This window comes from Mustela lutreola, chromosome 16 (genome assembly GCF_030435805.1).
Source record: "Mustela lutreola isolate mMusLut2 chromosome 16, mMusLut2.pri, whole genome shotgun sequence".
NCBI lineage: Eukaryota > Metazoa > Chordata > Mammalia > Carnivora > Mustelidae > Mustela > Mustela lutreola.
The window spans coordinates 59,446,098-59,590,276 of NC_081305.1; the positions used below are offsets into that span (position 1 = coordinate 59,446,098).

At 39.5% G+C, this 144,179-nt stretch overlaps 4 protein-coding genes, 1 long non-coding RNA gene and 1 pseudogene across 27 annotated transcripts; 1 reads left to right on the forward strand and 5 right to left on the reverse strand.

Moving 5' to 3' along the window:
• Window positions 1-4,013: 4,013 nt before the first annotated feature.
• On the reverse strand, window positions 4,014-11,819 carry LOC131818791 (uncharacterized). The gene is made up of 2 exons (XR_009348940.1): window positions 6,588-11,819; window positions 4,014-4,350 (listed from the first exon to the last, which is right to left on the reverse strand). It is a non-coding gene; the product is annotated as an uncharacterized LOC131818791 (long non-coding RNA).
• Window positions 11,820-13,819: 2,000 nt separating this feature from the next.
• Window positions 13,820-37,462, reverse strand: ZNF45 (zinc finger protein 45). 20 transcript variants are annotated; one of them, XM_059153447.1, is made up of 14 exons: window positions 37,191-37,462; window positions 36,482-36,727; window positions 36,067-36,113; window positions 35,384-35,472; window positions 34,612-34,694; window positions 33,781-33,838; window positions 25,924-26,354; window positions 25,510-25,678; window positions 24,783-24,836; window positions 24,380-24,420; window positions 21,917-22,045; window positions 21,037-21,163; window positions 20,221-20,316; window positions 13,820-18,251 (listed from the first exon to the last, which is right to left on the reverse strand). In XM_059153447.1, exons 10-14 carry the CDS (start codon window positions 24,392-24,394, stop codon window positions 16,423-16,425), a joined length of 2,196 nt encoding a protein of 731 aa, XP_059009430.1. In that variant the 5' UTR covers window positions 24,395-24,420; window positions 24,783-24,836; window positions 25,510-25,678; window positions 25,924-26,354; window positions 33,781-33,838; window positions 34,612-34,694; window positions 35,384-35,472; window positions 36,067-36,113; window positions 36,482-36,727; window positions 37,191-37,462; the 3' UTR covers window positions 13,820-16,422. The 20 variants fall into 20 exon arrangements, with proteins under 20 accessions (XP_059009430.1, XP_059009444.1, XP_059009431.1 ...); XM_059153461.1 differs by having other exon boundaries at window positions 13,820-18,018; window positions 18,121-18,251; window positions 36,067-36,727; XM_059153448.1 differs by having other exon boundaries at window positions 36,067-36,615.
• Window positions 37,463-51,481: 14,019 nt separating this feature from the next.
• Window positions 51,482-77,125, forward strand: ZNF404 (zinc finger protein 404). Of its 4 annotated transcripts, XM_059153465.1 has the most exons (6): window positions 51,482-51,668; window positions 52,024-52,264; window positions 52,512-52,601; window positions 63,147-63,222; window positions 66,663-66,789; window positions 74,429-77,125. In XM_059153465.1, exons 4-6 carry the CDS (start codon window positions 63,214-63,216, stop codon window positions 75,949-75,951), a joined length of 1,659 nt encoding a protein of 552 aa, XP_059009448.1. In that variant the 5' UTR covers window positions 51,482-51,668; window positions 52,024-52,264; window positions 52,512-52,601; window positions 63,147-63,213; the 3' UTR covers window positions 75,952-77,125. The 4 variants fall into 4 exon arrangements, with proteins under 4 accessions (XP_059009448.1, XP_059009449.1, XP_059009450.1 ...); XM_059153466.1 differs by having other exon boundaries at window positions 51,482-51,752; window positions 52,024-52,601; XM_059153467.1 differs by lacking the exon at window positions 52,024-52,264.
• A 4,926-nt stretch (window positions 77,126-82,051) lies between these two features.
• On the reverse strand, window positions 82,052-112,740 carry ZNF283 (zinc finger protein 283). Its single transcript, XM_059151250.1, has 6 exons — window positions 112,736-112,740; window positions 112,016-112,243; window positions 111,273-111,323; window positions 98,669-98,756; window positions 96,318-96,444; window positions 82,052-87,465 (listed from the first exon to the last, which is right to left on the reverse strand). The coding sequence occupies exons 1-6, from the start codon at window positions 112,738-112,740 to the stop codon at window positions 86,135-86,137; spliced, it is 1,830 nt and encodes a 609-aa protein (XP_059007233.1). The 3' UTR covers window positions 82,052-86,134.
• Window positions 112,741-130,870: 18,130 nt separating this feature from the next.
• LOC131818757 (centrosomal protein of 19 kDa-like) lies at window positions 130,871-131,769 on the reverse strand (annotated as a pseudogene).
• Window positions 131,770-134,376: 2,607 nt separating this feature from the next.
• Window positions 134,377-135,470, reverse strand: LOC131818350 (vomeronasal type-1 receptor 4-like). The gene is made up of 2 exons (XM_059152739.1): window positions 135,101-135,470; window positions 134,377-134,927 (listed from the first exon to the last, which is right to left on the reverse strand). The coding sequence occupies exons 1-2, from the start codon at window positions 135,468-135,470 to the stop codon at window positions 134,377-134,379; spliced, it is 921 nt and encodes a 306-aa protein (XP_059008722.1).
• Window positions 135,471-144,179: the final 8,709 nt, after the last annotated feature.

Below are 144,179 nucleotides of genomic sequence, written 5' to 3' on the forward strand. Positions count from 1 at the left end.
CTGCAACTAAAAAATGAAGTACTGAGGGGTGCTTGGGTGGCTCGGTCAATTGAACGTCTGCCTTCTGCTCGGGTCATGATCCCAGGGTCCTGGGATCAAGCCCCACATTGGGTTCTCTGCTCAGCAGGGAGTCTACTCCCTCTGCCCCTCTCCTTGCTTGTGCGCTCTCTCTCTCTCTCAAATAAATAAATAAAACCTTTAAAAAATGAAGTACTGATTCACTGGAGGGTTAACCTTGAAAACGTGCTTAGTGAAAGAAGTTACACACAATAAAGAATGTGTTTAATGATCCCCTTTATATGAAATGTGCATAATACATCAAGCTGTAAAGGAAGATTAGTTGTTATCAGGGACTTGTCCATTGGGAGTGGAAAAATGATTGTTAAGGGACGGGGTGAACTGGTGAACTGTTGAAAAAGTTCTGGAATGAGATAGTGGTGATAGTTTACATCTTTGTGAATGTACCAACGATACAATCATACAATCATACAATCATACACCTCACTAGTGTAAATATTAAAGTGTGTGAATTATATCCCAATTTAAAAAACTATTTGAAACAATTTCCCTCTCACAAGTTATTATGGACTTAACTGTGCCCCTCTGTCATGCATATGTTGAAGCTCTAAAGTCCAATATGACTGGAGATATGACTCCAATATAATTGGAGATAGGGTCTTTAAGAAGGCAATTAAGATTAAATAAGTCATTAGAGTGGGGCCCCAGTCTGATAGGATACAAACAAATGGGAAAGTATTCATGTTCATAGATAGGAATAATTTATACTGTTAAAAATATCAATACTACCAAAAGCCATCTATAAATTCAATGAAATCCCTATCGAGATTCCAATGGCATTTTTTTTTAAAGATTTTATTTATTTATTTGACAGAGAGAGATCACAAGTAGGCAGAGAGGCAGGCAGAGAGAGAGGAGGAAGCAGGCTCCCTGCTGAGCAGAGAGCCCGATGCGGGACTCGATCCCAGGACCCCGAGATCATGACCTGAGCCGAAGGCAGCGGCTTAACCCACTGAGCCACCCAGGCGCCCACCAATGGCATTTTTTTAAAGAAGTAGAAAAAAACACTCCTAAAATTTATACAGTACCACAAAAGACCCCCAATAGCCTGAGAAAGAGAACAAAGCAGGCAACATACTTCCTGATTTCAAGCTATACTATAAAGTTACAGTCATCAAAACAGTATGGTGTTGATATAAAAACAAATAGATCAATAGGAAAGAACTGAAAGCCCTGAAATAAACCCAGACATATATGTTCAATTAATATTTGACAAGGGAGTCAAGAACACTCAATGGAGAAAAGACCATCTTTTCAAAAAATGCTGCCAGGATAACTGGATTTTACATGTAAAAGAATGAAACTGGGGGCGTCTGGGTGGCTCAGTGGGTTGGGCCTCCGTCTTCAGCTCAGGTCGTGAACTCAGGGTCCTGGGATCGAGCCCCACATCAGGCTCTTTGCTCAGCGGGGAGCCTGCTTCCCCCTCTCTCTCTGCCTGCCTCTCTGCTTACTTGTGATTTCTCTGTGTCAAATAAATAAAATCTTTTTTTTTAAAAAAAAGAATGAAACTGGATGCATATCTTATACCACTCACAAAAATTAACTTAAAGTGAATTAAGAACTTAAGTGTAAGAAACTGCTAAAAAAAATAGGAATAAATCTCCTTAACATGGGTCTTGGTTACAATTTTTTAGATATGACAAAGCACAAATAACAAAATAAAAAACAAGTGAGACTGTATCAAGCTAAGAAGCTTCTGCACAGCAAAAGAAACCACAAACAAAGTGAAATGACAACCTATGCAATGGGAAAAAAATCTGCAAGCCATATATCTGATAAGAGGATAATGTCCAAAATAGATAAGAACTCATACAACTCAGTATCAAAACAAACAAACAAGCAACCCCCTCCCAAATAACCTAACTAAAAATGGGCATAGAACCTAAACAGACATTTCCCCAAAGAAGACATACAAAATACCAAGAGGTACATGAAAAAAAGTGCTGTTTCACTAGTCATTAGTAACACCATAATTAAAATCATAATGAGATATCATTTCATGTGTGTTAGAATGGCCATCATCTAAAAGACAAGAGGTAACAAATGCTGGCATGAATGCGGAGAAAAGGGAACACCTGTGCACTGCTGGTTAGATTGTAAATTGATACCGCCACTGAGGAAAACAGTATGGAGAATCCTTTAAAATTAAAAATAGAATTACTGTATGATTCAGCAATTCCACTTCTGAGAATATATCCAAAGGAAATGAAAACACTAATTTGCAAAGATACCTGCATCCCCATGTTTGTAGCAGCATTACTCACTATAGTCAACACAAAGAAACAACGTTAAGTTTTCATCAGTGAGTGAATGAATGGATAAAGACGTCTCGGTGTATATTTACAATGGAATATTACTCAGACATAAAAAGAAATGATGAATGTTCATTTCAGCAATGCAAATACTAAAAAGAAGAAACGATGGAACCCCACCATTTGCAATAACAGAGATAGACCTTGAAGACATGCTAAGTGAAATAAGTCAGACAGAAAAAGACAATTATTGCGTGATCTTGCTGACATATGGAAACTAAAACAAAAACAAAAATCTAAAACAAAAAACAAACCCATAGAAAAAGGGAATAGATTTGTGGTTACCAAAGGCAGAGGGTGGGGGAATTGGAGGAAAGTAGTTAAAAGGTATAAACTTCCAGTTATAAGATAAATAAGTACTAGGGATGTAATGTATAACACAACGACTACAGCTAGCAATGTCATTTAACATACAGGAAATTTTTTTATGAGAGTAAATTGTTACGAGTACTCATTACAAGGAGAAAATATTTTCCTTTCTTCTTTTTATTTATACAAGAAAGTGGATGTTAGCCAAAGCTATTTTGGTAATCATTTCACCATATATGTAAATCAAACCATCTCACTGTACACCTTAAACTTATGCAATGACGTAGGTCAATGATTTCTCAATAATATTAGGGCTAAAAAGCAAACAAATAATTGACTAATATGTATCTGAAAATATAAAAAATGAATATTTTTAACTATTAGAGTCATCATTGTTGGAACTGATGTGTTATGTAAAACTATCACCTTTTCCTACTCATTCCACGTTCCTCTTACTCTCAGCAAACACCTCAGTTCATTGTGATTCTTTTCCTAGTGGATGAACCAAATTCTCATTCTTCGAGATGAGACATTAGCAGTCCTGCCTGAATTGTGTTGTATTTTTCCATGGGTTTTAAATCACAAGACCTGGTGCTTTTAAGAGACACCCTAAGTGATCTCTTGCATTCTGGACATACTCTTGCTTACTTCCATTGTGTTGCAGCAACTCAATTCTCTTATCGTTATCAGGATCAATTACCCAGCCAGTAAGATAACTTCCTTCTTTGATTAGTCTTTCAGAAGTAAGAGACATCAAGTGCCCAGTTGGAAGTATCAAGTTCAAGTTCAATGGAATCATTATTGTATCTTCTGATTCCCTTGGAAATAAGATCTCTATAGAGCCTGCTCATGAAAACAGGAAGCAAAATATTTGCTATTGGATCACTTCAAGTAATACTGAATGGAGCCACAAAAATTTTTACCCCTGGATTCCTGATTTTGTGAAACTTATTTACAGTTATAAGAGCAGCATATTCTGGGCACTAATTTAAATCATATACAGCATCTATGAAGACATTGTTCCAGCCCAACAAGATACTGCCACTTACCTGGTAATGTAACTAAATTTTCAAAAGGCCAGTTCATTTTCTATCAATTCAACTACTTCAAAGGTAATGGGGAACATTATAGAAACAATGTATTCCATGAGGATGGGCTCACTGCCACCACTTCATTTGCTATGAAGTGAATTCCTTATCAGAAGCAATGTTGTGTGCAGGTTTCAAAAAAATTAAAAATAGAACTACCATATGATCTAGTAATTGCACTACTGGGTATTTATCCAAAGAATATGAAAACACTAATTCAAAGATATATATGCATCCCTATGTTTATTGCATTATTTTCAATAGCCAAATTATGGAAGCACTCAAGTGTCCATCAATAGATGAATGAATAAAGATGTAGAGTGTGTATGCATGTGTGTACACACACACACACACACACACACACACAGTGGAACATTATTCAGCTATTTAAAAAATGAACTCTTGGGATGCCTGGGTGGCTCAGTCCGTTAAGCATCTGCTCAGGTCATGATCCCAGAGTCCTGGGATTGATCCTGCTTGGGGCTCCTTGCTCAGCAGGAAGACGTCTTCTCCCTCTGCCTGCTCTGCTTGCAGCTCTCTCTGCTTGTGGGCTCTCTCTCTCTCTGACAAGCAAATAAATAAAATCTTTAAAAAAAAATTTAAAAATGAAATCTTGCCATTTGCCACAACGTGGATCTAGAGAGTATAATGTTAAGCAAAATAAGCCAAAGAAAAAGACAAATACCATACGATTTCACTCATATGTGGAATTTAAGAAACAACTGAGCAAAGAAGAAAAAAAAAAAGAGACAAAACAAAATACACTCTTAACTATAGAAAACAAGTGATGGTTGAAATAGGTAGGATTAAGACTACATTTACCTTGATAAGCACTGAGTAATATATAGAATTGCTGAATCGCTATATTGTACATCTGAAACTAATAGAACTCTGTATATTAACTACACTGGAATTGAAATAAAAATAAATTTTAAGAAAGAGAGTCAATGTCATGTGGAATACTACAATGGTAGAAAAGAACTGTTAGGGTGCCTGGGTGGCTCAGTGGGTTAAGCCTCTGCCTTCGGCTCAGGTCATGATCTCAGGGTCCTGGGATCGAGTCCCGCATCGGGCTCTCTGCTTGGCAGGGAGCCTGCTTCTTCCTCTCGCTCTTCCTGCCTCTCTACCTACTTGTGATCTCGCTCTGTCAAGTAAATAAATAAAAATTAAAAAAAAAAAAAAGAAAAAGAAAAGAACTGTTAAAGCACACAGTTGGTGGTTTTGGCAAAAGCACTATGGGCATGGAAGGTGTATCCATATCCAACGTGTCTATTCAATTCAAAACAAGGCACTGCCCTTTCCATGATGGAAATGGTTAAATAGAACCAAACTCCTGCAGGTAGCTGCAAAATCATCCTGGGGAAAGGGGCTATGTAAAGGAAATAGTGTTGGTCTCTAAGGCTGGCAACTGTGCACTCAGCAATGGCTACAGCCAGGATGGCCTTGGTACATGGAAGTTTAAGTTGCTGAAACGGTGGATAACCTCCATTCCTGCCATTACGGCCACTTGACTCATGAGTTCACTGGGCAGCAACAGAAGTGGCTGTTGACAAAAGCTAAAATGTAGCAAAACACTGGGTCAAACTACATACTTATTAAAACCCTCTTCTACTGAAAGTACCCTATAGTGGTCATTTACATGGAGCACACTTTTCTTCACATTCTTTCCCCACTCAGTGGTCTATCCAAAATACATCTCTCAGGATCCTGTGCAACCTATTTTCCAATCCTGTTTGAAGAACCTGAAAATCCAGCCAAGCCCTTGGCCATAACCCATGAAACTGTAGAGACTCTTAATTCTAGCCATTTGCTCCTCATGCCAAATGAGCAACCAAGGTGCACTGCTCAAAGTTCTGCCCACTGAGAGGATTTCCCTTCACAACTGTCCTTCAGGGATGTCCCAGAAAGTGTTGTGTGTCAGCTGGACAATTTCAGGTCAGTGCCTGCCTATCACACAGAACCATCTGCAAATCAGTCAGGAGTTGTTTTCCCCTCCTCACTCAACTAGGCACAAGGAACTTTCTGTAAATCCATAGAGGAGCACTGGGACAAAGTAATGTAGCATAAGTATGGACCATGGACATTTGGGCCATTTACTGATGCTTTTAATACTTCATATATACTTCCATTTACTTATTATATATCTCTCTCTTTCATTTGATAATGGAGTGCTTCTGTACATGCCCACATCTAACCCTACATTGGTAAGATGACACCTAGTCCATGAAGGCAAGGTCAGGGTATATGGTAACTTGGTAGCCCATGGTTAACTCTTCAGCCACTGCTAAAGTGCAATAGTAAAACAAAAGCTGTTTCTTAAAAAGAAGGTAGGTGTGTCTCGAGGATGCAGGGGTTCGTGCCAGAATTCTAAGTGTCTGTATTATGGATCTTCTATAGGGGCTGGCCAAACGTTAAAAACACCATTCCTGTCTGCCACTGACATTTTAAGAACCCTTGAATCTCCTGGATCATATGACCTAAGTGGCAGAACAGCTTATACATGGCAGCCTGGACTAGTTGAGAACCTTTTTCTCCTCCGGGCCCCAGTCAGTTTTGAGGTCACACAAAAAAGAACAGTGTAGCACCCCCCAATGAGGAATACACTTGTTCAGAGATCTGAAGGAGCACAGTAGGCATGGTGACTCTCTTTTGGTTGTAGGAGGGGCCAGATGCAACATGTCCTTTACTTTAGTGGCATTTCAACATGCCAACATTAATGATCCCCTAGAAATTTTACTGAAGTGGAAGGCACCTAGATTTTTAGGGAATTTATTTCCCACCCTCTGGCATGTAGTCTTACCAATGTGCCTAGGGTAACAGTGACTTCCTGCTCACCAGGGCCAATCAGCATCAATCAATGTCAGAGCCAGGATCCGGCAATCCCAGGTAAATGGTCCCTTTGGGGGAAGCTGGGAAAAAGAATAAAACTGCAATGCTTGGCAGGGTAATGGGATACTTACTCAGGAAGATGCAGCCTTTCCTGAATTCAATAAATTCTGGGTGTTAAAACTGGCTTGTGTCTGGGTGCTGCTTAAGAGGTAGTCAGTATCTATTTTTGATGGATGCAGTTGGACTTCTGTTCACATGACTTGGAACTATTCTATTTATACATATCAAATAAGAATTTAGTACTCTTCACATCTATTTCTTTTAGGAACATTAAAGTCAATAGCCAATGTCACATATCAGGCTATTCTGAATACTATGTTGGTTCTGTTGTCCATTAGAGTATTCCTAACCAGCTGGTCTTGGGACTAAATGCCACTAATCACTTGGCTGCCACCACACTGGGATCCTATCATTAAATTCATTTAGGGATCCCAGTTCAGTGGAGTTCCCACTGTAATACCTCATCTACAGAGAAGAACCAACCTTGAGCTCTTCAAAGATACTGAGATTCCTCTTACAAATTATTTCTCATGGTGAACTATGATTTCTCTATCCTTCCAGGGTTGGTGACCATGTCTAACATGATAAATCTGCTCTAACATTTAAATCTCCATAAGACTTCGATCACTTTCCTCTACATTGTACCAAAGAAATTCTGGAATTTCAACCTAACTTACTGTAGCTACATTTCCTTCCATTTTTCAACCTACCAACCAAAAAAACAAAGCAAAACAAAACAGACTCTCCAACTTAAGGAGCTAAAATTTTAGATCCAGAATCTATGCTTAGTGAGCCTATTTCAGTATATTCATGTCATCAAATTTTATACTCCTTGTACCATCACCCCATATCCCCAAGACCCATTCCCAAACATGTTCCCAGATTTGTCCATATAAATTGAAAAATCATGAAATTCTTTTGAGGTGTGGACTATCACCTCAGTGTTATATTTATAACTAATCTTTGGTATGAGGTATGAATTGAATCTAAGTGTAAGTGTGAAGCCAAAGAAGTGTAGCAGGATTTGGTCCTGAGGAGAATCAGCAGTGTCATTCAATGTATCTATCTCAGAGGAAACCACTGCATGTTCTTCAGGCATAAAAGGGTCAATTTCCTCAGGCAGTAGTGGAATGGCTGCTTCTGGTGGCAAGGATGACTTTGCAAAATTCAGGGGTTTGAGAGCAATCTCTCAGGGACAAGGGTACATTTGTAGGTATTCTGTATTCAATAGAAAAGTTCCAGCACTGTTGGAGCAACAAATCTGAGAACAGATGTATTGAAGAAGATAAGAACAGTTCACTTTATCTGTGTCACCTCTCTTCCAAGACAGCAGAATTCACTGCCAAGAGACATTCCATTGGTCTGCAATTTCCCCCATGTGGGAAAGTATGATCATATGAAAGAATACTCGGCCTCCCCAGTGGTGTGTGATGCTTCTCAAGAGGCTCACTTCTTTCCTGCTCTACCCAGAATACTGAGGTGATCCGCAAGGCTGAATGGCTGGGAGAGGCTGGAAGCACAGCAACCAGGGCTGGGAACTCATCCAAGATATGCAGATTCTATTAAATGCTTCACAGACTGTCAGGAAGCCTGCCCAAAAGCTGCTGCTGGGGATGCCTCTCCTGCAGTCTCTGCAAACTGCCCATTGGCAGCCCCAACCCTCCACATGCCTCATTTCCTCTACCTTGTGACTATCTCCCTGCACCCATCTCAGCAGATGCTAAGCATGAGCCTTTACAGACCTCTAGCAAACACACATAGAAAGCCAACTTAATTCTGTAGGATTTGGAAAAGGAACACAGACATAAGCACTTCAGGGAAAAACCGTAAGGGAAAATAAGGGAGGCTCTCAACACCAAGCCTGGCTTTGTGGGGTAGAGAAAAAGCATACATTCTTATAAATGTCTTCCATCAGAGGGAAGACAAAGTGTGGACTGGATGCATCCACACAAAGTTCTGAGAAAGACTCAGAATCCCTAGCCAGCTGACTAGTGACAGTATTTCTCTACTGAAGCCACTCAGTAGAGACTGGAGGAGGTTACTCCTTCTTCAAACGAAAAGACAGCAACACAAGACTTCAAGGAATATGAGAAATCAAGGAAACATGACACCACCAAAGAACACAATTTTTCAGTAAGTAACCTCAAAGAAACGGAGAGTGAAAAGTTGCCTGACAAAGAATTCAAAATTAACTTCTAAGCAAGCTTAGTGAGAACACTGACAGACAACCCAACAAAATTAGGAAAGGAATATGTCAACAAAACAGGAAGTTCAGTGGAGAGATAGAAGTTAGAAAAAAAGAACCAAACTGAAATTCTGGAGCCCCCAAATACAATGAATGAAATGAAAAGTGCAATAGAGAGTATAAACATCAGACGTGGTCAAGCAGAATAAAAAATCTGTTGGTTCAAAGATGAGTCATTAGAAATTTTCAGTCTGGGGCATCTGGGTGGCTCAGTTGTTGTGCGTCTGCCTTCGGCTCAGGTCATGATCCCAGGGTTCTGGGATCGAGCCTCGAATCGGGCTCCCTGCTTGGTGGGAAGCCTGCTTCTCCCTCTTCCACTTTCCCTGGTTGTGTTCCCTCTCCACTCTCTCTGTCAAATGATTAAATAAAATCTTTTTTAAATTTTAAAGAAATTTTTAAAAAGAAGAAATTTTTAGAGAAGAAAAAGAGTGAAGAAAGCCCATGTGAATTATGGGTTATACTATAGGAAAATATACATATTATGGGAGTCCCCGAAGAAAGAAAGGGGAAGAAAGCTGACTTGTATCCTTTATAATATCCTGTAATATTATGTAAACTGATTTCCTGAATTATTCTTCCTGGTGTGCCTCGCCAACATCACCATAATAGACTTCATTAAAACTTGATTACAGGGGCGCCTGGGTGGCTCAGTGGGTTAAGCCTCTGCCTTCAGCTCAGGTCATGATCCCAGGGTCCTGGGATCAAGCCCCGCATCGGGCTCTCTGCTCAGCAGGGAGCCTGCTTCCTCCTCTTTCTCTCTGCCTGCCTCTCTGCCTACATGTAATTTCTCTCTGTCAAATAAATAAATAAAATCTTTAAAAAAAAATTAAAAAAAAAATAAAACTTGATTACATCTCCTCTGGGCCCCCAGATATCACTGACTCTGATCAGGATACACATTAGTGCTCATTCAGTTCAGGCACACACCTTACCAAAAAAAAAACATCATTTGGAACATGCGTTTATCCTATCATATACAGATAGAGAAAAAATGGTCCTCTGAAGGATGCCCTATTAAAATCACAAAATGGGTGCTCGATTTGGCAGCACATATACTAAAATCACAAAATGGATAATGGCTTCCAAATGGCTCTCTCTTCTGCACATTTCTTTAGTCACCTTAAACTTTCAATTTTTAGGTCCCAAGACTGCCAAAATGCCACCAGGGGACCATTCTTTTTCTTTCCAGGCTCTATAATACCCAGATAGAACTCCCTTTTTCACCCAAAGGCACCCTCCCCCCAAATCCTGCCTCTTCAGTTCTGGCACAATGTATGCTGGACTGGCAACCAGTTCTAGGGCAGATAATAGAATGGGATCCACTGGGAACTGAGGGCCCATGACTGCTGAAAAGATTATTCTATAGGCCACAAGAAAGGTCTCTGCCAAACTTGCTACCCTTCCCCAACAGTATAAAGGTTGGCTAATGGGAGGTCTCCCTTTATAGGAAGTATGTCTTGTACCCAGTCCCATACCTGTAATTGTGTAGATCTTTAAACAAGGGGAAGATCTTAAATTAGTTCCCAGCACCATTTTTTTTTTTTTTTTTTTGAGAGAGGGAATGCATGTGAGCACACATGTGCATGTGAGAGAGTGGAGGCAGAGGGAGAGGGAGAGGGAGAGAATCCTGGGCAAGTTCCACACTTAGCAGGGAGCCCAACATGGGGCTTGATCTCATGACCCTGAGATCATGACCTGAGCCAAAATCAAGAATCAGACACTTAACCTACTGAGCCACCCAAGTGCCCTACCCAGCACCAACATTCTTAAATAGGACACCAGCTCTGGCTTCAGCCCATTATGTAAATACTTAATGGGAATGGGGGAGCCATTACAGGATCTGGGATGACAATGCCCATGATTCCCATCGTAATAAGCAGGCACCCCCAGCATGCTGAGGACCACACATCAAAGGCAAAAATATGTCATTGTGGGACATTATAGCTCTACTTGGCCTGACCTTATCTCATTTGGCTCATGATCTGGGCCTGGGATTCTCCCACTCCAGCTCAATGCTGTTTGGGCATTCAGTTACTTCACAGCTTTACTTGATAACAAATGGAGGTAAAAGTGACAGAAGACACAATGTGTATCTGTATAGGTAGAGCTCCTAAGACTACTTATATTCTACATCTGATGCATATGAGGTCACCTGGTAGAGCCAACGTGCCCCAGAGCATCCCTTGGTCTTCAGTCAGTCTTGCAATAATTTCTCAAATGTAGAACTTTGCCTTGAGGTCTTGGGTGTTCGCCCAGGATTCATACCATGAGTTTCCATCATCTACTACATGGTTCCTTAAAGGTACTACCTACCACTCAATCACAGATGACAGCACAAACAACAACCATCAGCTCAGGGATGAGGGTCTCAGCCCAAAGAGATCAAAGCATCCCGAATGATAACTTCAGCACAACCATAGTTCCAACCTTGATGCCAACTCAAGATATTCTATCACAGTTTCATGCCACAGCCCATCAAAGAACAATTCTAAAACCCCCGTCTGCTCCAAGTCCAACATACAGTTTTCCCAGCAAACCTGTACCCCCTTTAGTGGCCACTGTAACCTCCCAAATGCCCCCTTTAAAAAATCACTCACCTTCTGCCTTATCCCCAAAGTTTCAATCTATGTAGCCTTGCTTATTACACTTTGTTCCTGACTTAGCCAATGCCAACAGTATCTATCGTAGGCAACTTAACTGAAATTCCCAATTTCTCTGCTTATGTATATCTTGGCAACCTCCCTATTCTCCTCCCTTATACAACGTAGGCACACTGTAAGAAACTAAAGCTTACTGCCAGGCCCTTACTTACCGAAACATACCCAGGTCCTAATGAAGAACACGGGGACCTACTATTGCCTATTACCTACTCCAATGCATCAAGGAACACAAAGTAAATTATCTAAATTTGTGCTTGAACCACTCTTTTCCTTCTTCCTGTGTTGCCCTTTTGTTGTGAGCTAGCACCCTGCAAATTAGCCAATTTATATACACTGGTGCCTCACCACTTAATTTCACCTTTCGGTGAAATTAGCACTACACAAGTTTAAAACTCCACCTCCTTCCATGCTTAAGAGCTGGGATCTGGACACGGTAACTGCCCCCACACCACTCTCCACTATGCCTGCCACAACCACATCAGCTCCAATCCTTTTGTTCAACAATCCATGCTACACTCTCCACTACCCCCACATCACTACACCACTTCCTACTTTCCTCCACTTGCTGGATAATATCTATAAAACAGTTAACATGCTACCCAAAAAATAAAACTCCAACAATGCTGGACCAGGCACCTCAGCTTGGGTAAACCACTTACACAACTAATTCCCACGCCCTTGGAGGTCTTTGCTATCCATATTAACCACTATCCTCTTTGGTCACCTTCCAGTTCCTTTACTTCCCCCAGCACTTCCTCAGCCTCACAGGCTCTTCCTCATTATCTTTTGCTTCACAAACCTCATGCCCTTCCTAGCCTCTACCAACAACTGTTGTTATACACATAGCTATTAAAAGTATATGCCCCCTTATGTATACGCTAATGTACCCACAACAGGGTACACACAGGCTAGCTTTTAAGTCTATTATAAATTAGGCCTCATTTTTTATACACCACATTTTATATAAACACCACAATTTTTGGTATAATAGGCACAAGTCTAGGTCCTTTCAGTTCTGTGCCACAGTCTTAGCACCTAGAGGCCAACCAAACAATGTCACAACTCCTGGCAGACCACATATATCAAAAAGCCCAAGATTTAGAAGGCTTTAATAAGACAAAGTTCTGTAGCTGCTGTAGGAGCCAATAACATTGCCTTGGCATCTCAAGGTAAATCCTTGTAGGGAACCTCTGGCTGTATGTAGGTCAGTAATATAGGAAAAGTCTCTAAAATAGTTCAATAGATGAAGCAACAAATCAAAATAGTCAATGATATTGCCAAGTTACAATCATACTCCAAGAGATTTCTTGAATCCCCACTCAGATCTTCTCTCAGATCCTTCCTCTACCAGGTCTTTTATCTGGCGCCACATTTTCTTTCATAAAACTATCAACCAGGCGCCTGGGTGGCTCAGTGAGTTAAAGCCTCTCTGCCTTCTGCTCAGGTCATGATCTCAGGTCCTGGGATCGAGCCCCGCATTGGACTCTCTGCTCAGCGGGGAGCCTGCTTCCTCCTCTCTCTCTCTCTGCCTGCTTGTGATCTCTCTCTCTCTCTGCCAAATAAATAAATAAAAAAATAAATCTTAAAAAAAAAAAAACACACAACTATTAACCAGATTATTTTGGTCAACTTTGCAAATGTGCCCTCTCGAATACCAGTTTATTTACGGAGATACCTGGGAGGTTGCCATGCTAGCCCAAACATCAGAAGCGAATTATGAAGAAACTTCGAAATAGGAAAGAAACTTGGACATATGATTTAGTGTCTGCCAATTATAAGCTTCATCTCCTGCCCATGTTCACTGCCTCCTTCATAATTCTGATAAGGTTCACCTACCACTCCCAAAGTGCAATCTTCCACCATTTTTAAAACTTGTTCAGGGAGGACTTCCACTGTATAAAGTACCTGAACACTGACCATTCTTTCTGTTCCGGACCTTCTCTTAGACAGCTATCCCCTCTACCTTAGATCATCCCAAAGCACTACCATCATGAGTTGTGTTACCCCAATTTAACGATGGTGAGGGTACTTCCTTACATCACAATGAAATTGCTGTAACATATATATCAATTGCATAGAAAAATAAAGCTTCTTGCAGAGGACATGATTATCTACATAGAAAGCTCCAAGGAATCTATACAGCATGGCAACTTTAACTAATACCCAAGTTTGGCAAGATCATAAAATACATAAAACAATCAACTGCATTTTTATATACCAGCAATAAACAATTGGAAATTGAAATTTGAAAAATTGTACCATTTAATTTAGCACCAAAAAACACAGAGTATTAGGTATAAATCTAATCTAATAAAATATGTGCAGAATCTATGTGCTGAGAACTACAAATTATTGACAAAAGGAAATGGAAGTGTCCTAAACAAATAGGCAGATACTCCATGTCTGTGGCTTAGAATATTCAATATTGCTAAGATGCTAAGTCTCCCTAAAGTTATCTATATATACTCAGTGCAATCCCAACAAAATTTCCATCAATTAGTTTATTTTTAAAAATCACAAAACTTATTTTAAAAATTATACAAAAGTTAACAAATTAAAAAGGCCAAAACATTTTGAAAAAGAAGAATGGAGTTGGAAAACTCACACCATCTCATTTCAAGACTTAAATAAGGCTACATATTAGCAAAATGATAGACGCATAGATTGATGGAACCAAGCAGAGGCCAAAAGAAGACCCACACGTATGATCAATAGATTTTCCACAAGGGCTAACAGAAATTTGATGTTAAAAGGATACTTAGTAAGTGGATGTTCACGGACCAAAAACCACGGTCCTTGACCTCACACTTTATAAGATGAACTCACATGGATCAGAGACCTAAATGCAAAAACATGAAACCATAAAATTTTTAGATAAAAAAAGGAGAAAAGTCTTAGTGACCTTGGATTGGGCAGAGTTCTTAGATCTAAAACCAAAAGCACAATCCATGGAAGATGAAAACAGAACTTCATCAAAAACAAAATTTCTACTCTGTGAAAAACACTGATAATGGAATAAAAACACAAAACGCACAGAGATAAAATATTTGCACATGTAACTGACAAAGGACATATGCCTGGAACACATAAACTCTCAAAAATCAAGAACAAGAAAACAGTTCCCAGAGAAAATAGATACACATACAGGACACATTCAGATATAAAAGATGCCCAACACAGTCATTAGGAAAATGCAAATTAAAACCAAAGATGTCACAATAAACCTTTTCAAATGGTAAAAGCAAAACCCTAATATGCATTGATGGTAGGAATGCAAACTGGTATACCCATTTTAGAGTTGTTAGCTTTCCATACAGTTAGACATACTACACAATTCCACTATTTAAATTTTTACTAAGACAAAGAAAACCTGTGTTGACACACATATCTCTTTGAAAATATTTATCACTGTTTTCTTCATAATCGCTAACAACTGGAAACTCAAATATCCTTGAATTCATAAATGGATAAACCAAACACGATCCATCCATACACTAGACTACCATTCAGCAGAGCCACACATCAAGATTCATGACTCTCAGAAGCATAAAGTGAAAGAAGCCAGACTTGAAAGATTACATACTGTATGATTCCATTTTAGGACATTCCAAAAAAAGTAAACTATGCAGACAGGAAACAGGCAGATGGCTGCCAAAGGCAGGGAGAGGAGACAGGGAGAGGGGTTGACTACAAGAGTACAAAGGAATTTCAGGGTAGGGGGTCGGTCTTGGAAGTGTTAAAACATCTTGATTGAGTTGGTAGTAATACAATAGTAAGCATTTGCCATGACACAGAATGATATACCTAAGAGTCGATTTTACTATACCAACTATTCCCTAATAATAATTTTACAAAAAATGTTAGCTTGTAGAATTTTCATAGATGTCTTTTATCTCACTGAGGAATTTTTATAATGGACACTGATTTTGTCAATCTTACTTTCCTCAATCTACTAAAATGATCATATATTTGATCAAGAGAATCCAGACATAAGAGGACACACATTGAACCAAAGAACAGACAACTAATGTGAGGTATAGCAATCAAACTTGATGCCACTGGAGGTGGGAATGACTAGAAATGTACACAAGGAAACATTCTGGTTTAATAGAAATATTGTATACATTGATTTTGGTGATTACATAAGTGTATACATTTGTCAAAATTCATGAAGTTGTAAAATTGAGATTTATGCATGTTACTGCATGCAAATTATACCTCAATAAAATGTTAGCATATAAAAGTGCTGGTCACAACCCACTGAAGTGATTGGGGACCTACTGGCAGGTTGATAAACACTAGTTCACAGGACCTGTAGGGTTGGGAAAATAAGCCCATGGGTACAACTTAAATGTCCCCCAAGCCTTGCAGAATTCCTCTTCTAAGCACATTTCACAGAAATTTTTAAAGAAGAACTGAATAAAAATTTCACATATGACCATTCTCCCTTTCACTCATTTAACATTACTAAATACCTACCATGTATTAGGCACTGAAAACACGGAATAGATTTGGCAGTCAACAAATCCCTATGCTCTTGCGAGCTGATACTCTCATGGAATATAAAATTCTGGCACTTCCCTCTCAGCCCTTCAGTCAACTTCAGATCAGATGCGTCCTTCCTAAGCCTCACTTCCATCTATTATCTGCTAAATGTCAGCGTTCTGAATGAAGTCCTTATGTCACTGCTCTCATGAGGCTTTTCTGCTGTGTGGTCACCCAACCACTGTGACATGTCAAGCCCTGGCTAAATACTGACTCTTTTATAAAATGCTTTGTCTTCTAGGACAGTTCTGATAATTAGACTATTTCAGCACCCATTTGAGGTATTAAAACATATTTTATGGAGCTTCTTTCCTGTGCAAATTGTCTGGAGAAGGCAAGTCATTATCACCCTCATCATCAGCATGTACTCGCTGATGAATTATAAGACTTGAGCTCCAACTGAAGCCCTTCCCACATTCCTCACATTTATATGGTTTTTCTCCAGTGTGAACTCTCTGATGGGCTTGAAGGTATGAGCTCCAACTGAAGACCTTACCACACTCCTCACATTTGTACGGTTTCTCTCCGGTGTGGACCCTCTGGTGGGCTTGAAGATAGGATCTCTGTCTGAAGCGCTTACCACACACATCACACCGGTATGGCTTCTCTCCTGTGTGGACTCCACGATGAGCCAGAAAATTTGAGGCCCGACAGAATCCTTTCCCACACTCCTCACACTGATACGGTTTCTCCCCCGTATGGCACCTCTGGTGGGCTTGAAGCTGCGAACCCACACTGAAGCCCTTCCCACACTCTGCACACTGATAGGGTTTCTCTCCCGTGTGGACTCTCTGATGCACTTGAAGACTTGAGAACTGACTGAAGGCCTTACCACACTTCTCGCATTTGTAGGGTTTCTCTCCGGTGTGGATTCTACAATGAACGTTAAGATCTGAACTCCGGCTGAAGCCCTTGCCACACGTCCCACATTTGTATGGTTTTTCTCCAGTGTGGCCTCTTTGATGTGCTAGAAGATTTGAGGCCTGACTGAAGCCTTTCCCACATTCCTCACATTTATAGGGTTTCTCTCCTGTATGGACTCTGAAATGAATGTTAAAATCTGAGCTACGACTGAAGCCCTTTCCACATGCATCACATTGATATGGTTTCTCACCAGTGTGGCCTCTCTGATGGTCCAGAAGATTTGAGGCCCGGCAGAAGCCCTTCCCACACTCCTCACATTTGTAAGGTTTCTCTCCAGTGTGACTCACCTGATGGGCCTGAAGGTGTGAACCTACACTGAAGCCTTTCCCACACTCTTCACATTTATAGGGTTTCTCGCCTGTGTGGATTCGACAATGAATATTAAGGTGTGAGCTGTAACTGAAGCCCTTGCCACATGCCTCACATTTGTACGGCTTCTCTCCAGTGTGGATTCGCTGATGAGCCTGTAGTCGCGAACGCCAGCTGAAGCCCTTTCCACACTCTTCACATCTATAAGGTTTCTTTCCCATGTGGGCTCTCTGGTGGACTTGAAGATATGAGCTCTGACTGAAGCTCAGCCCACAGTCCTCACATTTATAAGGTTTTTCTAATGTGTGGACTATCAGAGGAGCTTGACAATGTGAGCTTTTCCCGACGTTCCTCCCACATTCCTCATATTTGTGTGAATTCTCTCCAGTGGAGACTCTCTGGTGATGGTGAAGAGATGACCTCTGTCGTAAACCCTTAAACGATGTGTCATAATTCAACGATTTCTCTCCACTATGGACCCTCTGATGGGCTTGAAGGCTTGAAAGCCGACGGAAGGTGTTTTCACATTTTTCACATTTATAGGGCTTCTCTCCTACATGGGCTGTCGGGTTAGTTTGAAGATGACAGCGCTGAATGAAACCTTTCTCATGCTCCTCTGCCTGGTAGGTTTTTCCTCCCGGATCGTCTCTGTGGGGAACCTGAAGATGTGAATTCTGATTAAAGCCTTTACCAAACCCCTCATCTTTATAGAGTACATCAGCTCGTTTTTCCAACTGAGAGCCAGTTCCTTGAATACTGACCATGGAATCTTGGCACTGGGCTAATTCCTTTGTAACCTGTTGCCAGATCTGCGAGCAGAACAGCTCTTCATGTGGCAGGAACTTTGATCCAATTTCTTGAAGAGTCTCCAGGTCATTTAGATTCTTGTCTCCTAAAAGAATAATAAGAATTTAGAGATGAGGCATATAGACACTTGGTTCAGAGATGTCAGGGCTATAAACTTAGGTCCATTGAGAATCATACTAAGTTTAACATGGAAGAAACAGGTTAGAAATTTAGTGGCTGCAGATCAAGATTCCTAGGGAGTCTCTATAAAGATGAAGCTGCACTTTACTAAAAGCCTTGTCTTTGCTTCGGCATATGTCTGATAAATAGCTTCCACATAATTCTTCCTGTTGTACGCACATATGACCAAACGTTCAAAATGTTTAGTAAAACTGACAGATTATCAGAAAATGTCCCCAGGCAATGCTGAAAATCTTTGCTTGAAAATTATTTCACTGCAAGTCTATTCTATGTTAGAAGCCTTAAAGCACTGGGTTGGTTGTAAAGACACGTGTTTGGGAGAAGCTATCTTATCACATTAAGTGCCTAAAATTCAGAGTATAAGCAGAGAATGGCCTTTCACCTCCTACTGGGAAATATTCTTCAGGACAGTAATGGGGGAAGAGGTTTACAGTACCATATGTCATTCCAAAACCTCACAGCAATAAAGTTCCTATCACCTCCAGGGGGGAAAAAAGTGACAAATCAGAAGTTTAATCTTTTACACCAGAGCAAGAACTTGTGAGGAGGAAATGAACAGGGTATGGTACAGATTCTCAAAGTCAATACTGGTCAGGAAGAGTTATGTTCTCCTTGGAACTCTGTTCTACCAATAGACACACACCTAGCTACCTGCTTCTTTTCAGATCACTCATCAAATCATACCTTATCCACAAGGCCTCTTTTCCCATCCAATTTCCAGCAGTAAATTCTCCCTATCCCTCAATACTCCTGGCCATCTGCCTGGCATCTGCTTTACCCCGTTTTGTTTTTATTTTTTTGTTTTTTGTTTTTTTTTTAATATTTTATTTATTAATTTGACAGAGAGATCACAAGTAGGCAGAGAGGCAGGCAGAGAGAGAGAAAGAGAAGCAGGCCCCCTGCTGAGCAGAGAGCCCGATGTGGGGCTTGATCCCAGGATCCTGGGATCATGACCTGAGCTGAAGGCAGAGTCTTTAACCCACTGAGCCACCCAGGTGCCCCAACCCCGTTTTGTTTTTAAACAGCACATATTACATCTGACGTACTATATATGTATGTCCGTTATCTTTTTGTTTTAGGTCTTCTCCCACCTGAACACAGCAGCCACAAGGACAAGCATTGTCACTGCTCCCAGAACCCTGTCAGTATCCAACAAAGACATGCTGAAAGAATATGTAAGTCCCAGTTTGCCTTCTTTATGGAGTTTGAACTAAGTTTCTTTTTTTTAAGATTTTATTTATTTATTTGGCAGACAGAGATCACAAGTAGGCAGAGAGGCAGGCAGAGAGAGAGGAGAAAACTGGCTCCCTGCTGAGCAGAGAGCCTGATGCGCGGCTCTATCCCAGGACCTTGAGATCATGACCTGAGCTGAAGGCAGAGGCCTTAACCCACTGAGCCACCCAGGCGCCCTCTTATGATGTTCTGATTTGAGAAGAGACCTACATGAAGGAAGGGAGAGGCTGAGAGGATGACAGAGAGAAAGGGCACTTCTTACAGAAGGAAGAACAAGTAGAGAGAGAGGCTGATGAAGCAGGGCCGTGATGGGAAGAGTGGAGCGCCAAAACTGGATGGAACAGACTGACATGGGGGCAGGTGACAGGTCACGTGTGCGGAGTGATGGGGGCAAAGCAAGGAGCAGGAAGTGGGACATCATAAGCCACTTGAAGTACTCAGCTTTTACTCTGAATGAGTTAAGAAGCTACCAGAGATTCAAGCAGAGGACAGGATCTGACAAACATACAGAAGAATCACTTCGAGTGGAGAATGATTATAAAAGAGCCAAGGAGGGGAGGAAAAGCACGAGAGACTGCTGCAGAGTTCACAGGCCCGGCCCTGCTGTGGAGGCGCAGGAAGCACGGCCACGCGGCTCTCACCTGCGATGCCGCGGCCCTGGGTTGCTGTCTTTCTCATCTGAAGCTTTTCTCCCCTCTCGCACTGGAGTATTACATGTGGGATGAAGGGCTGATGCCCTGTCAAAAGGTAAGGACAAACATTTAAAGTTTAAAAATTACTAAACTACTAAAAATGTGGTTCTAACCATATCATTTTTAGGACATTAAAATCAGTGATTTCCAAACTGTTAATTACAACCCATCAGAAGACGATGTTTGATGCAAAAATCCAGGATATGCGGGCCTTACCTGTAAATTACTGGGAAAAAAAGTCTGTTTTCTTCAGACTCTTTCCACCATTTCTCACATGATTTTCAGCAACGTGCAGTTATTGCCAAGGACTCGACTATTTTCTACCCTATTTCATTAAAAATGCTGGTCCAAGGAGAGCCTGGGTGGCTCAATCAGTTAAGCATCAGACTCTTGATTTTGGCTCAGGTCACAAAGTCAGGGTCCTGTGACTGAGCCCTGCATTGGGCTCCATACTAGGTGTGGAGCGTGCATGGGATTCTCTCACTCCCTCTCCCTCTGCCCTTTTGCCCATTTGCACATGCATACATACACTCTCACTCTCTGAAAAAAAAAAAAAAAAAAAAAGCTAGTACAATACGCTACATATGTGTCATGAGAGATGACCACAGCAGTCATTGAATCAATTTACAGCTCATTTATAAAACACACTTTGATGATAGAAGACCAGAGAAATGTCATCCAGTTCAAGAGCTCCAAAGGATATATGCATCCAAGGATACAATAAACACTGCAAGGGACTGAAGTCCACAGGGCACCTGTCCTCACCCACAGAGAGCAGGTTCCTGAAGTTCTCCAGCATCACGTCTCCGTACAGCTTCCTCTGGGCGGAGTCCAGCAGCCCCAACTCCTCCTCCGTGAAGACCACCGCCACATCCTTGAATGTCACCGCCTCCTACAACACCAAGCACACGCAAATTCAATCTTGCACCCAACGGCTGCTGGGAGGAGCACTGAGAAAACTGGAAGGGATGTGTAGGAAGTAGTTTCAGATTCTAAGAGACGAAAGTCAATTTTACTACAATATAGGTAAACATTTCAGGTAATACATACTGTATCACATTAGATTTTTTTCTTTCCAAAATAAATACTAAAAAGAACTTTCAAATAAATATTAGCCTCCTGTCTTAATTATTTTCTTAGAATAAGTTTTAAGAAGAAAAAAACTGCAAAATCCAAGAATATGCCACTTCAAAATTATTATGTACGATGACAGGTTTCCTCCTTTTCAACTTTTTCTGTATTTTATTCTTCCCCTCAGAAAATTTAAGTAGCCCTAATTCTCCACACCATACATAACACTGAATATAACCAACGTTTTTAAGTCCTATGTAATCTGATTAGTAAAAAAACAACTTATTTTTCATTTTGCGCTTATTTGCCACTTAATAAATGATCACATTTTCATATATTTACTGGTCATTTTTATTTCTTCTTCTTTACTACCTTGCCAGTCAAAGTCCTTTGCTCATATTCCAATCAGGGTTTTATTTTATGACTGTAAAATTTCTACTAGAGACTTTAAGCTTTTTTTAAAAAAACATATATAAAACATATTTTTAAAAACATACATAAAAAACTCATGTTTTGCTATTTTTCCTGGATAGCTCTGTGTACAGCATGGTTTCTCAACCTTGACAGTACTCACATTTGGGGCCAGATAACTGCTTATTGTGGGGGCTGTCCCCTGCCTTTTTGGCAGCAGCCCTGGCTTCTGTGCAGTAGAGGCCGAAGCCTCCCTCAAGTTGGCGACACCAGAAATGCTGCCAGACACTGCCTGGGGGCAAAAATCACCCATGAGTAAGACCAGCTGGTGTGCAGTAGAGTCTTAACTATTTTACATGGAAACTTTGTGTTCATCATAGGAGCCCTGCATGTCCAGGAGCCGTGAATGAGCAACAGAGATCCTAAAGGAGCCACTGAAGAGTGACCATTAAGAGGCAGTCTCATTAGCTGTGGTGTCTTCTGTACACAACAGCAACTAAGCACACACAGAAAGGCCTAAGTCCTCAAGAAGAATTATTTTCCCTTGCCTCCCTCTTTATCCAGAGTCTTTTGGGATCCGTTGGATCTTTGGTTTCCTGTGTGAGCCTAAGGAGTTTTCTAAAATTCTACAATCCTGTTTCTTTGGAATTAACATGCAGGGGCGACCACGGACTGCCTCTTGAGGCTGGTCGGAAACTAAAGGCAGTAAGAAAAGCATCAGTATGTCTTCCTATACTAGTACTTTTTAAAATTAAGAACACTATTACTTTGATAAAAAATAAATCAATAGGTAAATAAAAAATATAAATCAGGGGCACCTGGGTGGCTTCGTTGGTTAAGTGTCTGCCTTCAGGTTAAGGCATGATCCCAGGGTCCTGGGATCGAGCCCCACATTGGGCTCCCCACTGGGCGTAGAGTCTGCTTAAGATACTTGCTCTCTCAAAAAAAAAAAAAAAAAAAAAGATTCTTGCTCTTTCTCTCCCTCTGCCCCTCCTGCTCATTTCCTCTCTAAAACAAATAAATAAGTTCTTTTTTTTTTTTTTTAAAGGACTCTAGTTTTCTTATGGGAAAATACAGAAGAATATCTTCTCCATGTGACACACCAGTTATGCCTGGCTACACTAAGCCAAATCAGAGTGTTCTATGTGCAAAATCCCCAAGGTACCCCTAGCAAGTGTCCTTTCTCAATTTAGATTCCTAAAGCATTAAGAACAAAGAATAGCAAATGCCTCAACCTCAAAATTCCTTTTTGAGGAAAATGGTTATGTTAGGAACATATTAGTACAATATTCTTTCCAGTATGTCAAAATCAGAATTTATTATAATGTCACTTTCCTGGTTTTGCTTTTTTAAGCTTTTATTTAAATTCCAGTTAGTGGGGCACCTGAGTGGCTCAGTGGGTTAAGCCTCTGCCTTCAGCTCAGGTCATGATCTCAGGATCCTGGGATTGAGCCCCACATCGGGCTCTTTGCACAGCAGGGAGCCTGCTTCCCCCCTTCTCTCTCTGCCTGTCTCTCTGCCTACTTGTGATCTCTGTCAAATAAATAAATTTTTTAAAAAATATCTTTAAAAAAAAAATAAAATAAAGTAAATAAATAAATAAATTCCAGTCAGTTAGCATACAGTGTACTATTAATTTCAGGTGTACTATAGAGTGATTCAACATTTCCCTACAACACCCGGTGCTCATCATAACAGTGTTCTTTAACACAGTAAAAATTCTAAATGACCAGGGCGCCTGGGTGGCTCAGTTGGTTAGGCATCTGCCTTCAGCTCAGGTCATGATTCCAGGGTCCTGGGATCAAGCCCCATATCAGGCTCCCTGCTCAGTGGGGAAACTGCTTCTCCCTCTGCCTGCCCCTCTCCCTGCTTGTTCTCTTTCTCTCAAATAAATAAATAAAATCTTAAAAAAAAATTCTAAACGACCTAAATGTCCAAAAATGGGGCAGAAATTATGAGACACACACACACGCACAGACACACACACACAGAGTCCATCAATTCAAGGGAATATGATATAGCCATTAAAAATGTAGGGAATAGGGGCACATGGGTGGCTCAGTGGGTTAAAACCTCTGCCTTTGGCTCAGGTCATGATCCCAGGGATCATGATCTGGGATCAAGCCCCGCGTCGGGCTCTCTGCTCAGCAGGGAGCCTGCTTCCTCCCCTCTCTGCCTGTCTCTGCCTACTTGTGATCTCTGTCTGTCAAATAAATAAATAAAAAATCTTAAAAAAAATGTGAGGAATAAAAAAAACTAGGAACTATAATATTAATTAATTAGAAAAGCATAATTTGAAAATTTTAACTATATAACTATTATAACTATATGGTTACGAATGCATGTAAGGAAAAGAACATGGGAAAATGAAAACAGTTTTTATAAGGAAAATATAGTAAAGTGGGAGGATTTTTTCCACTGCTAGTGACCTTTCTCCTCTATTTTACTTGTGAAATTATGAAATAAAATAACAAAAATTAATCTACACTAAAATAAAAAGCAGCAATCCTCTGGCACAGAAGAGATTCTGAAATGCCTGCTATTCTGTTTAACCATTTTCAAGAATGCATCTAATCGCAGAGAAATGAGACAATGGTTTAAAATTTAGAAAGGAAGCCCAACTCACCTTGAACTTGGTCATTTTGCCCTCGTCCTTCTAAGGAAGGGCTGAGTCCAGAGAAGGTACAAAAGGGGAAGGAGAAAAAAAAAAAGCCATCAGCGTCTGGCCAAGACTGTCCTTAACCCATTCGACTAACATATTATCACTACCCATATTTCATGCTTCACATCAAAGAGCCATGGTGCCCTTTCCTCAGGGGGCTTGATGGGCAGAGGATGGTCTGGATTCCTGAGACCACTGATCCCTTTGGCTGAGAGCCCCTGCACAATGAACAACCTGCCCAAGCACACACAAATTCTCCTTGTCACTTTTAGGGTATGAATCTGATTCTAGGGAGCGTGGATGTGGAGAATTAAATACCCAGGTTGAGAAAGTAATCACCGGGGTCAAATGTTTTAGGTTCACTTACTAGCTGTGAAATCTTCGACAAGTTATTAATGTCTCCGTGCCTCAATTCTTTCATCTGTAAAAATGGAGGGATTAACAATGCTTATTTCATAGGATTGTTTTAAGAATTAAATCAGCAGGTACAGGACACACAGAACACTCTTAGGGTATCTTATTTCTTAGTAGCTGTAGAAAAGCAGATAATATTCACTAACATAAAAGCTGTCCTCATAAATGGTTTCTATCAATGGAGCCTTTGGAGGCTGTCGCTCTGTCCTGCAAAAATCACCTTTAACCTCCGAAATATACTATACTTTCTTGGTCAGCTTACTTAACGGGATGCCTTTGCAATAAGATTTAAGATTACGTGGATGACTTGTTTTCCTGCATAAAATAAACAGAACCTAAAATTTACCCTTTTAACCATTATTAAATTTGTTATTATTATTATTATTATTCACTATTAAGTTCATTAACCGCATTCCACCACCCATCTCCAGAACTTTTTTGCTATCCTCAACTACAACTCTGTACCCATAAAACAACAGCTCCCCATCAGTCCGCCCCTCAGACCCTAGTAACCACTACTCTACTCTCTCTCTGAATTTTACTATATGGACACCCGTGGGCTTTTCTGTTTTTGTTAACAAAGGACTGTTTTTTGAAAGATATGAGACCTTGTCAAATTTACTGTTAAAAGCAGGACCTTGAAAAAGACTCTCAAAAGCTTAAGAAGAAGTAATAAAAACCTGTGACTCAGGGGTGCCTGGGTGGCTCAGTAGGTTAAATCCTCTGCCTTCGGCTCAGGTCATGATCCCAGGATCCTGGGATTGAGCTTCGTATCGGGCTCTCTGCTCAGCGGGGAGCTTGTTTCCTCCTCTCTCTCTGCCTGCCTCTCTGCCTACTTGTGATCTCTGTCTGTCAAATAAATAAAAATAAAATCTTTAAAAAAAACAAAAACCTGTGACTCTGCAAGACTTATCTACCCATAAGTGAGGTGATCATTGTCATTATGTCATTCAAACTAACAAGGTATAATAATCCTAGTAAATAATTAAAAACAACAAAAACAGCAGTGGGTGGCTTTAACTGAGCACCAAGTACGTGCCAGGGACCTTATGAAGCACCTGGCACACCGTTTGGTGAAGGTACTGCCCACATACCTATGATGAAGTTACTGTTGCACAAGTCGTGTGACTTCGGTCCAACTGCCTACACCTCTGTGTCCATCCTCAGATACAACAAAGAGATCAAAACAGAATTTCAGCCAGAGGGTTACTGTGCTGGAATAAATGAGCTAATCTGTGCGATGCCTCTGGCATGGTACCGGCATTTTGGAAGTTCCCACTTGATGAGGAGGACTGTGGCTTCCGTTTAACAGATGAAGAAACTGAAGCTTGATGAGGTCAAGACACACAGGCGGAAGTGGAATCCAGCTCTCACACCAGAACCGGTATTCTAGATGCTTCTCTGCTGCTTCTGAGGACAAAAATACACTGATGGGACTCCAAGAGGTCTCACAGGAAGAGAAACGAGAGCTGAGAGTAGGGTTGACAGACACGGAAACGGGGAGACAACTCTGAAGCCAAAGGATCTGCTTGAGGGAGAAGAGAACAGTGCTGTGAAGGGTGTAGGCTCTGGAATCAGACCACCAGTGTGTGAATACTGCATCCCCAACTTGCTAATACTTTGTGTCTCAAAGCGCAAGCTAAAACTGGAGATAATAATAATGGCAACAATAACATTACCAACCTCAGGGGAAGGGAAGTAGGTCTAAGTAACTATATGTCAGACACTTGGAACAGCATCTGGTGGCTTAAACATGCAACACAAGTGACTCGTATGGCTGCTCGACATGGAACACCCAAGGAACCCCTTCCTCGGGGTAGAGACAGGCAGAGAGTGGGTTAGATTCCCGAGATCAAGCCTTTTCTAGCTGAGCACCTCTGGGTAGTGAACCACCACCCAACCACACAGGTGGCCTGGATATAAGTTCTCCTTTTCACTCTCAGGGTAGGACTGATTCTGAGGAGGGTGGAAACTGAACATACAATAATCAGGTTAAGAGATTATTATTGGCCAATTGTTGGTTAATTTGTTACTTATTAGTTAATTACTATTACTTACTCCTCCATCTTTAGATACAGGAACCCTAGTATGGAAAAGGGCAATGGAAAACTTCCCAATCTTGGCAGAAACAGGCTTCTGGGATCTGTGCTTCACTTTGTTCTGACTCTATTTGCCCAAAAACTTTTGCTCAGTAAGAAGTGTTCTGCAGGGAGCGCTTTCCATCACCTCTGGGAAAAGGGGGATAACTGGTAAATCAATCTTGTAATTAATACTGACTCAGCTTTGTAGCTCAAGCACTTGAAACAGTGCTTGGAACAGGAACTGCTCAGGAGACACTCAGCAGTCCGTGTCAGGTTCTTAATGAATGAAGATTTCTTTGAGTTATTAAAAAAAAATTTTTCTTTTTAGAGAGGGAGGAAGAGAGCGGGGTGGAGAGGCAGAGGGAGGGGAAGGGAATCTTAAGCAGACTCCACACCCACCATGGAGCCTGACATGGGGCTCTGCCTCACAACCCTGAGATCACAACCTGAGCCAAAACCAAGAGTTGGACACTTAACCAACTGAGCCAGCAGGCACCCCTGAGTTGTAAAATTTTGAGGCTGATCCCAGGTGGGAGGATTTGGAGAGCAGGTGTTTTATTTCCAAGATTTTCCTCCAAGTCTTTCACAATATTTGCAAGACCAAGGTCAACTTTGGAAGGAAAAGAGCCTCTGGATTTTTTTCCTAAGATTTTGTTTCTTTATTTTAGAGAAAGATGGCGAGCACAGGTAGGAGGTGGCACAGAGGGAGAAAGAGAGAGGGAATCCCAAGCAGACTCTACATCAAGCCCAAAGTGGGGCTCAATCCCAGGACCCCGAGATTATAACTTGAGCCCAAATCAAGAGCTGGACATTTAAGCAACTGAGGCACCCAGGTGACCCCTTTTCTTTTCTTTTTTTTTTTTTTTTTTTAAGATTTTATTTATTTGAGAGAAAGAGAGAGAGAGTCTGTGCGCATGCATGCACGCTGGCACGTACACATGCATGAATTGGGGGGTACAGGGAAAGGGGGAGAGAGAGAAGAGCATCTGGATTTTTAAAACTCCCATCTCAGGGCCCCTGGGTGGGTCAGTTGGTTAAGCGACTGCCTTTGGCTCAGGTCATGATCCTATAGTCCCAGGAGTGAGTCCCATATCAGGCTCCCTGCTTGGCAGGGTGTCTGCTTCTCCCTCTGACCCTTCCTCTTCTCATTCTCTCTCTCTTTCTCTCATTCTCTCTCTCAAATAAATACATAGAATCTTTTAAAAATTAAATGAACTAAAACTACCATCTCAGAAAGGTGATTTCTGCTTTTCGAAGTCAGTACCTACATGGACCTGGTACGAAATCCACACAGTGTGTCCATCAAAATATTCAGAGCAACTAGCTCACTGCCTACATAATTAGCAATAGACAGGTTAATTTATAAATTCTTCATTAAATGAGTTTATCAATTCACTGAACACTTATGGAAACCTCACTAAAAGAAATATAACTGGGGCGCCTAGGTGGCTCAGTAGGTTAAGCACCTGTCTTTGGCTCAGGTCATGATCTCAGGAGTCCTGGGACTGAGCCCCACATCAGGCTCCTTGCTCAGTGAGAAGTCCCTCTGCCCTTCATCCTGTTCATGCTAGAGTCTCTAGTGCTCTCTCTCTCTCAAATAAATAAAATTTAAAAAAGAAGAGAGAGAGATACAACTTGCTAGTTTGGTGATTATACGTTGCTACCTGGCAGAGTAGGGTATGGGGTCCTCTGGGTCCCCTGAGGCCCATGGAGCAGGTTCTACATAAACATAGCTTTTGCTGAGCTGTGGGGGATGACCGAGTTCTACTAGACCAAGAGAAGTAGAATCACTGGAAAACCTCAGGAGAACAAATTGCTATGTTGGGAATGAATACAAATCAGAGGCAGCAACAGATAAGCAGGTGGGTGGGATTCAACCTCCCTTGATGTGAGTCCCAGTTTTATCTGCAAGGCAGCAGGAAAGCCTTGAGGAAGGGAGGGTAAAAGATCCCTTTGTCTTGTAATCAGATTATTCTCTCAACAGAGAGATTGGAAGGGGAAGTGGCTGGGATCAGAGAGGACTGTTTGGAGGATGAAGTCAAGAATCATTTACTTCTTGGAGAGAAGGGAAGATGGTGGCAAAAGCAGGAGGACCCTAAGCTCACATCCTCCCATGAATACAACTGGATAACCTGGAAATTCCTACATACCCCAGTCATCAACCTAAACACTGACATAATAAACTCACAAGTAAAGGTAGAAGCCAAGAAGTGTGGAGCCTTGGTTTGGGAGAGAAACAGATCGTGGCTTCAGTGGGGAAGAGGGAGCTATGGTTGTGGAGAAGTGTGAGAGACCCGAAAATGAATCTCCTATAGCCATGGTCTCAGAAAGCAAGAGGGGCCGCATTTCAGGAGTTCTTGCAACCAGCAGGGCTGAAAGCCTGTATGTAGTCTGAAAGGTCAGTGGGCCTGGCTCAGGCAGAGCTGGAGACATCCTTCTTGGAAAGAAGGCAGGACACAACACCTGCGGACATACAGCATGGAGGCAGCGATGGGAAGTGCAGAAGTGCGCCTGGGGCACATAGTGGGTAGGTTGTCTGCTCATCCTGAGAGTGTGTTCCAGAGAGGCTGCATTCCTGGAGAGACCCTCCTGGAACAAAGAACTGGCAGGAGCCACTGGCCCTCCCTCACCCATCAGCATAAACACAGAGCCACTTGCAGGAACAAGCACAGCACTGACACTCCCTCTGTAACTTCCTTACACCAAGCAGAGCACACGCCACACTCATAGGAGACACTCCCCGAAGCACCAGGCACTGGGGAACAGAGAACACTACATGGCAGGACACTACAGGACTTCTTCTTCACAAAGCCATTACCCTCCAGTAAGGGAGATGTCACTGACTTTCTGAACACAGAGAAGCAGGCACAGACTTAGACAAAATGAGAAGACAGTGGAATCTGTCCCAAATAAAAGAACAGGGCAAGGCCACAGCCAGACATCTTAGTGAAAGAGATCTAACGAACATGCCTGATAGAGAATTTAAAGTAATGGCCACAGAGATACTCAGTGGACCTGAGAAAAGAGTGGAGGGCACTGGTAGGCCATTAACACAGAGCTACAAGAATAACAGAGATAAGGGGCTGAATAAATGAAATGAGAAACACACTCAACGGAATGAACAGCAGGCTGGACGAGGCAGGGAACCAATTAATGACTTGGAAGACAGAGTAATGGAAAGTAACCAAGCTGAACAAAAGACAGAATAAAGAATTCTGCAAAACAAGAATAGACTTAGGGAACTCAGTGACTCCATCAAACATAGTAACATTCAGATTATAGAGATCCCAGAAGAGAGAGAAAAGGGGGCAGAAAAGTTATTTGAAGAAATAATGCTGAAAACTTCCCTAATCTGGGAAGGAAACAGATAACCAGATCTAGGAAACACAGAGAACCCCCAACAAAATAAAAAAAAGCAGATCCACACCAAGACATATTGTAATTAAAATGGCAAAAAATGTAGAGAAACAAATTTTGAAAGCATCAAGACAAAAGTAGTTTCTGCGAGCACTCAGTAGGAAAGGAACTCAACAAAGACTTGCAGAATGACTGCTGCAATGAACAGCTGACAGATATGTCGTGTTGATCAGGGCCTTATTATTTATCTCCTACTCTATGCTATAGTCAGTTAAGCATCCGACTCTTGATTTCAGCTCATGATCTCAGGGTCATAAGATCAAGCCCCATGTTGGGCTTAGTACTGGGCGGAGAGCTTGCCTGGTATTTTCTCTTTCCCTTTCCCTCCACTCCTGCACAAGTGCTCTCTCAAAAAAAAAAAAAAAAAAAAAAAAGGCATGGTAAAAAGAGGTGAAGAGATAGCAGGAAGGGCTGTTGCAGAATAACTTTTTGTCATGGATGCTTCTCGTACATTTGACCATGAAACCTGAACCAAGCAAGGGAGAGCCCATCATGCAGAAATCTGGTACTGGAAGGATGTGGAATTCAGCCAGAGAGAAAACAGAAAATATTTTTTGTTAAGAAGCATGAGTCTGGGGTGCCTGGGTGGTTCAATGGGTTAAAGCGTCTGCCTTTGGCTCAGGTCATGATCCCAGGGTTCTGGACCAAGCCCCGTGTTGAGCTCTCTGCTCTGCAGGGAGCCTGCTTCCTCCCTTCTCTCTCTCTGCCTGCCTCTCTGCCTACTTGTGATCTCTCTCTCTCTGTCAAATAAATAAAATCTTTAAAAAAAAAAAAAAAAAAAAAAAAAGCATGAGTCTGTTCTCTCTACCAGTGCTTCTCAAATTTTAATGTTCCATGAATCAAATGGAGACCCTGGAAGGTACAGAAACCTCTGTCTCACACCTAGAAATTCTAAATCAGAAGATCAAGGATGGAGCCTAAAAATCTACATTTTTAACAATATTCCAGAGGATGTTGATGCTGTTGGTTTCTGGGTCACTACGAGAGTAGCAACAGTCAAAACAACCCTCCAGATATCCTCGGACAGACTAAAGACTTGAGGTTTTCCCCTTCAACTCTTCTTCTAACCACAACAGAGCAAAAAAGTTAAGAGAAAGTAAATACACTGCAATCTTCTCTTTCTCTCTGGTTCTAAAAATGGGATTAGAATCAAGGTTTGTTAGGATCGGAAAGAATACCAAGGGCACTCTAAGCACCTAATTTTACCCACAAGGAAACTCAAGCCATTCATAAAATACTCTCAATTTTTGCTGACATTTAATAGCAACTGACTTAGTACCTACCATGGCACCATTTCCACGAATGTTGTACATGTGCTATCTTATTTGATCTTCACAAGTCTAGAGATTGAGACAAATCATCCCCATTTTACAAGTAAAGAAGATAGAGCACAGAGAAATAGCTCTGTTCATGATCAACCAGTGACCAATAGAAAAGTCAAGATTTTCACCCAGAGCCTTAACTACTTGGACAGCACATTAGACTCAAAAGGAACTTAAAAAAAAAAAAAAAGGGTTCAGGCCTTACTACAACTAATCAAATCAAGTCTGTGGAGGGGGGCGACTGAGGTGTGCACTCCTACACCCCTCCTACTGCCCCAGGCCACATTCTCATTGTCTGGTTAGGACACTGCACCAGGCACTAAGGAACCTAGGCAATATGGCGCCCAAGCCCTTGTCTTACAAGCAGCGGTTGTCAACTCTTGTGTACATCGCATCGTAAGGCCCGAGATTCCATGTGCTGCCCCTCACAGGGCCCAAAGGCCTAGCCATGAGTTACTCTGTTCTCTCCAGATATGGTCCTGGCCCCTGATGCTGGGGGAAAGGCTCCCACCCAGCTACTTCCTCTATATATGAACCAGGGTCTAGATTCAATACTATCTGACATCTTTTATTCCAACCTCACCAAGAGCCTGCTAAATCACAAAGCCAGTCTGTCAAAAACCCAGAGAGCACACAAGAGCCCTCATTCTCCTGACCACTGACCCCAACCTGCCTCTTTTCACTAGTACCCAATACAGATGTCTCCACCTGGTTATTTGCTGCCTCTCTAGTCATAAAAGCAAAACCCCCTTCCTCTCTCTGCTTCCCAACCCTGCATGTAACAGGCTTCATATGGTCCTATGTAGCAGGCTATGCCTCTTGGTTCTGGGGGAACCATAGTGTTAAAAACCTTCTTTCTCAATGGAGTGAACCTCTCCATGTTGCCACACAATAGCCTGTATAACTTTAAGACCCGAAAAAATTCACTCTACCAACTGGACCAGATGCACCCCACTCAGTCCTCAACCTAACAGCCTTTACCTCCCTGCCAGCTGTCAAATTATTCAGACAAGCTAATCAAATCTTCCTTCAGGAGCGAAGGGTCACTTTACATTCCTGTCACTACAAAAACCCCCTACTACAGTCCCTGCTGGTTTACTCTATTTTGGGCGCAAGCCCCACACGGCCCTACACGGCATGTAGTGTCCTCCGCCCAAGGGCTGTGGGTAAGCTGCTGCCAATGACACCTGCCCAGTGTCGGGTGTTACACCTTCAGCCATCTCATACTACTTAGAACAAGGATTCGCCTTCCTACACAGGCTGAATAGGAGGTGATCAGAACAGCCTCAAAATCACCCAGAAAGCTAATAAACACAAAAACCAAGGCTCACTGATACAGTAAAACTCCTAGATCTTTGTAGTCTCTCTATTTTTGACCCAGTTCCCTAAAGTGATTTTGATATGACCATAGTTTGAGAACCACCATGTCAGTCTATCCTGCCTCTCCAGGAGTTGTCTGAACTGCTGAAGGACATCCAGAAAATCAAGGGCAGGGTTAGACCTGGCACTGAGGCCTCCTAAGTCCAAACTCTCTGCTTCTCTCCATTGTATGATGCTCTCGGAGGCCTAAGGAGCAAGAGTAGCTCATGAATGCCCCTGAAGGCAAATCCCCGGAGTGAAAAGAGAGCTTCCATGAAGACCAGTGCGATCTGACAAATACAATGCAAGTTCCATAGTATAATTTAAACGTTTCTAGTAGCCACATTAAAAAAAGTTAGAAGAAGCAACTGAGCTCAATCTTAACAATATATTTTATTTAACTCAATATATCCAAAATATATTCAGCCTACGATCAACATAAAAATTCAACCTGCAATCAACATAAAAATTACTGAGACATTACACTCCTTTTTTTCATACTAGTCTTTGAAATACATTGTGTGTCTTACACTTACAGAACATCCCAACTAGCACTAGCCATATTTCAGGTGCTCAATTATCACATAACTTGAAACTTTTTAAAGCAACTGAGACCAAATAACCATCCCCCAGGGACTTTCTGGGTTCAAGACAGCAAATTAGTGTTAGTTATAAGTTTAACCAATGGCTATTACAGAAACTATTCATTTTTGTTCAACTGAATGACGGAACTAAAGTAGGGAAAATGGTAGGCAGGTGAAAAAAAGAATACCTTAAAATCCCCTTTGCCCTTTCGATAACTTGTTGCATTTTTCATGTCACATAGCCACCTATAATAGAAAAAAAAAAATGTTAGTCTGTAATATGTCGAGGATTTACAACATCCTAAGCTATGTCAAGCACTTTACATAGCATTTCTCTTTTAATATTCACAAAAACTTTAGGAGGTGGGTACTGAGAGTCCTATTTGGACAGGTAAGAAAACAGAGGCACAGAGAAGCTAAATACTTTGCCCAAGGTTATCCAGTCAGAGTGCCAGAGCTAGGTCTTAAACCAAGCTGCTCAAGTTTGATCCTGTTTTGCCCGCTACTGACTGCCCCCTCTCCTGCCCCACTGCTTGTTTTCTCGCTCTTTCTGTCAAATAAATTAAATTTTTAAAAAGATTTTATTTATGTATTTGACAGAGAGAGACACAACAAGGAACGGAACACAAGCATGGGGAGTGGGAGAGGAAGAAGCAGGCTTCCCGCTGAGCAAGGAGCCCAATGCAGGGGTTCGATCCCAGGATCCTGGGAACGTGACCTGAGAAGACAGACGATTAACGACTGACCCACTCAGGTGCCCCAATAAAATCTTAAAAAAAAAAAAAAAAAAAAGAAAGAAAGAAAGAAACATTAGCATCAACTTGTTTCTAAGAAAATTTGTTTTAGACCATGACATATTGGGCATAATGGTACATCAGCTTCTGAATACTCTTGAAAAAGTGGGTGGTATTCCGCAGCCCACCACAAGTGAGATCAAAGATAAGGAATGTGAATATAGATTATCTTCCTATTTTCTTTCCTAATCCCAGGCTGGGACTCCCCCTTCGATGGCTACTCACTGAATAACTCTTCTCTGCTAACTTCTAGGTTGCTGCTAGGCACTCTGGAAAGAATATGACAAGGTCCTGGAAAACAGCCGTCCCTGAAGCCAACAAGAGAGAAAAGAAATCAAAGTTATATGCCAGTGGCAAAAGCAACCTCAAAGGAGCAAAGACAATCCCTCATCTTCCCTAACTGCAATTCTTTCTAACCTTCTCCTATGAGTAATATTCTCATTGCCAAGACTGAAAACCTTAGAGTTGCTGTCGATATCTGTGATGGACTGAATATGACCCCCTAAAACTCTTATGTTGAAGTTCTAAACCCCAGTTCCTCAGAATGTGATGATATTCTGGGTTCAAAAGTCAGCAAATTAGCAGAATATATTATATTTGGAGATAGGCCATTTAAAGAGGTGATTAGCTTAAAATGAGTTTTTTAGGGCAGTTCCTAAACCAATCTGGTTTATGTCCTAGTAAGAGGAAATCTAGACACACAAAGGGACAAAAGAAGCAGGCACGTAGAGGAAAGGCCATGTGAGAGGACACAGCGTGAAGGCAGCCAAAGGGAGAGGCCTTGGAAGAAACCAAACCTGCCAACACCCTGATCTTTGACCTCTAGCTCCAGATGTAACAAAATAAATTTCTGTTGCTTAAGTTCGTTATACCAATCCTGATGTATTAATAAAATCTCCCTTCCACTGGTTTTCATATATAAACAATTTGTGATAGCTTTTCAGTCCCACCAACTCAACATCTGGGTTTGCTTTAAAATACTCAAGGAGAAAGGCACCTGGGTGACTCAGTCAGTGAAGTGTAGCCAGTGTCTTCTGAAGATTTTCTCTCCCTCTGCCCCTCCTCCTGTGCACGCTCTCTCTCTCTCTAAAATAAATGAATAGAATCTTTTAAAATACTCAAGGAGAGCTATGAAATGTATAAGCCTGATGATTCACAGACCTGTACCCCAGGGGGCAAATAATACATTATATGTTAATTAAAAAATGATTAAAATAATCAAAGAGAAAAAAATATGTGTGTGGAGAGCAGAGAAGCAAAAAAAAAAAAAAAACTAGCAAGGATTGACTCAGGGTGATTGTTACATAGGAGTTCATTATATCATACTTTGGGTATGCTTGGAAACTTCCACAGTAGAGTTAAGGAACTAACTATAAATACTGGGGTAATAATATCATAAAATAAATAAACACACATTTAAAAACTGCTAAACAGAATGCACTAAAATGTTTTTAAAAACTGTCTATATTCTAGATTAGGAGTTATTCTTATTGCTTTTCTGTATACATTTTTATATTTTGTAACTTCTCTATGATGAGTGTGCATATCTTCCATAATGAGAACATGAACTATAAATATTGTCTGAAATAAAAGGAAATGAGAATGCTTCTAAAATTTTATAAAAAGACCAGACTCATGAATCCTGCTTTCAAAATACTTTACATTAAAATTCCAACCTACCTCTGTAACTTGATCCCAAATGACTTGACTCCTCTGCAGCCAGTTTCCTATGGTTAAATATTTATATAGCTTATTTTTCTGTTTTGTTTCCTAATTCCAATTTGAGGACTTCAAACTTTGGGGCCAAGGATATCCACACATAAGGCACACACACCCTGGATTCAAATCCACTTCACCCACTAGCGGTGTGACACAGGATAAGTAACTTGGGCTCCTCTGCCTCCATTCTCTCGTCTGTACAATAGAGGCAGTAACTATTCACTTGAGAGGGCTTTGTGAAGACTGCGTTAATTTTTATAAAACCCTCCGGACGATGCTTAGCACTCCAGGTGTAACCATGAAGACCATCACTCACGTCCTGTGCATGTTCTCCATATTTTCTCAATTATTTAACAGTTGCTCATGAATGAAATACCTTCTATCACCGTAGAAGAGGAAGACGAAAGCGCAGTACGGTCGCAGCGGGGCTCTGCTGCCAAGGGGTCCTCTTTCAGAAGTCAGGAGGCGGAAAAGAAAGGAGCCTGAGATGCTGCAGTCTGGTCTGTGGCCCTGCAAAAACCGCAGAAGGTATTTGTGGGGGACGCTCTCTTTCTAAAACACGAGTCAGAAGTAGTCCGGGCAAAGCCTCCTGTCCCGCATGGATGAGAAGAGCCAGTGCCACCTGGAAGAGTTTGCAGAGAGGTAACTTTTCTGACTACTACTGTAGTGTTTATATTCACAACTGACACCCTGCCACACGTCCGAACTGCTCCAAACAGTTCACTTACACTCTATGCCATGGATTTACAAGACAAATGTGTAAGGCAGGTAATATCCCCGCTTCCAGGAAAGGAAACTGAGGCACGGAAAGGTCAAGTTCTAGGAAGTGACAGAGCCGTGTGGAAGGGGAGGGGAAAGCGAGCTGGGCGGCGGGGAGACGGGTCCGCCTCCAAGCCTGAGACCCGCGAAGCGCCCCAAACGTAGAGGCTCCGGCGAGGGGAAGGCAGGCAGCCGCCCCCGCCCCTCAACCTCGATCTCTGCCACGGGCCGAGGCTTTTCCTCCTTGTGACCTAGGGCCCGGAGCCGCTGATCTCATGCCAGGTCAAAAACTTAGAAAAGGTCGCGGAGTCCCGGGGATCACTCACCTCCCAGAGAGAAACGAAGGCCGCGATGTTAACCTCCCGCAGCGGAAATACCTCCGACTCTGCGGAGCTCCTGGACTACATTCCCCAGCATTCCCGAGAGGCACCCGGGCCGCTGTTCCGCCCCCGCGTGAGGCGGACAAGCCGGTTCCCACACCTACGGCCGGAATCCAATCCGGAGTCCACGAAAGGAGAGGGCTTCGCATTCTTGCCCTCTGGTAGCCGAATGCTTCCGAACACACAGAGCACTGTATTACGCTCTCCCATTTCTCCAGCGGAGCAAATAGTTTTGCGCTTTCCCGGAGCGGAAGTGCTCCAATCCCAGAAAGCGTCTGGACTACAAATCCCAGAATCCTCTGGAGGACTGAGCTTCCCGCCTACCTTAAATTTCTCTTTTGAATGATCAGGTGGAGTCTAAATAAACCCTCCGGTGTTGTGGAACTGGGCTTGCCTTTCTTTCTCACTGCTCCCTTTCACACCTGAAGTAGTTGGAAATGGGAAAAACAAAAGGAAAATTATTAGAAAGGCTGCTATGTGCTGGGTAAAAGTAGAGATCATAAAAGGGGCGAGCTGAGCTGCGCTGAACAAGCCTTCTTTATTACCCGAGCCTGGATTCACCTGTGACCAAGAATCCATTTAAAAGGAGATGCAACCAGAGACTCCTGGGTGGCTCAGTCGGTTGAGCACCTGATTCTTGCTTAGGACTCAGGTTATGGTCTCAGGGTCTTGGGATCAAGACCTGCTTGAGATTCTCTTCCTCTCCCTCTCCCCCTACACCCACTCACGCACTCTAATAATATTTTTAAAATATTTTTTTAAAAAAGAGATGCAACTATCCAGCAGGATATAAAACAGAAAGAGAAAAGTTCTCTGCTTTTCCTTCACTTCAGGAATTTTTTTTGTTGTTGCACTGGCAGGAAATTGGTTTTGGATTGGATTTCCCTGATAATTAGCGATATTGTGCATCTTTTTATGTACCTGTTGGCCATTTGGATATCTTTTTCAGAAAAATGTCTGTTTGTTCCTCTGCCCATTTTTAAAAATTGAATTCATTGGGGTTTTGTTGCTGTTGCTGTTACTGAGGTGTAGGCATTCTTTATATGAGTCCTGACTCTTTATCTGATACATGGTTTCCAAATATTTTCTCCCATTCCATAAGTTGTGTATTCATTAAAAAAACATATTTATTTTGCTGTGCAGAGGTTTTTAAAAAATTATTTTCCACATTTTTATTTAAATTCCAGGTAACTCACTCTATTAGTTTCAAGTATAGAATTTAGTGATTCATCACTTACATACAACACCTGGTGCTCATCACAATTGCCCTCCTTAATAACCACCACCTATTTAACCCATCCCTCCCGCCCCCCCCCCCCCACTCCCCGGCCCCCCCTCCCCCAACCCAGTAACCATCAGTTTGCTCTACAGTTAAGAGTTTGTTTCTTGGGGCGCTTGGGTAGCTCAGTGGGTTAAAGCCTCTGCCTTCCCCTCAGGTCATGATCCCCCCCCCTTTATTTTTTTAAAAATTTTATTTATTTATTTGACAGACAGAGATCACAAGTAGGCAGAGAGGCAGGTGGGGGGGAGGGGAGAACAGGCTCCCCGCTGAGCAGAAAGCCTGATGCCGGGCTCAATCCGAGGACCTTGGGATCATGACCTGAGCTAAAGGCAGAGGCTTAACCCACTGAGCCACCCAGGCTCCCAAAAGAGAGCACTTTTAAGGAAATGGGGGTGTGGTGGCGAACATTTCCTGAACTGCAGTGCTACTGACCATTTCTTAAGTACACAGAAGAGTAACTGTACACAAAAACGAGCCACAATATTACTTCTACTTCTCATATACAAGATATCTTTCCATCTATCTCTGTCTACAATTTCTCTCATCAAAGTCATAACTTTCAGTATACAAGTCTTTTACCTCGTTTAAATTTATTCCAAAGGATTTTTATTTTTGATGCTATTGTGAATGAAACTATTTTCTTTCTCAGATATCCCATTTTTAGTGTATAGAAACCCAGCTGATTTCTGTATGATGGTTCTTTACGATACAACCTTATTGAATTCACTGATTAGCTCTAACCATATTTTTGGTGAGGTCTTCAGGATTTCCTGTATGTAAGATCATATCATTTGCAAACAAAGGCAAATTAACTTCTTCCTCTCCTATTCGGTGTCTTTTATTTCATCTTGATTGAATGTCCCAGCATTATGCTGAATAGGAATAGTGAGTGAGTGAGAGTGGGTACATTGTTTTATTTCTAATTTTAGAGGATAAGCTTTCAATCTTTCATTGAGTATGGTAGCTGTGGGTTTGGTGTATATGGCCTCTATTAGGTTGAGTTATATTCCATCTATATGTGATTTGTTGAGAGCTTTTATCATGAAAGGATGTCATATTTTTTCTAATGTTTTTTTATCCTTTTTTCAGATGACCATGTAATTTTTACCTTTCATTCAATTAAAGTGGTGTATCACATTTATTTTTTTAAAAGATTTTATTTATTTGACAGAAATAAATCACAAGTAGATGGAGAGGCAGGCAGAGAGAGGGAAGCAGGCTCCCTGCTGAGCAGAGAGCCCGATTCGAGACTTGATCCCAGGACCGAGATCATGACCTGAGCCGAAGGCAGCGGCTTAACCCACTGAGCCACCCAGGCACCCCGTGTATCACATTTATTAATTGGCATGTGTTGAACCATCCATGCATCCCAGGGATAAATCCCACTTTGTCATGGTGTATGATCTTTATGAAGTGCTATTGAATTTGGTTTGTTGATATTTTATTGATAATTTTTGCATCCATATTCATCAATAACATTTGTGTGTAGATATCTGTGATTGTATTGTCCCTATCTGGCTTTGGTACCAGGGTAGTGCTGGTCTTCCCTATAAAATGAGTTTGGAAGTGATCCTCTCTCTTCAGTTTTTGGAAGCTTGATAAGGATTAGTGTTACTTCTTTATTAAATGTTTGTTAGACTTCACTAGCAAAACCATCTGGTCCTGAGCGGTGTTGGATTGGGGGGGGGGGGGGAGTTTCCTTTCTTCCCTCCCTTACTTGTTATTGGTTTGTTCAGATTTTCTATTTCTTTCTGATTCAGTCTTGGTAGCCTGTATATTTCTAGAAATTTATCCTTTTCTTCTTGGGTTACCTAATTTGTTTGCATATGATAGGTCATACTAGTTACTTAAGATTCTATGAATTTCTGTGCTTTCAGTTGTAACATCTCCTCTTTCCTTTTAGACTTTATGTGAGTATTTTTTCTAAATCTTAAGATTTGTCAATTTTATCTTTCAAAAAAAAGTCTCTTAGTTTCACTGATATTTTCTATTGTCTTTCTGGCCTCTATTTCACTTATTTATGCTCTTTGTTTTTTCCTCCTTTTTTTAACTTCGCACTGTTTGTTCTTTTTCTAGTTCCTTCAGGTGTGAAGTTAGGTTGTGTGAGATCTTTTTACTTTCTTAATCTAGAGGTTCGTTGGTATAAGCTTCCCTCTTTAAACTGCTTTTGTAGCATCCCATAGGTTTTGGTAAGTGTGTTTCTATTTTCACTTGTTTCAAGATATATTTTGATTTCCCTTTAGATTTCTTCTTTGACCCATTGATTGCTCAAGAATATGTAGTTTAATTTATACGTATTTGTAGATCTTCCAGCTTTCCACCTCTTACTGATTTCTAGTTTCATATTATTGTGGTCAGAAGAGATACTTGATATGATTTCACTTTATTAAACTTACTAAGATTTATTTTGTGGTGTATCATATGAACTACTTTGGAGAATGTTCTGTGAGTGCCTGAGAAGAATATGTATTCTGCTACAATTGGATGGAATGTTCTATTTATATCTGCTAAGTCCATATGGTCTAAAATATGATTCAAATCCAGCATTTTCTTGTTGATACTCTGTCATGATCATCTATCCATTGTTGAAAGTGGAGTATTGACATCCCCTATGATTATTGCATTGTTACCTATTTCTCTCTCCAGATCTATATTTGCCTAATATAATTAGGTGCTCCAATGTTTGTATATTTATGATTGTGATATCTTTTTTTTTAAGATTTTATTGCAGGGAGCATTGAATGCGGTGCATAAGCAATGAATTCTGTTACACTGAAAAGAAATTAAATTTTTTAAAAAGATTTTATTTATTGGGGCGCCTGGGTGGCTCAGTGGGTTAAAGCCTCTGCCTTCGGCTCAGGTCATGATCCCAGGGTCCTGGGATCGAGCCCCACATCGGGCTCTCTGCTCGGCGGAGAGCCTGCTTCCTCCTCTCTCTCTGCCTGCCTCTCTGCCTACTTGTAATCTCTGTCTGTCAAATAAATAAATAAAAAATCTTTAAAAAAAAAAAAAAAAAAAAAAAAAAGATTTTATTTATTTATTTGACAGACAGAGATGACACGTAGGCAGAGAGGCAGGCAGAGGGGAAGGGGGAAGAAGGTCCCCCACTGAGCAGAGAGCCCGATGCGGGGCTCCATCCAAGGACTCAGGGATCATGACCCAAGCCGAAGGCAGAGGCTTTAACCCACTGAGCCACCCAGGTGCCCCTATAATTGTGATATTTTCTTGAAGAATTGACCCTTTTTTCATTATGTAATGACCTTATTTATCTTTTGTTCCCATTTTGGCTTAAAGTCTATTTTGTCTGATATAAGTATAGCTACCCCTGATCTTTTGATTTCCACTTGCATGGAATATCTTTCTCCAGCCATTCATTTTAATCCTATGTATGTCCTTAAAGCTGAAGTGAGTCTCCTACACAGCATGTTGTTTGGTCATTTAAAAAAAAAAAATCCATCTGGACTCTCTGGCCTTCTGATTAGATAATTAAATCCATTTGCATTTAGAGTAATTACTGATAGGATAAGGACTTACTAATGCCATTTTATTTCTCTGGCTATTTTGTAGTGGGCTATTCCTTTCTTCCTCTCTTGCTACCTTCTGTCAAGAATTGGTGATTTTCTGTAGTGGTATGTTCAGATTCCTTTCTCTTTTTCTTTTACAAATCAACTATAGACTTTTATTTGTGGTTACTATTAGGCTTCCATAAAACATCTTCAAACAGTCTATCTTCTGCTAATAACAACTTAACTTTGATCACATCCAAATACTCATCCCTTCCTGCCCCTACTTTTATGTTTTAATGTCACAATTTACCTCTTATATTTTGTATTCATTAACAAATTATACAGTTATTTTTATGCTCTTGTTCTTTAACCTTTATGCCATAGTTAAGGGGTTAACACACCACCATGCAAAGATATTAAAATATTCTGAATTTGACTATACATTTACCATTGCCAATGTGTTGTATATTTTCATATGTTACTAGGTAGCATCACTTTGAGCTTGAAGAACTTTTTTTTAGCATTTTGTAAGGCAGGTCAGTCTTTGTCTTGGAAAGTCTTTTTTTTTTTTTTTTTTAAGATTTATTTATTTGACAGAGAGAAATCACAAGTAGACAGAGAGGCAGCCAGAGAGAGAGAGAGAGGGAAGCAGGCTCCCTGCCGAGCAGAGAGCCCGATGCGGGACTCGATCCCAAGACCCTGAGATCATGACCTGAGCCGAAGGCAGCGGCTTAATCCACTGAGCCACCCAGGCGCCCCATTGGAAAGTCTTTATTTCTCTTTCATTTCTGAAGGATATTCTTGTCAGATAAAGTATTCTTGGTTGGCAGGTTTTTTTTTTCTTTCAGCCTATTACAGAAGTAAAATGCCTCTTTTTCACATCATAGCAAGGATGCACCATCAACAGGATTAATGACTATTAATGTTGACCTTGAGTATCCATGCAAGGTAGGATTTTTCAGTTTCTCTATTATAAAGTTCTCTTCTTTTGCCCTTCCCATATTGTCCTCTTTGGAAGAGAGCTCACTGTGTACCCCAAACTGAGAAAGTACAGAGTTATGCTCACCCCCTTGCAGGTAGAGTAGCTACATAATGTTTTGTGAATATTTCATTTTTTAAAAAATTGTTTATTTAAATTCAACTTAGGTAACATATAGTGTATTAGTTTCAAGGGCAGAATTTAGTGATTCATCAGTTGCATATAACACCCAGTGCTCTTTACGTCAAGTGCCCTCCTTGATGTCCATCATCCACTTACCCCATCCCCCCATCAACCTCCCCTCCAGCAACCCTCAGTTTGTTTCCTATAGTTAAGAGTCTCTTATAGTTTTCCTCTCTGTTTTTATCTTATTCTTTTCCTTTCCTTCCTTTATGTTCACCTGTTTCGTTTCTTAAATTCCACATAGGATCAAAATCATATGGTATTTTTCTTTCTGACTCATTTTACTTAGCATAATACCCTCTAATTCCATTCACATAATGGCAAATAGCAAGATTTCGTTCTTTTTGATCGCTGAGGAATATTCCATTGTATATGTAAATCATATCTTCTTTATACATTTATCTGTTGGTGGACATCTGAACTCTTTCTATATTTAGAGTAGGTCTGCTGGTGATGAATTCTCTTAGTTTTCCTTCATCTGAAAATGTCTATTATGTCTTCACTTTTGAGTTTTTTTCTGAGATTAACAATTCATTTCTTTCAATGCATTTAAGATGTTGCTCCACTGTCTTCTCAAATACCTGTTTTCTAATCTGAAATATGCAGTGATGTGAAACATTGTTCTCCTACCTGCAAAGTATAATTTTTTCTACATGCTTTTAAGCATTTTAAAAATTCACCTTTGGCCTTTTATGCTTTAACTATGACAAGTAGGGTAATTTTGATTTTAACATGTTTGGGTTTTATTGAGATTTCTGAATCTAAAAAATGTCTTTTAACAAATTGGAGTTTTCAACTATTATTTCTCCAAAATTTCTCTTATTCCTCTTTCTTCTCTCCTTCTGGAATTCCAATGATATGACACAAATATTAGGCCTTTTGATATTGGCCCAAAAGTCATTGAGGCTCAGTGGAGTTTTTTTCTAATTTTTCTTTCCCTGCTTCAGACTGGATACTTTGTACTGATCACTTTAAAGTTTACTGAGCTAAATTTGTCATATCTACTCTGCTTTTGTGCCATTTGGTTGAATTCTTAAATTTTAGTTATTTTATTTTAAAGCTCTAAAATTTCAATTTGGTTGTTTTTATAGTTTCTATTTCTCTCCCAAGAACTTTTATATTTCCATTCATTTTAAGAGTGTTTACTTATACTTTGCAGAGAATGGTTATAATACCTGCTTTATTAACAAAATAACCTTTGCATTATTATTTCAAACATCTGAAATATTTAGGGGTTGACATCTCTTGGTTGTCTGTTCCCTTGAAGTTGGTCAGACATTTTCTGGGTTCTGTGTATCAAGTAATTCTGGACTGTATCCTGGATACTTTTAATATAACATTATGACTGTGGTTCCTATTAAAATCTCTGGAGTATATTGATTTTTTGTTTGTTTTAGCAGGCAATCAACTGGGTTAGGTTCACAAATTATGCCTCACTTTCTGCATGTGTTGGTTCCAAAACCTTGGATATATTGTTTGGGTCTGTCATTCATTGAGCCATCCAGAAATTAATGAGTTCTCTTAAAAAATATTTTTTATTTATATGAGAGAGCATGAGCAGGGAGAGGGGCCAAGTGACTGGCAGAGGATAAATAGATGCCCTGCTGAATGTGGAGCCTGAAGCTGTGCTCCATCCCAGGACCCTGAGATTATGACCTGACCCAAAATCAGACACTTAACTAAGCCACCCAGGCACCCCAGAAATCATTTGAGTTCTGAGCAATGTCTTTTCTACACTTCTTTGGGTATGCTGTGAATGTGCAGCATAGGTGTGAGTCTGAAAATTATATCAGTTCATCCATAGAATCAGAGTATTTCCTTCTTTTTTTAAAATTTATTTTATTTTATTTTAGTATCTCCTTCTTTAGCAATGTCCTCTTCTGAGTTGCCTCTTACATTTATATATCCTAAGGTCCTTCTTTCCAAGTTTCTTTGACCCTAAAGATGAGATTTTCTAAGAGTTTCAACCTCCCACCCTATCACATATTTCTGTACTACTGGGCCACTCTTGGGTTACAATGGCAAAATAAAGTTAGATATATAATGACCATTCCTCCCCACACTCTACATAACAAAAGCTCTTTTCTCAGTTCCTGTATCTAGAGAAATGTGTTTTAACTAAGGATTTCATATGCACTGACATCAGTACAATTCCATCACTGGTGCTGGCCTTGGGCAGGCACCAGGAATGGGGGCAGAGGGGACAGGAGGAAAGGCGGGTCCCCCCAATATTCTCAGGGTCACAGGGGCTGGTCAGAAGATAAGTTTCTCTCAGGATTTTTGCCTCTCTGTTCCCAGGCTGTTTTCCAGGTTTCGTCAACCGTCAGTTCAAAGCCAGGAGATAAAAGGGGTAAAATAAATAAGTAAATAAAAGGAAATTCACCATGCCATACAAATTGATCTTCATGTTTTTATTTCTCACCTTAATCTGCCTGCTATTATTTGCTTTTCAAAGTCCTCATGTAGTTGCTCTTTGTATTTTATCCAGAGTTTTTGGTTGTAATCCAAGGGGGAGATTGGCTGTAGTGTGTTTAGTCCATCTCAGCTGTGCCTGTAATGTTCCATTTATTTTAATTCTTTATCTTGAACTTATTACATGTTACATTTATATACATTTTTAATTTTTTTAAACTTTTTAAAAAAGATTTTATTATTTATTTATTTATTTGACAGAGAGAGATAGATCACAAGTAGGCAGAAAGGCAGGCAGAGAGGAGGGGGGAAGCAGGCTCCTGCTGAGCACAGAGCCTGATGCGGGGCTCATTCCCAGGACCCCGATATCACTACCTGAGCCGAAGGCAGAGGCTTAACCCATTGAGCCACCCAGACGCCCCTATATACACTTTTTTAAAAATAATTTATTCATTTATTTGACAGTGAAAGACACAGCAAGAGAGGGAACACAAGCAGGGGGAGTGGGAAAGGGAGAAGCAGGGTTCCCAATGAGCAGGGAGCCCAATGTGGGGCTTGATCCCAGGGTCCTGGCCTGAGCCAAATGCAGACACTTAATGACTGAGCCACCCAGGTGCCCCTACATATGCTTTAAATCACACAGCAAAACATTACAGTTTTGTTTGAACAGTCAAGTGTTTTAAAGACACTGAAAAAGGAAAAGGTAGCTCACATATTTACTATTTTGTGCACACTTTTATTCCTAACAATCTGTTTCTTTTATGTTCAGTTAGTTTCCGACATAGTGCTCAGTGATTCATTAGTTGCATATAACACCCAGTGCTCATCACGACATCATGTTTTCACTTGATATCTTCCTTCCAGACTGCAGAAATTCCTTTAGCATTCCCTATAGTTAAGGTCTTCTGATGATAAATTCTCTTAACTTTTTTTTTAATCTAGAAGTATCTTCATTTTGCTTTCATTGTTGAAGGATATTTTTACTGGATGAATAATTTGGGGGTATTCTTTCTTATTTTACTTTTGGCCCTTTAATTATGTTACCATTGTCTTCAGTCTTTCAATTTTTAAAAAATTTTTTATTTATTTATGTTGGGTCCCCTCAAAATTGGGTACCCCAATAATGGGTCCGTGATTAAAGGAGCGAGAATGATACAAAGCAAAGGTCAAGCAAAGTTTTATTTCGCGCCAAGCATCAGGAATCAGACCGACCGTCAAACAGACCGGTCCGGGCCGCCCCTACAGAGAGGACGACCCCTCCCTGCTTTCCAAACTAACTTTTATAGAGCAAAGGCCATGTGGTTGGGCTTGGCCACACACAGGTAGCCAATGAGATTGTAACACACAGAGGAAATTCCACAATGATATGAGGTGACCAACTGAATTACAATTTACCCTAGTAGGCATTTGAACCAGCCTATCACACCTTGGTTAGGACTAGCACCAAAAGGTTCCCAAAGGGCAGGGGCCCATGCCCCTTGGTAGCTAGGAGACAGTATGCGCCCCCACTGATTGAATACCTCCACCTGGCCTGACCCACCCTTGTACTTGGACTTTGTTACCTGGGACTGGTTTCCCGGACTTGCTTTTAAATAAATTCCCCTCGGTGGGGGGGCAAGGTCAATTTAAGCTTTACTACAAAATGGCAGTTCAACCAGGGTGGGGCTGCTCTGGCTGAATAGGCCCTTACAATTTATTTGTCAGGCAGAAATCACAAGTAGGCAGAGAGAGAGGAGGAAGCAGGCTCCCTGCTGAACAAAGAGCCTGATGTGGGTCTCGATCCCAGGACCCTGGGATCATGACCTGGGCCAAAAGCAGAGGCTTTAACCCACTGAGCCACCCAGGCACCCCATTTTTTCAATTTTTTAATGACAAGTCAGCAATCATTTGTATCATTTCCCCCTTATTTACATAAATGTGTCCTATTTATATAGCTTCTTTCACAATTCTCTTTATATTTGCTTTAAGGCAGTTTTATTATGTTGCGTCTCCCTGTAGTTTGCTCTGTTATTTATCCTTCTTAGAATTCACTGAACTTCTTGAATCTATAAATTTGTATTTTTCACTGAATTTTTATTCCAAGGATGTACTGTATCCTGGAAGATGGCACTCCAGTCTTGTAAAGTGTATCTTCCAACCTGGCATTTTAGCTGTGTCCTCAAAAGGCCTTCTGGTGCTTTATCAAGTTGGCAGCTTTTTGTTAGTACAATATATAATACAATGGAACCATGGTCCTGGGCTAACTCCTGCCATCTCCTTTGCAGCAAAGTAGATTCCTGGTTGGATGGAATGTTACTGGGATCCCTGACAATGGTCAAAAGCTCTGTAAGCCGTTGTATGCTAGTACTAGCTGAAGCCCTCTGGGCAGGAAAGGTAAATCCATAATCAAAATATTGTTAATTCCTGTCCAGGGTGGAAGTAGTTTGGCCCTGCCATCAAATGGTTGGTTTGTCTCCTTGACAAGAGACTGTGCCATAACTGGGACTCTGAATTTGTCTCTTTTGCTAACAAGCTGAATATTTTGTGTCACTAATAGCTACATCATCTTTGGTAAATGAAAGCCCATGCTGTTTGGCCCACAGGTAACTTTTATCACTGCCACCACTGTGCCACAATTAGGAAAATAATGACAAAGACTGAATGATATTAACTGAACACCTTATTTTGTCTATCTGATGTACTTTTTTATTCACAGTACATGTTCTCTGTGGGTATTAATGTAAAATACAAAGCTGCTTAGATACACTTCATGCCTACTACCATGTCTCTCCACATTCCTCCGCCCCAGACCTCCTTTTCCTTTTCCCTGATCTTCCAGTCTTGTTCTTCTCAGATATCTTATATATCAACCCATATCTTGTGTATCAATCCATACACCACTGCACATGAGGCCATATCAGTTCTAACTTTAGGTCATTTTTCCTTTCACACAAAGTAGAGTACCAGATATGCTGATAAAATTCTTACTCCACTGGGAGAATTTTCAGGGCCACTCCTGAATGGGGCTATTTCTGGCTTGTAGACTGAATGGATGCATATGTAAATCAAACTCAGGACTTTTCGTCCTCTATCAGCTGGTCATAAATGATCCTCCGTGAGACCATATATCCATGTATGAGCTAAGGGAGAGGTACTGATGCAACCCTGGTAAATGAAATGGAGCCTGGGTTACATATTCATGTGAACTTCTTATGCACTCTGGTCCTGATAATGCTTGATTCCAGATGTACCACTTTCATCTCCAATGGGTGGTTACGACTTACTGGGTCTGAGAGAAGCAAATCACAATGGACAGTTACAGGCGTTACGGGAACTACAGTCTACAGGAAATGCATACGGAAGTATTTAGTATTTTATTAAAAATGGAAGAAAATATAACTTTAAAAATCAATGTAAAAATGAGAACACCAAAATAAAATTATTATCACTGACAATGACTACTTTGCCATTCAAAGTTACCATACTTTCATTCTGATAAGGCCTTACACAGGAACTAAAACTCTAATTTTGCATTTCACCGGATTACTGGTAACAATGTATTAATTACCTATAATTTGAAGTATGGCAAGTAGTTCTCTGTTAACAAATTGAATAGTCTTACACAGGTCGTCTTCTCTGAATCAGTTTTCTCTTCAAAAAATAGAAATAACAATGATGCTTGACACAGAATTCAGGGCATGACTTCCTAGTCTTACTCCTAGTTATCTGCTCTAAGCCAAACTGCCTCTTTATGTGTAAATTATGTCTTTAGTCCAGGGCTTTTCAAACTTATCTATAAAAATTCCTTCACAGTCAGGAGAATGGAAGCTTACCTCTGGGACAGAAGAGAGACAAAAAAACTGCAACCCTCTGCATACAGAGCATGAGACTATGAATTCCTACATTTGTGAAAGATAGGCTGATTTGTATTCTTTCCCTTGAAAATATATATCTGAACATAAAATATCCAAATGATTGGACAGGCAAGTTACAAATCCTCTTTTACCCAAATTTTGAAGTTATTGCTCTAAAAAAGTGTAACATTCCTCTCTTTATTTCGTTGTTGAAAAGAGTAAGAAGGTTTACGGTCACTCACAAATACACAGAGTCTTAATAACTCAGGGTTTTATACTCATATAATCAAAATCACACATGTGCAGCTCAGTCATGCAGCTTCTCACACAAGTCTGTTCACACAGGGATTCACATTCACAGTATCTACAGAAAGCACACATAAGAAAAGCATATCTTGGGGCACCTGGATGGCTCAGTGGGTTAAGCCTCTGCCTTCGGCTCAGGTCACAATCTCAGGGTCCTGGGATGGAGCCCCGCATCAGGCTTTCTGCTCAGCAGGGAGCCTGCTTTCCCCATCTCTCTCTCTCTCTCTGCCTGCCTCTCTGCCTACTTGCGATCTCTTTCTCTGTCAAATAAATTAATAAAATCTTTAAAAAAGAAAAGCATATCTTTCAAAACTATCACATAAATTTTAAGTCATACAGATAAAAACATACAATCCCATAAGCCTCCAAAAATGCATCCTATTATATAATTCGATACACAGTCACAGAAACACCCAAACTTTTTATTGCCTATTCTCAAAGAGTCTGGGAAAGAAAAAAATTTAGAGGAGACTGAAACACATGTTCAAACTTCACTTTCAAGATACACAACTGTGGAAGGAAAAGTTGCACTCCATACTGGGGCCATGGAGGGGCCCTCATAAGAGAAGCTCAGAGTTCATAGGCAGTTGCACCTAAAGCCGGAGAGTCTGGTGCTATATTCCCAGGTCCCAGTGGGAAGCCGGAAGAGGTATTGGGACGGACAGAAATCTGGTTTGGTTTGGCTAAGATGCTAGGCTGCATTATACTTTCATGAGCCCTCTCTTCCATTAAAAAAAAAAAAAAAGAAAAGAAAAAGAATAAAAATTGTATTTTATGATTGTTTAGATATAGTAATAATAATAAATTAATGTTATGTTTCTTTGACAAACATTTGCTTTGACCTACAAGTTCATTTTTTAATTTTGACTTTAAAGACTTAAATAAATAAGTATGTGCCTTTTTGTGTGCCTCCAAAAAGTGGGCATTTTGCCACTGTGTCTCATAATCGAGCCAGCCCTCCTAGGATCTGTCTTGGACAAAAGTCACCCAGACTCAACCTTAATGGAAAGAACTTACTGGGCATGAATAATTTCGGGGTGGGGATATAGGTGTTAGGAGGAACAGGGCTTAATAAATTTCCTATAACCTCAAAATCTGAAATACAAGCCACTATCACACCCACAGAACAAACTCTGAAACAAATTACAACCAGAAACACAACCACTCACACACACACACACAAACACAGACACAGACACACGAGGGGTTCCTCAGTGTCACAGAGAATGAAAACCCAAACACACCTGCCCCTGCCGAGTCATTCACTGTTTCTTTAAAACAAATGCACAGGGGCGCCCGGGTGGCTTAGTGGGTTAAGCGCCTGCCTTCAGCTCAGGTCTCGTGGGATTCAGCCCCGCTTGGGGCTCCTGCTTAGCCTGGAGTCGGCTTCTCTCTCGCCCTCCGCCTCTCCTCTCGCTCGTGCTCGCGCTCTTACTCTCAAATAAATAAAATATTAAAAAAAAAAAAAAAAAGCAAAGCAAATGCATACCTGACATGGGCTGTGCTCCCGGCTCCACTTCAGGCGCTGGTGCTACCCCGGGAGCGAAGACAGAAAGTTCTGGTCCCCTCACAGAGCTCTCTCCCACTGAAGCTCCGTACTCAGGAGCCAGCTACCTCCACGTCCCGTATGCAGGGTCGAAGCTCTGGAGTCCTCTGCCCTTGCTCCGTTTTCTACAGCCTGGACTCACATTCCACTCGCCGCCCTCACCCGTGCTGTAACACCGAAAACTACGGTCCTCCACAGCTCTGCTCCTCGCCGCGGCGCGCCGCCACACGCACCAGCCCCTGCGCACTCGGAGCACCGGCGCCCGAAGCTCGGGCTCCCAGGCAGAAGGACTGCATTTCCCAGAAGCCACCGGGATCTCATTCCCCCTCCAGCCCTGGGTCCTTTTCCGGTGTCCGAGCAGCTGTGGTCCCTACGTGGTGAGTAGGACCTATCCATAGTTAAAAAACCAGCGGAGGCATCCACAGTTTCTGACCAGAGCCGGACGGGGATCCTTGGAGGGGGTGAGAGGCTCTCCAGGCGAGGACAGTCTGGGAACTGACAGGGCGTGTGGAGCCCCAAGTCTCAGGCTTGTGTCTGCGTGAGCAGTAGAGATTTGTGTGCCTATGAGAAACGTGTATGAGTCTGTGTATGTGTGTGACACTGGGACAGTGTGTCTCCATGGCGGCGTCTGCGCTTGTAGGTCAGATACTTGATTGTGCTTATTTAACTTCGTGGCTTATGGGTGAGCGGCTGTGTCGCCGTGTGGGTTGTCATTGTAACTCCTGGCTCTAGGCTCCGCGGATCCTCCACCCCGTCCCCTCACAGCCCCTTGGGGCCTGTCGCGGATAAAAGAGGGAAGTCAGATGCTGAGCCTTAGAATGGAAGAACGGAGAAGCAGAGCAAGATGACACAGACTTGATCTTGAGATATGTTGAAGCTGCATTCGGCCCCAAGGCAGGCTTCTGGGAAGACCTGATGAGGTCCCAGGAGTAGGATTTCCTCCTGGAAGGTTCCTCCTTGGAAGCTTCTAAAGGTCAGCTGCATGTTTCATAACCACAGAATTTCCAGAACTTTAGCCCCAAGAACCTACTGTGAATTAGGGACCGATTTCTCCCTGGACATCAGTGACCCTGGCCTCCACATACTGGGAAGGACAACACTATTCCAGTATCCTCTCTACTCCTCTTCTGGTTGAGAGGGTGGTCATGGAGGATGTTTTCTAAGTTACTGTGCTATCCAAGAAAATCCTGATGTTTCATGATTGCCTTCTCTTTTCCCAGTGCTGCCTGTGTCTTAAAAAAAAATAATAATAATAATGAATACAGAGAGAAAAAAGAATTTTTGTTACACATCTAAAAGATAAAGTTCAGGTGAGTTTGTGTTTCCTCGTTATTCATTAAATACACTTGAAGATATGGGACCCTTTCTTTTCCTTCTGCTAAAATGTCCTGCCTAATAGTGACGTATTTGTGAATTGTGTGAGAGACCATGCGGATGGATCATCCTTCTCAGGGCCCCCAAGCTCTTTTCTCCTTAATTTATTTAACCTGTTGCCTACTGTTAGCTATTATGTTTCTTAATTTTTAACTACCAACTAAATTATTCTATAACGAACATCATTATGCATAGATCTTTATGTCCTTTTGCAGTCATTCCCTAAGGATAAATTTCTAGTTTTGAAATTTAAAACAGATACCAGATATTTACAATATATCAATATGCTTGACCTCACTGGCATACAGTGACAAAAAGACATAGTTGCTCTCCTCAGATGACTTGTTATCCCTGAAGGAAGTGAAATCAGAATAGGAATAAGTAAGATAGAAGATGTGAGATGTCACTAGAGAAATCCAGGTGACCTGCTTTGGGAGTTCATAGGAAGAGACATCACTCTGTGTCTAGCAACCCTGCCAGAATATGATGACATTGTGAAAACTTCCTTGGATGACCATATCACACTTTGTTTATTCATTCTCATGATGATGGGTTGTTCCCTGTGTTTGTCTATTATGAATAAACCTTCTATGAACACTCGTGTACACGTTTTTTGGTGGGCATGTATGTTCATGTTTTCCCTGGACATATACTTAGGGGTGGAAGTGGTTGACTTAATTTGTGCTCCACCCCAAGATATAGTTACTTCTCAACCTGGCCATCCCTTGCTATTGTTAATCATTTTAATTTTAGTCATTCTGATGTGTGTGTAGTAGTATTTCATTGTGATTCTAATTTATATTTTTCTGATAAGTAGTGATATAAGCATCGTTTCATATGAGACTGCCCATTTGATATACCCTTATGAAGTGTCTATTCAAATCTTTTATCCATTTTTAGTCTTTTTTTGTCATTTTCATATTGATTTGTAGGAATTTTATGTATATTTTGAATACAAGTCCTTTGTGAGTGTTTATAAATATATTTGTATGCCTCTGTGTATGTGTGTGTCTGAGTCTGTGTGTGTAAAGAGAGAAGGAGACAAAGAATATCTTTCATTAGCCAATTGCTTCTTACTTTCTTAATGATATAACGAAGAGAAGTTCTTAATTTTAATGAAGCTATTTACCAACCTTTTTCTTTTGTAGTATTGCATATTCTGTTTAAAACATCTTTTCCTGGGGAAGGAGGGATAGCTCTTCCTTCTGGTAGAATTCCAGTTATTAAAGGTAGAAGGACAAAGGAACGCAGAAAGTGACCATTTAGCCAAACACCACAGTAATAGTTCTTTCAGATGCAATTGACTGATAGATGCTAAAATTAGTGGGTGAAAATCTGATGAGAAAAAGGATTTGCATAGTGTTATAATATTTCCCACTATCCAAGACACTTATTAACTACAAAGGGAAAGGTAGTAAGTTTACAGTAGAGAAACCCTGCAGAAAGAAGTTGAATCAACCCATCAAGGTTAACATCACCAGTAGTAAGACATTGCTGTCATTGATGCAAAGGCAAGGACACACCACCACTGTGGTACTGCCAAAAATGTGCAACCAAATCCCAGTTACAAAAATATTAGAAAATCCAAGTGGGAGGATAGTTGACAAAATAAATGATGGTACTCCTCCAAAATAAAAAGGCATGAAGATGGGTCTGGAGGACAGACTTTATAGTGACCATCTGATTGCTGCCTGCTGGTGTCTGTGCCACTGTATAACCCCCAACTCTGGAGTGTAAGGAGAACCTGTTACTTGCTTTTAAGCAATAGAAAATGGCGAAGATGAGGGGGATGTCACTTCTGTGATAAGGCTATTTTGTATAGTAAAAGAAATGGTATGTCACTGTTGTGGTTCTGCTTTGTCATGTAAGACCCCATTATAGCAGACTAGAGCTAGAGACTATCTTTGTGGGCTTGATGAAGTAAGTGGCAATGCTGGAGAAGCCCATGTTGCCAGAAACTGCAGGTGGCATCCAGGACCTGAGGGTGTCCACCAGTGGACAGCCACCAAAAAGGGGCCCTGGTACCATTCCTGCAAAGAAATGAATTCTGAATGAACTCTGAAGTGGATTCTTCCTCAGCTGAACCTCTGAATGAAAACACAGCCCAGCCTACACCTTGTTTACAGTTTATGAGATCAGACTAAGGAGAGCAGCCAGCTAAACTGTGTGCAGACTCTGGGTCCACAGAAATTGTGAGATGATAAATATGTGTTGTTTTAAGCTAAATTTGTGGTAGTTCGTTAGGGCAGCAGTTGAAAATAATACCGTAAGAAGACTGTGGAGTTTGGAAGAGACTAAGGAGAAATAACAGCTAAATGAAGTGTGGGATCATGTATAGAATCCTGGAAAAGAATAGGATATTAGTGTGAAAAACTGGTGATATTTGAATAAGATCTGCCATCCATAGTATTGTACGAATGTTAATTTCCTGGTTTTGATCTTTGTCCTATGTAAGAGCTAACATTACGGCGAGGGGTAAAAAGAACTCTCTGCACTCTTCTTGCAACTTTTCTCTAAGTCTAAAATAAGTGAAAATAAAATTAAACCCAATGGGGCGCCTGGGTGGCTCAGTGGGTTAAAGCCTCTGCCTTTGGTTCAGGTCATGATCTCAGGGTCCTGGGATCGAGCCCCGCATAGGGCTCTCTGCTCGGCAGGGAGCCTGCTTCTTCCCTCTCTCTCTGCCTGCCTCTCTGCCTACTTGTGATCTCTCTCTATCAAATAAATAAATAAAATATTTTTAAAAATTAAACCCCAAAAAGGAAAATTGTGCACATCCATGATCATGAAGATATTTTTCTGTTTCTTCTTCCAAGTTTATTGTTTCAGTTTTCAAATTTAGGTATGTGATCCATCTTGGATTTTTATCTGTGTATGTAGTGGGATCAGAGTCAAAATCGGTTTTTGCACACAGAAACCCAATTGCTCAGATACCTTTTGTTGAAAATGACTGACTATACTTTCTGCTATAAATTGCAGTCAGATTTTGTGTGTGTGTGTGAAAACTGTGGCTATATATGTGCAAGTCTCTTTCTTTTTTTTTTTTTTTAAGATTTTATTTATTTGTCAGAGAGAGAGAGGGAGAGCGAGCGAGCACAGGCAGGCAGAGTGGCAGGCAGAGGCAGAGGGAGAAGCAGGCTCCCTGCCGAGTGAGGAGCCGGATGTGGGACTCCATCCCAGGACGCTGGGATCATGACCTGAGCTGAAGGCAGCTGCTTAACCAACTGAGACACCCAGGCATCTCTGCAAGTCTCTTTCTATGCTCTCTATTCTATTGGTCTATTTGTCAGTCATGTGTCAGTATCACTGTTTTAAGTACAGTAGCTTTATATCATGTCTTGATATCTAATGTGATTTTTGACAACTTTGTTCTTCAGAATTGCCCTGACTCTTCTAGGTTCTTTGCATTTCCATATAATTATAGAACAAGTTAATTCTAATTTTCTAAAAAAAAAATACCCCCAAAACTCCCCACTGATAATGTTAGAGATGCATCAAATCAATAGATCAGTTTAGAGAGAAATTGATAGTTAAAACAGTCTTCCAATTCATGAACATAGACTATGTTTCCATTTATTTAATTCTTCTTTAGTCACTTAATGTTTTGATGTTTTTAGTCTAAAAGTCTTGTGCCTCTTTTGTTAGATTTATTCCAAAGTGTTATACTTTTTTAGATTTTTTAAAAAACTGTTAGGATTTTAAAATTTCATTTTCCAGTAACTTTGCTTTGATACAGATATTTGTTTGATACTTTGACCTTTTATTCAACAATCTTGCTAATAAATTCATTTATTCTAATAGTTTGTAGAACTGAAATTTTTTTCAATGTACAAAATCATGTAATCTGCAAATAAAGTTGGTTTTACTTCCTTTTTTACAACCTTCATACCTTTCATTTCATTTTTTTCTTTATGGTAGTGGATAGGTCTTACAGTATAAAATTTAGTAGAAGAGGTAAGAATGGACAACCTTGCCTTGTTCCTGAACTCAGAAGGAAATGATCCACATTTCACCTCTCATATAATTATAGATGTAGTTTTATTCTGTAGATCCCCTTTATCAAATTAAGGAAGCTTCTCTCTTTTCCTAGTTTGCTGAGAATTTTTGTCATGAACTGTGGTTGAATATTATCAGAGTTTCTGCATCTAATGAAATCTATGAATGGCTTTCTCTTTTTTAATTTAAGGTTGGACAGTTATGGTTGGACATTTATGTTGATTGATTTTTTGAAAATTAAATGACCTTTATATTTCTAGACTAAATTTCTCTTACTTTCTATAACATCTGCAATATTTGGTTTAATATCCTTGCTAATATTTGGTTTAATATGCTTACATCTGTGTTCATGAGAGATGCACTGTATTTTTCTTTTCCTGTAATTAATGTCCCTGTCAGGTTTTGATACCATGGTATGCTTCATGACATGGTCCACTTTTTTTCTGTTTTCTAGAAGATACTGAGTTTAACTTGTATTTTTAATTCTTTAAATGTTTGGAAGAATTTGCCACTGAAGCCTTTAGGCGTGATACTTTATGGGGAGTTTCTTAATAAAGATTTCATTTCTTTTGTAAATATAACAATATTCAGATTTTCCATTTCTCATATCAGTTTAGTAGAATTGTGTTTTCAAGGAATTTAAAACTATCATGTATGTTTTTCAAGCTTATTTTCATAAAGTTGTGAGATTCTGTTACAATTTAATGTCTATAATATATGTAGTGATATCTCCTTTCATATTCTTGATATTGGCATTTATTTTCTTGACTAGTATAGCTAGAGATATATCAATTTTATCTCTTCAATGAAATAGTTTTTGGCTTTATTGATTTTTCTTTTTGTATATCTGGGGGTTTTATGTCACTGGTTTCTTTTAGTATGCTCTACTTTCCATAGACTAAATTTGCTTTTCTTTTTCTAGCATCCAAAGGTAGATCACTGATTTTTAACCTTACTACTTTAATAATACATACATTTATGTTTGGATGAAGTAGGTCAAAGAATATTTAAAAGAAAGAAGAAAATAAGAAGACGATTACTACACTCATGCTATCTACTGGGAGAAAATAAATTCCAAATTTATTTAGCATTGACATAATTTTTAACTAATTTACTTATTTTTATTTATTTTTTTTTCATTATGTTAAGTTAGCCAAAAGATAATACATCATAAGTTTTTCTTGTATTGTTCAGTGACTGGGTGATGGGTATTGACATAATTTGACAAAGGATTCCTATCATAATTTCACTACTAGTTTATTTGCTATGTCAGTATAACACCTAACAACTATGATGGAGATTGAACAATGAATGGCATTTATCTGCAGCACTTACAAAAAGAAAAAAAATATTTAAAGCTAAAAATGTCTTTGTAAGCATCAGTTTGATTGCATCGCAGAAGATTTATTGTGTCATACTTTCATGATCATTCAACTCACAATATTTTCTGGTTTCCATCTTATGATTTGGTTTTTGACCTATACTTGTGTAGAAGTGAACTTTTTATATTTGGAAACATTTCAGAAACACCTGTTTTTAAGTTCTAAGTTAATTCTGAGGGCTTCAGAATATATGCATTTTTTATATTAATCATCTAAAATTTATAGATGCTTGTTTTACAGCCCAGAACATTCTGATAAATATATTGTGAGCATTTGAAAACAGTGTATAATCTGTAGTTTGGGAGTATAATGTTCAATTAGGTCAGTTTGATTAATCCTATTAAACTTCTGGTGATTTTCAGTTAGGTCAATTGAGGAGTATAATGGTCAATTTAGGAGTATAATGTTCAATTAGGTCAGTTTGATTAATCCTATTAAACTTCTGGTGATTTTTTTTTCTCTTCCTGTTATTGGTTACCAAATGGAGGGTATTAAACTCTCAAAATCCAGTTATAACTTTGTCTGTCCTTTAATTCTGTTGACTTTTGCTTTCTATATTTTAAAGCTATGTTATTAGATACATAAGAAGTGTAGGATGACCGTTATATTCTTCTTGAATTGTATGACATGTCTCTATTACTTTTAATACATCTTGCATTAAAGCCTATTGTATCTGTTATTAATATACTCATACTAGTATTTTTCTTGTTACTGTCTAATATATTTGTCTTTGTGTTTAAAGTATGTTTCTTATAAGCAGCATAATTGATTCTGGTTTTCTTTTGAATTTAATCTGACAATCTTAGATTTTAACTGCAATGTTTAGTATATCTACATTTTACTACAATTACTGATATAGTTGGTTTAAATCTGTCATCTTGCAATATATTCTGTTTGTCCTTTCTTTATTTTATTTCTCTTTTCCTGTATCCTTTAGTATTAATCCGGTGTTTTATTATTTCATTTTATCTCTTCTATTAGGTTTTTCTGTTGTACATTTTTTGTGTAATTCTTTTAGTAGTTAACTGAGCTATTATAGAATGCATTTTAAGACAGTCTCCCTTAAATTAAGTCTTTTACTACATATCAAATAATGTAAAACTTCTTGGGACGCCTGGGTGGCTCAGTTGGTTAAGCGGCTGCCTTCAGCTCAGGTCATGATCCCAGCGTCCTGGGATCGAGTCCCACATCGGGCTCCTTGCTTGGTGGGGAGCCTGCTTCTCCCTCTGCCTCTGCCTGCCACTCTGTCTGCCTGTGCTTTCTCTCGCTTCTCTCTCTATGACAAATAAATAAATAAAATCTTTAAAAAAAAATAATGTAAAACTTCTTAATAGTTTAACTCCATTTATGCTGGTATTGTCATTTCTTCTTCCTGTATTACAAGCCACACAAGCATTGTTGTTTTTGTTGCTTTAAACAGCATTTGTTTAGTCATGTTAGTCATATATTTTCTATATCATAGCTTTCTGCATGTCCATGCTTTCACCTGCAATTATTTGCCTTTAGCCTGACTGCTGTCCTTTAATATTTCTTGTATTGTAGATCTGTTAGTAAGAAATTCTCTAAGCTTTTGTTAGAAAATATCTTTCATTCACTTTCATTTATGAAAGATATTTTCTCCAGGTATAAAATTCACAGTTGTCATTTTTTTCTCTCAGTACTTTGAAGATATAATTCCATTCTTCAAGCCACTAATTTCTATTGAGAAATGAACTCTTTTTCTTTTTTTAAAAAAATATTATTTATTTGAGAGATGGTGAGAGAGAGCATGAGAGGGGAGAGGGTCAGAGGGAGAAGCAGACTCCCTGTGAAGCAGGGAGCTCCATGCGGGACTAGACTCCGGGACTCTGGGATCACAACCCAAGCCAAAGGTAGTTGCTGAACCAACTGAGCCACCCAGGAGCCCAAACTCTTTTTCTTATTGTTGTTTTCTTATAACTGATATCCTTTTTTTAAAACTACATACTATTATGATGTATTTGTAAACTTTGTTTTTCAACAGTTTGGTGATGCTGTGCCTAGGTATGGATTTCCTTCTTTTATCTGGTTAGGTTTGATAAGTTTTTAATTTTATGTATCAAAACATTTCATGAGATTTGTGATGTTTTTGTCCATTATTTCTTCAAATAAATTTTCTGTCCTATTTTTTAGGTGTTCAATTTCATCGTTTGACTGTCTCCTATATTTCTTTTGTTCTTTCCTTTTTTTCTCTCTTTGTAAGATTATCGTTAATTTGACTTTACATTGACCACCCAGTGCATTCTTTTTTTTTAAGATTTTATTTATTTATTTGATAGAGAGAGATCACTAGTAGGCAGAGAGGCAGGCAGAGAGAGAGGGGGAGGTAGGCTTCCTGCTGAGAAGAAAGCCCAATGCAGGGCTTCAATCCTAGGACCCTGGGATCATGACCTGAGCCAAAGTCAGAGACTTTAACCCACTAAGCCACCCAGGCACCCCTACGCAATGCATTCTTAACTTTTGGTATTATATTTTTATAATTATAAAGTGTTCATATGAATCTTTAAGATCCTAAATATCTATTGATATGCTTCATTTTGCATTCTGACTGAGCCAGCCAGGTGCCCCCCACCTTTTCTAAGTAATCTCTGTACCCAACATGAGGCTTAACTAACAACCCTGAGCTCAGTAGTTGCATGCTCTATCAACTCAACCTATTTTGGGGTGCCTGGGTGGCTTAGTGGGTTAAAGCCTGTGCCTTCAGCTCAGGTCATGGTCCCAGCATCCTGGGATTGAGCCCCACATCGGGCTCTTTGCTCAGTGAAGAGCCTGCTTCCCCTTCTCTCTGTACCTGCCTGTCTGCCTACTTGTAATCTGTCAAATAAATAAATAAAATCTTTTAAAAAAAAAACTGAACCCATTTTGCCCATGTTTTCCTCTATTTTTTTTTAAGCATCATAATCATAATGTTTTCAAGTCCTTGTCTACTAGTTCCACTATGTAGGTCATCCCTGGGTCTGTTTCTACTGAGATGTTTTCTCTTGATTATCAGTAAACTCTTTCCTGTTTCTTTGCATGTTTAGTAATTGTTATTGTATGGTGGCATTGTGGATAATATACAGATTCTGGATAATGTTATCTTTCTTTAATGAGTTTACTTCAGGGTTTTTCAAACTTCGTGTCGTTGATATTTTGGGCCAGATGATTCTTTGTTGTAGGGGGCTTTCCTGTGTATTATGAGATGTTTAGCAGCATCGCTGGTTCTCTATCTAATAGAAACAATGTCACCTCTATGCACATTATGACAACCAAATATGTCTTCAGACACTGCTGAATGTTCCCCTATTGAGAACCAATGGTCTGTACAATCATCTTCAGAGTCTACTTCATTTTCCATTGTATGAGTACACTATAGTTTATTTAATCAGCCACTCATCTCAGTGCTTTAAGTCTTAGTACCTTTAGATTTCTCTCTGTTTTTTTTTTTAAATTAACTAGTAGCTATCATATTTCTTTCTATATCTCTAGGTGCATTTTCTGGGTATTTCCTTTGGATGTAGATTCAGATATGACCTTTCATGGTTAAATTCTTAAGCAGAATTATGCTTACAGGGGTGCCTGGGTGGCTCAGTGGGTTAAAGCCTCTGCCTTCAGCTCAGATCATGATCCCAGGGTCCTGGGATCGAGCCCCGCATCGGGCTCTCTGCTTGGCAGGGAGCCTGGTTCCCCACCCCCCCACCGTCTGCCTCTCTGCCTCCTTGTGATCTCTCTCTGTCAAATAAATAAATAAAATCTTTAAAAAAAAGAATTATGCTTACATGTCACAACTGCTCTAAGTTTTCACAAGTCTACAGGACACCGTAACAATGCTCCTTTCCCTATAACCTTACTCTGTGTGGTGCATGATCAGCCTTTAAAGTCTGAAAATTGAATACCTATAAGTGATAGTACCTTGTTGCTTAAAAACATCTCTTCAGTAAATCTTTTGTTAGGTAATATCTTAATTATCTGTTCTAAGGTTTCACACAAGAGAACAAAAAATCTAGGTTTAAAAGGCAATAGTTGGAAAAATAAGTTGGCCTTATAACTAGAGGAATGTGATTCAAAACACATCACTTCTACTTATTGTTTGTGATACAAGGAAATTTCTTTAATTCTTTGAACTTTCATTTTTTCATCTGTTGAATTGAGATAATAACTACATTATGGAATTAAATGTCAATATGTATAGACTACCCATCACATAGAAGGTTGCAAAAATCTATGTGTTAAGCATGAGTTCACTTCTCTCTAGTGGGTACTGGTGGGTTGGTTGCTGGGGACACAGGCAATGACTCATGCCAGCAAAGTAGATCCTGATAGGGAAATCCAGGTTGGTTATCACAGAGGATCTCGAGAGTCATAGTTCTGGCTTAAGGGAAAGGCTTCAGATGGGAAGGCATTTTTATAGTGCTCAAGATTTCCACGTTCATCTCTACTGCTTTCTTTTACCTGGTGCAAAAGATTTCATGTCCAGGTCCATCCCAAAGACATGAAGGTTGTTGAAGTTTGTGTTGTGTGGCATGCTCTTTACTGTAGAAGATAGGCCTGGATGAGAAGCTACTTGGTATTCCTGAACAACCTAGGCTGGGTTCAGTTGGCCTGATAAGTATGAGAAATTAGGCAGTGTGGGTGTCTGGATCTAGCTTTGGTGCAAGAATGTCTTTGTTCTTTATCCACTCTTGTGTGCTTTGTATCTGTAGGTACAGGGAAGGGCTTGACTTTGTCTGAACTTCTCATATCCCCTGACATGTGTTCATGTGTTTGGGAGGGTGGAGAGTGGGCAAGGACCGTGGAAAGCAGGAAAAAAGAGGAAAGAAGAGGGGCACCTGGGTGGCTCAGTGGGTTAAGCCTCTGTCTTTGGATCAGGTCATGATCTCAGAGTCCTGGGATCGAGCCCTGAGTTGGGCTCTCTGCTCAGCAGAGAGCCTGTTCCCCCCCCCCCTCTGTCTCCCTGCTTCTCTGTGTACTTGTGAGCTCTCTCTCAAATAAATAAATAAAATATTAAAAAAAAAAAAAAAGAGGAAAAAAAGAAAGGCTATATTACCTTAAATAATTTTTGGAGTTCTAAGATAAAACAGATCTCAAGGCCTCTTTTTCCTCTCCCAGCTCTAGCTTCTCTGCAATTAGATTCTCTAATAGAGGAAACCTGAGGAAGATCAGCAGTTTGAAAACCATGGCACAGGTAAGTGGATGCCTGTCTCCCTCCTGAAATACTACGATGTTTAACTCATGTAAAACTTTCATTCTTTATCCCCATACCTCCTACCTAGGAAGGCTGTATCTCTGACTCTATTTCATGGTTTCTCCCCTTAGAGAGGATGGTGTCCTCCTCTGCTCCCTTTTTTCTGATTTTCAATTATTCATCTTCTATATGTTCAGTCTTTTCTCAAGAGCACTGTTGGAGCAGTCCAAGAGTGAAGTACCTTGAAGGAAATATTTGAGCTTCCCTTGTCAGGTTTGTGGTTTTATGATACAGAAATAATGGTCCTGGGGCACCTGTGTGGCTCAGTTGGTTAAGCATCCAACTCTTGATTTCAGCTCAGGTCATGATCTCAAGATCATGACATCAAGCCCCATGTTGAGCTCCACACCCAGCATGGATTCTCTCTCTCTCCCTCTACTTCTGCTTCCCCCATGAAAAATAAAATAAAATAAGGCCCTATTTGACCACAGGAGAGAAAACTTTCTCAGTTTTCCAGGAAGATAAGGGATAATTGGGTTATGAATGGTCTCAGACTCGGGTGTGAGATGAGAACTCAGCTTTGAAAAGCTTTTAGAGGGGCACCTGGGTGGCTCAGTGGGTTGGGCCGCTGCCTTCGGCTCAGGTCATGATCTCGGAGTCCTGGGATCGAGTCCTGCGTCGGGCTCTCTGCTTGGCAGGGAGCCTGCTTCCCTTCCTCTCTCCTGCCTCTCTGCCTACTTGTGATCTCTCTCTGTCAAATAAATAAAATCTTAAAAAAAAAAAAAAGAAAGAAAAGCTTTTAGGTTTGGGTAGAAATGGTATTGGTGCCGCTGACACAGACAGACAGACAGACATCAGGGCCCCAGCTACGGAAATCACTGAGAATTTTGTATTGAAAGAGAAATTGCTGGTCTTGAGTAAATCAGTGTTGTTCTGATCATCCTACATTAGTGTGTTCTAACTAGGAACAGGAGTTCAGTAAGGGATTGCAGAAAGGAAGATCATCTAGAACTACAAGTGGTAGATGATACTGAACAGTGAGGAAGAGGTTAGTATTTGTGTCCAACCTAAATATCATAATAGTATAATACTTAAAAATTTAGTATTATTTTAATATTATTAATTATCTTAATACTTTAAGGAAGATTAAATCTAATGTCTGTAAGAAGGAATAAATGAGAACATTAACTTGTGAGAATAAAGGAAGTGCTTATGAGGTATTATCTGACCTATATTATCTTGATAAAATTTCTTAATTTTACACAAACTCCATTTCCTTAGAAACTTTATCAACTTTTTGAAGTGTAATTGACATATAATTAAGTGTATGTATCTTGTCTTTTTTTTGTAGCTCAATTCTTTCAATACACATGGTTATTTTGATGTACACCGTATTTTTTTTTTATTTCTTTTCAGTGTAACAGTATTCATTGTTTTTGCACCACACCCAGTGCTCCATGCAATACGTGCCCTCCCTAATACCCACCACTTTGTTCCCCCAACCTTCCACCCCCGGCCCCTTCAAGACCCTCAGGTTGTTTTTCAGAGTCCATAGTCTCTCATGGTTCACCTCCCCTTCCGATTTCCCCCAACTCCCTTCTCCTCTCTATCTCCCCATGTCCTCCATGTTATTTGTTATGCTCCACAAATAAGTGAAACCATATGATAATTGACTCTCTCTGCTTGACTTATTTCACTCAGCATAATCTCTTCCAGTCCTGTCCATGTTGCTACAAAAGTTGGGTATTCGTCCTTTCTGATGGAGGCATCATACTCCATAGTGTATATGGACCACATCTTCCTTATCCATTCGTCTGTTGAAGGGCATCTTGGTTCTTTCCACAGTTCGGTGACCGTGGCCTTTGCTGCTGCTGCTGTATCTTGTCTTTTTTTTTTTTTAACTTTTAATTTTTTATTTTTTATAAACATATATTTTTATCCCCAGGGGTACAGGTCTGTGAATCACCAGGTTTACACACTTCACAGCACTCACCAAAGCACATACCCTCCCCAAGGTCCATAATCCCACCCCCTTCTCCCAAACCCCCTCCCCCCAGCAACCCTCAGTTTGTTTTGTGTCTTTTTAAAGCAGATTTGTTGAAATATAATTGACAATAAATTGCTTATATTTAAAGTGTAGAATTTAATAAATTTTGACTTATATATATCCGTGAAACTATTACCATAGCCAAGATAATGAACATCTCCATCATTCCAAAATTTTTCTCATGCCCCTTTGTAATTGCCCCTTCCTACCTGCCCCCAAACTTGTCCTTCATGCCTAGGCAACTGCTCTTCTGCTTTCTGCCACTATAGGTTGATTTGCATGTTCTAAAATTTTATATAAATGGAATCACACTTCATGTGTTTTTTTAATCTTATTTCATTCAGCATATTTATTTTGAGATTCATACATATTGCTGCATATAGTAGTAGTGCATTCCATTTAAGTGCTTATCAGTATTCTATTTGTTATTCTAATTTTAATATTAAATTTATTATTCTAATATTAGTATTCTCAGTATATACAAAAATTTGTATATCCACTCCTCTGTTCATGGATGTTTGAGTTCTTTCCACTTTTTGATATTACAAGTAAAATTGCTTCATGCACAAATCTTTGTGTGGACATATGCCTTCATTTCTCTTCGGTAAACACTAGGAGTGGAGTGGCTGGGGAATAAGAAATCAATAAACTATTTTTCAAAGTGATTTACTGCTTTACATTTCCCCCATCAATGTGTGAGAGTTCCATTTTTTCCCACATCTCTAGCAGTGCTTAAAATGGTCAGCCTATTAAATTTTAGCCATTCTAATAATTGTGTAGTAATACTGTCTCCTAGCAGTAAGCCATGGAAATCATAGGGCTCACTTCATTTGTTATTTGTCTCTCAGGGGATCACTGCCCAATATTTTCTGGCTCAAAAACCATTGTTTTCTACAATTTGTCCATGTTCTTTGTTATTTCACATGGGAGGTTAAATCTGATCCATGTTACTCCATCTTAACTCTAAGAGATTTTATAATTCATTTTGGAGAAAAATGAACAATTCTTTTTATATATTCCTTGAAGAGGAAAAACATAAGAACTTGTATTTACTAGTAATATGTGATTCATGTACATGGAAGGTAATGTTCTTATATATACTGTTTCATTTAATTGGAGAAATCTCTTTACTTTATTCATTTTCATACATTTAGATATTTCAGTTTTCCTTTATTTTTAAAGAAATTTTTGTGCACTCCAACAGGATCCTTCAAGACTGAGTTGGCACTCTATTTTAGAAGCTAATGTATTTATTCTCATCTAATCATGTCATGATCTTGTAACTTCAGCTTGTTTTTCTACATTGTCCCCTTACTGCAATTTAGTCATTCCATCTCGAACATTTTTTTCTTTAGTGTTACGAACAACAATAATACATGGTTTGTCTTTTCAGGTGCCATTGACATTCAGTGATATTGCCATAGACTTCTCTCAGGAGGAGTGGGAATGCCTAAATTCTGATCAGAGGGATTTGTACAGAGATGTGATGTTGGAGAATTATACTAACTTGGTCTCACTGGGTAAGGACATCTGCTTGAAATCATATAGACTCTGCTATCTGGAATAGCTCCTTTCTCCACTGTGTATTTTATGCTCTTTGCCGAGAAACCAGATAAATTTCTCCATATTCATATTCTCCATATTCCCAAAGGCCTAGTTGGACCTTTGTTAGATGGAAATGGGCATCTCCATTCAGCACCTGAATCTTTTCTTTCATTTACCTTCCTTCTTCCCTCTACCCCATTCTGCAATTCCTTCTTTTTCTAAAATAAAGATTTAAATTCTAGGACTTTTTCTGCATAACCAACAGCAAAGAAAAGAGATTTTATATTATGTGTATGTTCAGAATATGTACAAATATCCATTTTAATTGCTGGTCCACCTACATGAAAACAGGTAACACAGGGTCCTGGTTTTCTCTTTGCTACAAACGAACCTTGGTAAATTTTACAGTGTAGAATGAATCAAGAACATTCTCTTTTTTTTTTTTTTAAGATTTTATTTATTTGACAGAAATCACAAGTAGATGGAGAGGCAGGCAGAGAGAGAGAGAGGGAAGCAGGCTCCCCGCTGAGCAGAGAGCCCGATGCGGGACTCGATCCCAGGACCCTGAGATCATGACCTGAGATGAAGGCAGCGGCTTAACCCACTGAGCCACCCAGGCGCCCAAAGAACATTCTCTTTTAAATATTATTTTTATACTTATAGCAGTGGAAATGTTGGCTTGCAGTGATTTTTGGGTTTCTACCAAGAAGTGAACATCTTCCTTCAGTTTTTGGAAAATACTTGACTATTCTTTCATCTCTTCTGGACTCCCATTTATACCTATGTTAGATCTTTCAAGTGTATCTTACACTTCTATCATGTGTATATCTCCTTTTATCTCTCTTCTGTTGACCTCTATGTCAGCTCACTTATCCTGTATTCTGCTATGATGAGTCTGCTCTTAAAGACAGGTTTTTCATATCATATGTTGTCTTTTTCAGTTCTAGAAATTCAGTTTGTCTTAAAGCATCTAATTATCTTTTACAATTCTTCATTGTTTATTTACTTTCTTTTCATTACTGTTTATTCACCTGTGGGTATGCTTATATTTCTTCTTTTCTCTGGTTATTCATCATATGGTAATTCCTCTTCAAGTTACTAGTAATTGTAATTCTTTTTTTTTTTTTTAAGATTTTTTTATTTATTTGTCAGAGAGAGAGAGGGAGAGCAAGCGAGCACAGGCAGACAGAATGGCAGACAGAGGCAGAGGGAGAAGCAGGCTCCCTGCCGAGCAAGGAGCCCGATGTGGGACTCGATCCCAGGACGCTGGGATCATGACCTGAGCCGAAGGCAGCTGCTTAACCAACTGAGCCACCCAGGCGTCCCTAGTAATTGTAATTTTATGCTGGCTATTGTGTACAATAGAACTGAATGAAGACACTTGGGTGGCCCAGTCAGTTGGGCCTCCAACTCTTGGTTTCAGCTCAGGTCATGGGATCAAGCCCCACTTAGTCTCCTTGCCCACCCCCCCCATTCTTTTTCCTGCTTTTTCTCCTTCTCGCTCTCTCTCTATCTCTCAAATAAATAAATAAATAAAATCTTAAAAAAAAAAAAAAGAACTGAATGGTTTCCAGATGATGGTATCTTCCACCAGAGTATTTACATTTTCCTCTATTAATCAGTAGAGAGGCAGGCTGATCACTATAATATAATTAGGGATTGAGCTGGTCATTGAGTTTTGGTCATTCTCAGCTACTATACATATACATATATGTATATATATATATATTTTTTTATAATTCCATATATATATGGAATTTTGCCTTTACTGCTAGCTGCACTCAGAATCAGTAAGTTTCTGCAGGGGAAAATTTGTAAATCATCAGAGCCAATTCACCACTTTGTCATGGCTCTTATTATTTATCTCTTTTGATTTCAAGCTTCCTCTCCCAGTAGGTCTTTGGATTCCAGAAGAAATGTTGAAAATTAATAAGCAGATCATCTATTTGATATACCAGGAAAAGAAGAGCACAACAGATTTAAAGAAAGTAGAAGAAAGGAAATAATAAAGGCAAGAACAGAAATTAATGAAATAAAAAGCCAAACATACAAAAGAGAAAGTCACAACTATAAATTTCATTATCTCAAAGAAAGAATACAAGTGATGCAATTCTGTCAACATGAATCAAGAAAAAAAAATTATGTAAGGAAAAAATTCACCATATTTCAAAAACCATGAAGCCTTGAAAATATGATATTTTGAGAAACGTTTTGCCAAAAACTTTGAGAAATCAAATGAAATAAATTATTAAAAAATTTTAATCTACAAAAACTCCACTAAAACAAAACAAAACAAAACAGCACACCTGCGTGACTCAGTTGGTTAAGCATCTGTCTGCTTTCAGCGCAGGTCATAATCCCAGGGTCCTGGGATTGAGCCCCACCTCAGGCTTCCTGCTCAGTGGGGAAGTCAGCCTCTCCCTCTCCAATTAATTCTCCCACCACTCATGCTCTCTCTCACTCTGTCTCAAATAAATATTTTAAAAATAAAAACATGAAATATACTTATAATAGCTCTTTCAGTATCCTTATCTACTAATTATATTATCTGTATCATTCCTTGGTGTGTTTCTTTTGATTAATTTTCTCCTAGTAAAGGTCATACTTTCTAGCTATTTTGCATGCCTGATAATTTTTTTAAATATTTTTATTTATTTATTTGTTAGAGAGAGAGAGAGATACAGAGCGCAAGCACAGGCAGACAGAGTGGCAGGCTAGAGGCAGAGAGAGAAGCAGGCTCCTTGCTGAGCAAGGAGCCCGATGCGGGACTCGATCCCAGGACGCTGGGATTATGACCTGAGCCGAAGGCAGCCGCTTAACCAACTGAGCCACCCAGGCGTCCCTGCCTGATAATTTTTTATTAGATGCCAGACATTGTGAAGTTTACTGGGTTGGGATGCTGGATTCCTAAAATTCTTTTAATATCCTAGGGCTTTGTTCTTGGATGTAGCTATTTAATTTGGAATCTGTCAATACTTCCATGAGTTGCCTTAAAGCTTTGTTAGGGTGGGTCCAGAATACGTTTCAGTCTAGTGCTAACTTGACCCCACCACTGAGGCAATATCCTTCTAGGGACTATGTTTGATGCCTTGTGCCTTATGGGATCTTTCCACTCTGGTTGGTGGAAACAAGAATTATCCCCTGCCCTTTGTGACTTCCAGGGGATGTTCTGCCTACTCCTATCAAGTAGTACATTCTTCGTTTTCATTAGTTTCCTCACACAGATGTCTAGATTCACATTCAGCCAAGTATCAAGGGGTTTCCTCTACAGATCTCTAGAGATCTCTCTGTGCAGCTCCCTCCTTTCTAGTACTCTGCCTTGCAAATTCTGCACTTCGTTCTTTCCCTTAATTCTCTACTCTGTCTTCTCAACTCAGGGATACAGCTGCAGTATTTTAGTTTCCCCTCCATGTGCTTTGTTCTGGAAATTCTCTTTAGACAGTCAACTGTGGTACTTGCAGGGCACACTTCATTTGTTTCCCTTCCCTTGGGAAATTTCTATCCTGCACTATCTATTTTCCAATATTTGAAAGATGTTTCATACATTTTTTAAATTTTCTAGTTATTTAAGGTAGGAGGGCAAATTTGATCCCTCTTAATGTTGCATGACCAAAAGCACAAATTATTAACTCTGTCTTTGAAAGCTTCTTTGCACTTTAGTACAAGAGGTCTTAGAATCACCTTGTATCTTCCCTGCCCTGGACTAGGAATTAGCTATTTCTCCAAAGCACCCTCATTAACATCAGTGGGAAATGGTTTGGAGAAACATGGACAACTGGAAAGCTGATTGTAAACCACTTCTTGTGGGATAAATATACAATTTTTTAAATTATTCTGTGGAAATTGGTATATTTAGATTTCCCATCTCTTCTGGAATCTGTTTCTGTTCTTGAAATAATTTTAGAGGGGCACCTGGGCGGCTCAGTGGGTTAAAGCCTCTGCCTTCAGCTCAGATCATGATCCCAGGGTCCTGGGATCGAGCCCCACGTCGGGCTCTCTGCTTGGCAGGGAGGCTGCTTCCCCCTCTCTCTCTGCCTGCCTCTCTGCCTACTTGTGACCTCTCTCTCTCTCTCAAATAAATAAAAAATATCTTTAAAAAAAAAAAGGAAAGAATTTTAGATTCACAAAAGAGTTACAAAAGTGGTACAAAGAGTTCCAGTGTATCATTCCCATAATGATAACATCTTACATAACTGTGGTACATCTGTGAAAACTATCAAATTAACATTTTATAATACTATAAACTGAATATTTTATTTAGATTTCACCAGTGTTTGCACTAATGTCTTTTTTTCTGTTTCAGGATCCAATCCAGGATACCATATTACTTTTAGTCATCCTGTGTCCTTTGTTTCCTCCAAATGTGACAGTCTCTGTTTTTCCTTCTCTTTTTTGACCTTGATACTTTTGAAGATACTGTTTGGTCAGGTATTTAGTAGAGTGCCTCCAAATTTTGGTGTGTTTGGCGCTTTCTTATTATTAAACTCAGATCATGGATTTGGGGGAAGAATACCAGAGAAGTACCCTTCTCATTGTAGATCAGGGGCACATGATATCAATGTGATTCATCAAGGGGGTGCTAACCTTAAAAACTTGTGTAAAGTGGTATCTGCTGGTTTTCTTCATTGAGAAGTTATTTTTTTCTTTTAATATTTTATTTATTAGAAACAAGTTTGTAAATTTAACTGGGTTTGGTTTTTAGAAACTATATTTTCAAAAAATTCATCTTTTTTTTTTTTTAAAGATTTTATTTATTTATTTGACAGAGAGAGATCACAAGTAGGCATAGAGGCAGGCAGAGAGAGAGAGGAGGAAGCAGGCTCCCTGCTGAGCAGAGAGCCCGATGCGAGGCTCGATCCCAGGACCCTGAGATCATGACCTGAGCCGAAGGCAGCGGCTTAACCCACTGAGCCACCCAGGCGCCCCAAAAAATTCATCTTTCATGTACATCTCAAATTTATTTGCATAGTTGTCTTGAATGGGTTTCTTAAACATTCTCTGTTTCCTTATTGATAACTGTTTCCCTACTGTCATTGTGTTTAGACTTTCCTCCTATCTTTTGTTCCTTGAATAGGTAGTCTACCGGTTTGTTTGCACATGTTAATTGTACAATTTTATTTAAAATATAATTTTATATAAAATATAAAATTTATATTTTATAAAAATATAATTCTTATTATATTACTTTCCGTTTTCTGTTTTCCTTCAGCAGACTTTATCATTCATTTTCTAAGTTTTTTCTTTTCTTAATTTTGGATTTAATATTCATTCATTTTTATTCTTTAATTTTTCATTAGATATAAGCCTTTTAGTCTATGAGTTTTCAGTAGTACAGTTAAAGGCCACAGTTTCTGATGTATTATTTTTTTATTATCATTGTTTTCAAGAAGTTCTGTGGTTTCAGTTTGTATTTATCATTCACTAATAGTAGTTTTTGAGTTTTATTTATCAATAGAAAGTGTTTGGCTTTTGGGTATTGCTTCCCATTTCTCATTATTTCAGAGAATATTGTTTGCTTTACTTCAACTATTTGAACATATTGTACTTCATTCATAGAAGAATCCCACTTGCCTTCAACTCATATTTGACCCAGTTAGCACATTAGAGTTCTTCAGACTGCTTCACTATCCAGATAGCCAAATTTTATCCTCTATTCAACATTTCTTTTGTTGCAGCATCCCAGGTATTTGGTTTCCCCAAAGGCTGTTCCCATAGCACTTACTTTATTTTTTCCCAACATCCTCCAGTTTAATTTAATAGCTTTTCATAAGCCTTCTAAAATTATATTAATTATTGAAATTCCTGAAATAAGTTTCTGTGAAATTCAAGAATAATTGGCCTTGGCTATAAAGGAATGGAATGGAGAATTTGGGAAAGTCATTAGAGAAACAAAACAGTGAGCATCAGTAGGATGGATGAATAATATTAAAACTCTGCTGATGAAGGTAATATACCATCTGATCATCTTGATTGAGATAAAGCAGAAAAACAATCATGACTGAGCACAGGGAAGATGGAACAATGGTGGTAGAGCCGTGCATATCAATATAAGGTGATAAGCGATTGGAGAATGATCACGTGTCACCTATTTCCATTTATATTTTTGATTGAGCTGGTTTGGAAGTCCGTATTTCTCAACTTTAAGGTAAATGATAGAAGAAAACATTTTTTACTATAATATGGTATGAGAGATTAGTTAGGGAGAGATTATTGATAACTGTCACATAATTTTCAGAAACTAAATGGATATTTTATTCAGCTGCCTTCCCCAGTAGCCTTAATTTTTGTTTTTATTTACCTTTACTTTCATCCAAGTTAATTTTTTAAATTCAACATTTTATCTTATAATTAATATTTACCTTGTGGTAAGGACTTGTTTTGCAGTAGTAGAAGAAGAAAATACATAGTAAAATAAATGAGAAAATAAATATGTAATAGAGAAAAGTATTTTGAAGGCAAAAATTAACTGTTGGAATATAGAATAAAGGATATGAATTTACTTAGAGTTAGCAGACGCAGCCTTTCTGAAGAAGTGATTTCTAATCTGCAGCACCCAAAGATAGTAATTTAAAGGCACTAGGTAAAAGGCTTCCTGAAAGGTGGAGCACCTGTGAGAAGCCCCAGGAAATGGGAAAGGTTATGGTATGTATTAGTAGCTAAAGAGATTCATTGGGATAGTATATAAGGAACAAAAGATGCCAAGGGATCAAGATGAGTTTGTGTAAAAAGATAGATCCTTTTTGTTCATGATTACGTGTTTAGGGTTCTATTCTAACATAAAGACAAACCATTGAAAAAACTACATAGAGCCATCTGATAGATAATGTTAGAAATATAGATGACCAGAACCTACTCCTCTAGATTCTGATTCACTTAGTCTCAGCAGCTATCTAGAAGGTAGTGTATATAAGAAACTCCTTCTATAGTTTTGGTCCACATTAAATATGAGTACTACTGACTTTTTCTCTTTGCCTGTTCACAAACTTCATAGTTCTCAATATGAACTTTCATAATTTTCTGAGTCCTTCTTGCCTTTTAAAAATTTCATGACAGGGGTGCCTGGGTGGCTCAGTGGATTAAAGCCTCTCCCTTCGTTCGGCTCAGGTCATGATCCCGGGTCCTGGGATTGAGTCCTGCATGGGGCTCTCTGCTCAGCAGGGAGCCTACTTCTCCACCTCTCTCTCTCTGCCTCTCTGCCTACTTGTGATCTCTGTCTGTCAAATAAATAAATAAAATCTTAAAAAAAAATTTCATGACAGGAGGGGCGCCTGGGTGGCTCAGTGGGTTAAAGCCTCTCCCTTTGGCTCAGGTCATGATCCCAGGGTCCTGGGATTGAGCCCCACATCAGGCTTTCTGCTCTGCAGGGAGTCTGCTTCCTCCTCTCTCTCTCTGTGCCTGCCTCTCTGCCAACTTGTGATCTCTGTGCCAAATAAATAAATAAAATCTTTTTTAAAAATTAAAGAATAAAAAAAATTCCTGATAGTATTTTAGGATTTTATGACCCTTTTACTTCTAGTGAATATACTTCTCAATTTGTCACTATTTTTACTCTAAGAGGCTCCTCCTCATCCCCAGTACAGTAAAATAGCATTTGTCTATTTTGTTTTCTTTCAGACTTTGATTTTACAACTGAGACCAACAAGTTATCTTCAGAAAAAAGCAGTTATCAAGTAAATTCATATCATCGGGAGACAATGAAAAGAAATAAAACCTTCAACCTTATGAGGTTTACTTTGAGAAATGACCCACAGTGCAGAATTGAATTTGGGAGAGAACAGGGGCCTAACATGGAAGGTTTTAGTCAAATGACATTTATAAAACATATATCTCTTCCTCTACACCAGAGAATTCACACTAAAGAGAAATCCTATGAATGTAAGGAATGTAGGAGGGACTTTAGAAAATATTCACACCTTACTGAACATTTCAGAGACCATAATGGTGTGAGACCCTATGAATGTAAGGAATGTGGAAAAGCCTTTATAGTTCTCCAGCATTTTGTTAGACATAAAAAAATTCACACTGATTTGAAACCTTATGAATGTAATGGATGTGAGAAAGCCTTTAGGTTTTATTCACAGCTTATTCAACATCAGATCATTCATACTGGTGTAAAACCCTATGAATGTAAGCAATGTGGGAAGTCTTTCAGACGTTATTCTCACCTTACTGAACATCAGAAAATACATATTGGTTTGAAACCCTATGAATGTAAGGAATGTGGAGAAACTTTTAGATTGTACCGACATATGTGCCTACATCAGAAAATTCATCATGGTGTGAAACCCTATATATGCAAGGAATGTGGGAAGGCCTTTGGTCATCGTTCAAGTCTTTATCAACATAAGAAAATCCATTCTGGTGAGAAACCATATAAATGTAAACAATGTGGAAAGGCCTTTGTTCGCAGCTATCTACTTACTGAACATCAGAGAAGTCATACTGGTGAGAAGCCTCATGAATGTAAGGAGTGTGGGAAGGCCTTTAGTAGGGGCTCAAGCCTTCTTAAACATAAGAGAATTCATAGCAGTGAGAAACTCTATGACTGTAAGGACTGTGGGAAGGCCTTCTGTAGAGGCTCTCAACTTACGCAACATCAAAGAATTCATACTGGTGAGAAGCCACATGAATGCAAAGAATGTGGGAAGACATTTAAGCTTCATTCATACCTTATTCAACATCAGATCATTCATACTGATTTAAAACCATATGAATGTAAACAATGTGGGAAAGCCTTCAGCCGTATTGGAGACCTTAAAACACATCAGTCAATTCATGCAGGGGAGAAACCCTTTGAATGTAAGGAATGTGGAAAAACCTTTAGACTTAATTCTCAACTGATTTATCATCAGACAATTCATACAGGTTTGAAACCTTATATATGTAAGGAATGTAAGAAGGCTTTTCGTTCTATCTCAGGTCTTTCTCAACATAAGAGAATTCATACCGGTGAAAAACCCTATGAATGTAAAGAATGTGGTAAGGCCTTTAATCGCAGCGATCGACTTACTCAACATCAGAGAATTCATACTGGTGTGAAACCACACAAATGTAAGGAATGTGGAAAGACCTTTACTCGTTGCTATCAACTTACTCAACATCAAAGATTTCATAGTGGTGAGAAACTCCTGAGGTAATGAGAGTCAGAAAGCATTTAACTTTGGCACCTTTACTGTTACCACTATTCTACCACCTAGTGATGTTATGGCAAAGATTAAATTACTTAACATAAAATTTAAATGCTTAGGGGTCATCTGGCACATGGTATTTGCTTACTAAGTATTGTGGCTTTTTAAATGATAATCACTATTATTACTATACATAAATTCATGTGGAAGAAAAACCCTATAAGCATATTTTTAAAATGTATCAGAGCTCATTCATATTTTCTTCAGATAATTAATTCTGGACAAAAATCCCATTTTTATTCAAAGATCAAGCCCCTGAGGATGAATAATAATAAGAAACCCTGTGCCTTTAGAATATTGAGAGTTCATCTGTTGAAAAATTGGAGTAGTTTGAAGAAACTTTCTTACAATAAATTCTGCAATACAGATAATATACATTCCACATGCCCTACAATTGAAATAAATTAAAAACTAACAATCTGGTAGCTCAAGACTAGGTTGAGTTTTTTGAGTGAGTTTTTGAAAGTTTTCAAATTTACATAAAAAGTACAACAGTGTTACAATGAAGTTTGTTTGTCCTCCACCTAGATTCAGTATATCTGGTATTTCTCTCTCGTAAATATGAATATGTATATATACAGATGTATGTGTATGTATATATATATAATTCTTATTAATGTTGAATATATTTTCCATATATCATTTTGCTGTATTTTTCAGTGACTGTTTTAGATATCACTTCACCTCTAAAAAGTCAACATACGACTCTTAGAATTAAGGATAATCTTCTAGATGACCATTAAACTACAGTTACCTAAAAAAACACTAATAACAACCCTATATTGTTCTATAATATTCAGCCTATTTACAAATTTCTCGAATTGGTTAAAGAATATCTTCTAAAAGTACTAGCTTTTTTAAAGTCCAAAAACCAAACTAAGCAAATTTGTTTTACATGACTATGGTTTATTGGGTCTAATAAAAATTGGTCAACAATTTATCCTCTACCTCCTTACATTTTTTGAAGCCTCAGAAGCAACCTATATAATATTGTAATTCCATATTTGTCCTGCTTTTTCTCAAGATGGGCTTGACTTCTTCCTCTATCCTTTGTGTCTATTGTGAACTGAAGTTTATGTCTAGAGGCTTGATTTTCAGATTAAATATTTTTATGACTACTTCATAGATATGGTATATTTAATATAAAATATCAGGTGGCATACAAGCGAAACTATGTTTGATCTCTTGATTCACGTATTGACTACCAATATTTTATATTATTTTATATTTACCCATATATTTGCCCTTTCCCGTGCTCTTCCTGATTTCCCAATCCCTAATTTTCTGAATTTCCATCTGGTATCATTTTCTTTTAGCTTGAAGAACTTAATATAGCATTTCTTGGAGTGTACATCTGCTGGAGGTGAATTTTCAGTTTCTTTTACCCTTTATTCTTGAAAGATTGTTTTTCTTGCTATAGAATTCTGGGGTTTCTGTGTATTTTTTAAAAGATAGACAATGACTTCTGTCCTCCATAGGTTATGATGAGAAGTCATTTGAATTACTTTCCCTCTGTATGTGTCATTTCTCTCTGCATGCTTTCAAGATTTTTCATTACCTGTGGTTTTCATCAATTTGAGTATGCTGGTTTAAATGTGGTTTTATGTTACTCCTGTTTTGGGTTCTCTGAGCCTCTGAAATCTATACACTGATGCATTTCCCCAAATTTCAGAAACTTTTGTCCATATTCAGATATTTATTTCCTGTCCATGCTTCTCCTTCTGGGATTCTAAATACTTGTGTTAAATCTTTGATATTGTCCCACAAGTCACTGGCTCTGTTATCTCTCACCTTTCTCTCTCTCTCTCTTTTTTTAAAGACTTTATTTATTTGACAGAGATATCACAAGTAGGTGGGGGGGGGGCAGGTTCCCTGCCGAGCAGAGGGCCCGACTCGGACCTCAATCCTGGGACCCTGAGATCACGACCTGAGCCAAAAGCAGAGGCTTCAACCCACTGAGCCACCCAGGCGCCCTTTATTTTTCTCTTTTTCAGATTGGGTAATTTCTATTGCTCTATCTTCAAGTTTACTGATTCTTTTTCTTGTCATCTCAATTATGCTATTAAGTTTATCTATCAAAAGTTTAATAGTACTTTTCAGTTCTATCTTCATTTTGTGCTTTTTTAATAGTTTCTATTTCTTTACTAAGGTTTCCTGTTTCTTCAATGTGTATTTTGACAATGCTTTTGATTCCAGTGAAAATCTTTCATATATTGATTAATGATAGAAGAATAAGTAAAATTATTTTATCTTATGAAAAGTATCAGTTTCAAGAAATATTCCTACCCTCTTAGCTTAGTCATAAAAACAGCTTTTCCTTTCCTTGGCATTCCAGATTTTGTTTGTTTACATGTAGTGTGATACTGGTGAGAAAACAAATCATGCTGTCATTTTGGCGGTCTTGATTATGAAATATTCGCCAAGTATTTTCTTAAAGAAAGCCTTCACATTCAAAATACAGTAAATTTTTGTAAAAAATTTGTAAACTCTTCAACCATTCAACCAATGAGCATTGGCAAAAAACATAAATAAATTCATTTGTTCTCTGTTTCTTTCAACAGTTCCATAAAGCAACAGTAATTCATAATATTTGCGCGTTTATACTAAACCATCATACTTTTCATACTGTGGAGCAAATCAGTTAGGGAGACATCAAGCTCTTTAAAATTCACAGCATTCACATTTTTAACTTAGCGTGGCTGGTTAATTTATTTTTTAAGATTTTATTTATTTATTTGAGAGAGAGAGAGAAAGAGATCACAAGTAGGCAGAGAGGCAGGCAGAGAGAGAGGAGGAGGCAGCCTCCCTGCAGAGCAGAGAGCCCAATGTGGGGCTCTATCTCAGGACTCTGGGATCATGACCTGAGCTGAAGGCAGAGGCTTTAACCCACTGAGCCACCCAGGTGCCCCGGCTGTTAATTTTAATAGAATTTTTTTTTTTATATCTAGTTGAAATTCTTTTTTGACATATATAAAAGATTTTAAGATATCTGTGCTATGAATATGATTTTGTAGGCTGCAGATTGACAATATTTCTATTTGATTTGGAAGGTACCCAGAGTAAAGTGGAAAATATTTTATCGTACAACTTGTCTAAAGCTAGAGAATATATGTAGCTTTACTAATTTTGAATTAATCTTTGATATTATTAGAAAGATCTTTTACAGGCAGTTGACTAGTGGCTTAAATTTTTTTACTTTTTATAAGATATAATTTTTAGCATTTTTTCATAATATCATAACAAAACTCCCCTAACTACAGTAATAATTTATCTTTCTATATTTCCACATAAAATTTGATTTTTGTGTGTGTACAAGACACAAAGCCATTTTATAGCTACACAAAGTTATAAGCTCAGATTGTTTCAAAGTCAGTTAAAATTTGGTTGCCCATTTAATTATGATTTCAGGCAACTAATTTTATCCTTTTTGGTTATCAAAAGGAAAATTCTCATCAAATGTGTTATAGATTTGCTGCAAAATTCTCACGATATTCTCTACTTTGTTAACTTGATTTTTTACATTATCTAACAGCTTTTTAATTTTGTTCTATTTACAGCAAATTGGAGTTAGCATTTGTACTTCTTCTAGTCTCACATTTTTTACTATTCTGGCCATAGTACTGGCTGCTACTTGACAATGAATCATTAGTAAGCTTTCATTGTAAGTTTAAAAATTGCTACACACTTATTTAACCTAGAATAATAATTTAATTATAATTAAAGTAATAAGTATATTTAATTACCAATTATTATTTCCTTCACATCACTGTAACTCATGTTGTCTTCATAAAATATCCAAATAAACACATCTGTTCTTGACATCAGCTAGGTCAATGATGTGTTTTATGTGTGACCCTAGAAACAACATATACATGACACATATACTATAATACAAAAATAAGATCTATGCAGTACAATGGTTGAAGTGAAATGGAGTCCTACCAAAGCAATAAAGTTGTGCAGCTGGTAGAAATGTAAAATGGGACAGTTGCTGTGTTAAACAATATGATGATTCCTCAGAATTTTAAATACAGAATTTAAATTTTAAATATAGAATTATCATTTAATCCAATTCCATGTATACCCAAAGAAATTGAAAGTGGGGATTTGAACAGATATTTGTACTCCAATGTTTACATTATATCACAATAGCCAAAGGTAGTAAAAAACCAATGTCCACAATAGATGAATGGATAAAATAAATGTGATAAATGTATCTATGTAGATATATATAATCATATATGTATATATGGTGTGGAATACTATTCCACTATGTGACACACATAAGCTGTCTAAAAGAACTCTTAAGAAAGGGGATCCAGCCAAATGACATTTAAACATTTAAATCAGAACCAAGCTTTCAGGAAGGGGAGATGAAGTAAACACATAACAGTGATGTTCCTACACCTCTGAACCTCTTCTAGTTCCTCTCAAAGTCTCAAGCACTTTCTTCTCTTGGGGCCTTTGGCAATACCAGTAATTCTCCTTGTCTTTGCCATAAGCATTCACTCTCATCTTTCAAACTGCTGCTTATTTCTTCTCTTACAGGCCTTCTTTATATCCATATTTATACCCATATTTAAGTCAAGATCATCCATCACTGGTTCCCGAAAGAATATTCTTTTTCTTCATTATCATTCATCATACTGTGTAAATTTTATGTTTATTTATAGTTGGATTTTCCTATGTCCATCTCCATGGGTCAAGTAAAATGTCCATTACAGCATGACTGTTGACCCTTTAGTTATGCATCTACAGGAGTAAGAAAACTATGGCCTATGGGCCAAATCTGGCCCACTGTCTTTTTACATGTGGCTCTGGCCAATCCGCAAAGAATAAGAATGGTTTTTACTGAACATAATTTTAAAAAATACGCACAAATGAGAAAAAAAATAGTTTTTACAGTTTTTGAAGGAGTTGGGCTTTTACATTTTTTAAAAGATTTTATTTATTTATCTGACAGACAGTGATCACATGTAGGCAGAGAGAGAGGAGGAAGCAGGCTCCCTACTGAACAGAGACCCAGATGCAGGGTCGACCGCAGGACCCTGGGATCATGACCTGAGCTGAAGGCAAAGGCTTTAACCCGCTGAACCACCCAGGCGCCCCTATATTTCTTAATGTTGGAAGAAACCAAAGGACAGTCCTTTATGGTAGTTGAAAATTATGAGATTCAAATGCCATGTCAAATGTCACTGGTATACAGCCACACCTAATACACTCAGTGTCAGGAGGAAGAAGTGGACAGATATTGTGAGAATATTCAAACAGCTAATAAATACTCAGGAAAAAAATGGAAATGTAAACCATGATACCTACCAGAGTAGCAAGCATTTAAAAAAAAAAAAAAACTGATGCCAAATATTGTCAAGGATATGGAGAAAGAAGAATATTCATACACTGTTGGTGGGAGTGCCAGTTGGTATTTTTGGAAACCTATTTAGAAAAATTAAACTTATGGGGCACCTGGGTGGCTCAGTGGGTTAAGCCTCTGCCTTTGGCTCGGATCATGATCCCAGTGTCCTGGGATCGAGCCCCGCATTGGGCTCTCTGCTCTGTGGGGAGCCTGCTTCCTCCTCTCTCTCTGCCTACTTGTGATCTCTGTTAAATAAATAAATAAAATCTTAAAAAAAAAAAAAAAGAAAAATTAAACTTACTAAAGTTGAGCATAGGCATACTCGTGACCTAACCCACGGAACTCCACTTTCAGTATATGGAGAAAAACATGCACAGGTATGACCACAACAGTCTGATAAGGAGCTCTGATCTCCCAACAAAGTATTTCCAAGAACACATAATGAAGAATTTTCAGTGCTAGATTGGTCCTTTTATGTGGGTGGTGGCTGGTAATACATGGCTGCAAAGACTTCTTAAAAGAATTGTGCCAGGAACTCTGAATTTGTTGTGTCCAAAACAGAATTTCAAAGACTAGAGAATCAACAGATAAAACTAGAAAAGTGATTAAAGACTTCCAATTCAAAACAAAAGAACCCAAAACAGTCATACAGTTTTAAGGAACAGGTAATTGCAATACAAAAACAAACAAAAATATCTCAAAAATAAAATTTTTATATAATCACACTCATGAGATGTAAAAATTCTAAATAAAACAGTAGCAAATGAAACCCAGCAGTGCACAGAATACATACCTACACCAATAAGTAACCTGGGTATATCCAGCAATGAGAGAAAATCAATCTGTCAATATAAATTATCACATTAACAAATTAAATACTATACAATTGCAGGAAGAGATGAAGAAATGACATCTGATAACTCAGGAGCCCTTTCAACTTAGATACAAGGATTTTTACTCGGGAATAAAAGCAAGCATTAGAAGGTCATCCCTTGGGGCACCTGGGTGGCTCAGTGGGTTGGGGCCTCTGCTTTCGGCTCGGGTCGTGATCTCAGGGTCTTGGGATCAAGCCCCACATAGGGCTCTCTGCTCAGTGGAGAGCCTGCTTCCCCCTCTCTCTCTGTCTGCCTCTCTGCCTGCTTGTGATCTCTGTCTGTCAAATAAATAGCTAAGATCTTTAAAGGAAAAAAAAAGATTATAAATTATAAAAAAAAAAAAGGTCATCCCTTGAGAGCATGATCCTAACTACCATTCCATTATAACAATCAAACTTAGTGACTGAAATATCCAACGTTAGGGCCTTCCAGTTATGGCAGCATTCCTCAACGCAGTTTCAGATCCCTAAGATAGAAATAGGTAATGGGAACCAGTATTCCCATGGTAAAGTTTGAGACCACCAGTTTAAATTAAGTCAAGCAAATTTCATTCACTAGAATACTCTTTTTAGTTTCTTAAGTTGACAAGGTGCTTCTGATTTTTCCTTAAGAAGGGATTTAGTAGGTTCTATTTCATAGGCCTCATTAACCAGAAAATCCCAGTTTCTCATGTACTACTCAGTACTGGTAATTTTTGAGACATAACTTCAGAAGTTCTGAGACAATTTTAGCTGTGTAAGTTGCTTCCGTATATTGGTTTAGGGTTTACTTTTCTAGCTTCATAGTCCAGGGTGACAGGGACCATGTAGATACTGGGGGGAAAAAAGTCATAGTTCTGGCCTTCCATCTGGCCAGATGCAGCTTAGATTTCTCCAAGACACAGTAAAAGGTATTTTCCACTGAAAAAAGCTTCAGGCACATTCTACAACTTCTGATATACAATTTAACTATCATTCTTTTTTCAACAATCTGTAATTGCTTCAATTTTCTCTTTAATTCAGAATTTATATATACATATGGTAGGACTACATTTTCAAAAGTAGTTGAAAGGTTCACCAATCTTACTAGCATATAATGGACCTTTTTAATGGAGAGCTCTAGCAGTCTCTGTCTTTTTTTTTTTTTTTTTTAGATTTTATTTATTTATTTGACAGAGAGAGATCACAAGTAAGCAGAGAGGCAGAGAGAGAGGAAGGGAAGCAGGCTCCCTGCTGAGCAGAGAGCCCGATGCGGGACTCGATCCCAGGACCCTGAGATCATGACCTGAGCCGAAGGCAGCGGCTTAACCCACTGAGCCACCCAGGCGCCCCGCAGTCTCTGTCTTAATCACATGACCAAACTTAGCATTAGCAATAGTGAGAAAAATGGGTATTATTTGTTTCTGGTATATAGCAATGTGAAGTAGTTATCACCAAATATGGTGTATTTTTGTGAAAAATGTTTAGGTCTCTGGCTCTAACTTGACTTTATGAGAGATACAAAGGATAGAAGCACAAATTAAATCTCACCATGACGGGAGAAATAAATCAAGAATGCATGGCATTCTACAAAACAGTTTTCCTTAACATTTCAAGAAGTCTTTTAAAGATTAAAATCTAGACACAAGATAACAAAATGCAATGCCTGAATATAGAAAAGATGCTGGTTAGAAAATAGCAATAGGATACCTTGGGAGTACTGGGACATATGAAGTGAATATAGAAGAGTATTACAGAATTATTGATAATTTTTTCTATGACCATGGTATTAAAGGATGTTCTTATTCTTAAAAGATGCGGGGATCATAAGATAATGGTGAGTGAGTGTACATATTCATACCTAAATTTCTGATCAAATGTTAATAAGTACTGATTCTAAATAGAGTATATGGATGTTTATTATACTGCTCTTTAAATTTTTCTGAGTGTCTGAAATTTGTCATAATAAAATTTGGGGAAAGAATTCCCAAATGGACAATATTTTGTGTCTTTTAAATTTGTAATTTATCTCAAAATGTGAGCAGAGAATTTAAATCACTGGCTACTTCTGTTTGAATTCATTAAAGGCAAATTGCTTCACCTCTCCCTCATTCTTCAACGGGTATATTCCTGTCTACTTAACATCTTAACATTTACTTAATCCTCATTTCTTTTCAGCCTTCATTTTTTATGCAGCTTAAGGGATAAACTCTTAATAAAAATCCTCTCAAGTTTCTTTGTGCTTTTCTAGATTTTATCCATAATGAACTATCTGAAATTCAAATGGATGAGTGGTTATGGAAGCTTTTCAAAATGCATCACACCAAGGTCCATTCTTTTCCTAAGAATTCACCAGGAGTAATACTAATGATGAAGATAAGAAAACAGCAAACACGTATTGAGCGTAGGCTACATTCGAGATACTCTTCAAAGGATCTGATGCATACTAAATCCATGCAGTCTCTGAAACAGGACTGTTAGTTACCATCACCAACATTTTCAAGATGATGCCCAGAAGAGATAAGCATTTTCTCCAATATCCCACAGGTAGTAAGGAGATGGAATGGTGAGGACTGTAAGTATGGTTTGTGGCATGTGTGAGAGATCTCCTGCATATGTTACATTTGATAAGGTTATTTTCTAGGATGAATTCTCCAAAGTTTAACAAAGGTCGAATAGTGCTGGAAGGCTTCTATATCTTCATTAAATGAAAATTATTTGTTATAAATTATGCCTTTATAGGCTTAAGGAAGTTGTGACTCATACATTAGCCAAATCCTATAGTGTGAATATTCTGCTATTCAATCACAGGTGACAAGTAAAGCATCTCTTACTCAAATTATATTGTGACTTGTCTCATGTTTTTGTTTTTGTTTTGTTTTGTTTTTAAAGATTTATTTATTTATTTATTTGACAGAGAGAGAGAGAGAGAGAGAGAGATCACAAGTAGGCAGAGAGGCAGGCAGAGAGAAAAAGAGGAGGAAGCAGGCTCCCTGCTGAGCAGAGAGACCCTGATGCGGGACTCGATCCCAGGACCCCGAGATCGTGACCCGAGCCGAAGGCAGCGGCTTAACCCACTGAGCCACCCAGGCGCCCTGACTTGTCTCATGTTTTAAAAACTGAATGTTGTCTCAAATTCTTTCTGGAAAGGGCAAACTTTCTAACTTGTAATCATTCATGAGCTGATTGATACTTTTATAAAATACAATGATAATGTTAAGGCAATATGAAATTGCTCTAAGTTTCCAAACACTCTTATTTTCCACATTCATTTCATGATGGGACAGGTAACAATTCCATGAGCTGGCACTAGTCTCTAGACAACAGTTTTAATAGTACTTGTCTAGAGGCCTTCCTACATCCCAATTTAAAGGGTTTGTCATTTGGATGGATTCTCCCATCCAAGTACTAACCAGGCCCGACCCTGCTTAGCTTCCGAGATCAGATGAGATCGGGCGCGTTCAGGGTGGTATGGCTGTAGACTCATTTGGATGGATTCGATGATGTACTGTAAGATATTTATCTTATCTGTAAGCCTTCCCAAATTCCTTACATTCATAAAATTTCACAGCAGTATGAGTTCTCTAATGTGAACAGCAAAAACTGAACTAGGTTCTTCCTACATTCCTTGAAGTGTTTCTAATGAGTACAAACTCCCCAATGTTTACCAGACTTTTGTGCCATGAATAAAGATCTTCACACATTCCTTACATTTAAATGATTTCACATTAGTACAAACTGACATTCAGTAAGACTGTATAAAATTCTAAGGCCTTTTCATATTCCTTATATTCAAAGTATTTCTCACTAGTATGAATTTTTGATATCAAGTTGTCCACACAGATGTAAGGCTTTTTGCACATTCCATACATTCATAAGTGTTCTCAAGATTAAGATTCCTCATGTTGTTTATACACATAAAAATTTTTCTTTCACCTCTTCAATCATAAAATTTCACCAGTATTTATGGTCTCATTTGAATAAGCTGTCCATATAAAGGCTTCCCCACATCCTTTATATTCATAAGGCTTATCATTACTAGGAGTTCTCTCATGTTGAACAAGGTTTGAGCCATGAATAAAGTTCTTCCCAAATTCCATACACTGATAAGGGTTCTCCCCAGTATGAAAACTCTGATGAACACTAAGTTGATAGCCACTACCAAAGGCCTTCCCACATTCTTTACATTCATAGGATTTCCCACCAGTATGGATTCGCTCATGTTTAACAAGGCTTGAACCCCAACTAAAGGCCTTCCCACACTGCTTACACTTAAAAGGTTTCTCACCGGTATGGATTTTCTGATGCTGAGTGAGGTGATAGCCACGACTGAAGGCCTTCCCACATTCTTTACATTCATAGGGTTTCTCACCAGTATGGATTCGCTCATGTTGAACAAGACTTGAGCCACAATTAAAGGTCTTCCCACATTCTTTACATTCATAGGGCTTCTCGCCAGTATGAAATATCTGATGTCGAGTAAGCTGATAGCCCCAACAAAAGGCCTTCCCACATACTTTACATTCATAAGGCTTCTTTCCAGTATGGATTTTTTGATGTTGAGTAAGTTGATAGCCACGACTGAAGGCCTTCCCACATTCTTTACATTTATAAGGTTTCTCACCTGTATGAATTATCTCATGTTTAGCAAGGCTTGAGCCCCAAAAAAAGGCCTTCCCACATTCCTTACATTCATAAGATTTAACACCAATATGGATTTTCTGATGCTGAGTGAGGTGATAGCCACGACTGAAGGCCTTCCCACATTCTTTACATTCATAGGGTTTCTCACCAGTATGGATTCGCTCATGTTTAACAAGACTAGACCCCCAACTAAAAGTCTTCCCACATTTCTTACATCTGTAGGGTTTCTCACCGGTATGAAATCTCTGATGCACAGTGAGTTGATAGGCACTAAAAAAGTCCTTCCCACATTCTTTACATTCAAAGTGTTTTTCAACTGTATGAGTTCGCTCATGTTGAACAAGTTTTGAGCCATGACTACAAGCCTTCCCACATTCTTTACAAACATAGCGTTTCTCTCTATTATGAATTCTTTGATGTGCACTAAAAGATTTACTTTTTCTATTAGTGTGCATTTTTCCATAGCTAATTATCATTTGACTAAAGTATCCCTCTTGATGTCCCTGTGGTAAAATGGATGCCTCAAGGCCAAGAGTTTTATTTCTTTCCTTCATCTCCCATTGGAAAAAATTTATTTCAAAAATGTCTTTTTCTGAAATTGTATTTTTGGTCTCATATGTTGACTCCAAATCTGAAAGAAAACAAGAAAACCATATATTTTACCTTCTTTACCAGAAAAATTTACTAGAAAACAAACAAACAAACAAAAAATACTCAACAGAGAAATACAAGACAAACTGGAAATAATACCCACAGTGAATCAGGAAATTAAGCTCACTGCTAAGCATCATATCTCTTCCCTATTGAACAACAATCTCAGCTTTGACTTTTCAGCTTTTATGATCTTAATGTTCTGATTGAACAGCCTTCTGGAGCATTCCACAAAGATCACTTAAACAAGTTCCTTATCTTCCCATGTGGCTGACCCCTTAAACCCAATGGGTCCTTCCATCAACCAAGCCCCTATGTGCCCAAGTGTGGTTCAGCTGAACTTTTAATGACTGTGTAGGCTGGCATGATGAACTGGAACCTAGAAAATCCCCAAACTCAAAAGCAAAATCAAGCACACCTGAAACTAATATTGTAGGTCAACTATACTTAAAAAAAAAAAAGGGCAAAACAAAACATTAAGCTACATAATACTTTTTCACAGGAATTTTTCTGAGTGATTGGTGTTGGGCTAGAAAGCAGACAAGATTCTGCAAGCCAAGCAGTTACAAAGTTCCAAGGCTCTACTGAAGATGAAACATGTGAAACAAAACCAATTAAAATTATAATACAACCTCCACTTAGCTCAAATCCTGCTATAATCAAAGAGATAAGTGCATGGTCATGTGGGAAGTTTATAGCAAAGAATGATTTTTACATCTAATTTGAAACTTGATATAAACTGAAACTAATAAAAACTATGACTCAGCCTCATCTCAGCTCCATGCTTGGTGGTATCAGCGTTATCACTCCCTCACCCTGAAAAACTGAGAAAGAAGCATATACTTTCATGGGCAGGGAACCATCCATTTGTTATTGTTCTTCAAAATGTCTGGCACAGAATAAAAAATTATGAGGTAGCTAAGGAAGACTGAATGTGTAACATATAACTGCCCCCCCCAAACCCACAAAAGAGACAAAGAACAGATGTATTAGAAATACATCAGTAGGCAAGGTCATTCAATTTTATTCTATAGATTCAGGAAGAAAAGATGGACAGTGAGCAGATGGGAAGTTTCAGCAAAGAAAAAGAAACTTTAAAATTGTAAAATGGAAATTCTACAACTAAAAAGTCCAAAGAGAAAAAAGAAGGGGGAAAGAAAGAAGAGTATCAGATCTGTGCAACAAAATCAAACAATCCGACTTCAGGCAACAGCATTCTAGAAAGAGGACAAAACCAAGTAAGTACTCGAAAAGATTAAAATGTTCTCAAAAATGTATGAAGAAGAATAAATGAAACAAGATGGGATTGGGAGGGAGACAAACCATAAGTGACTCTTAATCTCACAAAACAAACTGAGGGTTGCCGGGGGGAGGGGGTTTGGGAGAAGGGGTTGGGATTATGGACATTGGGGAGGGCATGTGATTTGGTGAGTGCTGTGAAGTGTGTAAACCTGGTGATTCACAGACCTGTACCCCTGGGGATAAAAATATATGTTTATAAAAAATAAAAAAATTAAAAAAAAAAAAGAAAGAAAGAAATAGAAAAAAAAAATGTATGAAATATATGATAATCAACCTACTTTTAGCAAACTGCAAGCAGGAAAAATGCAAAGAAAAGTAACAACTGAGAACATAATGACAGAGCTGAAAACTGAAGATGAAGGAAAAAGAGTAAAAGGAGGCAGGGGAGGGAGAACATTAGAGTCAGAGGAACAACCAAACATTACGGCAGAATTCACATCCTTAACAGAAGCTACCAATGGAATGATATCTTTAATGGATGAAGAAAGAAAGCTAGAAAACCTCGAGTTTTACATAAAGCGAAAGATTTCTTCAAAATGAAGGTGAGACATTTCCAGCCCTGGCCATGAAGAAAAACCTGGTATTAGACTTAAGTCTTACACCACAAACAACCAAAAGCTATAAAATAGGATACTAGATGCAGGGCTGAGAAACTTTATATCAGGAGAACTTCATATTCACCCTTTATGCCTGCCTGCATCCTCCAAAACATCCTGGAAAATGCTCTCCAAATAGACAGCGGTGGTCTCACTGGGCAAAGGATACTGGTAGTATCTGAGTCCAGGGCTGCTAAGATGGCTGGAATTTATAGTTCAAGGTGAAGAGAATAAAGGAGCCTTGCAACAGAGTCCCAGAAATCTATGCAGGGATTACCCCATTGGATCTGTAACCAAGTATTAATGGAGTACCAACACAGCCTCAGTAGAAACATTCATCTGAGGCCTCACAAAGCCCATATTTTGAAAGACCCATCATCTGGAACAGTAGTTCTCAAACTTGCTGGTCTCAGAATCCCTTATATTCTTTTTTTTTTTTAAGATTTTACTTATTTATTTGACAGATAGAGATCATAAGTAGGCTGAGAGGTAGGCAGAGAGAGAGAAGAGGAAGCAGGCTCCCTGCTGAGCAGAGAGCCTGATTCGGGGCTTGATCCCAGGACACTGGGATCATGACCTGAGCCGAAGGCAGAGGCTTAACCCACTGAGCCACTCAGGCACCCTTAACTTTTTATATTTACAAGCTTTTTAAAAGCTTTTATTTATTTATTGGTGTGAGAGAGAGAGAGAGCATAAGAAGGGGGAGTGGTAGGCAGAGGGAGAAGCAGGCTCCCTGTCAGCAGTCCCAATATGGGACTCCATCCCAGGATCCCGGAATCATGACCTGAGCTGAAGGCAGACACTTAACTGACTGAGCCACCCAAGCGTCCCTAACTTCTTTTTAGTTAAAAAACTGGGAGACCTGAGTGGCTCAGTTAGTTGAGCGGCTGCCTTCAGCTCAGATCATGATCCCAGGGTCCTGGGATCGAGTCCTGCATAGGGCTCCATGCTCAGTGGGGAGCCTGCTTCTCTGTCTTCCTCTGCCTGCTGCTCCCTCTGTTGTGCTCTCTCTCTGTCAAATAAATAAATAAATAAAATTAAAATTAAAAAATGTTAAAAAATTATTGAGGACTCAAAAGGGATTTGTTTGTGTGAGTTGTATTTTGATATTTACCATATTAGAAATTAAAACTGAGAAATTAAAGATATTTAATTCCCTTGAAATTAATAAATCATTGCCTATTAACAGAAATAACAAATGTGTGAAAATTATATTTTCCAAAATCATTTCCAAAAATGATCTTGTTTTCCAAAACAACAAAAAATATTATTTTAATTTTTTGTGAATCTCTGAGATATATGGCTTAATAGAAGACAACTGGATTCTCGAATCTGCTTCTGTATTCACTCTGTGGCAATATGCTATTTTGACTGAAGCATATGAAAAAAATCTAGCCTCCCACATATATGTAACTGTTATTTTTTGAAATTATAAATATGGTACTCTCTGATACTATAATAAAACTTGAGAAGGGACAGTTTCTTAAAAGTTAGTTGCAATGTGAAATATGCAACTAAAACTATGAACTTTTCATACTAAATTACCTTAAAATCCACTGTACTTTGGATGATCTTTTATCCAGACATAATTCTGTAATATCATGCACTGGTCATTTGAAAAATAGTGGTTCACTGAGTTATGCAGATCTTTGAAATGCTGACATATTTCATTACATAATACATTAAAATCACTAGGTTAATGTCACCATCTATCTCATCAGAAAAATGTTTACGTGTTGAGAAATGGTAAAGCTCAAAATGGAAGCTGTTTCACACAATTCTAATTTTTACTTGAAAGTCTGAATTTATCATTGGCAGCAAATACTGTTATTTATCTTTAAAGTGACAGGCATGCTTTTAAGGAAATTTTTCCAACTACCTAAGTCTGAATAATAATAGTTTGTCTGTCAGGCATTCTTTTAAGAACAAAGTGGTGTCCTGTGGAAAGAACAGCTAGTCTGACTCACAATCCAAACAACCACACAACTGGTTTTTCTCAAGGCAACCACATCACACTTTGGTATAAAACAGAAGAGCTTAGGGGCGCCTGGGTGGCTCAGTGGGTTAAAGCCTCTGCCTTCAGCTCAGGTCATGATCTCAGGGTCCTGGGATCGAGCCCTGCATCAGGCTCTCTGCTCAGCAGGGAGCCTGCTTCCTCCTCTCTCTCTGCCTGCCTCTCTGCCTACTTGTGATCTCTGCCTGTCAAACAAATAAATAAATAAATAATCTTAAAAAAAAAAAAAAAAGGGCAGAAGAACTTAATGAATACTTCCCATTTCACCACAATGAATTTTTTTTAATTTATTTTTTTAAGATTTATTTATTTATTTGAGTGAGCGAGAGAGAGAAAGAGCACACACAGGGGAGGAGGAGAGGGAGAAACAGACTCCCCGCGGAGCATGGAGCCTGATGCCGGGCTCAATCCTGGGAGTCCAGGATCATGACCTGATCATGACCTGAGCCAAGGGAGATGCTTAATGGACTGAGCCACCCAGGTGCCCCACACAATGAATATTTTAAAATGCATACTCAAGGATTAAGACTTAATAAAATAAAGCCCAGAGCAGGATACTCAAAGTCAACCAATACTGATACCCTCTGTGGGGAGGGTTTCAGTATGAAAGAACTGTCCCAACTGCATGCCTGTTAAAGACAAGTGTCTGCATATAAGAGACCTGGCATGGGTTGTCACAGCCCAAGTAGGGTGAGAAGGGCAATCATATGGTCAAAGTGATGGTACTGGTAATGAAAGATTAGCTACATTCAGCGAGTTTGAGAAAATAATATATTAAGGAAATGGAAGCCAAATTCTTCCCTGTCAGAGAAGGGAGTTAGAAATATGGAGAGTAAGTTGGTGGGAATGCAAACCAGTACAACCACTCTGGAAAACAGTATGTAGGTTCCTCAAAAAGTTAAAAATAGAACTATCCTCTGACCCAGCAACTGCACTACTAGGTATTTATCTAAAGGATATAAACACAGTGATTTGAAGGGGCACATGCACCCCAATGTTTAAAGCAGCAATGTCCACAATAGCCAATATATGGGAAGAACCCAGATGTCCCCTGACAGATGAAAGGATAAAGATGTGGTATATATACATACATACATACATACATACATACATACATACAGTGTAATATTACTCAGCCTACAAAAAGAATGAAATCGTGCCATTTGCAACAACATAGACAGAACTAGAGGATATTATGCTAAGTGAAATATTCAGAGAAAGACAAATACCATAGATTTCACTCATATATGGCACTTAAGAAACGAAACAGATAAATATACGGGTAGGGAAGGAAAAATAAAGTAAGATAACAGAGAGGGAAGCCAACCATAAAAGACAATTATAGGAAACAAACTGAGAGTTGCTGAGGGGGAGGTGGGTGTCGTCTCGTGGTTTTCAATACAGATGTACACATGTATGTATGTATGTATACAAATACATTCCCCAGCTCTAACCACCCAGAGACCTGGAGCAGCCATCTTCCAGCAGCAATGAGCAACCCCAGTATGCAAATTTTGCCTTCTAACTACTATTCTCAACTAAAAGGGACCAGGGCACCTTGAAGAAATGGTTGACTTTATGACTGGAGCAGGAAAAGTACAAGATGAGCCTGATAAAACATGCTGTTGTGTCAGAAAATAAGGAGATGCTCAATGAGTGACAGAGATGTGCCTGAAGACACAGAAGCCTCATGAGCGGGTTCCCACAGGTCAAACCTGGGATAAGCTCAAATATTTTGAACTTCAAAATAAATAAGAAGAGATTACAACCCACCAACGAAGATCCAACAAATGAACAAACTGAAAAATCGGTGGAGAGGGATATATTTAATAGTTTCCGAGATTCTCCTCACAAGAGACTCATTAAAGAAAAAATGATTAATTTTACAAGGAGAAAGCCAGCAGACAATAACCTAATCAAGTGCTCAAAGTGTCAGCAGTAACGACAAATGTGTGCTTTACCTGACAGAATGCAAGAACACAGCATCAGTTCTGTGATACTGCTGCCAAAGAGGCATAAATCTAAGTCTAATCATGAAGAAAAGTGCACACCAACCCAAACGAAGGACGCTCTACAAAATAACTGGCCTGTAATCTTCAAAAACAGCTGGGAATGCAAATCAAGGAAAGATGGATGAACTCTTCCAGACTGAAAGGCCACAGAACTCAAATTCCTAAAATAGTAAGTGAAAAACCGTATTGTCGGTCCCTCACCTATCTCATCAACCTAATTTCTTTACACTCTTTTACTAACTATGTCCTGGCCTTCTTACCATTCCAGCAGTTTCTTGGCAATCACAGAGCCTTTGTGTTTACTGTTCACGGTGACTGATACACTCCTCCCCCAGATACTCATAGAATTTGATCCCGCTCTTCATGCTTCTATTCAAGAAAGCTTTCCCTGACCACCTTACCTAAATGAGCCCTGTCGATTTCTAGCGTTTTCTATTCTCATGCTCTTTATCTTCCTTGACCAACATGTTTCATTATATGACATTATTTATCTATTTATTTATTTACTTACTTTCAGTTTCTTCCTGACTACATAAAACTGCATTTGAGAATGGGCAAGTTATCGATGTCGTTCATGACTGTATTGATAGTGCCCAGTACAATGCCTGGCTAGGAACAAGTAGTCAAAATATTTGCAAAACTTATGAATGAATGCATTTACTCATTCAGACACATGCAGAAATGCAAAAGAGCTGGAAAGCCGCTGAATCCGACACAGTAGAATGGCTGCACCAGAAACAAAAGAGAAGCCTTGCTTGGCGAAATGGGAGGGAAATATGAGAAGAAAAACAAAGAGAGTAAGAAATGAGATCAGATGGAAGTTCGTTTGGTAACCCAAAATGAGATCTCAATTTCCTCCCTCCACAGGGAGGGAGTTTTCTAAGCACCATCCCACCTGTTTCTCCTCCTCCTGAGTGACCTGTGAGGTTGGTTCCCGGCAATGATGGTCCCCTCCTGCCTTTGCCTTCCTGGGTTCCAGCTTCTTGGCCCTCCCCACACAACTTTCCAGGACTCCTGTCCTTGCTCCCATAAGGTCACACCTGACTGAGAAAAGGAGTGTCTCCTTGCAAGAAAAGAACTACTAAATGGTAAAGACCTTTTTTTAAAAAATGATGAGCTCAAAACATTTGGCCAAATATGCAATAAAAAGTAAAAATAATATTGATAAAGACTTCACAGAAATGAAGTATGATGGGAATGAAAAACATGAGATCACATCAGTAGGAGAATGATCTTGTTTTAGATTCATTCAGACTCCTCTTTGGAGCAAACAGAGAATAGTGGTTGAGAACACAGACTTATGAGCCAGACCTCCTTAGAGGCTCAATTGCTACTACTTCTCCCACTAGCTGTGTGACCGTGGGAAGTCACTTACCCTGAGCCTCTGTATTCTCATCTAAAAAGGAGTTTGATAAAAACATTACCTGCCTCATGGGGATGCTGTGAAAGTTAAGTAAGCCGAAGTATTTGCTCTGCTTACAACACAGCCTGGTTTATAGTAAGCACAGTGTTAAATATTAATATTCTTATTATTACTGTTGTTATTTTGGTAACAGAAAAAGAAGGTTCATGAGACATTTTTAGGATTTAATTCAAGGTCGCATTTTTTTTTTTAAAGATTTTTTATTTTTATTTATCAGAGAGAGAGAGGGGGAGAGAGCAAGCACAGGCAGACAGAATGGCAGGCAGAGGCAGAGGGAGAAGCAGGCTCCCTGCCGAGCAAGGAGCCCGATGTGGGACTCGATCCCAGGACGCTGGGATCATGACCTGAGCCGAAGGCAGCTGCTTAACCAACTGAGCCACCCAGGCGTCCCTCAAGGTCGCATTTAACTTCATAAAATGCAAAGTTCACAAACTGCAACTTTCTATTTTTTTTTTTTTAAGATTTTATTTATTTATTTGACAGATGGAGATCACAAGTAGGCAGAGAAACAGGCAGAGAGAGAGGAGGAAGCAGGCTCCCCGCCTAGCAGAAAGCCCGAAGCGGGGCTTGATCCCAGGACCCCAGGACCACGACCCGAGCCGAAGGCAGAGGCCTTAACCCACTGAGCCACCCAGGCGCCCCACAAACTGCAACTTTTAACCTCAAATATGCCGAAAGCAAATGAATATGTTCACTTAGCATAAAATGACTTCTGTTTATCCAACCCTCCTCTATATAAAATGAAGAGGCTCTTTCGAAGTCACAGTATATCAGGACCCTGTTTCTAGCTGTACTCCCTGCATGTGAGTCAAAAATTTACGAAGAGCAGTGCTTCTTTAAACTGTAAAAAAAAATCACCTGGGGATCTTGTATAAACGCAGCCTCTGTTCTGAAAGACTAGGGAGGACCTCACAAGCCCCAGAAGAAGCTGATGTTAGGTATGAAAAACTTAACAATAAAAAAAAAGCTAAAACCCCACATAAACCAAATGAAATCACTGAGAAAACAATCCACATCCCTCCCCCAAACCAACAAAACTGCCTCTCCCCTGGGCCTAGCCTATCTCCTTCACTGCCTTCTTGGCATCCTCTCTTACACTAACTCTGCTCTGGCCTCCCTATAGTTCCTCAAACTAAACTACCACACCTTGAGTAGCAAGGACACAGAACATCTCTAGATATGCTAAAGTTCAACACAATATGAAACCTGGTTTCTCTGACAATGGTTATGAATTAAATCCCCATAATGCAAATCCAGCTCCTTAGTAATTAAAGAAGAGAGGCAATTGCAGAAAAAGCCAGAGGAAGGTGTGAAGGTATGGGAAGAGGAAGGAGCCTAATGAACCCATTAAAAATCCAACAAATACCAAAACATCCCTTTGACCACGGGGAGAAGAAATTCAACTGGTTTCTTCAAAGACAGCCCTGTAATTCCCATAGCAAAAGCAGAGAAAGACTGTGAAGTATTTCAGGCAGATGACCTTACCCAATGACACCAAGTTACTATAGTTCTCCAACATCACATCCACGTACAAGTCCCTCTGAGCAGGGTCCAGGCACTCCCACTCCTCCTGAGAGAAGTCGATGGCCACATCCCTGAAAGTCACCAAACCCTAAAACCAAAAACCCATATATTACTTGTGAAATTACAGAAATTTAAGGATTTAAGAAAATATTTCCAAGAGGGGGGAATAAAAGGATCATGAAGGATAAACTGCAAGAAGAGGAAAATGTAACAGTCAAGTAGGCTAGAAGCCTGCAGTACGTACTGGTAGGGAAAAGTAAAGAAATTTGTATGACTAAGGCAGTGTCTTCATGTTCTAGAAGAATCCTGTTACAGCAAAAAAAAAAAAAAAAAGCAAAAAACAAAAACTTCTTGGATATTATGAAATAACTAGACCTGTCTGATAATCTATAAAATCATCCCAGTTTCTCTTCTATTAAATAAAAATAGTGGGGCACCTGGGTGGCTCAGTAGGTTAAGCCTCTGCCTTTGGCTCTGGTCATGTTCTCAGGGTCCTGGGATGGAGCCCCACATTGGGCTCTCTGCTCAGCAGGGAGCCTGCTTCCCCCTCTTTCTCTGCCTGCCTCTCTGCCTACTTGTGATCTCTCTGTCAAATAATTAAATAAAAAATCTTAAAAAAAAAAAAAAATAGTGGGGTGGGGAGAAGCCCTAGATACAGGACTATGTATACATACACACAAACTATTATGTGCCTGCCTCATAAATTCTTTATTAATGTGAACTGCTACACCAACTTTTCCCTTTAAGGAATATAAAAAACAAATCTTTTTTCCCAAATGCACTATAAAATCTCAATTTTAGAAAAATGATTTCCATTAAATTAAGGATTATCATTAAGCCTCAAGTAAATCACTCTGTTAGAGTACATTATAAGTCTTTTCTCTTACAATGGTAAATACGTAAGATGTTTTATTAGCTGCAACTCAGTTCATCATATAGATAGATTAAGATCTCTACTATATTTATACATTTAGGTTGAACGAAAATTCTATTTTCTTCATTCTAGGAATCTATTATCATCCAGTATTTAGAAATCCCGATCACCTTCTTACCTGTTACCATCAACCACCCCTCATCTAACAATTTCCTCATTCCTGAGTTGGAGGACACTGAAAGGGCACAACATATACGACACAGAGGTCACCCAAGATCTGCGCATCCTGGTCAATAACCAAATGAACTTTGACACTGGTATTCAACAATTACAGCACCACTTTCCCTAGGAAGACCGACTCACCGTCCCTCTCATCCTAAAAGCCTTGCAAAGCCTCAAAGAAACTGAGGCTAAGGCCAAGAAAACCCAAATTCCATCTCTCTCTGGGAAACTCAGGTCCGTGAAGAAGTTCCAAGTTTGCCTGTGTGGTCAAATGAGACCCTCATCATTGAGTCATCACCCCACAGACCTGACACAGGAATAAAAAAATTCTGGCAAGGGGAATTGGTGCAGCCCTAGTGGAACAAAGGTGATAACAACGGTCGCTGCCCAAGACAGCCTACTGTCCTAAGTACGTCCTAAGTAAACCCCAAAACTCTCCAGAGAAGGCACAAGCAACCGAAAACGTTCTCTTGGGTGACCATCCAGCTGTCTAAGGACATAGTATCCTGACTGGCTTCTTTCCTAGATGCCTGCCAATCAGGACCTTAGAAGAAGGAGTAACTGTTGTTTTGAAAATGTCTACAGTCTTTCATTCTCTCTTTTCTCCTTCCCTTATAAAAATCCTGTTTGTGCCTTGGTAGATGAAATCAATATACTCTTGGTTTTCCTTGTATACAAGTAAAAATGTGCTAATTGTTAACTATATTTCTTTGAGTTATTCTTTGACAGGAGCTCAAGTATTTCCTTCAAAAGACTCCTATCCCTCCACTGCTTTTTTTTTTTTTTTTAAGATTTTATTTATTTATTTGACAGAAAGAAATCACAAATAGATGGAGAGGCAGGCAGAGAGAGAGGGAAGCAGGCTCTCCGCTGAGCAGAGAGCCCGATGCGGGACTCGATCCCAGGACTCTGAGATCATGACCTGAGCCGAAGGCAGCAGCTTAACCCACTGAGCCACCCAGGCGCCCCTCCTCCACTGCTTTTAACAGAAGACTGAGCACACAGTTGTTGGATGTGTTCAATGACATGATGATACTTATTGGAAGGCACACAGGGAGGACACTGGGTTATTTGGCACAATCTTTTACTGGGACAGGAACTGAGACTGGGTTCAAGACTGGGGTTCTATTATGTAGAAGGCTTTAGGACAATTAAGGAAAAGGTTCATATGACCTAAAAGTCACAATATTTCAAGGACAGAGAAATACCAACTTACATCAGTCATGGTTCTAGAACTGCAAGAACTAATTAATAATCCATGGGGTTCCTCTATTGGTGAAGCACAGAATCCAGAAAAGCCAGAGCTGGGGAAGGAAAAAAAAAGCTTTAGACCAGGTGTGCTTAAGTGATCCCATCCGGACTGAAGGAATATAAGCTTTTATCTCTTCCATTCCTGCTTCTGCTTCACACCTCCCACAACCATCTGTGGAATCTAAACTCTCACCTAAAACCTGAACGTCCTTCAGTAGGAAGGTTTCTGGCAGTGCCTCATTCTGGGGATGCTAATATGGGCCAGAGGTTGGTCTACTGAGTGCTGCCCAGACTGGATCCTCCTCCTGTTACTCTCACCTCTCAGAGCTGCGAAAGAGGCACATGGTCCAAGCCGCAACATCCTTCATGGGCTTGGGGCTGAATAAAGTTGGTCAAGACACAGGAGTAGATGGGACATACAATTGCCTGAGCCCCAAAAGCTGACCTCTTAATGCATTCAGAACATCCATGCAATGGAATGCTATAAAACTATGCTAAGTTGGGAGAAATCATCAAGATATGTTGCCAATACAAAATATAGCTTACGGGATGTATAGTATGATTCTATTTATAAATTATGCATGTATATCGATAGAGAAAAGACTGACAATCAGATGTCAATAGATGAATAAAATGTTTAGGAAGTTACACACCCAAATACAATAAAGTTTTTATTGTGGTCCTAATGTCCTTTTTTTTTTTTTTTTTAAAGATTTTATTTATTTATTTGTCAGAGAGAATGAGCACAGGCAGAGGCAGAGGGAGAAGCAGGCTCCCTGCTGAGCAAGGAGCCCCATGTGGGACTCAATCCCAGGAGGCTGGGATCCTGACCTGAGCCAAAGGCAGCTGCTCAATCAACTGAGCCACCCAGGCGTCCCCCTAATGTCCTTTTTAAATATTCTGCAGAGTTGCTGTAACCACAGCCATGCATTATATTAACTACATAATTTCTATATACACTCACGTCCTGCCTAGAAAAAAATGGCTAAAATTCCCCAAGAAAAGTCATGAATACTTTGATGAGATCGCAAGCCTGTTTCTTTTCACGTCTTCTGACACACGGGTTTAATTTATAGCTGACCTATCTTTTCAGACATGATACTCTCCCAGTAAGTGCTAAATCACCTGATTCCGTTAGTCTGACTTAGCAGTGAACATTAATAGGATAAAACCTTTAAGTATGGGGCATCTGGGTGGCTCAGTGGGTTAAGCCTCTGCCTTCGGCTCAGGTCATGATCTCAGGGTCCTGGGATTGAGCCCCGCATCGGGCTCTCTGCTCAGCAGGGAGCCTGCTACCCCCTCTCTCTCTGCCTGCCTCTCTGCCTACTTGTGATCTTTCTCTCTGTCAAATAAATAAATAAAATCTTAAAAAAAAAAAAAAAACCTTTAAGTATAAAACTTGGGATGAATTCCATTTGCCTCCACAAAGCTGGTCACGACCCAACAGTATTGCCTATAATTACCTTCCTGTGAGTTCCTAAGACAGGTTGCCTGCATTGTTTATTGGCCTTTGTTACTGTCAGCTTTAGTTATTCCCATGTATATTTAGTATTCCTTGTCTTAAGGGTAACAACAATGTCTTTCAGTTATTGTATTACCTCCCAAGTACAATCTCAGGCTCTTAAAATTGGGGCAAATTTTTATCCAAAATTCCCTTATGGAAATGTATCCTTAAATAGCTAGAGAAGTACAGATGTATACACACGAATATTCACCCAGGGTCACTGGGGTGGCAAAGTCAGTTAATTGGCCAACTCTTGGTTTCAGTTCAGGTTGTGATCTCATGGTCATGGGGTTGAACCCCACCTCAGACTCCACACTCAGCAGAGTCTGCTTCAGATTCTCTCTCCCACTCCCTCTGGCCCTCCTGCTCATGTGCTCACTCACTCTCTCTCTAAAATAAATAAATCTAAAAAAAGGAATATTCAACAAAAAATCATTTATGATAATCAAGAATCAGAAACTACCTAACAGTAAGCAAATGGGTTTGCTTGACTGTGGCCTGCTATGTCATTAACTGATTAACTGATGAAGAAAACACACATAATCAACTCCATAGGAAGACAGGCAGGTTTGTAAAGTATACACAATATGGGAAGTGTATCTGAAATTAAGATAAAAAACTCTGGTGCTGGACTTTCAGGATATGGGCTTGACAATGACCAATTTCTCAACACTTCTATTTCCTTGTCAATAAAAGAACGATAGGAACATTGTCTGCCACAGATGACTGCAATGAAGATTATGTAAGAAAATCCACATAAAAAACTGATGTACAGGGGCGCCTGGGTGACTCAGTGGGTTAAGCCGCTGCCTTCGGCTCAGGTCATGATCTCAGGGCCCTGGGATCGAGTCCCGCATCGGGCTCTCTGCTCAGCAGGAAGCCTGCTTCCTCCTCTCTCTCTGCCTGCCTCTCTGCCTACTTGTGTTCTCTCGCTGTCAAATAAATAAATAAAATCTTTAAAAAAAAAAACCAAAAAACTGATGTACAATTGTAGTGCCTGGCTGGCTCCTTCAGAGGAGCACATGGCTCTTGATCTCAGGGTTATGAGTTCGAGCCCCACAATGGGTACAGAGATTACTCTAAACAACAACAACAACAGGTGTACAATAATTACTTAATATAAGTTTTTGCCATTATTAAAGACGGAGAAGATTACTGTCCTTTATTCTATTATAATAAGGACAGTTAATGCACCTTTCCATTTTTTCATAATAAAATCTGCTCTTCTCAGGCCTATGTTCTTACAAAATTAACTAAAGCTTCACAGCCCAGCCTTGAGCCTCCAATTCTTTCTTAATAACAACATAAGCGAAACAGGTTCTCAGAAAGATATATAGGAGATAGCTCCTCCTGCCAGAAGCTGCAGACAGAAACAGGACTCAGCATCATAAAAATGGCTCAGAAAATACAACCCAGTTAGGTGACAAAAAGAACATGAACCAGAGACTCGATCTTTTTCTGTGCAAATTGGTGGTTTATTTGAATTTGGTAACTATAACCTTCTTATTCTACCTTCTGGTATTATTATCCATCATTGAAAATATTATTTATAAATTAGATTTTTTAAACATTTTTAAAAGATTTTTATTTATTTGATAGAGAGAGAAAGAGTAGTAGAGGGAGAGGGAGAAGCAGACTTCCTGCTGAGCAGAGAGCCCTGTGCAGGACTTGATCTCAGAATCCTGGGATCATGACCTGAGCTGAAGGCAGACCCTTAACTGACTGAGCCACCCAGGTTCCCCTATAAAATAGATTTTGATAAGATAGAACATATACATTAGAAATTATCACTATTTTTTACGGAAGTAACCTTTAAAATAATCTAATTATGAAAGTCTGTCTTTGTGGCCCTTCTAATTTTTAAAAAGATGTTTCTATATTTCTAAAAGTTGTGAATACTATAGGTTTTTAAAGATTTTATTTATTTATTTGAGAGAGAGAGAGCATGAGAAGGATGAGGGTCAGAGGGAGAAGCAGACTCCCCGCCAAGTAGGGAGCCCGATGTGGGACTCGATCCTAGGACTCCAGGATCATGACCTGACAGGTTTTTAAGTAAGAAATCACTGACATTTCCTTCTTCTTTCTACATATTTGAGATTAAAATAAAACCCACATCTGGGCTGGATTTCTTCTTCAAAATAAGAATTAAAGAATCTTCAACTCAACTCTACCACCCATTACTGTTATCTTATTCTGCAGAAACAAAACCAGACACATAATTTCACAGGGAAAAAAATTCTAAACAGAAACACACCAAAATATTAAGAACTGATTAACTTTAGAGGATGTAATTTTAACTTCCATCTCTATATGTTTCTTGGATTGCTGAACTTTTTGCAACAAACCTGTTTTAATTCCATAATCGGAAATATAAAGATAGTTCCAAGTATGAAAAATTGAGTAATAGGGAAGGGGCATATTTCAGTCATTAATAAAACTGAAAAAAAAAAAAAAAAACAAACAAAACACCAAAAAACCAAAACCAAAACCAAAAACACCCCAACACTTCGAAAATCAGTGGGCCAGAAACAAAGTACACCTACCCGCTGTTGAACATCTCTAGCTATAGCTCACCATAACAGAGACACTTTCACTGTAGAGACTCACTCATAATGGGTGCCTGGGTGGCTCATTCAGTTAAGCATCTGCCTTTGGCTCAGGTCATGATCCCAGGATTCTGAGATAGAGTCCTGCATGGGGCTCCCTGCTCAGGGGGGAGTCTGCTTCATCCTCTGACCCTCCCCCCATTCATGCTCACCCCTCCACTCTCTCTTTCACAAACATAAATAAAATCTTAAAAAAAAAAAAAAAATTCCCCCATAATGAACATTAATTATGTAAGTCACCTTCAAAGTCTGAGGGAAGGAAATATATGCACCTAAGCAGAATGACATTTGGTAAGAACAGACGCTCAGCAGGTGTGGCTACACCTCTCTAATTCTTCACTGAAGAGTCAAATCAAAAAACATTTTAGAGACAATCCTTGAAAAATGTCTTTCAAAAGTCTCTCGTACTGAATGGGATTCTTATATAACTCATAATATTCCTGGGGAATTTGTTCGTAACTACAACTATTACTTAATATTTTATTATTTACATTTTTCCTTCTTTTGATTCTTTATAAACTTTTTTTTTTTATTAGGTGCACATTATTCCATTACAGGATTTACTGCAATTTACTTGTTTCCTTATCACTGGATCCTAATTTTATAAGTTCCTTTCCATCTATTAAATCTTCATTCCAGATCAACGAAGCCAGACTTTTTCTATGTCATCTACACTTAACAATCTCATGAAATTACAGACATTTTGCTCACTTAAGAAAAATAAATTCAGAGGGGAGGAGTCAAGATGGCGGAGAAGTAGCAAGCTGAGACTGCTTCAGCTAGCCGGAGATCAGCTAGATAGCTTATCTAAAGATTGCAAACACCTGAAAATCCATCGGCAGATCGAAGAGAAGAAGAACAGCAATTCTGGAAACAGAAAAACAACCACTTTCTGAAAGGTAGGACCGGCGGAGAAGTGAATCCAAAGCGACGGGAAGATAGACCCCGGGGGGAGGGGCCGGCTCCCGGCAAGCGGCGGAGCAACCGTGCACAAAATCAGGACTTTTAAAAGTCTGTTCCGCGGAGGGACATCGCTCCAGAGGCTAAACCGGGGCGAAGCCCACGCGGGGTCAGCGTGGCCTCAGGTCCCGCAGGGTCACAGAAGGATCGGGGGTGTCTGAGTGTCGCAGAGCTTGCGGGTATTGGAACGGGAAAGCCGGCTACAGAGACAGAGCCGACAGTAAGCTCGCAGCTCCGTGTTACCTTGAACCGGTCGCAGGCTCGGTGAGCTCGGAGCGCGGCCGGAGGTCAGGCAGACGGGAGTAACTGGGCGCTGTTCTCTGAGGGCGCACTGAGGAGTGGGGCCCTGGGCTCTCGGCTCCTCCGGGCCGGAGACCAGGAGGCCGCCATTTGTATTCCCGTCCTCTGGAACTCTACGGAAAGCGCTCAGGGAACAAAAGCTCCTGAAAGCAAACCCGAGCGGATTACTCACCCCGGCCCCGGGTAAGGGCGGTGTAATTCCGCCTGGGGCAAAGACACTTGAGAATCACTACAACAGGCCCCTCCCCCAGAAGATCAACAAGAAATCCAGCCGAGACCAAGTTCACCTACCAAGGAGTGCGGTTTCAATACCAAGGAGAGCAGCAGAATTCCAGAGGAGGAGAAAGCCAAGCACGGAACTCATGGCTTTTTTCCTGTGATTTTTTTTAGTCTTGCAGTTAATTTAATTTTTTCTTTTTCATTTTTTTTTTTTTTTTCTCGCCTTCGGGTAAAATTTTTTTTTTTTTTTAACTGTTACCTTTTTCTTTTTTAACGATTTTTTACTAGTTTATCTAATATATATATATATTTTTTTACATTTTTCTTAGGTGTTTTCTTTTTTAAAAAAAATTCTTTTCTTTTTTTTTTTTCTTTTTTCTTTCTTCCTTTTTGAACCTCTTTTTATCCCCTTTCTCCCCACTCACGATTTTGGATCTCTTCTAATTTGGCTAAAGCATATTTTCCTGGGGTTGTTGCCACCCTTTTAGTATTTTACTTGCCCCTTCATTTACTCTTATCTGGACAAAATGACAAGACGTAAAAATTCACCACAAAAAAAAGAACAAGAGGCAGTACCGAAGGCTAGGGACCTAATCAATACAGACATCGGTAATATGTCAGATCTAGAGTTCAGAATGACAATTCTCAAGGTTCTAGCCGGGCTCGAAAAAGGCATGGAAGATATTAGAGAAACCCTCTCGAGAGATATAAAAGCCCTTTCTGGAGAAATAAAAGAACTAAAATCTAACCAAGTTGAAATCAAAAAAGCTATTAATGAGGTGCAATCAAAAATGGAGGCTCTCACTGCTAGGATAAATGAGGCAGAAGAAAGAATTAGTGATATAGAAGACCAAATGACAGAGAATAAAGAAGCTGATCAAAAGAGGGACAAACAGCTACTGGACCATGAGGGGAGAATTCGAGAAATAAGTGACACCATAAGACGAAACAACATTAGAATAATTGGGATTCCAGAAGAAGAAGAAAGTGAGAGGGGAGCAGAAGGTATACTGGAGAGAATTATTGGGGAGAATTTCCCCAATATGGCAAAGGGAACAAGCATCAAAATTCAGGAGGTTCAGAGAATGCCCCTCAAAATAAATAAGAATAGGCCCACACCCCGTCACATAATAGTAAAATTTACAAGTCTCAATGACAAAGAGAAAATCCTGAAAGCAGCCCGGGAAAAGAAGTCTGTAACATACAATGGTAAAAATATTAGATTGGCAGCTGACTTATCCACAGAGACCTGGCAGGCCAGAAAGAGCTGGCATGATATTTTCAGAGCACTAAACGAGAAAAACATGCAGCCAAGAATACTATATCCAGCTAGGCTATCATTGAAAATAGAAGGAGAGATTAAAAGCTTCCAGGACAAACAACAACTGAAAGAATTTGCAAATACCAAACCAGCTCTACAGGAAATATTGAAAGGGGTCCTCTAAGCAAAGAGAGAGCCTACAAGTGGTAGATCAGAAAGGAACAGAGACCATATACAGTAACAGTCACCTTACAGGCAATACAATGGCACTAAATTCATATCTCTCAATAGTTACCCTGAATGTGAATGGGCTAAATGCCCCTGTCAAAAGACACAGGGTATCAGAATGGATAAAAAAACAAAACCCATCTATATGTTGCCTCCAAGAAACACATTTTAAGCCCGAAGACACCTCCAGATTTAAAGTGAGGGGGTGGAAAAGAATTTACCATGCTAATGGACATCAGAAGAAAGCAGGAGTGGCAATCCTTATATCAGATCAATTAGATTTTAAGCCAAAGACTGTAATAAGAGATGAGGAAGGACACTATATCATACTCAAAGGGTCTGTCCAACAAGAAGATTTAACAATTTTAAATATCTATGCCCCCAACGTGGGAGCAGCCAACTATATAAACCAATTAATAACAAAATCAAAGAAACACATAAACAACAATACAATAATAGTAGGGGACTTTAATATTCCCCTCACTGAAATGGACAGATCATCCAAGCAAAAGATCAGCAAGGAAATAAAGGCCTTAAATGACACACTGGACCAGATGGACATCACAGATATATTCAGAATATTTCATCCCAAAGCAACAGAATACACATTCTTCTCTAGTGCACATGGAACATTCTCCAGAATAGATCACATCCTCGGTCCTAAATCAGGACTCAACCGGTATCAAAAGATTGGGATCATTCCCTGCATATTTTCAGACCACAATGCTCTAAAGCTAGAACTCAACCACAAAAGGAAGTTTGGAAAGAACCCAAATACATGGAGACTAAACAGTATCCTTCTAAAGAATGAATGGGTCAACCGGGAAATTAAAGAAGAATTGAAAAAAATCATGGAAACAAATGATAATGAAAATACAACGGTTCAAAATCTGTGGGACACAACAAAGGCAGTCCTGAGAGGAAAATATATAGCGGTACAAGCCTTTCTCAAGAAACAAGAAAGGTCTCAGGTACACAACCTAACCCTACACCTAAAGGAGCTGGAGAAAGAACAAGAAAGAAACCCTAAGCCCAGCAGGAGAAGAGAAATCATAAAGATCAGAGCAGAAATCAATGAAATAGAAACCAAAAAAACAATAGAACAAATCAACGAAACTAGGAGCTGGTTCTTTGAAAGAATTAATAAAATTGATAAACCCCTGGCCCGACTTATCAAAAAGAAAAGAGAAAGGACCCAAATAAATAAAATCATGAATGAAAGAGGAGAGATCACAACTAACACCAAGGAAATACAAACTATTATAAGAACATACTATGAGCAACTCTACGGCAATAAATTTGACAATCTGGAAGAAATGGATGCATTCCTAGAAACATATAAACTACCACAACTGAACCATGAAGAAATAGAAAGCCTGAACAGACCCATAACCAGTAAGGAGATTGAAACAGTCATTAAAAATCTCCAAACAAACAAAAGCCCAGGGCCAGACGGCTTCCCGGGGGAATTCTACCAAACATTTAAAGAAGAACTAATTCCTATTCTCCTGAAACTGTTCCAAAAAATAGAAATGGAAGGAAAACTTCCAAACTCATTTTATGAGGCCAGCATCACCTTGATCCCAAAACCAGACAAGGATCCCACCAAAAAAGAGAGCTATAGACCGATATCCTTGATGAACACAGATGCGAAAATACTCAACAAAATACTAGCCAATCGGATTCAACAGTACATTAAAAAGATTATTCACCACGACCAAGTGGGATTTATTCCAGGGCTGCAAGGTTGGTTCAACATCCGCAAATCAGTCAATGTGATACAACACATCAATAAAAGTAAGAACAAGAACCATATGATACTCTCAATAGATGCTGAAAAAGCATTTGACAAAGTACAACATCCCTTCCTGATCAAAACTCTTCAAAGTGTAGGGATAGAGGGCACATACCTCAATATCATCAAAGCCATCTATGAAAAACCCACCGCAAATATCATTCTCAATGGAGAAAAACTGAAAGCTTTTCCGCTAAGGTCAGGAACACGGCAGGGATGTCCATTATCACCACTGCTATTCAACATCGTACTAGAGGTCCTAGCCTCAGCAATCAGACAACAAAAGGAAATTAAAGGCATCCAAATCGGCAAAGAAGAAGTCAAATTATCACTCTTCGCAGATGATATGATACTATATGTGGAAAACCCAAAAGACTCCACTCCAAAACTGCTAGAACTTATACAGGAATTCAGTAAAGTGTCAGGATATAAAATCAATGCACAGAAATCAGTTGCATTTCTCTACACCAACAGCAAGACAGAAGAAAGAGATATTAAGGAGTCAATCCCATTTACAATTGCATCCAAAACCATAAGATACCTAGGAATAAACCTAGCCAAAGAGACACAGAATCTATACTCAGAAAACTATAAAGTACTCATGAAAGAAATTGAGGAAGACACAAAGAAATGGAAAAATGTTCCATGCTCCTGGATTGGAAGAATAAATATTGTGAAAATGTCTATGCTACCTAAAGCAATCTACACATTTAATGCAATTCCTATCAAAGTACCATCCATCTTTTTCAAAGAAATGGAACAAATAATTCTAAAATTTATATGGAACCAGAAAAGACCTCGAATAGCCAAAGGGATATTGAAAAAGAAAGCCAACGTTGGTGGCATCACAATTCCGGACTTCAAGCTCTATTACAAAGCTGTCATCATCAAGACAGCATGGTACTGGCACAAAAACAGACACATAGATCAATGGAACAGAATAGAGAGCCCAGAAATAGACCCTCAACTCTATGGTCAACTAATCTTCGACAAAGCAGGAAAGAATGTCCAATGGAAAAAAGACAGCCTTTTCAATAAATGGTGCTGGGAAAATTGGACAGCCACATGCAGAAAAATGAAATTGGACCATTTCCTTACACCACACACAAAAATAGACTCAAAATGGATGAAGGACCTCAATGTACGAAAGGAATCCATCAAAATCCTTGAGGAGAACACGGGCAGCAACCTCTTCGACCTCTGCCGCAGCAACATCTTCCTAGGAACAACGCAAAAGGCAAGGGAAGCAAGGGAAAAAATGAACTACTGGGATTTCATCAAGATCAAAAGCTTTTGCACAGCAAAGGAAACAGTTAACAAAATCAAAAGACAACTGACAGAATGGGAGAAGATATTTGCAAACGACATATCAGATAAAGGACTAGTGTCCAGAATCTATAAAGAACTTAGCAAACTCAACACCCAAAGAACAAATAATCCAATCAAGAAATGGGCAGAAGACATGAACAGACATTTCTGCAAAGAAGACATCCAGATGGCGAACAGACACATGAAAAAGTGCTCCATATCACTCGGCATCAGGGAAATACAAATCAAAACCACAATGAGATATCACCTCACACCAGTCAGAATGGCTAAAATCAACAAGTCAGGAAATGACAGATGCTGGCGAGGATGCGGAGAAAGGGGAACCCTCCTACACTGTTGGTGGGAATGCAAGCTGGTGCAGCCACTCTGGAAAACAGCATGGAGGTTCCTCAAAATGTTGAAAATAGAACTGCCCTATGACCCAGCAATTGCACTATTGGGTATTTACCCTAAAGATACAAATGTAGTGATCCAAAGGGACACATGCACCCGAATGTTTATAGCAGCAATGTCCACAATAGCCAAACTATGGAAAGAACCTAGATGTCCATCAACAGATGAATGGATCAAGAAGATGTGGTATATATACACAATGGAATACTATGCAGCCATCAAAAGAAATGAAATCTTGCCATTTGCAACAACATGGATGGAACTAGAGCGTATCATGCTTAGCGAAATAAGTCAAGCAGAGAAAGACAACTATCATATGATCTCCCTGATATGAGGAAGTGGTGATGCAACATGGAGGCTTAAGTGGGTAGAAGAATAAATGAAACAAGATGGGATTGGGAGGGAGACAAACCATAAGTGACTCTTAATCTCACAAAACAAACTGAGGGTTGCCGGGGGGAGGGGGTTGGGGAGAAGGGGGTGGGATTATGGACATTGGGGAGGGTATGTGATTTGGTGAGTGCTGTGAAGTGTGTAAACCTGGTGATTCACAGACCTGGGGATAAAAATATATGTATATAAAAAATATATGTTTATAAAAAATAAAAAATTAAAAAAAAAAATAAATACATTATAGAGCTTTAAAAAAAAAAAAAAAAAAAAAAAAAAAGAAAAATAAATTCACAAATATTTACAAAAATCCTGCCCAATTTCAAGGGGTTTGCAATCACCTTGCAGCTCATAAATGGAACAAGACCTCAGGTTAAGGTATCCTGTACTAGACCATTTGAGCATCTCGGTCACTTTTTTAAACTTGCAAGCACCTATCACAATCATCTTCATATTTCTCTTCCAATTTCAGTTATGGAAAGTTGATGTGAAATGATCCAGAATCACCATGTAACAGCAAATCTTAACATTCACTATGCCTGTATCATGGCGCAGGCCCTATTCTAAGGTGCTTTACATGCACTGACTCATTTTACATCTTTATAACCCCCATGAGATAGGTATTACCTTGTCTTAATTTTGTAGATGTGACACAGAGAGCCCCAGTCACCTAAGCTCACAGAGCTAGTAACATATAGAGCCAGAATTTGAATACAGATGCTCTAAGTCCAGAGCCTTACTCTTACCCATAACACAGTACTGCCTCTACAACACTCACAAAGTGGGACCTGAAATAACCCAGGTCTCACAATGTTACAGATTTCTACCAAAAGATTAAATGAACGTCTCTGTCTTTGTTGGTGCAAACAGCAAACCCCTATGCTCAAACCCTAATTACATCCCCACCCCCTAAAAGTCTTAAAACATTATCATTTATTAACTCAAACAATCCTCCTACCTTGCCTTGATCTAAAAATCATGACTGTGGAGAAGACACAAAATAGTTTGCACACAATACCAAGTAAATACCAATCTCCTTAAGTAATCATAGTCTAAAATGAAACTCTAGGGACGCCTGGGTGGCTCAGTTGGTTAAGCAGCTGCCTTCAGCTCAGGTCATGGTCCCAGCGTCCTGGGATCGAGTCCCGCATCGGGCTCCTTGCTCAGCAGGGAGCCTGCTTCTCCCTCTGCCTCTGCCTGCCATTCTGTCTGCCTGTGCTCGCTCTCTCCACCTCTCTCCCTCTGATAAATAAATTTAAAAAAAAATCTTTAAAATGAAACTCTAACGCTAATCTAGGAGGTGTACTTCTACACCATCAGCATGCTCAGAAAGGGAGAATGCACCCAAGGATTGGAATAATTTGCCGTTTGAACAGCTAGCTATTGATTGAGAATAAGGGCAAGAGAGGGTCACCAAGAAGAGATATACATCAGCAAGGTGGGTCATTCACCAGAAGGAAAACCCAGGATAGACACTACCAGTGATACTGCAGGCTGAGGAAAGCAAATATTCTCATGATCTAAAAACAAAAGTAACTGTCTTTAAAAAAAGAGAGCGAAAGAAAGAAAGAAACACAAACTCACCTGAACCTTGATTTCAATATACGCAACAATTCTTTCTTCCTTCTCAGGGTCCTTCTTAGAAACCTAGCAGCGGTAGGGGGAAAAAAGAATCATGAGACACCAGCATTGCTTGGAGCACAGAAGTAGCAAATACACACACACACACACACACACCCCAGAAACACCGGGAAACCAAAACGCCATCTATAGCCATCTCTGCCTTCATCCACACGAAACCAAATGGAATTGAAAAGAAGACTAGAATCTCTCTGGGGGCTGACAGCAATTATTGGGGAGAGAGGTCTGGTCGCAGTGGCTCTGAAACAGGGAGCTGGCTCCCAGGGAGCTCCTAGACGCGCCCCTTCCAGGAATCTTAGCTCTGGAACCCCCCAGCACGTTTTCCTAGCGGCATGTCATGAGGACACTTCTGGATGTACAATGCTCATCCCAAGACTGGACCTACGCCTTCGGGCGTGAAACGTTCCCTCTAGGGCTCAGTGAAGGACTCCTGCTCTTGCGGTCACTTCACTTTGGCATGCCCAAACAGAGTCTAGAAGAAACTTGGAGCGCACAGCCAAAGCAAAACCGCAAGGCCACGCAGCTCATCACCCCGTCACACAGTCCCAGTCGCACACACCATCACGGAGACACGCCCCGGCCCTGCCACGCCGTCTGTCCCACACCATCCTTCTCAGCCGCTCGCGCGCATGCAGACTGGAGGCTCCAAACGCGACACGCCCTGTCCGCAAGCCGGTCCTCCTCACCTCGGGAGCCGCCCGGAGTCAACCCCTGCCTTCCCTGCGGGTTCCGAGCCGGCGCTGATTACTTCCTCCGACGCTAGCAACTCACCACGCCGAATCCAAGAACCTTCAGGCCGCCGGAAACGGACCCACAGACTTATGGGAAATAAGAGCCGGGAAGTCCTCGGAGGCTGGGAACCTGGCCATCCAAAGAGCTCTCCGCCGGCAAACTCGCCCCGCCCAGAAAAAGACCTGTGCCCGGAGACTTCTGGGAAATGTAGTCCACCGTGGGCAAATACTCAGGAGTGGGGACCCTGGACCCTCAGAATGCTCCCAGCATGCAACTCGGCTTCGCGTAGCAAAGGCGCTTTTTCCAAAGTCAATTTGGTGTTGTTCTAGTCTTTGCTGCAGGGCGTAGGTCCAGGCTCCGCGAGCCTTGCTGCTCAGTTGTCTTTTATGTTGTTGTCAACATCTTGGATGAATGGTAGTGGTCTTTGATGAATGGTTCTCAAGGAAGGCGGAGGAACGCGTTCTGGACTCCCGAGAAGGTGCAGATGAGAAGGGACCAGGGACTTAGGCTTCAGTGAGCGGGAACGTCTCAAGTAAGGTCCATGGGAATAACCTTAAGGCACAAAGTTTAAGAAGGTATTCACTATTAGAGTTATGTAAGTACTGACTTACACAACCTTATACAAACCTGAAAGTGAGTTCTTCCTTAAAATTTGTGCCTGACACCTCACTCACCTCATGGCCACTACTTAAAATTCTTGAAAAAGTTAGATCACGAGCTTATCTAGTTTGTGAGAGACTGGAGCAGGGTCTGGCAGTTGAGCAGATGGGTGCGTCTTCCTCCAGGTGAGTTTATGGGTCCAATTTGGCGAGTGGGACCTTAAGTGGAGTTGTTTATATTCATGCTTGTGTGAATCTTTGTTTCCTTAGATGTAAGGCGGGTTGTGTTACAGCCTATTACCACTGTTGAAAAGTAACAATACGTGGTCGTGGATTGATACTGTGATCATATGCAAAGTTCTCTTTGCATTGAGAGATGAGATGTGTGACATTGTGTGTTAATATCAGTAACTGAGAACGATTTAATATTTGTGAGTTTTTTTAATAAGCTTTTCTTTTCTGTGCATAGTATGGTGATTATGAAGGTAGATTACTGTCCATCCGAGATCGAGAAACAGTACAGTGTTAAATGGCTTAGTATGTGTTAATTTGATTATCTGACTGCCAATCATTATATATAACTGAATAAATATGACCGTTGTTGTGAGTTTCATGATTTCTACAAGTTTCATTATCTATAAAATAGAGTAGCAGTATTATTACATCTTCTTGTAGCATCAAATTTAAGATGCATAAAAATATTTGCAGTTTTTCTGCCAAATGATTTTATAATGATATTTTATAATGGATCAGTGCTGTTTTATCAGAAAGACTGCAGTATTTTAAAGAAAGAAGAAATAGGGATGCCTGGGTGGCTCATTCAGTTAAATGTCTGCCTTTAGCTCAGGTCATGATCCCAGAGTCCTCAGATCAAGTCCCGATGGGGCTCCTTGCTTAGTGGGGAGCCTGCTTCTCCCTCTGCCTGCCTCTCTCTCTCTCTCTGACAAATAAATAAATAAAATCTTTTTTAAAAATATGAAAGAAGAAATCAAAGTAACATGCGGTCATGGAGTGGCTTCTGTAGATTTCCAATCTTCTGTAATATTAAGGGTACTTAACCAGATAACTTTGAAAACCCTAGACTAAGGAAATAATTTCCTACTTGTTCAAGCAGGTAGATTAGAGCAGAGCCCAGCATTAAGGGATCAGATGTTCTAGTATATAGGTCAGGCAAGGCAAGGAACCTGTTTGAGACTGCATAATTAGTCCATTAGAATACTACTTGTCTTATTAAAAAAGTGATAATTACATTGTGTTATATTCTGACTATACAAAAACCAGGCTACCATTTCCCGAACAGTGCCTGATTTCTCTGTTGCAGTTGGCAATTTTGAACCTAAATATTTGTATTTCTTCTGACATTTCTGACACTTTTTCTTCAGATCTGAAATGGTAGTTGAAAGTAGATGAAGAGCTAATGGATGTAGTATTAGGAAAGAAGATAAAATTCCTTTTCTATTACAATTTCAGAAGAAACCCCCAAGTGTTCCTGAGGGGGGAAATGTCTTTTTTTGACCTTTTCTTTTTGTTGTTTCTCTTCCAAAAGTCTCTCCTTTACTTCCTCCTAACTGGTTTCATCATAGCTTAAAAATCCTTGAAATGCTTTCCCTGTCATCAAACACAGTTACATTGGTTTCACTAATATCATTGCAGTAAGAAATCTGGAAATGAAACATGACCATAAAAAGTAGGATGGATAAGGAGGTGTAGAGTACCTTTACACTGAAATAGTACACAGCAGCGAGAATTAGTGAATCTAGTATGTGATGAGCAATGAGCCATAGAAATATATATACAGAGTGTTCCATTCATGAAATTTTATAAAGAAGCAAAATAAATTATACTTTGTGCTTAAGTGGAAGATAATGGAAAACAAGGATATGGTAAATAAAATTCAGGAATGTAGTAAGTTCAGAGAGGAGGAAACAGGAAAAGATAAGTTTGCAAAAGGGATACAGAGTTATTTCATAACCCCACTGGCTGCTCCAAAAAGCCATCTTTGCATTGTTCCTGGGTCTAGCTCCGGGTTCATTGTAACCAACTCTGCCACACACCTCCACCACCACAGACTCTGGCAGCTTTATCACCATAGTCCTCCAACTCTTGCTTTCTTTTTAACCCAGAGCTTCAGATCACCAGTGTGCCAGGTCATGTCCGAGACAACTGTAGACACTAGCTCCGAGATCACCACCAAGGATTTAGAGGAGAATTGTGGAGGAGGCAGAGAATAGAAGAGATGCACCTGCTAATGGGAAGGCTTATGAGGAAAATGGGGGGCAGGAGGCCAAGAAGGAAGATGAAGAAGATGTAAAATGGTGCAGCAGGAAGAGGAGGGGAATAGGAAGGCGATAGAGAGGTAGATGGGGAGGCTTAGGCAGGTAAGAACACAGGTGGCAGAAGATGATGAGGATGGCAAAGTTCACACTAAGAAACAGAAGACCTATGAGGATTTCTGGGCAGTGAAAAAGGAAAAGTTAAACTTAACAGCATTTAAACATTTCCCCCCTCAGGACATTTGGGGGTTTCTTCTGAAATTGTAATAGAAAAGGGATTTTATCCTATTCACCACGCCCCTATTTCCCATCTCAGACTCTAAACGTGGTCACTTTCAAGCGGAGAGTCCCACCCACCCATGCCCCACCTGGGCAGTGCCACCTACAAACGACACACGCATTCTCCGCCAATGCAAAACCACAACAGGAATCTACAACAGGGAAGAAAAAAAGAACCAAAACTTCCAAGGCCCTGCTTTTTTTCTTAAAAGTATTTTTAAAGGAGACATGGTATTTTATATTTATATTTTTGTACATATTGTTAGGGGTCAGCCATTTTTAGTAATCTCAGATGACAAAACTAGCCTTGTGAGCATTCTCTGCCCCACTTCTGACTTTACTTGTGGTATGGCCGTGTTCATTATAATCTCAAAGAAGAAAATAAAACCATTAAAAAAAAAACAAAACAGCAGTAAAAAAATCTTATTCCAAGCCTTCCAATAATTTTTTGGTGTGTATGTACGTAGCTGTACTATGAGTAGTCGGTTTCTATGAGATGGTTGAAAAGGCCAAAGGTAAACGTTTTCTTTTTTTCCCTTTTTTGCCTGTGAAGTTTCTGTTTATTTTCTTTGGCCTGTTTGATGTCTGTGTAGAACAATGTTGTCCAACAAGAAACCAGAATTTTATTTTGCTGAGTTGCTCTAACAACAAAAAAAGTTATTTCATGTATTGTATTTCTTAAACTGGATTATATTTACACAATGGTTTACTGTTATTTTGATATATTCCTCATCAGTTGTAGGTATTAGTGTATCTGTGATGAAATTTAAAAACATTTTGATAGGGGCGCCTGGGTGGCTCAGTGGGTTGAGCTGCTGCCTTCGGCTCAGGTCATGATCTCAGGGTCCTGGGATCGAGTCCCGCATCGGGCTCTCTGCTCGGCGGGGAGCCTGCTTCCTCCTCTCTCTCTCTGCCTGCCTCTCTGCCTACTTGTGATCTCTCTCTGTCAAATAAATGAATAAAATCTTTAAAAAAAAAACATTTTGAGGGCGCCTGTGTGGCTCAGTGGGTTAAGCCGCTGCCTTCGGCTCAGGTCATGATCTCAGGGTCCTGGGATCGAGTCCCGCATCGGGCTCTCTGCTCAGCAGGGAGCCTGCTTCCTCCTCTCTCTCTGCCTGCCTCTCTGCCTACTTGTGATCTCTGTCAAATAAATAAATAAAATCTTTAAAAAAAAAAAAAACATTTTGATATAGGAATGGAATGTGTAACTGTGTACTTATATATATGTGACTGTATAAACATGGAGAAAGATGTGGGATAGTCACACCAGAATTTTAACGTGTTCTACATAGAGGGAGTATAGGAACTTGTGAAGATGTATGTACAAAGGGGAAACTGATAGGTAACCAATGAAAGTCTTGTTAAAAGTATAGTTCTTGGGGTGCCTGGGAGGCTGGGTCTGTTGGGTGGCTGCCTTTGGCTCAGGTCGTGATCCCAGAGTCCTAGGGTTGAGCCCCATGTCAGGCTCCCTGCTTGGTAGGGGGTCCGCTCCCTCTCCCTCTGCCTGCCACTCTGCCTGCTTGTGCTCTCTTTCTGTCAAATAAAAAATTAAATTAAAAAAAAAGTATAGTTCTTGTTAAAGTATAAAGTTCTTGTTAAAAATATAAAACACATACATCTGTTATTTACATGTATATTTGTTAAAGGATGGTTTTAAAAATATTAAGAATTATTATCATAAGATAGTAGGCTTTCAGGTGTTTTCACTTTGTATTTTTATGTCCTGCTTGAATTTTTTACTTAAAATCCATTTTGTCTAATATGATTGATATGTCTGCTTTCTTTTGGCTACTATTTGCATGGAATGTCTTTTTCCATACTTCACTTTCAGCCAATACAGATCCTTAAATCTGAAATGACTCTCTTATAGACAACATAGTTGGATGATGTTTATACATTCTGCTACTATATATCTTTTGATTGGGGAGTTTAATGCATTTATATCTAAAATAATTATTTTTAGGGAAGGACTTACTGTTATCATTTTGTTAATTATTTTCTGTTTGTCCTGTGTCTTTTTTCTCCCTCTTTTCCTCTCTTACTGTCTTCCTTTGTGTTTCAGTAATTTTATTTTTTGTAGTCATGCTTTGATTTCTTTCACATTTTCTTTTGTGTATCTTCTATCAGTATCTTTGTGGTTATCATGAGGCTTACATAAATCATCTTGTGGTTATAACCATCTGTATTAAGCTGACAACTACTTAATTTCAGTTGCTTAGAAATTCTTAACACTTTTACTTCTCTCCCCTCACATTTTATGTTATTGATGTCATGAATGTGTCTTTTTATATTCTTCATCTATTAACATGTTTTAGTAGTTATAGTTTCTTATACTTCTGTCTTTTAACTTCTATACCCAGAATTAAAAGTGATTTATGCACACCATTACAGTTTTATAATATTCTGTGTTTGTCTTGGTACTTAAAAGTGAGCTTTATACTTTTATTTGCTTTTTTTTTAATTTAAGTAATCTCTATACCCGAGAATCACATGCTCCACCAACTGAGCCAGCCAGGCACCCCCTCATACCCTTTAATATTACTATTTAGCGTCCTTTCATTTCAACTTGAAGCATTCCTTTAACATTCCTTGTAAGGCAGCTCTAGCAGTGATGAAGTCCCTCAGCTTTTGTTTTTCTGGGAAAGTCTATTTCTCCTTCATTTTTTGACGGATGTTAAAAATATATTAGTTCTTGATTGGCATTTTCTTTTTGGCATGTTGAATATATTATCCCACTCCCTTCTGGTCTGCAAAGCATCTGCTGAGTCTTAGGGTTTTCCATATACATGACAAGCTGCTTTTCTCTTGCTGTTTTCAAAATTCTCTTTGTCTTTGTGTTTTGAAATTTGATTATACAATTGACCCTTGAAGAATATGGACTGTACAGGTAAATGTATGCACAGATTTTTAAAAATATAAATACAGTACCGTACTGTTCATGTATTCTGTCTTCCTTATAATTTTCTTTCTTTAAGATTTATTTATTTACCTTAGCGAGCGAGAGAGAGAGAGTGCACAAACAGGGGGAGAGGGAGAGAGAGAACACCAAGCAGATTCCCCACTGAGTGCAGAGCCCAAATTACGGGCTCAACCTCACCATTCCAAGAGCATGACCTGAGCCAAAATCAAGAGTCAGATGCTCAACTGACTGAGCCACCCAGGCATCTGTCTTCCTTTTAATTTTCTTAATAACATTTCTTTTCTCTAGTTTATTTTAAGAATATAGTATATAATATAGATAACATACAACATATGTGTTAATCCTCTGTTTATGTTATCAGTAATGCTTCTGGTCAATAGTGGGCTATTAAGTTTAAACAAGAATCAAAAATTAGGGCGCCTGGGTGGCTCAGTGGGTTAAGCCGCTGCCTTCGGCTCAGGTCATGATCTCAGGGTCCTGGGATCGAGTCCCGCATCGGGCTCTCTGCTTGGCAGGGAGCCTGCTTCCCTCTCTCTCTCTCTCTCTCTCTGCCTGCCTCTCCATCTACTTGTGATTTCTCTCTGTCAAATAAATAAATAAATCTTTAAAAAAAAAAAGAATCAAAAATTATACACAGATTTTTTTTACTGTATTTTGAAAAGATGGAATCAGCGCTCCCAGTCCCCATGTTGTTCAAGGCTCAACTATGATGTATCTCACTGTGGATTTCTGTGGATTCATCCTAGTTGAAGTCTATAGGGCTTCTTGAATCTGCTATCCATTTCCTTTCCTCAACTTGGGAAGTTTTTAGCCATTATTTCTTTAAATAAGTTCTCTGCCCCCTTCTCTTTCCTTTTTTCTCAAGGACTCCCATAATGTATATATTGGTCCACATTATGGTATTCTGTAAGTCCCTTAGGCTTTCTTCACTCTTTTTTTTCATTGTTCTTTCTGTTCTCTGACTGCATAATTTTAAGTGATCTTTCTTTGAATTCATTGATTATTCTACTTGAGCAAGGCAGCTGTTGAATCCCTCCAGTGAATTTTTCAGTTCAATTATTGTGTTCTTTAGTCCCAAAGTTTCTGTTTGGTTCTTTTTTCATATATATAATTTCTGTCTCTGTTTGTGCATGATTTTCTTGAGCATGTACAGCATCTTTATGGTGGTTATTTTGAATTATTTTTAAAATTATTTTTATTAACATATAATGTATTATTTGCCCCAGGGGTACAGTCTGAATCATCAGGCTTACACATTTCACAGCACTCACCATAGTACATACCCTCCCCAATGTCCATAACACAACCATCCTCTCCCGACCTCCCCACCCACAAGGAACCCTCAGTTTGTTTTGTGAGATTAACAGTCTCTTATCTTTGTCTCCCTCCTGATACCATCTTTTTTCATTTTTTCCTTCCCTAGCCCCCAAACTACCTGCCCTTCCTCTCAAATTCCTCATATCAGAGAGATCATATGATAATTGTCTTTCTTTGATTGACTTATTTCGCTCTACATAATACCCTCTAGCTCCATCCATGTCATTGCAAATGGCAAGATTTATTTTGAACTATTTTCAGGTAAGTCATATCCTTCCACTTCTTTAGCTCAATTTCTGGAGATTTATTTTGCTCCTGTGTTTGAGCCATACTTATTTCTTTATATGTATCATAACTTTATGTTAAGATCTATGCATTTCAGATGACAACCATTTTCTCCAGTCTTTATGGACTGGCTTCATATAGAAGACTCTTGCCAATAAGCCTGGTGAGAGATTCTGGAGGCCTCTGAAATCTTTTGTTGGAGGAATACAACTTCTCTGAGATGATGTGTGCAATTTCTTAGAGAGTCTTGCCAGTTTCTTTTATAGGAGTGTATTGCACGCTGTGGTATATGTTTTTGTAATGCAAGTTGTCTGGTTCTATAACAGCAAGCTATCCTCTCTCCCTTGTTCTCAATGGCCGGGAGGCATCCCAAATACACTCACTCCCCATTAGTGCCCTAAGGTAAGACAAATACCAGTCCATCAGACAGCCACATCATGCTCCTTGGTTAACAGGGATTCTGCTTCTCTTTCTGACCCTCCCCCTTCTCATGTTCTCTCATTCTCTCTCTCAAATAAATAATAAATAAAACCTTTTTTAAAGATAAGAAAAGAAACAAGGATACCAAGTAAAACAACTAGAATTATTGGGGCACCTGGGTGGCTCAGGGGGTTAAAGCCTCTGCCTTCAGTGCGGGTCGTGATCTCAGAGTCCTCGGATCGAGCCCCATGCTGGGTTCTCTGCTCAGCAGGGAGCCTGTTTCCTCCTCTCTCTGCCTGCCTCTCTGCCTACTTGTGATATCTGTCTGTCAAATAAAAAAATAAATAACATCTTAAAAAAAAACTAGAATTATTAAGAATTCAGTGGCATGGGGCATCTGGGTGGCTTAGGTCATGATCTCAGGGTCCTGGGATCAAGCCCTGCATCAGACTCCCTGCTCAGTAGGGTGTCTGCTCCTTCCTCTCCCTCAGCCTACCACTCTGCCTACTTGCTCGCTCTCACTCTCTCTCTCTGTCAAATAAATAAAATCTTTTTAAAAAATCAGTGGCAGTGGGACGCCTGGGTGGCTCAGTTGGTTGGACGACTGCCTTCGGCTCGGGTCATGATCCTGGAGTCCCGGGATCGAGTCCCGCATCGGGCTCCCAGCTCCATGGGGAGTCTGCTTCGCTCTCTGACCTTCTCCTCGTTCATGCTCTCTCTCACTGTCTCTCTCTCAAATAAATAATAAATAAAATCTTTAAAAAAAAAAAAAATCAGTGGCAGTCAAATATCAAGTAACAAAATTGAAAGTTTCTACTATAAGCAGGAAACTATTAGGGGGAAAAGTTAATTTGCTACACACAGTTGCAATATAAAATACCTAAAGAAAAAATAATAAGCTAATAGAAATTCTATTAAGAGGGGCGCCTGGGTGGCTCAGTGGGTTAAAGCCTCTGCCTTGGGCTCAGGTCATGATCTCAGGGTCCTGGGATCGAGCCCCGCATTGGGCTCTCTGCTCAGCGGGGAGCCTGCTTCCTTCTCTCTCTGCCTTCCTCTCTGCCTGCTTGTGATCTCTCTCTGTCAAATAAATAAATAAAATTAAAAAAAAGAAATTCTATTAAGAAAATAAATATGTTTTTTATTTCATTTATTTGTTTCTTCATTTTTAGTGATGGTGATTTATCGAAGCATTCATGGGGAAATAAGGAGGACAAAGTCAGCTACGCAGGCAGCCTCTTGCAAGAACAGAAACTTGGAAATTGTTCACAGTCCAAAGCAGCTCTTAAGCCTGGCATATCTTGTCACCCCCTCAGCTGTGGGCATCTGTTGCTCCCTTCTCTAGTGCTTCCCAAAATGGTCACTCAACTTCTTGGCTGTATTTATACTCCTAGTACTACTGACTACCTTTTTTTCCCCCTGTTACCCTCTTTGCTTGCCTTTGGCCTTTGGGGGCCTCATATCATGAGCATGCAGAACCACAAAGCAGCAAAAAGCCATGAAGCATCAAGACAACAGTGGGCCAACAAGCATGAAGCAACAGGAGCCACAATGTAGCAGGATCCATGAGGAACAGAAACCATGAGGGAAAGTCCTGAATTTGAGATCCACAAAGCAGCAGAAGGCTTGAACAGATAAGATCCATGAGGCAGAAGAAGTGATCTGACTGTAAGAGCCACAAGGTAGCAAGGCAACAGGAATTGAAGAGGTGCAGGTACAAGGCAAGCAGAAACTACAACACAGAGAAGCCCTGGATTAACTGGAACTGAAGCCCCAGAAGCCAGGAAGCTGCAGAGAACAGGAAGTTCAGAAAATATATTGCTTTTGAAAGAAACTTTTTAAAAGACTTAGATTAATGAAAGAATTGCCCTGAACCTGCATGTAAACACTCAAATTTAGAGCCATTCAATTCTTTCTAAAACTACACCCAAAACAATATTCCAAAGTATAGTTTTCTCATAGATTTGCTAGAATGTTATATTTCAAATGGAAGAAAAAAAGAAAAAAGACAAACCACAACAATTTTGAGAACTACATGATAGGGGGAGAATTTGCTTATTGGCCTTTAAAAAATATTTCTTGTTATGGAAAAATATAATGAACACTCATGTACATACCACCAGCACCAATAATTATGTTTATAAGCAATTTGGTTTTACCTCTACCCCCACCCACTTCTCCCAACCCCTTATTGTTTTGAAGAAAATCCAACACATTTCACTCATACATATTTCAGTGTCTCTTAAAGTTAAGGATTCTTTTTAAAAAATAAAGTTCATCACTATATTCTCACACATACATAATTAACAGTAAATTATTAATATCAAATAGTCAGTCCTCCCTTTCTCAGTCCAAAATCCATTAGTTGGATCTGGTAGAAAAGGGTGAAAGGGACAGGGCTGATGATGACCCAGCTCAATGCAGGATCAGTGCCCATGTAAAGACGACATCTGAGTAGGAAGAAGAGGAGAAGGAATCCCAGGTTGGTGACTGAATGGATAAGGCCACTGTTGCTATAGGAGGTCGAAGCAGCATAGGTCAAAAGGTCAGTCACTTAGAGGAGAACTTTCCAAATAAACAAACATATTGGAGATAGTGGGAGCCAGATTTTTCAAGGAATGAGAAGGGAGTTCCAAATATGAAAAAGAGGAAAGCTAGAACAAACCTTATAATGTATTGGAATTGGAGATTTTGGTATGAACGCATGGTTTCTACCATGGATATATGGGTACATGTATATATATACATATATTACCTCTTGAACTAGTGCTACCCACCCCCACTTAGAGTAATGAGCTTGAGCACCCAGTTAGTTTCTCAATATCATTCTCTACTCATAGAGAAATGGCTATCTCTAGAACTTGACCATGAAAAGCACAAGATGAGCTTAGAACATCTTGTGTCAGTAAAGAAGGTGGTGTTCAAGAAGTATAGGGTATATTCCAAGAGAATCCAGCTTGAAGGGACCCTCACTAATCTCACCTGGGACCATTTGTAATAATGATAATAATGGATTATGGTACACTGAGCAAAATAAGAACCCATGAGCCTATGTTACTATAGATAAATGTAATTTATTTATATTATATCATTATATTATACCAATTTTAACACTTTTCTATACAGCAGAATTCAAACTAATAAATGTAGAAAGGAAGAGAAACTTCAAAAAAATCACAATTTGACAATCACTGTGGTAGTAATTTTTTAGGCAGGAATCATCAATGGATCACCAATATGAAACAGAAGAATGGCTCAGCAACCTGAAGTGGAAACAGGAACCAATCAAGGTGAACATGAGAGAAAAAAAATAATAATTACAAGTCCCCATAAGGGACTCAACCAACATCAAGCACAGTAACATTCACATTATAGGGATCTCAGAAGGAGAAGAGAGAAAAAGGGCCAGAAAATTTATTTGAAGAAATAGCAGCTGAAGGGACGCCTGGGTGGCTCAGTTGGTTGGGCAGCTGCCTTCAGCCCAGGTCATGATCCCAGTGTCCTGAGATCGAGTCCCACATCGGGCTCCTTGCTTGGCAGGGAGCCTGCTTCTCCCTCTGCCTCTACCTGTCACTCTGTCTGCCTGTGCTCGCTCTCGCTCCTCTCTCTCTGACAAATAAATTTAAAAAATATATATTAAAAAAAAATAGCAGCTGAAGACTTCCCAAATCTGGGAAAGGAAACAGAAATCCAGACCCAGGAGGCACAAAAGGCCAATAAAATCAACCCAAGGAGGCTCACACCAAGATACACAGTAATTAAAATTGAAAAAAAAAAAAAGTGATGGAGAATTTTTAAGGCAGCAAGAGAAAAGAAAACACTTACATACAAGGGAAACCCCAGAAGGTGATCTGTTGATTTTTCAACAGAAACTTTGCAGGCTAGAAGGGAGTGGTGTGATATAATTTAAGTACTGAAAGAAAATATACCTTCAGCCAAAGATATTCTATCCAATAAGACTATCATTCAGAATAGAAGCAGAGGTAAAGAGTTTCCCAGACAAACGTTAAACGAATTCATGATCACTAAACCAGCCCTACAGGAAATGTTAAAAGGGATTCTTTGAGTGGAAAGGAAAGACCATAAGCAGGAGTAAGAAAAGTAGGAAGCACAAAAAAAGTAAAATTAAGTATATCTATAGATATCAGTCAAGGGATTCACAAAATAAAAGAATGTAAAATATGACACCATATACCTAAAATAGGGGAGGGCATAGAGTAAAGAATGGGTTCAAACTTAAGCAACATCAACTTAATATAGACTGCTATATGCATAAGATGTTATATGTAAACCCAATGGTACCCACAAATCAAAAACTGGTAATAGATACATAAAAATAAAGAGAAAGGAATCCAAGTATATCACTAAGGAAAGCCAGCAAACCATGAGAAAAGAGAGCAAGAGAAGAAAGGAACAGATAACTACAAAAACAACCATAAAACAAGTAACAAACAGGGAATAAGAATATACCTATCAATAATTACTTCAACTGTAAAGGGACCGAACACTCTCATAAAAAAAATAGGATGAGGGAATGGATTAAAAAATAAAGTGGATATTGTTTATTTGAAATAACTTAAAGACAGACATTATCTTGAGATCTTTGGTCTTTATGATGTGTAGTTTGCATACTGAGAATCTGGTTTTGTGGACAGACATATTCTTCCACTACAATTTGTAGACTTAGATGCCAGCATTGAACACATCATAGTGGCTCTATCACCTCATGTGTGTCAGTACTAAGCATTTAACCTCTTTCATTTGATGCCTGTCCTCTTAATGATAACTGTAAAATTATGTTCTTGTGAGGTGTCATTTCCCATTATATTCTTTTATTGGATGGTAATTATTACATAGAATGTCATATTTTTGTGTTGTAGAATCTATTTATTTTTCTTTTACTTAATAAAATATTTTCTCTGTCTCCATACCAAAAAAAAAAAAAAAAAAAAAAAAAGCAGGACCCATTTATATGCTGCCTATAAAAGACTCATTTCAGACCTAAAGACATGATGTGGATTGAACTGAAAAGAAGGCAAAGCATTTATTTACCATGCAAATAGAAGAGAAAATTGGGGTAGCAATATTTAGGTTGGACAAAATAGACTTTTTTGGCCCCACTCTCCTGGACAAAATTATTTTAATCTAAAGATGAGAGGTGCCTGCATGGTTCAGTCAGGTAAGTGTCTGACTTTGGCTCAGGTCATGATCTCAGGGTCCTGGGATGGAGCCCCACATCAGGCTACCTGCTCAGCAGGGAGCCTACTTCTTCCTCTCCCTCTGCTGCTCCCCCTGCTTGTATTCTCTGTCTCATAAATAAGTAAAATCTTAAAAGAAAAAAAACTATAACATGAGACAAAGGATACTACATAATCATAAAAGGATCAATCCAACAAGAAGATATAACAATTGTAAATATCCATGTGCTCAACATGGGAGCACCAAAATACTTAAAGCAGCTAATAGCAAATATAAAGGGAATAACTGGTAGTAATATAATAATAGGAGACTTTAACACCCCACTTATATCAAAGGATAGATCATCCAAACAGAAAATCCAAAAGGAAATGGTGGCTTTGAATGATACATGGTAACAGATATCTTCTTACATTTCAGGCTGTTTCATGTGTGTTCAGAGTGGTCTGGTAGATACCCAGCTCAATTCAGGGATCCGGTTAAAATAGGGTCCCCTACTCCTCAACCATCTTGGACCCTTCCCAGAAAGATTTTTCATGCTTATGGATGGGAAGAACAAATATTGCTAAAATGTCTATACTACCCAAATAATCCTAGAACAAATAATCCTAAAATTTGTATGAAACCACAAAATACTCTGAATAGCCAAAGCAGTCTTGAGAAAGAAGAACAAAATTGGAAGTGTCACAATCCCAGATATCAAGATGTACTAAAAACCTGTAGTAATGGGGGCGCCTGGGTGGCACAGTGGGTTAAAGCCTCTGCCTTCTGCTCAGGTCATGATCCCAGGGTCCTGGGATCGAGCTCCACGTCGGGCTCTCTGCTCATCAGGGAACCTGCTTCCTCCTCTTTCTCTGCCTGCCTCTCTGCCTACTTGTGATCTCTGTCAAATAAATAAATAAAAATTTAAAAAAAAAACCTGTAGTAATGAAAATACTGTGGTACTGGCACAAAAAGAGACACATAAATTAAAGGAACAGAATAGAGAACCTCATACTAAACCCATGATTATGTGGTCAATTAATCTTTGACAAAGAAAGCAAGAATATGCAATAGGAAAAAAACACATCTCTTCAACAAATGGTCTTGGGAAAACCAGACAGCTACATAGAAAAGAATGAAACTGGACCACTTTCTTACACCATACACAAAGATAAATTAAAAATGGATTAAATACTAACTGTGAGACCTGAAATTATTAAAATCCTAGAAGAGAGCACAGTCTGATATCAGTCATAGAAACATTTTTCTAGATATGTTGCTTGAGTCAATGGACACAAAAGCAAAAATAAATTATTGGGACTACATCAAAATGAAAGGTTTCTGCACAGCAAAGGAAACCATCAACACAACTAAGATACAACTTACTGAATGGGAGAAGATATTTGCAAATGATATATCCAATAAAGGGTTACTATCCAAAATATATAAGGAATTTATACAACTCACCAACAAAAGACCAAATAATCCAATTTAAAAATGGGCAGAAGACACGAACAGACATTTCTCCAAAGAAAATATACAAATTGTATATTTGTATATACAATTTGTATATTTGTATATACAAATTGTATATTTGTATATACACCAAAAAAGAGAGCTATAGACCAATATCCTTGATGAACACAGATGCGAAAATACTCAACAAAATACTAGCCAATAGGATTCAACAGTACATTAAAAAGATTATTCACCACGACCAAGTGGGATTTATTCCAGGGCTGCAAGGTTGGTTCAACATCCGCAAATCAGTCAATGTGATACAACACATCAATAAAAGTAAGAACAAGAACCATATGATACTCTCAATAGATGCTAAAAAAGCATTTGACAAAGTACAATATCCCTTCCTGATCAAAACTCTTCAAAGTGTAGGGATAGAGGGCACATACCTCAATATCATCAAAGCCATCTATGAAAAACCCACCGCAAATATCATTCTCAATGGAGAAAAACTGAAAGCTTTTCCGCTAAGGTCAGGAACACGGCAGGGATGTCCATTATCACCACTGCTATTCAACATCGTACTAGAGGTCCTAGCCTCAGCAATCAGACAACAAAAGGAAATAAAGGCATCCAAATCGGCAAAGAAGAAGTCAAATTATCACTCTTCGCTGATGATATGATACTATATGTGGAAAACCCAAAAGACTCCACTCCAAAACTGCTAGAACTTATACAGGAATTCAGTAAAGTGTCAGGATATAAAATGAATGCACAGAAATCAGTTGCATTTCTCTACACCAACAGCAAGACAGAAGAAAGGGAAATTAAGGAGTCAATCCCATTTACAATTGCACCCAAAACCATAAGATACCTAGGAATAAACCTAACCAAAGAGACACAGAATCTATACTCAGAAAACTATAAAGTACTCATGAAAGAAATTGAGGAAGACACAAAGAAATGGAAAAATGTTCCATGCTCCTGGATTGGAAGAATAAATATTGTGAAAATGTCTATGCTACCTAAAGCAATCTACACATTTAATGCAATTCCTATCAAAATACCATCCATCTTTTTCAAAGAAATGGAACAAATAATTCTAAAATTTATATGGAACCAGAAAAGACCTCGAATAGCTAAAGGGATATTGAAAAAGAAAGCCAACGTTGGTGGCATCACAATCCCGGACTTCAAGCTCTATTACAAAGCTGTCATCATCAAGACAGCATGGTACTGGCACAAAAACAGACCCATAGATCAATGGAACAGAATAGAGAGCCCAGAAATAGACTCTCAACTCTATGGTCAACTAATCTTCGACAAAGCAGGAAAGAATGTCCAATGGAAAAAAGACAGCCTCTTCAATAAATGGTGCTGGGAAAATTGGACAGCCACATGCAGAAAAATGAAATTGGACCATTTCCTTACACCACATACGAAAATAGACTCAAAATGGATGAAGGACCTCAATGTGCGAAAGGAATCCATCAAAATCCTTGAGGAGAACACAGGCAGCAACCTCTTCGACCTCAGCCGCAGCAACATCTTCCTAGGAAGAACGCCAAAGGCAAGGGAAGCAAGGGCAAAAATGAACTATTGGGATCTCATCAAGATCAAAAGCTTTTGCACAGCAAAGGAAACAGTTAACAAAATCAAAAGACAACTGACAGAATGGGAGAAGATATTTGCAAACGACATATCAGATAAAGGACTAGTGTCCAGAATCTATAAAGAGCTTAGCAAACTCAACACCCAAAGAACAAATAATCCAATCAAGAAATGGGCAGAGGACATGAACAGACATTTCTGCAAAGAAGACATCCAGATGGCCAACAGACACATGAAAAAGTGCTCCATATCACTCGGCATCAGGGAAATACAAATCAAAACCACAATGCGATATCACCTCACACCAGTCAGAATGGCTAAAATCAACAAGTCAGGAAATGACAGATGCTGGCGAGGATGCGGAGAAAGGGGAACCCTCCTACACTGTTGGTGGGAATGCAAGCTGGTGCAACCTCTCTGGAAAACAGCATGGAGGTTCCTCAAAATGTTGAAAATAGAACTGCCCTATGACCCAGCAATTGCACTATTGGGTATTTACCCTAAAGATGCAAACGTAGTGATCCAAAGGGGCACGTGTACTCGAATGTTTATAGCAGCAATGTCCACAATAGCCAAACTATGGAAAGAACCTAGATGTCCATCAACAGATGAATGGATCAAGAAGATGTGGTATATATACACAATGGAATACTATGCAGCCATCAAAAGAAATGAAATCTTGCCATTTGCGACAACATGGATGGAACTAGAGCGTATCATGCTTAGCGAAATAAGTCAGGCGGAGAAAGACAACTATCATATGATCTCCCTGATATGAGGAAGTGGTGTTGCAACATGGGGGCTTAAGTGGGTACGAGAAGAATAAACGAAGGAAGATGGGATTGGGAGGGAGACAAACCATAAGTGACTCTTAATCTCACAAAACAAACTGAGGGTTGCTGGGGGGAGGGGGTTTGGGAGAAGGGGGTGGTATTATGGACATTGGGGAGGGTATGTGCTTTGGTGAGTGCTGTGAAGTGTGTAAACCTGGTGATTCACAGACCTGTACCACTGGGGATAAAAATACATGTTTATAAAAAATAAAAAATTATATTAAAAAAAAATAACAACAACAACAAAAAAAAAAGAAAGAAAATATACAAATTGTTAAACAGACACATGAAAAGATATTCAACATCACTCATCAACAGGGCAATGCAAATCAAACCACAATATCACCTCACATCTGTCCGAATGTCTAAAATAAAAAAATATGAGAAACAACAAGTGTTGGTGAAGATGTAGAGAAAAAGGAACACTTGTACACTCTTGGTGGGAATGCAGACTGGTGAAACCACCATGGAAAACAGTATGGAGTTTCCTCAAAAAATTAAAAATACAATTGCCATATCATTCAGTAATTCCACTACTGGGTATTTACCCAAAGAACATGAAAGCACTAATTCAAAAAGATATATGCACCACTATGTTAATTAGAGCAATAGCCAATTATGGAAACAGTGTAAGTGGTCATCAATAAATGAATGGATAAAGAAGAGGTTATGTCTATATATATAATGGAATGTTTCCCAGCCACAAAAAATGAAATCTTGCCATTTGCAATGACATGGTTGGATCTGAAGGGTATAAGGCTAAGTGAAATAAGTCAGTCAGAGGAAGACAAATACCATATGATTTCAGTCACATGTGGAATTAAAGAAACAAAACAAATAAAGAAAAAAAAAGACAAACCAAAAAACAGAAAACAAACTGTTGGTTACCAGAGGAGAGGTAGGTGGGGAGATTGGTGAAATAGGTGAAGGGATTGGGAATACCCTTACCATGATGGGCCCTGAGTTGTATAGAATTGTTGAATCACTGTATTGTACACATGAAACTAATAATGTAACACTGTATGTTAACTATACTGGAATTTAAAAAAATAATCTATAGAGATACATATCTAAATTTTCACTTTCAGAATTGATATGGTGAATTATATTAACATACTTTGTAACATTCATACTTTAGTTCCTAGATTAAGCTTTTCTTGATTATTTTAATGGATACAGTAAATCGAACCTCAGAATCAATACACTTTCTTTTAAAAAATATTTTATTTATTTATTTGTCAGAGGGAGAGAGAGAAAGGGAGCAAAAGCAGGGGGAATGGCAGGCAGGGAGAGAAGCAGGTTCCCCACTGAGCAAGAAGCCTTATGTGGGACTTGACACCAAGACCTTGGGATCATGACTTGAGCCAAAGACAGACGCCTAATAGACTGAGCCACCCAGGCATCCCTAGATTGTAAACTCCTTACAGGCAGATTCCTGTACTCAGTTTTCCCTGACTTCCTCATGCATCTACATACTAGATACTCCTCATGTCCTCGTTTTGAAAAGTAACAAGGTCAATCCAAACATGACCCAACAGGTACATTTAGTGTTCCTTACAGATTTTTCTAGAATCGTATTTATACATTATTTGTATAGATTTTCTGCTAGCATAATAAATTTTTTGAGTTGTTTATATCAAAATTCATCAGTTGTCTCTGTGCCCAAGCCACAAGACTGCAGTTGTTCATCCGCAGGAACTCAGCTTCAACATCATAAACAAAATTTGGATCATTATTCTGATTTTTCTCAAAAAGTTCATTACGCTCTTTCTTTTGGCATGTTCTTTGTCATCTAGTTTGTTCAAGTCTTCCACAAGATCAATGGTTGTGTCTTGTTGAAGTTGTTCCACTGTTTTTGCCAGAATTTGCCCCCACAAGTAACCTTGTTAAAAAAAAAAAAAAAAAAGGGCGGGGGCGCCTGGGTGGCTCAGCAGGTTAAAGCCGCTGCCTTCAGCTCAGGTCATGATTCCAGGGTCCTGGGATCGAGCCCCACATCGGGCTCTCTGTTAGGAGGGGAGCCTGCCTCCCCCTCTCTCTCTGCCTCTCTCTCTGCATACTTGTGATCTCTGTCAAATAAATAAATAAAATCTTAAAAGAAAAAAAAAGAATAACTTCTCTAGCTGTCTCAGGGATACTTGTTCCAGGTCATTCTTGTGTTCTGGATATTTTTTTTTAAAGATTTTATTTATTATTTATTTGACAGAGAGAGAAATCACAAGTAGGCAGAGAGGCAGAGAGAGAGAGAGAAGCAGGCTCCCGCTGAGCAAAGAGCCCGATGCGGGGCTCGATCCCAGGACACTGAGATCATGACCTGAGCCGAAGGCAGCGGCTTAATCCACTGAGCCACCCAGGCGCCCCGTGTTCTGGATATTCTTTAATTGTTCAGCAGCTCTGCTGAAATCTGAAAACTTTGAAAAGTTTCAGACTGGCATGATGCATTGGTGACTTGTCCCCTATTTCATTCTCAAAGATGAAGATAACAGCTGGAGGCTGAAACCTAATTCCACATTTCTTGGCAGTGCATATCATTTCCACATACACATTCACATTCCTTTGGGTAAATCAGAGGAAGTCTGATGAAAATGTGTTAGTCACGCAATGACTTTCTGCTGGATGTGGAGGTGGAGACAGGGAGCTCCCTGATCCAGCTCACAGGACTGAGCCTAGGGTTCAGGCATTACTAATATATCTCAATTATATTTGCCAGTGTATCATTTAGAGATGCATTTGACAGAATAGCAAGTAAACCCTCCGCACTAGCTTAAATACATATATTTTGGTCAAATAAATGATCAGTGTTTACCTATTATGACTTAATTGCTCAACATGGGAGGTTTCATGTTACATTTCTATTCTCATACCAATTTTAATTTCCCCAAATTAGAATTAATGTATTTTACTATGCTTGATTTCTCTGTGTACAAACATTTATTCATTCCCAAGTTTTCAATAGAACACATCAGGAATTCTTTTTTTTTTTTTTTTTTTTTTTTAGATTTTATTTATTTGTTTGACAGATAGAGATCACAAGGAGGCAGAGAGGCAGGCAGAGAGAGAGGAGGAAGCAGGCTCCCTGCTGAGCAGAGAGCCCGATGCGGGGCTCCATCCCAGGACCCTGGGACCATGACCTGAGCCGAAGGCAGAGGCCTTAACCCACTGAGCCACCCAGGCGCCCCCACATCAGGAATTCTATCAATATAATCTTCTTCTTCAATACAAGCCTCTGCCACGAGTTTGACTGTGTTATTTCTAGGCTGGCTGGATAGTGGTTAACCTAGGTTGCCTTTCTCTGTCATTGAACAGATCTCATTAGCATTTCGGGTGGGTTGAATCTCCAGTTCGCAGGGGTCCATATTGTCTTCTTTTTCACTTACTTACTTTACAGAATTTGGCCTTCAGTAATTCCTGGAAAAGCATTAACAGAACATTTTGAGAACTTGCCTTCCTTGAAAATATCTCTATTCTAAATCATCCCTGAGTTTTGTTTGACACGTATCCAATTTTAGTTTAGAAATCATTATTTCAGAAGTTTGGCAGCATTGCTCCATTGCCTTCCAGTTTTCAGTGTTGTTCTCTTTTCTTTAGAAATCTGAGCCATTTTTATTTTTCTCCCTTTGAATATGACCTGTTGTTTGCTTTCCAGAATCTTTAGGAATCTGTTTTTCTCTCCAATATTTTTTTCTCTTTCCAAGTTTTTATTTAGATTCTAGTTAACATACAGGGTAATGTTAGTTTCAGGTGTAGAATTTAGTCATTTATCACTTATATACAACAGCCGGTGCTTATCACAAGTGCCTTCCTTAATACCCATCAACCTGTTTAACCCATTCCCCTGCCTACCTCCCCTCCAAACAAACTATCAGATTGCTCTCTATAGTTGAGAGTCTGTTTCGTGCTTCGCCTCTTTCTTTCCCCCTACCATGTTCATTTGTTTCGTTTCTTAAATTCCACATATGAGTGAAATATATAATGGAATATTACTCAGCCATAAAAAAGAATGAAATCTTGCCATTTGCAATGACATGGATGGAGTTAGAGAGTATTATTCTTTCCAATATTTAAAATTTATATATTGGCATATTTTAGTTCAATTACATTAAACAAATGAGCCTTTTAGTCTGCAAATGGGTGTGACAAACTATCTTGTATTAACTTTTTTGATATTATTCTCCTCTCCATGTTTATACTTCTTTCTCCTAGGGATATCTGTTATTCAGATATTCACCATCAGAAAAGTTTTGCTATTTTTCTGGTGTTTCTAAGTTCTTTTCCCTTCTTTCAATTTCCTAGAGGTTGCTCTGTATTACCTTCCATCCACTCTGCTGAGTACTTTATCTCTTCTGTCATGGTCCTAATTCCCAAAAGATCCTTTTAGTCATCTATCATTCATTTTAATAGCGTCCTACCCTTGCCTATGCATGCAATACAAATTGTAGAACTTTATTCTACTTCCTTAATATGCTTTGTTTTTTCCATATTACTATCCCTCCCTTGTTCCCATCTGTTTGCCTTTGTGTTTTTCTTTCAAGATTGAATGGTTCTTCAGGTGCCTACTGGTCTTTGCCTGATCCATATTAAAGGATGAGGCCTTCATTTATTTAATTGATTATTTCATTTACTTTTTTCAGAGAAGGAGAGAGAGAGGAAGAGGATGAGAGGAAAACCCCGCGCAGGCTCCACACTCCGTGCAGAGCCAAATGCCAGCCAGGCTCAACATGGGGCTCAACCTCATAACAGATCGTGACCTGAGCTAAATCCAAGAGTTGGACACTTAACTGACTGAGCCACCCAGGTGCCCCAAAGGATGAGGCCTTTAAAAATCATGCATGATAGGGCGTGAAGATTACCAGGTGGGCCTTCCAATTAGGATTATTATGTAAGCCTTGCCATATCATTAGGGTAACCCCAACTGTTAATATGATTAAAAATTCCTTTTTCTTGGATTATGCAGTTTCTGCAGAGAAGAAAATGTATTTTGTTGCATTGGGAGGAAATATTCAATGAGAAAATTGATGCACTTAGAAAATTAAATCACGGGACTGAGATCTCACATTGGAAAACAACCAGGATAAATTTTAAATGAGTCTACAGTTAGACCCACAGCTGTTGAATATTTTGTACTTAAAAACCTGTTGAATGAGACTATTTGGAGATTTTTGTCTTAAAACTGACAAAGTAGATTCTTAAGGTTTGAATGTCATGGCTGATGAAGAGATAGGGGCTGAAAGCTGGAAAACAAACAGCCAGGAATGCACTTATGTTCGCCAGTTGCAGGCTTTGGGTGACAAAGCAAGTCCTACAGAGTGATAAGATGGAGGATAGAAAATAAAAGGAAACAAAGGAGCTCACCGGAAGCAGGACAGTGTGAGTGGCAGTGGTCTCTGAGGAAGCTCTGAGAGAGAGATAGGCATGGTGACGGTATTTGATTCTTTGCCTATGTCTTTGCAGGAAGAGCACTATGAAGCCACTGGCCCAACCCATTGGTCCCAAACACAAAATATCTAGGAAGGTAAAGAGGAATGCATACAGTGAGCTTATGGATGAATCGGATTTTTCTGTAGCACACAGTCCAAACTGCATTTTTGTGATGTTTATAGTAGTCCTTGAGTGAGTCACTTTCACTGGCACGATAATATTTATCAGGAGATGAAGATTCCAACAGAGGCAACAGGAGGGCTGAACAAATCTAGGAGCTTTTTTTTTTTTTTTTGAAGATTTTATTTATTTATTTCACAGGCAGGCGGGGGGGGGGGGGGAAGCAGGCTCCCCGCCGAGCAGAGAGCCCGATGCAGGACTCGATTCCAGGACCCCGGGATCATGACCTGAGCTGGAGGCAGCGGCTTAACCCACTGAGCCACTCAGGCACCCCTAGGAGCTTTTGGTTTGAGTTCTGCCCACCCGGAATTATTAGGACTAATAGTGATAGCCTGGAAGCCACTTAAAAGGCAGGTGGTGCATAGAGAAACCCCTTGGGCCACCCTCTGAATATAAAAGGTAATCTTGCACATAGGTTCTCCCAGGGAATAGTCTAAATAAAAAGCTGCCAGTGCCTGAGGGATTCCCCTAGAGAAAAGGACTAGAAAGTTGGCTGAGGCCAACTGGTTGGTGATTAGATCTGTGGGTCTCCAAGTATGTTTACTGAACGAAGTCAATATATAAAAAGAAAGGAATAAGACATTCCCAACTATAGTCTGGAAGAGGAGGAGAATCCCCATTACCAACTCATAAGAAGCCATCATGTCAATGCCCAGGAGTTTCAAAGCTATATAATCTAGAGAGAAAGAATATATATATTACTTTCCTAAGCCCGACAAATTCAATATTAACAAATTTCACCTTTACTCGTATTTGCAAAATCCTATATTATTGGATATACAAATACTGATTCAAACTACTCTGAAAGAGTGAACTGGTTCTCTTCCAAGTATACATGATTTCTAGCATTTTATTTAGGGTATGTGGATGCATATTTATGAATGACATTTTTCTAAACATAGGCTATACAATTGCAGAAATTGGTCCCAATAATTCACTTCCTTTTGCCACTCTATAGTTTAAATGGGATTTTTTGTTTGTTTTTTTTTTTTTTTTTTTTTTTTTTAAAGATTTTATTTATTTATTTGACAGACAGAGACCAAAAGTAGGCAGAGAGGCAGGCAGAGAGAGGAAGGGAGGCAGGCTCCCTGCTGAGCAGAGAGCCTGATGCGGGGCTCAATCACAGGACCCTGGTATCAGGGCCTGAGCCAAAGGCAGAGGCTTTAACCCACTGAGCCACCAAGGCGCCCCTATAGTTTAAATGTTTTAAAGGGAGGTGGACAGTGGATGGCATAGCTGGGTGATAGGCATTAAGGAGGGCATGTGATGTGATGAGCCCTGGGTGTTATATGCAACTAATGAATCAACACCACGTCAAAAACTAATGATGTACTATACATTGGTTATTGGATTTAAAAATAAATAAATAAATTGTTCTCTACGGACTCATCTAAAATAATTAATAAATAAATATTTTAGATTATTTGTCAACTTTTAAACAATCTGGAGCTTTTGTTTCTCTTTAAAAATTAGAAAATGCTATGGTCCTGGCCAGGGTTCTCCCATATTAAATGGTTGTTGGAACTAGATAATGTCAACTCCATTGACTGGGGGAGGTATCCTTAATTCATAATAGCCTTCATTAAACCAGCTTTATCTATTCATATTAATGACTCATCCCTGTAGGATTTTGGATTGACAGTTGCCTCTTTATATATAAGGACCCAAGATGGAGTTTAACAGATTTCTATCTGAATATGCCACTCCTTCACAAAAATAGATAAAATATAGAGGATTTGAATAACATCATTAGCCTGCCTGATTTAACAGATTTTATGGAATAATTTTAAACTGAAAAAAAGCATTTTAAAATTAACCTACACATTTTGCTAAATTTTACTGAAGACAGTAGAAGGAAGATATCCTTGAAGATAATATAATAAATTAATGAAATAGAAATAAAAATAGCTCTATAACTGACAAAAATATAAAAGGATATATAAATAAGTCTAACGTTGGTAAATCTTGTCAAGACAAAAGGGAAAAAACTAACAATTTTATAATGGTAAGAGAATATTACACTAGATATAGATAAGCTTTAAATATCCCAAGAGGATATTATGTGCACAACTTTAAAAAACGTTTGTTGATGAATGCAGAAGAAAGAAAATAATTTTGGAGAGCTTTGATATTCTGCACATGCTGCTTCTCTACATTGTAGTTAGAAGATATTTATTGATCCATAGCCATAGAACTAGACAATTAGAGAATGACATTACACGTGGTTATCCAGGGAGATTAAAAGCCTTGCTGAATTGAGATAATGGTGACAGCAGATACAGGATTACCAGATCTCCCGAGATGCTCACTCCTTCTCTCTTTCTCCACCAAACCCAGAATGGCAGATTATGGAAGAAATCTGCCCCCACCGAGTTCTGCTCTTCTTTAGTGGTTAGAGGCCAGGGAAGTTTTCTAGAGGAGTTATAAGAGCACTCCATCTGGTCTTAATGGTTAACTGGCTTCAAGTTAACATACTTCTTATCTGCTGACCCGTGCCTTGATCTGTAGGAGACAGACCACTGGCCTTGAGGAAAGAAGAACCAAAACTTTCCCAGGCTACAGAAGCCATCAAGTCTGTTTGAAGACACCTTGGCTTTCTGATTAGCCTACCGATTTTTTAGTAAAATGTTTTTTCTTTTTTTTAGGTCACACAAATTATTTAACTGACCTTCTTTTGTGTACTAATGGACCTTGCCCTTCTTTGCAGAATGAACAGAGCACTCCTAGGACACCTGGGTGGCTCAGTTGGTTAAGCAGCTGCTTTTGGCTTGGGTCATGATACCCGGGTCCTGGGACTGGGTCCCAAATCTGGAGAGTCTGCTCAGCAAGGCGTCTGCTTCTCCCTCTGCCTGCTGTGTTCTCTCTCTCTGACAAATAACTGAATAAAGTCTCCAAAGAAGGAGGAGGAGGAGGAGGAGGAGGAAGGAGTTCTCCTGCACATCACAAAGCAGGAACCAGCACTGAGATAGTATTTGTGGCTGGCACCACCGAGCCTGCACATAATCAAGAAATGTTACAGGGGTGCCTGGCTGGATCAATTGGTGGAACCTGTGACACTTGATCTCAGGACTGTGAGTTTGAGCCCTACGCAGGTTTTTTTTACCTGAAAAATAAAATCTTAAAAAAAAGAAAGAACTGTTACAGACTACTGCACTCCCTTTATGACTAACTGCCCTAAAGTCCTTTTAAAACCCTTAGGCCAGCCAGAAACCTTGGAATTAGCTTTTGGACAAGAGCCTATCTTCTCCCTAGGTGACTGGCCTCCTGAATAGAGCTCAAATTCCCTTCCAATAAAAACTGTCTCTTGAGTATTGACCTTTCAAGCCACTGGGCAGCACAACTGCAACAGGGGCATCAACCAGAGCCTTGTGGTGACATTTCCACAAGAAAGAGATAACCAGTCAGGGGTGGAAAAGACACACTCACAGACTAAAAGAGTTAAAGGAGAGAAGGACATTTCTCTGAAAATAAAATTGCATATATTTTTGAGTTTGGGGGCCATGTTAATGTTCTACATTTTCCAAAAATAAAATTTAATAAAAATCACCGAGGATGGGAAGGGATAAAAAACTAGAAACGAAACAAATAAACCCAGTTGTCTTTCAATGACTGCCATAACCACAATGAAGAAAAAATAATAACGAACAAACAAAAACTCTGAATATAATATTTGAATACATTCCCTCAGTCCTGGGCAATGTAGAAGATAGAGAAATGCAAACTAAGTGCAAACAAATCCTGAACTCTTTTTAGTGGTTTTGTTATCTATGGTAGCATGGATGAAGCTATTCAAAAACTACTACACTAGGGGCACCTGGCTCCATACTCTGCTTATCCCTGTCCTTCTGCTCCTCCCCCCACTCTCTCTCTCACATAAATAAAATCTTTTTAAAAATATTTTACTGAGGGGCACCTGGGCTGCTCAGTGGGTTAAGCCTCTGCCTTTAGCTCAGGTCATGATCTCAGGATCCTGGGATCGAGCCCCACATTGGGTTCTCGGCTCAGCAGGGAGCCTGCTTCCCCCTCTCTCTCTGCCTGCCTCTCTGCCTACTTGTGATCTCTTTCTCTGTCAAATAAATAAATAAACCCTAAGAAAAACAGAAATAAAATTAAAATAAAAATCTTTAAAAAATGTTTTACTGCATTTAAAAAAATAAGCAAATGTTTTACTGCACTGAGCAAAGGAATAAATGTGTTGATGTTGGGAGATAGCATTCTCACTAAACAAGAGACATGGAAATATTCAATAAGAAAGGCAAAAATGGGGCGCCTGGGTGGTTCAGTGGGCTAAGCCTCTGCCTTCGGCTCAGGACATGATCTCAGGGTCTTGGGATCAAGCTCCGTATCAGGCTCTCTGCTCAGCAGGGAGCCTGCTTCTCCCTCTCTCTCTCTCTGCCTGCTTCTCTGCCTACTTATGATCTCTGTCTGTCAAATAAATAAATAAATAAAACCTTAAAAAAAAAAGGCAAAAATGTACCCTGCCAAGTTTAATTAAAGCCCTTTTTATGCTAAATAGTCCTGGGCTGGAAAACAAATGATAAGCATAAACTGGGGGAGGTATCACCAGCTCTTACATTTGTAGCACATATATAGAGTCAAGGGAGAAAACCACTGTTCTAAGTATGTACTTCACATATTCTAACATTACTTTCTCTCCAAAAAAATAGAGATGTTACTATCATCGCCCATTTTCAAATCAGAAAAAATTAATAAAATCATCTAAAATCACCCCCACAGAACCTCGGCATCCAGGCATGGTGTCTCCAGATCTCCTACTCTCAAGTCCTATGTTACATCTAACCAGAAAGGCTTCTCAGAAGAGAAGGAAGTAAGCAAGTGTCTTATCTACAGATTCTCAACCCCAAATCTCAGAAGTCAGGAGACACCTCACCTTTCTTTGTGGATGTGTACAGTAGGTACCTTTGTGATTCTGAGGAGGGAGCTGAAGTAGTTGAAGGGAGAGGGGAATCCATTCCCACTGCAGTTATGAAAGAAAGAGAGAGAGAGAGAGCGGGGGGGTGGGGGGGGGGTGGGGCGGGGGGGGGGAGGAAGGAAGGAGCGATGGAAGAAAGAAAGAGAGGCAGGAAGGAAATGGGAGGGGAGGGAAGGGGGTGGGATGAGGAGAGAAGAGACCCGGGGAAAGAGAAAGCAACCAACAGGGAAGGGAGAAAGGGTGGGAAAGAAGGAGGCGGGCAGGCAGGCAAACCTGGTGTCATTCTCAGTGGCAATAATGGCTTTCCAAGGGTTCAGGAATAATGGCACGTTGGGAAAGCCTCCATTTCCTGTGTCCAGCCCCAAGCACATGGTGCTGAAGGGACCCCACACTCTAATTCAGAGGTGTCTTTGATGAATATCAGATGCCGGCAGCTCAGATTTGAGGCCTTATGTGTTTTCTGTTGAGCCTCATGTCCATTATTAAATAAAACTATTGCTCTTTTAGGTCCATTTCCCTGGAGCAGAGCCTCAGATGGGGAAGCTTCCATAGTGTTCTAGTGAGAGAGAACTCCCAGGAGAGAGGCGGGAGGGAGGCAGGTAGGGCAAGGGAAAGAGGCTGAGCAAGGATACGGGCTTGTCCAGATTCCCCGGGGGCCTGGTACACACCCGGCAGCATAGTTAGTGTCTCACCGAGGCAACAGGCTGGACTCGCAGACTCCATTTCAGTCATCGTTGGCCATTGGCCATTCAGGTAACATTGTAAGGGGGGTTGCATTGCATCTAAGGGTAATTCTGAGAGGGGTGCCGGTGTGAGGCTTTAACAGCCAACACTCAAAGGCGCTGGGGTATGGGTACACCAGCCATGTTGAAGGGGTCCCCACTTCAATCTGGCGTTGAAGAGTGTGGAATCATGAACACCAAAGCAGACTCTGTGATAAGCCCCTAGATTCCAGTGTGTTATGATGACTAAGCAAAGTTATTAGAAACAAGTCTAGTGTGGAGAAAGAAGACTAGGTATGAGATAATGAAACTAATATGGAATAAGAACATGGACAGCCAAATATTTAGGATCCAGGCTTCCTTTGCTAAAAAAGAGCACTGTATGTAAGGGCAAGAAAGGAGAAGTGAGTCGGTCATTAAGGAGGAAATAGCAGGAAGTCAAATAGGTAGAAAAGGCAGCCCCAAGGTACGGAAGGTTTTCCCTTCTTTAGGCATTGGCCTTTAGCCAGGTGGGGAGAAGCACGGTGGCAACCTTCACATGGTTCCCGCCAGTACCAACAACTGATGCTGAAAATAATCCAATATTCAATGGGTTCTTTGCTGGTCTCTTTTCTGGGCCCTGCCCTTGTATGGCACGTTTTCTTGTATTCATTTCCTCTGTCACACCAAGGACAGGGTAGGGTCGGACCCGAGCATGTGGGAGGGAATTAACCTGAATTAGAGCCCAAACTCTGGATTTCCTGTCTAAATGTCATGGCCCATTTATGACTCTGGCTCAGCACTGATGATGCGGTCAATGGGTGGCTTTATGTCCATTATTGATTCTGGGAAATAAATTCAGGAATATATCTCTCCTTAAGAGACTGAGAGTCAACAATTAACATTCCTTTCCTGGGGCCTAGGAAGAACCTGAGAAGAATATGGTTTATGCCTTTTCCTTGCACCACCCAAAGGGACGGCTCTCTATGGACGTTCTTCTGAAGCCAGCCTTGACCAACGAGAAAACAAGAAAAAATGAACCTGTGGCCTCTATGTCCATGCTTAAAGCCAGACACGTATGTTATTTTATTTATTCCTCATAATATCCCTGTGGTCCCCAATTTTTTTTTATTCTTTTTTTTTTTAAAGATTTATTTATTTGTCAGAGAGAGAGCGAGCGAGAGCGAGCACAGGCAGACACAGTGGAAGGCAGAGTCAGAGGGAGAAGCAGGCTCCCCGCGGGGCAAGGAGCCCGATGTGGGGCTCCATCCCAGGACGCTGGGATCATGACCTGAGCCGAAGGCAGCTGCTTAACCAACTGAGCCACCCAGGTGTCCCGATGTGGTCCCCAATTTTAAAGAAAGTGTTTAAAAGGTTGCAAAGGAAAAAAGGAATATTCTGGCAAGTTAATAGTAAGAAAGGCTGGCCAGGAATTCTCTGGAAGCCAAGTACAAAAATGAAAGGAAGGGAAAGAGAATAACTCTAAATACAGTACAAACATAAGACATATTATTAGTGTCTTCCTGAGGATCTACACATTTCTCTAGAATCTTCAGATTGAATATAGCACTCCATCCTTCCCAGGCAAGAAGCATATTAGGATTCCAAGATAAAGCTCTAACACTGAAAGTCACTTTTTCTAACATGTTCTAAGAGGAGGAAAAAGAAAGAAAAACTCACCAAGTAGATCTTTGATATCTGGACGGTGAGCCTGTCACCACGAGTGTATGTGCCTGAGAGTGTAAGAAAGCACCTGACCCCAAATTTAAGGTTACAGACACCATGATCTCATGGTGTAGCAATTGATCCCACCAGTGTAGCAATTATAATGTTACTGGTAGCAAGGACAGTGTCTGCAAGGGGAATCGATAATAGCCCTGAGGAACTGCCGGCCCCAGTAAAAAGACAAATAAATAACATGAGCAATAGTTGGGTGAGGAAAATCCGGACACCAATTGTACCTTGTAGGGAAACTTTCCTGTGATATTGTCTTGAGGATGGTGCAGAGGGGATTTGCATGGCTTGAATGCAGAACCTGAGAGGTAAAGGATTAGTGACAAACCCCCATGTCCCCATGCTCACATTTTCACTTACCAGTGTCTCCTCCTCGGACTTCAAAACCGATTCACCACATCCCTCCAGCTGTGCAAGTGTAGATTCATTGCCTGACCAATTGAGGCAAACTTGACTTTTCACCAGCCAGGGATTCCCTTTGCCTGTTAGCCCTATGGGGATGTCTTATTTTCCCACTACTGAAGAAGGTGATTGCTTGTTAAAGTCCAGCTCTTGAGGTAAATGACTGATGTCTAAGTGATACACTGAATTTGGACCAATAGATTCCATTATCCACCAGGTATTTATCTCAATAATTAGTATGGAGCAGGAGCTGGCACACTTCTCCTGTAAAGGGTCTCTGTCACAACTATTCAACTCTGCCACTACAGTGGGACAGCAGCCACAGACAAAATGTATACAAGTTACTGTAGCAGTATTCCAATAAAACTTTATTTATGGACAAAAAAATTGAATCTTGTAACTTTCAACTGTCCATAAATATTGTTCATCTTTCTTTTTTCAATCATTTAAAAATGTAATAACCACTATTCTAACCTCATTAGCTGTACAAAACAAGTGGTGGGCCAGATTTGGCCTGGGCCCATAGTTTTTTGATGCCTGCTATCGATGAATAATCAAAGGGTCAAAATTCTTTCCCTAGTGGACATTTTATTTGACTAGACATATAGAATAGTTGGAATATAAAAACCATAGAATTGCCCATGTGATAAGAAGTGACAAGAACAAAAAGAAGAGGGTTTTTTGAGAACCACTGGTAGGTGATCATGACTTAAATATGGGTAAAAGGAAGGCCAGTAAGAGAAATTAATAATTAAGTTACAGTTCAAAAGATGAGTATGAGGGCCTCGGACACAGACAGGGGAAAGAGAATTCCTGGCATTGCAAAGGCCTAAAGAAGGCAAGATCTTGGAGACTTTGAAAGGAACTGAAAAGTCAGAGGTACAGAAGTATCCCTGACCATTGTTCACCTGAAATCTTAGTTCTGATTTAAATATCATTTGGCTGCACCCTTTCTCCTAAGAGTTCCTTCAGACAGTTAAGGTGGTTGACATAATTGCTCAGCTCCTCCAGGTCTGACACGTCTTTCTCTGTCCCTTGCATGTGAAGGAGATTTTTGCAGTGTGGCAGTCACTGGTGGTGTCCCAGCCAACAGCCATCTCCTTCTTTGATGAAAGAATCACAGTAGCTTTTTTAAGCTTTATATTTAATTCCGTTCAGTGAACATAGAGTGTTATGTTAGTTTCCAGTACATGATATAGAGCTTCAACACTTCCATATAACACCCAGTGCTCATCACAAGTGCACTCCTTAATCCCCATCACCTATGTAACCCATCCTCCCACTTCCCCTCTGTTAACCATTAGTTTGTATTCTGTACTTAAGAGTCTGTTTCTTGGATGCCTGGGTGGCTCAGTGGGTTAAAGCCTCTGCCTTCAGCTCAGGTCATGATCCCAGGGTCCTGGGATCCAGCCTCGCATCAGGCTCTCTGCTCAGCAGGGAGCCTGCTTCCCTTCCTCTCTCTCTCTCTCTTCCTGCCTTTCTGCGTACTTGTGATCTCTGTCTGTCAAATAAATAAAAATTTTTAAAAATCTTTAAAAAAAACTAGATAGACTTAATATATATATATATGTCTATATATA

What these genes read in the sequence shown, in the direction of transcription:
- ZNF45 (XM_059153448.1), bottom strand. An exon ending in CAGGAACCTGCTCTCTGTGG is followed by an intron (nt 20,317 to 21,036) that starts GTGAGGACAGGT and finishes ACCTTTTGACAG; the next exon opens with GGCATCAGCCCTTCATCCCA. An exon ending in CCAGGGCCGCGGCATCGCAG is followed by an intron (nt 18,252 to 20,220) that starts GTGAGAGCCGCG and finishes TTATTCTTTTAG; the next exon opens with GAGACAAGAATCTAAATGAC.
- ZNF404 (XM_059153466.1), top strand. An exon ending in TACTAACTTGGTCTCACTGG is followed by an intron (nt 66,790 to 74,428) that starts GTAAGGACATCT and finishes GTTTTCTTTCAG; the next exon opens with ACTTTGATTTTACAACTGAG.
- ZNF283 (XM_059151250.1), bottom strand. An exon ending in ATATTGAAATCAAGGTTCAG is followed by an intron (nt 98,757 to 111,272) that starts GTGAGTTTGTGT and finishes TTCCTTCCCCAG; the next exon opens with CTCTGGCTTTTCTGGATTCT. An exon ending in TAGTAACTTGGTGTCATTGG is followed by an intron (nt 87,466 to 96,317) that starts GTAAGGTCATCT and finishes GTTTTCTTTCAG; the next exon opens with ATTTGGAGTCAACATATGAG.
- LOC131818350 (XM_059152739.1), bottom strand. Translation starts at nt 135,470, where the DNA reads ATGGCTTCTTATGAGTTGGTAATGGGGATTCTCCTCCTCTTCCAGACT. An exon ending in CAAACCAAAAGCTCCTAGGG is followed by an intron (nt 134,928 to 135,100) that starts GTGCCTGAGTGG and finishes AAAAAAAAAAAG; the next exon opens with CTCCTAGATTTGTTCAGCCC.